The sequence below is a fragment of the Emys orbicularis genome, chromosome 20, assembly GCF_028017835.1.
Source record: "Emys orbicularis isolate rEmyOrb1 chromosome 20, rEmyOrb1.hap1, whole genome shotgun sequence".
NCBI lineage: Eukaryota > Metazoa > Chordata > Testudines > Emydidae > Emys > Emys orbicularis.
This window is the reverse complement of record NC_088702.1, coordinates 509922-646418: the sequence shown is the minus strand read 5'-3', so window position 1 is coordinate 646418 and position 136497 is coordinate 509922. Positions and strand designations below refer to the sequence as shown.

General features: G+C 61.8%; 5 protein-coding genes across 6 annotated transcripts; 1 reads left to right on the top strand and 4 right to left on the bottom strand.

The window, feature by feature from the left end:
- Window positions 1–30378: 30378 nt before the first annotated feature.
- LOC135892582 (mucin-1-like) lies at window positions 30379–39663 on the bottom strand. Its single transcript, XM_065420379.1, has 7 exons — window positions 39597–39663; window positions 36255–38224; window positions 35681–35754; window positions 35061–35194; window positions 34454–34578; window positions 33022–33168; window positions 30379–30435 (listed from the first exon to the last, which is right to left on the bottom strand). Exons 1-7 carry the CDS (start codon window positions 39661–39663, stop codon window positions 30379–30381), a joined length of 2574 nt encoding a protein of 857 aa, XP_065276451.1.
- Window positions 39664–52088: 12425 nt separating this feature from the next.
- LOC135892581 (mucin-2-like) lies at window positions 52089–78740 on the bottom strand. The gene is made up of 17 exons (XM_065420378.1): window positions 78558–78740; window positions 77355–77405; window positions 75184–75261; window positions 74440–74470; window positions 72811–72918; window positions 62957–63825; window positions 62384–62457; window positions 61670–61803; window positions 60587–61215; window positions 59984–60057; window positions 59085–59218; window positions 57979–58631; window positions 57396–57469; window positions 56812–56954; window positions 56202–56326; window positions 55927–56073; window positions 52089–52151 (listed from the first exon to the last, which is right to left on the bottom strand). The coding sequence occupies exons 1-17, from the start codon at window positions 78738–78740 to the stop codon at window positions 52089–52091; spliced, it is 3570 nt and encodes a 1189-aa protein (XP_065276450.1).
- Window positions 78741–86564: 7824 nt separating this feature from the next.
- Window positions 86565–104530, bottom strand: THBS3 (thrombospondin 3). The gene is made up of 23 exons (XM_065420471.1): window positions 104452–104530; window positions 101380–101586; window positions 100768–101024; window positions 100520–100622; window positions 99680–99706; window positions 99046–99128; window positions 97814–97865; window positions 97550–97698; window positions 95804–95944; window positions 94244–94321; window positions 94000–94152; window positions 93708–93818; window positions 93270–93377; window positions 92672–92831; window positions 92351–92469; window positions 90885–90937; window positions 90321–90514; window positions 89683–89861; window positions 89354–89402; window positions 88813–89009; window positions 88484–88656; window positions 87275–87414; window positions 86565–86623 (listed from the first exon to the last, which is right to left on the bottom strand). Exons 1-23 carry the CDS (start codon window positions 104528–104530, stop codon window positions 86565–86567), a joined length of 2871 nt encoding a protein of 956 aa, XP_065276543.1.
- An 8205-nt stretch (window positions 104531–112735) lies between these two features.
- MTX1 (metaxin 1) lies at window positions 112736–119679 on the top strand. Its single transcript, XM_065420173.1, has 8 exons — window positions 112736–112835; window positions 113908–113977; window positions 114797–114876; window positions 116339–116431; window positions 116721–116903; window positions 117385–117461; window positions 118467–118621; window positions 119224–119679. The coding sequence occupies exons 1-8, from the start codon at window positions 112755–112757 to the stop codon at window positions 119445–119447; spliced, it is 963 nt and encodes a 320-aa protein (XP_065276245.1). The 5' UTR covers window positions 112736–112754; the 3' UTR covers window positions 119448–119679.
- Window positions 119680–124657: 4978 nt separating this feature from the next.
- On the bottom strand, window positions 124658–136004 carry LOC135892443 (lysosomal acid glucosylceramidase-like). Of its 2 annotated transcripts, XM_065420230.1 has the most exons (12): window positions 135971–136004; window positions 130994–131132; window positions 129317–129450; window positions 128786–128977; window positions 128535–128681; window positions 128239–128372; window positions 126690–126862; window positions 126156–126393; window positions 125777–126001; window positions 125508–125671; window positions 125003–125128; window positions 124658–124760 (listed from the first exon to the last, which is right to left on the bottom strand). In XM_065420230.1, the coding sequence occupies exons 3-12, from the start codon at window positions 129381–129383 to the stop codon at window positions 124658–124660; spliced, it is 1569 nt and encodes a 522-aa protein (XP_065276302.1). In that variant the 5' UTR covers window positions 129384–129450; window positions 130994–131132; window positions 135971–136004. The 2 variants fall into 2 exon arrangements, with proteins under 2 accessions (XP_065276302.1, XP_065276303.1); XM_065420231.1 differs by lacking the exons at window positions 128535–128681; window positions 129317–129450; window positions 130994–131132; window positions 135971–136004 and having other exon boundaries at window positions 128786–128951.
- Between the last annotated feature and the right edge of the window lie 493 nt (window positions 136005–136497).

Below are 136497 nucleotides of genomic sequence, written 5' to 3'. Positions count from 1 at the left end.
TAGGGCCGAACGTTCAGCAAACGTCCCGTCTGGCCACAGAACCTGCTGGGGACGGAGAAGCCCGCAGGGCTGGGGGCTGGTCAGTGGTTACTCACCCCCAGCCACACCTAACGCTGTTCCAGGTGGATGAGCCGGTGGCTCCTTATTTCTCTCCCCAAACAGCCCTGCAGAGCTTCCCGCTGGGGCAGATCAGAGCCCCCATGGGAATGGAGAGTGCCTGGGTGGGGCTGGCTGAGCCCCGGTCCCAGGGCAGGCAGGGACGGGGTATGCTGGTGCTGCCGAGGGAAGGACAGGCCATGGCAGGGACAGGACTAGCGACCCCCAGAGACCCAGGCAGAGCCGTGGGGGTGGGGCGGGCAGAGCCACTGGCCTGCCCCATTAGCTGCTGTTTGTTTAGCTGCTGGTTTGATGTCAGCCGGGAGCTGCCCCGTTAGTGATTAACTCAGCGAAGGGGGCTGGGGTCAAGGTCAGAGGCTGCCACACGGGACCTGGGGTGCAGCCACCTGACTGGGGAGAACAACATTTCCCCTGGCTCTGGCCAGGCCAGTCCCCTGCCCCCACAGGGACATGCACCCCCCCACCCCAGGACTACCCCCCAGGACCTCGCTCTATAATCCCCCAGGCCCACCCCCCCATTGCATCACCCCCAGGAACCACACCCCATAACCAAACCAAGACCAGGCCCTATAATCCCACAGGATCACACCCCATAACCCCCCCGCACATCGCATCCCCCCAGCACATCCCCCCCAACGAGCTGACTAGTGCAGCAGGGTCCCGTGCTCACATTTCTGGCTCTGGGACCCCTTGTGCTCTTGACACCCCCCAGCTCTCCCGGGGGGGTGCATTGGGTGGGACACAGTTAGGACCGTGGGAAGCACCGTGCCACCACCACCACACACACACACACACACACACACACACGGGTTTGTGTTCTTCTCTTTTCTGGGATGAGCTGACCAACCCCCTCCTCTCCCCAACCCCCGCCCCAGTGAGCAATGGGGGGGCATCCACCCTTAGCGCCTGCCGCTGGCACCCCCAGCATGTGCCTGGCAGGGCTGCCGGGTACCAGGCACCGGCATCCAGGGATGTACCCAGGCAGTGTAGGGGGACAGACATTGGGGCACACGCTGGGCAAGGGGGCACCCAGGGCAGGCCCAGGCCCCGCTGCTTACGTCATTGTAGGGGTCCTGCTTCATGCCAGGACTGCTGAAGCGCCCGTGGGTGTGGTAGGTGGGGTACTCGCTCGTGGGCTGGTACGAGGCCTGTGAGCTGAACAGATCCAGCTCCCCACGGTTCCTCCTGCGGCACAAGCAGACGATCTAGACGGGCGAGAGGAGGCTGGTGAGTGGGGGGCGGGGCGCAGAGGGGATGGTGGGTGTGACACCTTGGCACCCCAATATTCACCACTGTCATGTAATTAGGATGTGCTTTGTACAAAGTCTGCCTTGTGAGGTGTCATTTTAAAAGTCTTGATCTGCTAGACAGTAATATCTCGCCGGATTGTGTGTGTTATCGTCGTATGTGAAGGTATGACGTGTGGCTATGTATGTGTTACTGAAACATGTTGTGAGGTTGAAAACACCCACAAGCAGCCTTTCAGGTACAACAGTAAAAAGGCCAAACAATGTTGTTGGCTTATTCATAGGCGCCGACTCCGTGGGTGCTCCAGGGCTGGAGCACCCACAAGGAAAAATTGGTGGGTGCTCAGCACCCACCGGCAGCTCCCCACCCCCCGCCCAGCTCACCTCCACCTCCGCCTCCTCCCCCGAGTGTGCTGCGTGACCGCTTTTCCCCCCTAGCTCCCCGTGCTTGTGCCGCGGAACAGCTGTTTCACGCAGCTGGGAGGGAGGGGGAAGGAGGGGGAACGCAGCACGCTCGGGGAAGAGGCGGGGCCAGGGTGGGGATTTGGGGAAGGGGTCCAATAGGGACAGGGAGGGGGCCAAGTTGGGGTGGGGACTTTGGGGAAGGGGTTGGAATGGGGGTGGGGCAGGGGCGGGGGGTGCAAGCACCCACCGGCGCGGGGGAAAGTTGGCGCCTATGGGTTTATTGAGGAAATGCACACAAACACAAGGATTACCCCAGGAACTGTGTACAATAGAAACCTCTCAGAGATAGCACTACACAATGGGAACTGTTTGACCCAGGTCACAGCAAAAGAGCTTTCCAGCAAGTAGGGAGAAGACTTTGACTCCCTCAGGGAACAGATGGGCAGGATCCCCTGGGAGAACAACATGAAGGGCAAAGGGGTCCACGAGAGCTGGCTGTATTTTAAAGAATCCTTATTGCGGTTGCAGGAACAAACCATCCCAATGTGTAGAAAGAATAGTAAATATGGCAGGCGACCAGCTTGGCTAAACAGTGAAATCCTTGCTGATCTTAAACGCAAAAAAGAAGCTTACAAGAAGTGGAAGATTGGACAAATGACCAGGGAGGAGTATAAAACTATTGCTCAGGCATGCAGGAATGAAATCAGGAAGGCCAAATCACACTTGGAGTTGCAGCTAGCAAGAGATGTTAAGAGTAACAAGAAAGGTTTCTTCAGGTATGTTAGCAAGAAGAAGAAAGTCAAGGAAAGTGTGGGCCCCTTACTGAATGAGGGAGGCAACCTAGTGACCGAGGATGTGGAAAAAGCTAATGTACTCAATGCTTTTTTTGCCTCTGTCTTCACGAACAAGGTCAGCTCCCAGACTGCTGCACTGGGCAGCACAATATGGGGAGAAGGTGACCAGCCCTATGTGGAGAAAGAAGTGGTTCGGGACTATTTAGAAAAACTGGACGTGCACAAGTCCATGGGGCCGGATGCGCTGCATCCGAGGGTGCTAAAGGAGTTGGCGGATGAGATTGCAGAGCCATTAGCCATTATTTTTGAAAACTCATGGCGATCGGGGGAGGTCCCAGATGACTGGAAAAAGGCTAATGTAGTGCCCATCTTTAAAAAAGGGAAGAAGGAGGATCCGGGGAACTACAGGCCAGTCAGCCTCACCTCAGTCCCTGGAAAAATCATGGAACAGGTCCTCAAGGAATCAATTATGAAACACTTAGAGGAGAGGAAAGTGATCAGGAACAGTCAGCATGGATTCACCAAGGGGAAGTCGTGCCTGACTAACCTAATTGCCTTCTATGATGAGATAACTGGCTCTGTGGATGAGGGGAAAGCAGTGGATGTGTTATTCCTTGACTTTAGCAAAGCTTTTGATACAGTCTCCCACAGTATTCTTGCCGCCAAGTTAAAGAAGTATGGGCTGGATGAATGGACTGTAAGGTGGATAGAAAGCTGGCTAGATCGTCGGGCTCAACGGGTAGTGATCAATGGCTCCATGTCTAGTTGGCAGCCGGTTTCAAGCGGAGTGCCCCAAGGGTCGGTCCTGGGGCCGGTTTTGTTTAATATCTTTATTAATGATCTGGAGGATGGTGTGGACTGCACTCTCAGCAAGTTTGCAGATGACACTAAACTAGGAGGCGTGGTAGATACACTAGAGGGTAGGGATCGGATACAGAGGGACCTAGACAAATTAGAGGATTGGGCCAAAAAAAACCTGATGAGGTTCAACAAGGATAAGTGCAGAGTCCTGCACTTAGGACGGAAGAATCCCATGCACTGCTACAGACTAGGGACCGAATGGCTAGGTAGCAGTTCTGCAGAAAAGGACCTAGGGGTCACAGTGGACGAGAAGCTGGATATGAGTCAACAGTGTGCTCTTGTTGCCAAGAAGGCTAACGGCATTTTGGGCTGTATAAGTAGGGGCATTGCCAGCAGATCGAGGAACGTGATCGTTCCCCTTTATTCGACATTGGTGAGGCCTCATCTGGAATACTGTGTCCAATTTTGGGCCCCACACTACAAGAAGGATGTGGAAAAATTGGAAAGAGTCCAGCGGAGGGCAACAAAAATGATTAGGGGTCTGGAGCACATGACTTATGAGGAGAGGCTGAGGGAACTGGGATTGTTTAGTCTCCAGAAGAGAAGAATGAGGGGGGATTTGATAGCAGCCTTCAACTACCTGAAGGGGGGTTCCAAAGAGGATGGAGCTCAGCTGTTCTCAGTGGTGGCAGATGACAGAACAAGGAGCAATGGTCTCAAGTTGCAGTGGGGGAGGTCCAGGTTGGATATTAGGAAACACTATTTCACTAGGAGGGTGGTGAAGCACTGGAACGCGTTACCTAGGGAGGTGGTGGAGTCTCCTTCCTTGGAGGTTTTTAAGGCCCGGCTTGACAAAGCCCTGGCTGGGATGATTTAGTTGGGAATTGGTCCTGCTTTGAGCAGGGGGTTGGACTAGATGACCTCTTGAGGTCCCTTCCAACCCTGATATTCTATGATTCTATGATTCTAAGATATAGAAGGGGGAAAATGACATCATGAGGGGACCTCACTCCCCCTACAACAACACACCTGGAAACATCTGAGGGGCAAGGACTGAACTGTGGGAAGTGATGGTCCCAGGCTAAGAGATTTCTAGCCTGTGTATGAAAACCTGGGAAACCCAAGTGCAAAGCCAAGGCAGCTTGTGCCTTAAGAATCTGCCAACCTGTTTATCACTCAAGGTAAGAATTTGCTAATTCATATCCTACTTATCTAGTGTGGTAAGTTCAGTTTGCAGTATTGTTTATTTAGTAGGGAATCTGCTTTGATCTGTTTGCTTTCACTTATAATCAGATAAAATCTATCTTTTATAGTTAATAAACGTGTTTCTGTTTTGTCTAAAACCAGTGCGTGGAAATCATAACTTGGGGCAGAACCTGTGTCTATTCCTCTCCACATTGAGGGAGGGGGCAAATTTCATGAGTTTGCGCTGTACAGTTCTCTGTGCAGCGCAAGACGGCATAATTTTGGATTTACCCTTCAAAGGGGGATGTGCACTTGAGTAACTGGGCAGTTCCTTAGCTGAGCCTTCCCATGCAGAGCTGATCTCCGCATCTGTGTGTACAGCTGCAGCTGGGTGTGTCCCTACCGGGGTGTGCGCTGGTGAAAGAGCAAACTTGGAGAGATTAGCAACTTGTCACAGCAGCACAGTGTGAGAGGGAGCCCAGGCTGGTGGGTCAGGCGGGCTCAGTGGTACCCCAGGTGCAGGTGGCACCCTGAAGGGGGGGGGGAAACCAGTCACAGTGGGGTCAGGCAGGGAGAAGGAGAGAGGCTGGAGGGGGGCCTGAGGCCGGAGGGATGGGCAGCAGGGGGCACTCACCAGCAGGATGAAGATGAGGATGCTCAGCACCAGCCCAATGCAGACCAGGACCAGCAGGGCAATGCCCCAGCCAGGCACCAGAGGTGCTGGCGCCGAGGTGGGTGAAGTGGAGACGAGAGAACTGGCTGAAACACAAGTAGGAGCAGTCAGGGGCTGGGGAGGACCCGGAGGGGAGGGATCCTAGGAGAGGGGCCCAGGCCAGGGGACGCAGCTGGCCAGGCAGAAGGGCCAGGGACAGTCAGGGGCTGTCGGAAGGGGGCTGGCCCTGGGGTGCTGGGAAGAGGCTGAGTGTGATGGCCGGGGGCCCAGCCCCAGCCCAGGGTCAGCGAGGACGGCACTGCCAGGGGGTCCAGAAGCCCTCCCTCCCCGGGACAGATACAGGCTGGGCTGGGCCGGCAGGGCAGGCACCCTCCACACGCCCCAAAGCAGCCCAGCCAGGGGCCTCTGCTGGGAGCTGGTGGAGCTCCCGAGGGCAACCCCGTCTCCACAGAGCTCTGCACAAGGGCCATGGACACCAGCCCCCCTCAGCCATGGGCTGAGCCCCCAGCACAGGGACCCCCGGACACGAGGCTGCGGAGACAATGTGGGGCCCGGCTGGAGCCTGCTCACCGCGGATACTGTCCAGCTCGAGCCCGTCTGTGCTGTTCTGGCTGTCCAGCCTTTGTGCCAGCTGCTGCACAATGATGATGGCGTTGATGCTGGTGTCGCTCACTCGGTACAGCAGGACGGACTCAGTCACCACCGAGCCTGGGCTGCAGAGCGTGCCGGAGAGGGGGAATTAACTGGCTCTTCCCGCACCACATTCCTACATACCCTGACTCCCCAATTCCCACTTGCCCCTGCACTGGCCTCCCCACACCATCCATCTGCCCCCCCAGCTCCTGCCACCTGGCCCTGCACCAATTTCCCCACACTACCCACTGGGCCCTGCACCAGCTGCCCCACCCACAACCCCCTTGAACCACCCCCCCTTATGCCCCTACCAGCCCCAGCCCCCTCCAGGGCAGCACACACCTGCCCAGCACGGCCTCAGGCAGCCAAAGCTCTGGGCTGTCGGACATGGCACCCCCAGGGTCACACAGATTTAGCTTCTCTCTCCTCACCTCTCTCCCCCCCCCCCCAGCCCAGGAGGCAGCAGGCTGCCCCCTCCCCTGCCTACAGCTGGGGCAGCCCCATGGCACACACTGTACCTGAAACGCAGATCAGTGAATCCCAGGTAGTTCTGCCCATTCGGACACTCTGGGCAGCCGTAGATATTGATGTACTGTCACAGAGAGAGGGGAACAGGGTCACTGCCAGCACCCCAGCCGGCTCAGGGGGGCAGGGAGCACCCAGCTTGGCAGATCTGCCCCAGCCCCTGCCAACCTTCCTTGCTCTTCTCTGGGGTGCTGGGGCACAGGGTGTCTCCCCAGAGGTAGCTGGAGAGGGGCAGAGGGGCCCAGAGCAGAGGGCAGGGTCCCGGGGGGGGGCAGGGGGGCTCCCCAGACAGGATTGAGGGTCTCTCCCTTCACTGCTCCAGGACAGGAGACTGTGGGGCTGAGGGGCCTGGTGCCCAGGGCTGGGCCTGGGGGTGGGGTGGGGGCGTCTCCCCTCCCCGCTCTGTGGGGTCTCTGCCTGTGGAGCCCGAACTGCAGCAGCCAGCAGAGGCCTGAAGGCTCATCACACGGCAGCTCGATGGAGCTCCCCGCGGAGCCCCCCAGCCTGGGGCTGGCAGCCGCCCCCAGCTGGCGGGCAGGGGCAGGGGGCCGGGAGGGGAGGGAGGGGCTGCTGTGCTCACCAGGCTCTGGATTTTGGAATATAAATCCTTGTAGTAACTGGTGCTGGGGTCGAGAAGGGAGTCGTTGAAGTTCCAGTTCACAATGCGGAACGAGAGAGAGAAACGGATCGGGGCCGCGGTTGTAATGGCGGTGCTGGGGGGCAGGGTGGTCGTGTTCCTGGGGGGCAGGGTGGTTGTGTTGCCGGGGGGCGCTGTGGTCGTGTTGGTGGGGGGCAGGGTGGTCGTGTTGCCGGGGGGCGGGGTGGTCGCGTTGGGGCCCAGTGCTGCGCCTAGGAGAGAATTGGTCCATTCAGTTCAGGAGAAAACAGAACAAAATATGGGGCGCAGGCGAGCAGTAGAAACCCCTGGACGGGGCAACTGGGGCATCAGGTGCCCACGAGTCGGGGCAGTTATTTTACACAGCACGTGACTAGCCTGGGGAACTCACTGCCACAAGGTCCTAGCGAGGCCGAAAGCTCCCAGTGCTCAGCACTCACCCCCCGGGACAGATACAGGCTGGGCTGGGCCGGCAGGGCAGGCACCCTCCACACGCCCCAAACCAACCCAGCCAGGGGCCTCTGCTGGGAGCTGCAGGATCCCCCGAGGGCAGCCCCGTCTCCACAGAGCTCTGCACAAGGGCCATGGACACCAGCCCCCCTCAGCCATGGGCTGGGCCCCCAGCACAGGGACCCCCGGACACGAGGCTGCGGAGACACTGTGGGGCCCGGCTGGAGCCTGCTCACCGCGGATACTGTCCAGCTCGAGCCCGTCTGTGCTGTTCTGACTGTTCCTCAGCTGCTGCTCAAGGTCGGTGGCGTTGATGCTGGTGTTGCTCACTCGGTACCGCAGGACGGACTCAGTCACCACCGAGCCCGGGCTGCAGAGAGTGCCGGAGAGGGGGAGTTAACTGGGTCTGGCCCCGGCCCTTCCCGCGCCCCTGCCTTGGCTCCCCCATTCCCACCTGCCCCGGCACCAACCTCACCCCTTCCCACCTGCCCCTGCCCCAGCTCCCCCATTCCCACCTGCCCCGGCACCAACCTCCCCCATTCCCACCTGTCCCAGCACCAACCTCCCCCATTCCCACCTGCCCCGGCACCAACCTCACCCCTTCCCACCTACCCCGGCACCAACCTCCCCCATTCCCACCTGCCCCAGCTCCCCCATTCCCACCTGCCCCGGCACCAACCTCCCCCATTCCCACCTGCCCCAGCTCCCCCATTCCCACCTGCCCCGGCACCAACCTCACCCCTTCCCACCTGCCCCTGCACTGGCCTCCCCACACCATCTATCTGCCCCCCCCCCCCCCGCCAGCTCCTGCCACCTGACCCTGAACCAATTCCCCCACACTACCCACTGGGCCCTGCACCAGCTGCTCCACCCACAACCCCCTTGAACCACCCCCCTCATGCCCCTACCTTCCCCTGCCCCTGCCCCAGCTCGCCCCAGGGCAGCACACACCTGCCCAGCACAGCCTCAGGCAGCCAAAGCCCTGGGCTGTCAGACATGGCACCCCCAGGGTCACACAGATTTAGCTTCTCTCTCCTCACCTCTCTCCCCCTCCCCAGCCCAGGAGGCAGCAGGCTGCCCCCTCCCCTGCCCACAACTGGGGCAGCCCCATGGCACACACAGTACCTGAAACGCAGATCAGTGAATCCCAGGTAGTTCTGCCCATTCGGACACGTTGGGCAGCTGTAGGTCTTGTCGTACTGTCACAGACAGAGAGGAGAACAGAGTCACTGCCAGCACCCCAGCCGGCTCAGGGGGGCAGGGAGCTCCAACCTTCCTTGCTCCTCTCTGTGCTTTTCCCTGTGGTGCAGGGGCACGGGGTGTCTCCCCAGAGGTGGCTGGAGAGGGGCAGAGGGGCCCAGAGCCGGAGGCAGGGTCCCGGGGGGGGGCATGGGGACTCCCCAGACAGGATTGAGGGTCTCTCCCTTCACTGCTCCAGGACAGGAGACTGTGGGGCTGAGGGGCCTGGTGCCCAGGGCTGGGCCTGGGGGTGGGGTGGGGGCGTCTCCCCTCCCCGCTCTGTGGGGTCTCTGCCTGTGGAGCCCGAACTGCAGCAGCCAGCAGAGGCCCGAAGGCTCATCACACGGCAGCTCGATGGAGCTCCCCGCGGAGCCCCCCAGCCTGGGGCTGGCAGCCGCCCCCAGCTGGCAGGCAGGGGCAGGGGGCCGGGAGGGGAGGGAGGGGCTGCTGTGCTCACCAGGCTCTGGATTTTGGAATATAAATCCTTGTAGTAACTGGTGCTGGGGTTGAGCAGGGAGTCGTTGAAGTTCCAGTTCACAATGCGGAACGAGAGAGAGAAACTGATCTCGACTGCAGTGGAGGGTCTGGGGGCCGGGGTCGTGTGGGTGCTGCTGGGGGGAGAGGTGGTCACGTCAGTGGTGGTTGAGTCACCAGTGGTGGTCGCATCACTGGTGGTGGTGGCGTCGCTGGTAGTGGTTGTGTCACGGATAGTGGTTGTGTCACCAGTGTTGGTCACATCGGTGATGGTGCTTGTGTCACTGGTGGTGGTTGTGTCACTGGTCGTAGTCATGTTGGTGGTGGTGCTTGTGTCACTGGTGGTGGTCACAGTGGTGGTGGTTGTGTCACCAGTGGTGATTGTGTCACGGACAGTAGTTCTGTCACTGGTGATGGTCATGTCTCTGGTGGTAGTTGTGTCACTGGTGGCCATTGTGTCACCAGTCCTAGTCACATCGGTGATGGTGCTTGTGTCACTGGTGGTGGTTGTGTCACGGATAGTGGTTGTGTCATCAGTGTTGGTCACGGTGGTGGTGCTTGTGTCACCGGTGGTGATTGTATCACCAGTGGTGGTTGTGTCGCTGGTGGTGGTTGTGTCACGAATAGTGGTTGTGTCACCGGTGTTGGTCACATCACCTGTGGTGGTCATGTCACTAGTGGTGGTCATGTCACCAGTCGTGGTCATGTAGCTGGTGGTGGTTCTGTCACTGGTGCTGGTCGCATCACTGGTGGTGGCTGTCTCACTGGTGGCCGCGTTGCTGGTAGTGGTTCTGTCACCGGTGGTGGTTGTGTCACCAGAGTTGGTCACATCGGTGATGGTGCTTGTGTCACTGGTGGTGGTCACAGTGGTGGCGGTGGTTGTGTCACCAGTGGTGGTCGTGTCACCGGTTGTGGTCGTGCTGCTGGTGGTGGTTGTGTCGCTGATGGTGGTTGTGTCACCGGTGGTGGTCACATCACCTGTGGTGGTCATGTCACCAGTCATGGTCGTGTCACCAGTCGTGGTCGTGTCGCTGGTGGTGGTTCTGTCACTGGTGGTGGTCACAGTGGTGGTGGTGGTTGTGTCACCAGTGGTGGTTGTGTCACCGGTGTTGGTCACATCACCTGTGGTGGTCATGTCACCAGTGGTGGTCATGTCACCAGTCGTGGTCATGTAGCTGGTGGTGGTTCTGTCACTGGTGCTGGTCGCATCACTGGTGGTGGCTGTCTCACTGGTGGCCGCGTTGCTGGTAGTGGTTCTGTCACCGGTGGTGGTTGTGTCACGGATAGTGGTTGTGTCACCAGAGTTGGTCACATCGGTGATGGTGCTTGTGTCACTGGTGGTGGTCACAGTGGTGGCGGTGGTTGTGTCACCAGTGGTGGTCGTGTCACCGGTTGTGGTCGTGCTGCTGGTGGTGGTTGTGTCGCTGATGGTGGTTGTGTCACCGGTGGTGGTCACATCACCTGTGGTGGTCATGTCACCAGTCATGGTCGTGTCACCAGTCGTGGTTGTGTCGCTGGTGGTGGTTCTGTCACTGGTGGTGGTCACAGTGGTGGTGGTGGTTGTGTCACCAGTGGTGGTTGTGTCACCGGTGTTGGTCACATCACCTGTGGTGGTCATGTCACCAGTGGTGGTCGTGTCACCAGTCGTGGTCGTGTCGCTGGTGGTGGTTCTGTCACTGGTGGTGGTCACAGTGGTGGTGGTGGTTGTGTCACCGGTGGTGGTTGTGTCACGAATAGTGGTTGTGTCACCAGTGTTGGTCACATCGGTGATGGTGCTTGTGTCACTGGTGGTGGTCACAGTGGTGGCGGTGGTTGTGTCACCAGTGGTGGTCGTGTCACCGGTGGTGGTCATGCTGGTGGTGGTGGTTGTGTCACCAGTGGTGGTTGTGTCACTGGTGTTGGTCACATCACCTGTGGTGGTCGTGTCACCAGTCGTGGTTGTGTCACCAGTCGTGGTCGTGTCGCTGATGGTGGTTCTGTCACTGGTGGTGGTCACAGTGGTGGTGGTGGTTGTGTCACCAGTGGTTGTTGTGTCACCGGTGTTGGTCACATCACCTGTGGTGGTCATGTCACTAGTGGTGGTCATGTCACCAGTCGTGGTCATGTAGCTGGTGGTGGTTCTGTCACTGGTGCTGGTCGCATCACTGGTGGTGGCTGTCTCACTGGTGGCCGCGTTGCTGGTAGTGGTTCTGTCACCGGTGGTGGTTGTGTCACGGATAGTGGTTGTGTCACCAGAGTTGGTCACATCGGTGATGGTGCTTGTGTCACTGGTGGTGGTCACAGTGGTGGCGGTGGTTGTGTCACCAGTGGTGGTCGTGTCACCGGTTGTGGTCGTGCTGCTGGTGGTGGTTGTGTCGCTGATGGTGGTTGTGTCACCGGTGGTGGTCACATCACCTGTGGTGGTCATGTCACCAGTGGTGGTCGTGTCACCAGTCGTGGTCGTGTCGCTGGTGGTGGTTCTGTCACTGGTGGTGGTCACAGTGGTGGTGGTGGTTGTGTCACCAGTGGTGGTTGTGTCACCAGTTGTGGTCACATCGGTTGTGGTACTTGTGTCACTGGCAGTGGTTGTGTCAGTTGTGGTGGTCGTGCCACTGGTGGTGGTCGCTTCGCTGGTGGTGGTTGTGTCGCTGGTGGTGGTCACGTCTGTGATGGTGGTTCTGTCACTGGTGGTGGTCGTGTCACTGGTTGTCTCACTGGTGGTTTTCTCACTGGTAGTGATCGCAGATGTGTTTTCTGTGATGTCGACAGAGGATCGTTCAGTTCAGAGAAATCAGAACAAAACGTGGGGCGCAGTTGAGGAGCAGAAGCCCCTGGACGCGGCACCTGGTGCATCAGGCGCCCATGAGTCGGGGCAGTTATTTTACACACCATGTGACTAGCCTGGGAACTCACTGCCACAAGGTCCTAGCAAGGCCAAAACTCCCAGGGCTCAGCCAAGGCCTGGACGGTCACAGGGACAAGGGAAGGCAGCTGGTGACCCCCGAGGGGATGAAGCAGCTCCAAGGCAGGAGTCAGACAAGGAAGGGGGAACGTCACTGTCACCTGGGGGCCCGCAGGAGCCGGGGCTGGCCCGTGGGGGGCAGGTCCCGGGGCCGTGCTGACGATCTCCGTGCCGGTTGAATGGGAGTGACCAGAGTGCCTGGCGCACAGACCCCCACCCCCAGCTTGAACTCGGAGAGAGGCTGTGCTGTGGGGGCCCAAATACCCTGATGTGGGGGCTCACGTGGGCTCCAGCACAGTTCAGCCCTGCTGCGGATCAGGCACCTTCCCTGAGCCCCATGTCTGGGGTCGGACTCGGTGCGTGGAGCTGGGTGTCAGGAGCCCCTGGGGTCACATCTGGAGCTGCCTCAGGTCCCCAGCAGAGACAAGCCCTGCAGGGTCCCCAGGGAGCTCCCCCCACCCCCTGGGTTCCCTGGAGAGCTCCCCACTCCCCCACCCCCATGGTGCCCTGTGCGGAGCTAGCTGTGGGGCTGGCTGTGATGGGCAGAGCAGAGGGGACCCCAGGAGTGCCAGGCGCTGCTTGTGATACTCTGGGGGGTTACAGTGTCTGGGACAATCAGGCCCCACTCGCCCTTTGTCCCCCCCACCCCCCACCCCCGAGCGGCAGATCAGCGGCTAAAGGCAGCGGAACAGAGCTGGGCCCTGGGGCTGCCCGACCTGCTGAGCCACAGCCCCACCCCTCAGATCCTTCCAGGGAACAGACAGAAACCTGCCCCGGGTCCTCCGCCGTCCCCACTCCACTACTCCCCCAAGCCCCTGCGCAGCCCAGAGCCCCGGGGTGGGGCCGATCCGGCTCCAAGTGCCATTCACCTGTGGCCAGCAGCAGCAGCCCTAGACCCAGCCGCAGGGCAGCTGTGCCCAGACTTCGGGGCTTCATGGCAGGTGGTGGGGTGGGGGGCTCGGCCCCGGGTGTCCCAGCACCGGGCTCTGTCTCTCTCTGCCTCGCTTGATGGGGCTGCGCCTCCCGTTAGGGCTCTCCACAATCCAGGAATTGGGAACTGGCAGCGGCTCTGCGGCTGGAGCTTTATAGCAGCACCTGCGAGCAGGTGGGGAGGGAGGGAGGCCGCACCCAGCGGGCTGGGCTGTGACGCAATGGGAATTTTTCATAATATTTCAGACTATTGTCTGTGCCTCAGTTTCCCCTATGTGGTGCATGGGTAACTAGGTGGGGGAAAGGGTTGTTTGCTCTTTGCAGCAACCCAGAGACACAGGCCTGACCCACGCAGAGCTGCCTGGGGGCCCAGGGAGAGTCCCAGACCACAATGGCCACTCCAATTGCCTGGGCACTTGGCACCTAGCAACAAAGGCCCCTGGCTGTCCCCCCTCCTTAGGGGCCAGCTGGGTGTGACCGGCTGGGGGACAAAGGACTGGGGAGGGGCCAGGTGGGGTTGGTAAGTGTGGGCTACCCAGGGGAAGCTTCTCGACTCAGATTGAAGAGGGGTCAGAGGGCTCTGGGCTCTGGGCTGACCCAGCTGGACTTTGCTGTAACTTTCTGGTCTCTGTGGTAACTAAGGCCGCTCTGTGCTGTGACCAGACACCTGATAACCCTCCTGCTGTTACCCCGCTGGCTGAGAGTCGCTGCAGAGTCGGGGTGCTGTGCTGCCTTTGGGGGCGCAAGTCTCCCTCTGGGGTCCAGCTCAGGGGAACTCGGTGCAGGGAGCTCACGGCGTGACCCAGGGGTGCTGAAGGCGCTGAGGTGAGTCCCAGGAGGTGGTGAAGCCGAGGGGCTGACACACTGACGGGCTCCTCCCAGGGACTGTCCCAGAGCGGAGCAAGAGCTCTGGGCCTGGGGATCTGTGACATGGGACATGCCCAGGAGCTTGCTTAGTGTCACCCAGGTCTGCGCTGGCTCTGGGGCCCTGCCCCCCAGAACCTCCCCCTGAGCCCTGGGGCCCGGCCTCTACAGCCTTCCCCGCAGCCCTGGGGCCCTGCCCCCCAGAACCTCCCCCTGAGCCCTGGGGCCCGGCCTCTATAGCCTCCCCCCAAGCCCTGCCTATCCCGCCCTCCCTAGATTGGAGATGGGCGTGGAAAGGTCTGAGAGCAGCAACCCCGGCAGTGTCCCCAGCACAGGGGCTCGGCGAGGGACAGTAGCTCATTGTTCGAGCGATGCTGCCACCTACTGGGCATGTTTGTGTTCGCAGCAGCTCACCTGGCCGCTGAACACTGCACACTGCCGGCGGGGCTGGTCGCCCCATCTCAGAAAGACATATTAGATTTGGAAAAGGTGCAGAGAAGGGCAACAAAAACCATCACGGGGCTGGAACAGCTTCCGTATGAGCAGAGATTAAATCTGGGGCCGTTCAGCTAGAAAAAGAGCCGACGAAGGGGGATATGACAGAGGGCTGTAAATCACCACTGGTGTGGGGAAGGCGAAGAGGGAAGTGTTATTTACCCCTTCACATAACACGAGAACCAGGGGCCACCCAATGAGATTAACAGGGAGCAGGTGTAAAACAAATCTGAGGAAATTCTTCACACGGCGCATAATCCACCTGTGAAACTTGTTGCCAGGGGCTGTTGTGAAGGTCAAAATTATAACTGGCTTCAAAAACCCATGAGATCAGTTCGTGGAGGATCGGTCTGTCAGTGGCTATTAGCCAGGATGGGCAGGGACTCAAGTCCATGCCCTGGGTGTCCCTAAATCTCTGACTAGGGTGACCAGATAGCAAGAGTAAAAAATCGTGATGGGGATGGAGGGTAATAGGTACCTATATAAGAAACAGCCCCCAAAACCTCCAACTCTGCCCACTGGCCCAGCCCCCAACACTGCTCACTGGCAGCTCCCCAGCGCCCTCTGGTGGGCCCAGCCCCCAGCACTGCCCACTGGCACCTCCCCAGTGCCCTCTGGGGCCCAGCCCCCAACACTGCCCACTGGCAGCTCCCCAGTGCCCTCTGGGGACCAGCCCTCAGCACTGCTCACTGGCACCTCCCCAGTTCCCTCCAGGGGACCAGCCCCCAACACTGCTCACTGGCACCTCCCCAGCGCCCTCTGGGGGCCCAGCCCCCAACACTGCTCACTGGCAGCTCCCCAGCGCCCTCTGGCCCAGCCCCCAGCACTGCCCACTGGCACCTCCCTAGTGCCCTCTGGGGCCCAGCCCCCAACACTGCCCACTGGCAGCTCCCCAGTGCCCTCTGGGGACCAGCCCTCAGCACTGCTCACTGGCACCTCCCCAGTTCCCTCCAGGGGACCAGCCCCCAACACTGCCCACTGGCACCTCCCCAGCGCCCTCCAGGGGACCAGCCCCCAACACTGCCCACTGGCAGCTCCCCAGCGCCCTCTGGGGCCCAGCCCTCAGCACTGCTCACTGGCACCTCCCCAGCGCCCTCTGGGGACCCAGCCCCCAACACTGCCCACTGGCAGCTCCCTAGCACCCTCTGAGGGCCCAGCCCCCAACACTGCTCACTGGCACCTCCCCAGCGCCCTCTGGGGACCCAGCCCCCAACACTGCTCACTGGCACCTCCCCAGCGCCCTCTGGGGACCAGCCCTCAGCACTGCCCACTGGCAGCTCCCTATCGCCCTCTGGTGGGGCTAGTCCTCAACACAGTGCCTCTACACCCCCCACCCTGGCCATGTCTACCTACCTCATCCTCGCTAAATCCCCCGCTCCGTCCGTGTCTATCTGCCCCTTACCCTCCACAACACCCCCCCAGCCATGTCTATCTGCCCCCTGCCCTCTGCACCCCAGCCCTGCCCATATCTATCTGCCCCATGCCCTCTACATCCCCCGCCTTGGCCTTGTTCCCCCCCCCCAACAGTGTAACCGTGCGGGGGGGGGGGGGCGGAGTATCCGGTGAGCTCCTCCCCTCCTGCCCCCGCCCTTCCCACATCCCCGTGGCACCTGTTCTGCAATGACAGCAGCTCATTGTTCGAGCGACGCTGCCACCTACTGGACAAGTTTGTGTTCGCAGCAGCTCACCTGGCCGCTGGGGTCACTGAAGTGCAGGTGAGTCTGAGCCTGAGCGAGTGACCCCAGGACTGGCCAGTTCGGGGCCCAGCCCCTCGCTCAGCACCAGCCGCTTCATTGTGCCTGGTTCTCTGGAAACGTGCTCAGTGTGCAGCGGCCGGCTAAGTGGGGGAGCTGAGAGCCATTGAACCAACCTGTAACCCTGTGTATGATGGAGCCACTTCAATCCAGGGGGTGCGGCGCCCCCCAGCCCTCCTAGTTCCAGCACAGGTGTTGCCGGGGGGGGGGGGGAAATGCAAAGGGCTGCACAGATTCCCTGGGGGGGCTCATGCCCACTAGCGAGAGCTGGACGCATTTCTTGGTGTTACGGGCCCCCCCGTACCCAGCACAGCCCACAAACTCCAGCATGGCTCAGCGATGGGCCCGCTAGGAGCCAGCTGCTAGCACTGGGCGTCCAGCTCCCAGAGCAGGGCATAGTTTGGGGCCCCAGGGGCTGAGTGCGACTGGCTCAGTGCCAGGGGATTTCCAGCTGAGCCCCAGGGAGAGGAGGAGGCTCATGCCCAGGCTAGCACCCCAGGGAGCCCATCCAGCTGTGATGCCTCAGAGCCCCTTGGGAGAGAGGAGCAGGGGCCCTGTGGAGCTGGAGGAGGGGCCCTCCGAGGGGGTGGGGGCTGTGGTGCAGAGGGGCAGGACAGCCACTCTCGGGGGGGGGGGTGCAGGCTCTGGACGGGGGAGGGGTTTGGCCGCAGGGTGTGGAGGAAACGTCTCGCCCTGTGGCCAGTCCTCGGTCAGTGACTCAGAGGGAACGGGAAAGGGGCTGTGGCTGGCGGGTGATAAGCGCCTGGCGGGTGATAAGCGTCTCTGTGACGCACCTGTGTCCAGGTGTGGAGCAGGGTGGGCCGGGCGCTAGGGGGAGGGGTGGGCCGCGCTGGTCCAGCTCCTGCCCAGGGCCCTGCTCAGCCTAGCGATGGCTGGGCAGGACAGGCAGCCCGGGCACCGTGCCCAGCCCCCCAGGAATGGAAGGTGGCTCGTTTACACATGGCAGCGCCTCCGCCCAGCACGTGGGACTCAGTTTTGAGCGGGGGAGAGAGAAGCCCTGAGGGAGAGACCCAGGCTCCTGGCCCAGCTGTGCTGCCTGCGCTGACCCAGGCCAGGGGTGCCTGGGGCTCTGGCCCTGCCCACCCCCCAGCCCAACCCCCACCTGCCTCATCCCCTCACTCCTCCCAGCTCCATAATCCAGCGCTGTTTGTTCCCCATTGCCCAGAAAGCTGCATTGGGTCTGGGTTCTTGCCACTGGCAACCAAGGCCCTTGGAGTCAAACAAAGAAATAACCAAGGGCCCCGGCTGGCCAGTTTCCGCCCCCTCCCCAAATCTCCCTGACCCCCCCGCCAACCATGCATCAGGAAGCCTCCCTGGTGACAGCAGAGCTAGACCTGCACCCCCCACACCCTAGGGCCACCCCCAGGACCTTGCTCTATAATCCCTCAGGCCCACCCCCACCCCCCATTGCATCGCCCCCAGGACCACACTCCATAACCCCCCCAGGAGCTCCCCCCACATTGCATCGCCCCCAGCATAGACCCTCCCAACGAGCTGTATAGTGCAGCAGGGCCCCGTGCTCACATTTCTGGCTCTGGGATCCCCTGTGCCCTTGACCCCCCACCCCCCGGCTCTCTCCTGGGGGGTGCATTGGGTGGAACAGTTAGGACCGTGGGAAGCACCATGCCACCATCACACACATACACACACACACCGGGTTTGTGTTCTCTCTGGTGAAATTTTCTGGGATGAGCTGACCAACACTTCCCCCCGAATCCTCCCCCCCTCAGTGAGCAATGTGGGGGGCATCCACCCTCAGTGCCCGCCACTGGCACCCCCAGCGTGTGCCTGGCAGGGCTGCCGGGTACTGGGCACCGGCGTCCAGGGGTGCACCCAGGCAGTGTACGGGGACAGACATTGGGGCACACGCTGGGCAAGGGGGCACCCAGGGCAGGCCCAGGCCCCGCTGCTTACGTCACTGTAGGGATTCTGCTTCTTGCTGGGGGTGCTGAAGCGGCCATGGGTGTGGTAGGTGGGGTACTCGCTCGTGGGCTGGTATGAGGCCTGTGAGCTGAACAGATCCAGCTTCCCACGGTTCCTCCTGCGGCACGAGCAGACGATCTGGACAGGCGAGAGGAGGCTGGTGAGCGTAGGGGGGCGCAGAGGGGATGGTGGGTGTGACACCCTGGCACCCCAATATTCACCACTGTCATGTAATTAGGATGTGCTTTGTACAAACTATGCCTTGTGAGGTGTCATTCTAAAAGTCTGGATCTGCTAGACAGTAATATCACGTCACATTGTGTGTGTTATCGTCGTATGTGAAGTTATGACGTGTGGCTATGTATGTGTTACTCAAACATGTGAGGTTTGCTATCACTTATAATCAGATCAAATCTATCTTTTATAGTTAATAAACTTGTTTTTCTTTTGTCTAAAACCAGTGTGTGGAAATCATAACTTGGGGAGAACCTGTGTCTATTCTTCTCCACATTGAGGGAGGGGGCAAATTTCATGAGCTTGCGCTGTACAGTTCTCTGTGCAGTGCAAGATGGCATAATTTTGGGTTTACACTCCGGGGGGGGGGGGGTGCACTTGAGTAACTGGGGAGTGTGACGAAGTGGGGGGTTTCTTGTTTTCTGTGGAGTTTTCAATGATTTGCATGCGGAGGGGGTGGGACTCAGTTTCCCTGGGTGTTACTGGTTTAACGAGGTGAGGGGAGAGGGAGTTTGTTTTGCAAAGGACCGGAGAGAGGACTTGGGGACCCAGCCGATGGCCGGGAGGATGGACACCCCAGCGACCGGTGACCTGGTGACCCGGAGGCCCAGCTGAGGAGACGCAGCCGGTTCTGGCCAGTGGGCGGACAATGGGCTGCAGAGTGAGGACCCAGTGACCTAACCAGCCGGTTCCAGCCAGAGGACAGAAGAGGGGAGAGGAGGCCCCAGTTTACGGCCCTGTTTACCTGGAGAGAAGACAATGGACAGAGGCGGGGCTTGGGGCCGGGGAGCTCAGATGCCCAGCTGGGAGCAGGGGGGCTCCGGGCTGGAGAGGGGGAGCAGGCAGAGCCCACCTGGATGCAGAGAGACTGGGATGTGCTGGGCTGAGGGAGGCCAGGCCTGAGGCCCTGAGAGTTTCCTGTGCTGGGTTCAACGCTCAATAAACCCTCCTGTTTTATGCTGGCTGAGAGTCGCTCCGGTCTAGAGAACAGGGTGGCATCCACCCCTTCGGGGGTGGAGGCCCCAAGGGTCCAGAGCGAGTGGACTCCCTGAGGGGGCCCACGGCAGAGACAGATGTGCTAAGGCTCAGATAGGTGCGGCTCCAGGAGGTGGAGGGGCCTGACCCTGAGAGAGAGTGGACCCCCGAGAAGGGCTGTCGCACTGAAAGGGGCACCCCCCACGGACCGCACGGGGCCAAGAGTGGGCACGATCTGTGAGTCCGTGACAGGGAGTTCCTTAGCTGAGCCTTCCCATGCAGAGCTGATCTCAGCACCTGTGTGTACAGCTGCAGCTGGGTGTGTCCCTGCTGGGGTGTGCGCTGGTGAAAGAGCAAACTTGGAGAGATTAGCAACTTGTCACAGCAGCACAGTGTGAGAGGGAGCCCAGGCTGGTGGGTCAGGCGGGCTCAGTGGTACCCCAGGTCCAGGTGGCACCCTGAAGGGGGGGGGGAACCCGTCACAGTGGGGTCAGGCAAGGAGAAGGAGAGAGGCTGGAGGGGGGCCTGAGGCCGGAGGGATGGGCAGCAGGGGGCACTCACCAGCAGGATGAAGATGAGGATGCTCAGCACCAGCAGGATGCAGACCAGGACCAGCAGGGCGATGCCCCAGCCAGGCACCAGAGGTGCTGGCGCCGAGGTGGGTGAAGTGGAGACGAGAGAACTGGCTGAAACACAAGTAGGAGCAGTCAGGGGCTGGGGAGGACCCGGAGGGGAGGGATCCTAGGAGAGGGGCCCAGGCCAGGGGACGCAGCTGACCAGGCAGAAGGGCGGGACAGTCAGGGGCTGTCGGAAGGGGGCTGGCCCTGGGGTGCTGGGAAGAGGCTGAGTGTGATGGCCGGGGGCCCAGCCCCAGCCCTGGGTCAGCGCGCTGCCAGGGGGCCCAGAAGCCTCCCTCCCCGGGACAGATACAGGGAAGCCCGGTCTCCACAGAGCCCTGCACAAGGGCCATGGACACCAGCCCCCCTCAGCCATGGGCTGGGCCCCCAGCACAGGGACCCCCGGACACGAGGCTGCGGAGACACTGTGGGGCCCGGCCGGAGCCTGCTCACCGCGGATACTGTCCAGCTCGAGCCCGTCTGTGCTGTTCTGGTTCTCCAGACTATTCCTCAGCTGCTGCTCAATGTCGGTGGCGTTGATGCTGGTGTCGCTCACTCGATACCACAGGACGGACTCAGTCACCACCGAGCCCGGGCTGCAGAGTTATGTGAAGTTATGCAGAGAGTGCCGGAGAGGGAGAGTTAACTGGGTCTGGCCCCGGCCCTTCCTGCGTCCCTGCCCCGGCTCCCCCATTCCCACCTGCCCCTGCACCAACCTCCCCCATTCCCACCTGCTGCTGCACAAGCTGCCCCATCCACAATCCCCAGGAACCACCCACCACCAATCTCACGCCCCCACCTGCCCCTGCCCCAGCTCCCCCCAGGGCAGCACACACCTGCCCAGCACGGCCTCAGGCAAGCAAAGCTCTGGGCTGTCAGACATGGCACCCCCAAGGTCACACAGATTTAGCTTCTCTCTCCTCACCTTCCTCTCCTCCCCCGCCCAGCCCAGGAGGCAGCAGGCTGCCCCCTCCCCTGCCCACAGCTGGGGCAGCCCCATGGCACACACAGTACCTGAAACGCAGATCAGTGAATCCCAGGTAGTTCTGCCCATTCGGGCACGTTGGGCAGCCGTAGGTATTGACGTACTGTCACAGAGAGAGGGGAACAGGGTCACTGCCAGCACCCCAGCCGGCTCAGGGGGGCAGGGAGCACCCAGCTTGGCAGATCTGCCCCAGCCCCTGCCAACTTTCCTTGCTCTTCCCTGTGGTGCCGGGGCACGGGGTGTCTCCCCAGAGGTGGCTGGAGAGGGGCAGAGGGGCCCAGAGCAGAGGGCAGGGTCCCAGGGGGGTCGGGGGGCTCCCCGGACAGGATTGAGGGACTCTCCCTTCACTGCTCCAGGACAGGAGACTGTGGGGCTGAGGGGCCTGGTGCCCAGGGCTGGGCCTGGGGGTGGGGTGGGGGCGTCTCCCCTCCCCGCTCTGTGGGGTCTCTGCCTGTGGAGCCCGAACTGCAGCAGCCAGCAGAGGCCCGAAGGCTCATCACACGGCAGCTCGATGGAGCTCCCCGCGGAGCTCCCCAGCCTGGGGCTGGCAGCCGCCCCCAGCTGGCGGGCAGGGGCAGGGGGCCGGGAGGGGAGGGAGGGGCTGCTGTGCTCACCAGGCTCTGGATTGTGACGTGCAGCTTCCGGTAGTTAATGGAGTTGGGATTGAGAAGAGAGTTGTCAAAGATCCTGTTCACAATGCGGAACGAGAGAGAGAAACGGATCTCGACTGCAGTGTCAGGGCCGGGGTCCGGGGTCGTGTCGGTGCTGCTGGGGGGAGGCGGTCATGTCAGCGGTGGTTGAGTCACCAGTGGTGGTTGTGTCACTAGTCGTGGTCGTGTCGCTAGTGGTGGTTGTGTCACTGTCACAGAGTGTGGGGGAGACAAGGCCCTGCACCCCCCTTCCTGTGATTCACCAGGACTCTCAGCGAGCCAGCAAAACAGGTTTATTTAGACGACAGGAACACAGTCCAACACAGGTCTTGCAGGTACAGACAACAGGACCCCCCAGTCAGGTCCATCTTGGGGGGCCCCAGGGAGGCCAGAGCCCCGTCTGGGTTCCCCTCCATTTTCCCAGCCAGCTCCAAATTGAAACTCCCTCCAGCGTCTCACTCTGCCTCCCCCCGGCTCCTCCCCCAGCCTTTGTCCAGTTCCCCCTGCAGAGGTGTCACCTGGCCTCCACCCCCCTCCTGGTCCTCATGTTACATGCTCAGGTCTCCTCCCTCAAGGCCAGTGTCCCATCCCCAATGCAGACAGTCCCAGCCAAACTCCCCTGCCACCTTCCCAGGTCAACACTCCCCTCTCCCTGCTGCATCACAGGCACCCACACAGTATTCAAAGAAAACATTAAGAACATTCCCAGTTCGTCACAGTCACCAGCCATGGTCGTGTTGCTGGTGGTGGTGGTGTCACCAGTGGTGGTCACATCGGTTCTGGTGCTTGTGTCACTAGCAGTGGTCGCATCGGTGGTGGTGGTTGTGTCGCTAGAGTGGTGGTTATGTCACTGGCGGTGGTTGTGTCATGCATGGTGGTTGTGTCACCAGTGTTGGTTGTGGCAGTGGTTGTGGTTGTGTCACCAGTGGTGGTCACGGCATTGGTGGTGGCAGTCTCATAGGTGGTGGTCGTGTCGCTAGTGGTGCTTGTGTCTCCGGTAGTGGTTGTGTCACTGGTGGTGGTTGTGTCACCAGTGGTGGTTCATGTCGGTTGTGGTGGTTGTCTCACTGGTAGTGATCGCAGATGTGTTTTCTGTGGTGTCGACAGAGGATCATTCAGTTCAGAGAAATCAGAACAAAACGTGGGGCGCAGTTGAGGAGCAGAAGCCCCTGGACGCGGCACCTGGTGCATCAGGCGCCCATGAGTCGGGGCAGTTATTTTACACACCATGTGACTAGCCTGGGGAACTCACTGCCACAAGGTCCTAGCAAGGCCAAAACTCCCAGGGCTCAGCCAATGCCTGGACGGTCACAGGGACAAGGGGGGCAGCTGGTGACCCCCGAGGGGATGAAGCAGCTCCAAGGCAGGAGTCAGACAAGGAAGGGGGAACGTCACTGTCACCTGGGGGCCCGCAGGAGCCCGGGCTGGCCCGTGGGGGGCAGGTCCCGGGGCCGTGCTGACGATCTCCGTGCCGGTTGAATGGGAGTGACCAGAGTGCCTGGCGCACAGACCCCCACCCCCAGCTTGAACTCAGAGAGAGGCTGTGCTGTGGGGGCCCAAATACCCTGATGTGGGGGCTCACGTGGGCTCCAGCACAGCTCAGCCCTGCTGCGGATCAGGCACCTTCCCTGAGCCCCATGTCTGGGGTCGGACTCGGTGCGTGGAGCTGGGTGTCAGGAGCCCCTGGGGTCACATCTGGAGCTGCCTCAGGTCCCCAGCAGAGACAAGCCCTGCAGGGTCCCCAGGGATCTGCCTCCACCCCGCGGGTTCCCCGGAGTGCTCCCTACTCCCCCACCCCCGTGGTGTCCCGTGTGGAGTGTGGCATGGGGCTGGCTGTGATGGGCAGGGGGTGCTGCCCATTGTTTTCTGCGTCACTGCGGCATCTGGGACAATCAGGCCCCACTCGCCCATTTTCCCCCGTCGAGCGGCAGATCAGTGGCTAAAGGCAGCGGAACAGAGCTGGGCCCTGGGGCTGCCCGACCTGCTGAACCACGGCCCCACCCCTCAGATCCTTCCAGGGAACAGAAACCTGCCCCGGGTCCTCCGCCGTCCCCACTCCACGACTCCCCCAAGCCCCTGCGCAGCCCAGAGCCCCGGGGTGGGGCCGATCCGGCTCCAAGTGCCATTCACTTGTGGCCAGCAGCAGCAGCAGACCTAGACTCAGCTGCAGGGCAGCTGTGCCCAGACTTCGGGGCTTCATGGCAGGTGGTGGGGGGTGGGGGGCTCGGCCCCCGGGTGTCCCAGCACTGGGCTCTGTCTCTCGCTGGTTTGCAGGATGGGGCTGTGCCTCCCGTTAGCCCGCAGGGCTCTCCACAACCCAGGACCCACTGGGTGGAGAATGGGGCAGAAGCCCGAAGCTGGAGGAACGTGGGGGCCTGATTCCCCCGTCCCACCCAAGCTCAGCCCTGGCCTCACGCCACAGCTCCAGAGCCGGGCCAGAGGGGAACTAGGCCCAGACAACCGGGCCAGGGGGGAAAGAAGGATGTCTATCTGCCCCGTGCCTGCACACACACCCCGACCTGGCCATGTCTATCTGCCCCCTGCCCTCTACACCCCCCTTCCTGGTTAAATACATTAATGGAGATATCCCATCTCCTAGAACTGGAAGGGACCTTGAAAGGTCATCGAGTCCAGCCCCCCGCCTTCACTACCAGGACCAAGTACTGATTTTGCTCCAGATCCCTAAGTGGCCCCGTCAAGGATTGAACTCACAACCCTGGGTTTAGCAGGCCAATGCTCAAACCACTAGAGCTATGCCTCCCGTGTAACCCTGTAAAGTGGTAAAGTTTGTGTGTGTGTGGGGGGGTATCTGGTGAACTCCTCCCCTCCTGCCCCCGCCCTTCCCACATCCCAGTGGCACCTGTTCTGCAATGACAGCAGCTCATTGTTCGAGCGACGCTGCCACCTACTGGGCATGTTTGTGTTCGCAGCAGCTCACCTGGCCGCTGGGGTCATTGAAGTGCAGGTGAGTCTGAGCCTGAGCGAGTGACCCCAGGACAGACCAGTTCGGGGCCCGGTCCCTCGCTCAGCACCAGCCACTTCATCGTGCCTGGTTCTCTGGAAACGTGCTCAGTGTGCAGCGGCCGGCTAAGCAGAGAGCACGGTGTTAGGCCTTGCTAGGGAAGGGGATAGACAGTAAATACCATAATGGCACTATGTAAATCCTGGTACACCCCCACCCCCCCACCTGAACACTGTCGGCAGGACTGGTCGCCCCAACTCAGAAAGACGTGTTAGCATTGGAAAAGGTGCAGAGAAGGGCTACAAAAACCATCACGGGGCTGGAACAGCTTCTGTACAAGGAGAGATTAAATCTGGGACTGTTCAGGTTGGAAGAGATTTGTCCAAGTCAATCAGTGGCAGGGGGGGAACAGAACCCACGACTCCGCACCCTGCTCTCACCACTAGGCCATGGTGCCTGTAGAGGAATTGCTGGCACCTGCTGGGGGAGTGTCCAGAGCCCACGCCTGGCCTGGGTTCTGCTACACTGGCCCCTCCCCCCATTAGCAGGGGGCCCTGGCCCTGGGGGGTGAAGGTGGCTTCCCTGGGGTCACAGCTGCTGCTCCCTGGTCTGTGCAGTCAGGAGTCCACCCGAACAGGCCTGTGCGTAGCAGACACTGTGCTGCACTGCTACGGCCGGCCGGCAGAGGGCAATGTCAGCCCAGGGATGGACACCGGGAGCCAGGGGAGGGGCTGCCGTACAGACAGCTCCATGCACTGCGGTGCCAACCCTGCACTCTGGCCGTGTGTCCCCATGCCCTGGGCAGCAGGGGGCAGCCTCACGCCCGGGCACGGTGTGGGGCTGGGGCCCAGGGGCGTGCAGGGCTGTGGACACGTAGCTGGGAGTGCGCTGCCTGCTCGCCCGGCCCTCGGACAGCCCCAGAGACGGGCTCTGCAGGCAGCGGCTGGGTGGGACGTCTGGGGCACCACTTCCTCGTCCCTGCCCAGCCTTCCCGTGGCATGTGCTTGCGGTGGGGGCTGTAAAGGTTTATGAGGGGTGTAAAGGGTCATAAAAGATCATTGTTTGGGCTGGGAACACCAGAGTCACGCAGGACTGAGCAGGGGGTGCAGGGCAGGGCTGCTGGAACAATGTACAGTGGGGGAGCTGAGAGCCTTGAACCAACCTGTAACCCTGTGTATGATGGAACCACTTCAAGCCAGGGGGTGCGGCGCCCCCCAGCCCTCCTAGTTCCAGCACCTGTGGTGCCGGGGGGGATGGCAAAGGGCTGTACAGATTCCCTGGGGGGCTCATGCCCACTAGCGAGAGCTGGATGTGTGTCTTGATGTTACAGGCCCCCCCGTACCCAGCACAGCCCACAAACTCCAGCATGGCTCAGCGATGGGCCCGCTAGGAGCCAGCTGCTAGCACTGGGCGTCCAGCTCCCAGAGCAGGGCATAGTTTGGGGCCCCAGGGGCTGAGTGTGACTGGCTCAGTGCCAGGGGATTTCCAGCTGAGCCCTGGGGAGGGGAGGAGGCTCATGCCCCTGGGCTGGGGCTGGCTGGCACCCCAGGGAGTCCATCCAGCTCTGATGCCTCGGACCCCTGTGGAGCTGGAGGAGGGGCCCTCCCAGGGGGCAGGGGGCTGTGGTGCAGAGGGGTGCCCAGTGTGAAGAACTGGGACTGTTCTTACTGTGGTCTTTAAATGCTGACAGGGGAGTGTGGCTAGGATAGTCTGCATTGGGGGATGGGAGACTGACCGACGGAGAATACCTGAGCATGTAACATGAGAACCCAGGAAGGGGTTAGAGGCCAGGTGACACCTTTGCCCGGGAAACTGAACAAAGGCTGTGGGAGGGGTCGCTGAGGGGAGAGTTTCAGAAGCTGGCTGGTGAGATGGCTGGGAGGCAGACGGGGCTCTGACCTCCCAAGGGGGCTGGGGCGCCCTGGGAGCCCAAGATGGACCTAACTGAGGGGGGTCCTGTTGTCTGTGCCTGCAAGACCTGTCTTGGACTGTATTCCTGTCGTTTAAATAAACCTTCTGCTTTACTGGCTGGCTGAGAGTCATGGTGAATCGCAGGAAGTCGGAGGTGCAGGGCCTTGTGTCCCCCCACAGTCCATGACACCCGGGGCTCTGGCCCTGCTTCCCCATAGTCCCTTTGGCCCCACTGGGGTTCTTTGTCCCTGGACACAGCACTGTGCAGACGGCGCAGCCAGGTGGTGACTCAGGCGTCTCTGGGCCTGACGGGGGGGAGCGTGTCCCCCTGCGCAGAGTGGGTGCACGGTGCTCCCGGATTGTCTCCCCTGTATCCAGGGGGGCTCTGCCTGCTCCCCCTCTCCAGCCCTGAGCTCCCCTGCTTCCCAGCTGGGCATCTGATACCCCCGGCCCCAAGCCCCTACTTATACAGCCCAAAATGCCGTTAGCCTTCTTGGCAACAAGGGCACACTGTTGACTCATATCCAGCTTCTCGTCCACTGTAACCCCTAGGTCCTTTTCTGCAGAACTGCTTCCCAGCCATTCAGTCCCTAGTCTGTAACAGTGCATAGGATTCTTCCGTCCTAAGTGCAGGACTCTGCACTTGTCCTGGTTGAACCTCATCAGGTTTCTTTTGGCCCAATCCTCTAATTTGTCTAGGTCCCTCTGTATCCTATCCCTACCCTCCAGCGTATCTACCACTCCTCCCAGTTTAGTGTCAGACAGAAATACCAGACAGAGCGCTGGCGCTGACGAGAGGATTCTGGGTAACACCCAGAGGATTCTGGGTACTGCCAACGTGCTGCCCAGCAGGATTCTGGGTAACACCGGGGATTCTGGGTTCTGCCAGGGTTCTTGGTCACACCGAGACCAGTCTCAGAGCCAGACAAATCTACATGGACACACCCCCAGAACCCCGACCAGGGGTATTCTATCTGCTACCCAAGATCCATAAACCCAGAAACCCTGGACGCCCCATCATCTCAGGCATTCGCACTCTTACAGCAGGATTATCTGGCTATTTGGACTCTCTCCTCAGACCCTACGCTACCAGCACTCCCAGCTATCTTCGAGACACCACCGACTTCCTGAGGAAACTACAATGCATTGGTGTTCTTCCTGAAAACACCATCCTGGACACCATGGATGTAGAATCTCTTTACACCAATATTCCACATGAGGATGGACTATAAGCTGTCAGGAACAGTATCCCTGATGAGGCCACAGCACACCTGGTGGCTGAGCTTTGTGACTTTGTCCTCACCCACAACCACTTCAGATTTGGGGACAACTTATACCTTCAAGTCAGTGGCACTGCTATGGGGACCCGCATGGCCCCACAGTATGCTAACATTTTTATGGCTGACTTAGAACAACGCTTCCTCAGCTCTCGTCCCCTAGTGCCCCTCCTCTACTTGTGCTACATTGATGACATCTTCAACATATGGACCCACGGAAAGGAGGCCCTTGAAGAATTCCACCTGGACTTCAACAATTTCCACCCCACCATCAACCTCAGCCTGGACCAGTCCACACAAGAGATCCACTTCCAGGACACTACAGTGCAAATAAGTGATGGTCACATAAACACCACCCTATACCGGAAACCTACTGACCGCTATATGTACCTACATGCCTCCAGCTGCCATCCAAGACACATCACACGATCCATTGTCTACAGCCAAGCCCTAAGATACAACCGAATTTGCTCCAACCCCTCAGACAGAGACAAACACCTACAAGATCTTTGTCAAGGATTCGTAAAACTACAATACCCACCTGGGGAAGTGAGGAAACAGATTGACAGAGCAAGACGGGTACCCAGAAATCACCTACTACAGGACAGGCCCAACAAGGACAATAACAGAACACCACTGGCCATCACATACAGCCCCCAGCTAAAACCTCTCCAGCGCATTATCCACGATCTACAACCTATCCTGGAAAATGATCCCTCACTCTCACAGACCTTGGGAGGCAGGCCAGTCCTCGCTTACAGACAACCCCCCAACCTGAAGCAAATACTCACAGCAACTACACACCACACCACAGAAACACCAACCCAGGAACCAATCCCTGTAGCAAACCTCGTTGCCTACTCTGTCCCCATATCTACTCTGGTGACATCATCAGAGGACCCAACCACATCAGCCACACCATCAAGGGCTCATTCACCTGCACATCCACTAATGTTATATATGCCATCATGTGCCAGCAATGCCCCTCTGCCATGTACATTGGCCAAACCGGACAGTCCCTCCGCAAAAGAATAAATGGACACAAATTGGACATCAGGAATGATAACATACAAAAGCCAGTAAGTGAACACTTCAATCTCCCTGGTCATTCTATTACAGATTTAAAAGTCACTATCATTGAACAAAAAAACTTCAGAAACAGACTTCAAAGAGAAACAGCAGAACTAAAATTCATTTGCAAATTTAACACCATTAATCTGGGCTTGAATAGGGACTGGGAGTGGCTGGCTCATTACAGAAGCAGCTTTTCCTCTCCTGGAATTGACACCTCCTCATCTACTATTGGGAGTGGACTACATCCACCCTGATTGAATTGGCCCTGTCAACACTGGTTCTCCACTTGCGAAGTAACTCCCTGCTCTCCATGTGTCAGTATATAATGCCTGCATCTGTAACTTTCACTCTATGCATCCGAAGAAGTGAGGTTTTTACCCACAAAAGCTTATGCCCAAATAAATCTGTTAGTCTTTAAGGTGCCACCAGACTCCTTGTTGTTTTTGTAGATACAGACTAACACGGCTACCCCCTGATACTTGAGACTTTTCCTTGAGTCCATTTTACACCTGCCCAGCCATTTCCTTGGGGCGTTTCGCTGCCCTACTGCTCTCACCAGGGGCTGAGCTCCCTTTTGTCGGAGCAGGAGAGGGCACCTGAGGTCGGGGTACCCTGGCCCTAGATGGAGGGATGACTTGCTGGGCTGTGAGCTGGGCGGTGCTGGCTCTGAGGGATGCCGGTCCCACAGCCCCCTGCCCATGGACCATTGAGCTGATTAGCCCGCCCTGCAGGCAGCGTTGCCAAAGCAGAGGTCCAAGAGGTGCAGGAGAAAAATCAGCCTAGAGCCTGACTCAGCACAGATCCCTTTATTGTGCAACACTATAAATACAGACCTTCTCAAGGACATTGTGACCCCCTGTCACGGCGGGGCGGCCGTCACAGAGCCAAGTGGTTACACATCACATTATAAAGTAGCTCCAGGCCAGCGGTGCAGGCAAATGCGACCCCGGAACCTGAACACTGCACACTGGAGCCCTCATGGCAGGATACGGCATTTGACAAGTGATTGGGGGCAGGAGGTGCCACTGCTTAGAATTGGGGGGAGGCAGAGAGGAGGGTCCCTCCCTCGCATTGTTCATCCAGTTCCTTCATGTGTTCGAATTCGGCTGCTCCGGAACCTTCCGACGCTCGCTTCCACCTCCTGGGAACAGAGAGGGGCCCCCAGGCTGCATGGGGAGGAGGGGAGGAGGGGACACACCCTATCCACACTCGGGGCAGTATGGGGGGGGCTCCCCTGGGGAGTCCCTGTCGTATTCCCTCCACTGCCCAGACTGGTTAGCGGAGGGATATATGGGGCAGCCCCTTTGCCCTCCCTTGTGGAGCGGGGGGAGAAATTTGCCCCATTAGTGCTTGCCCCACATGGCCCAATTGGCACTGGAGCAGCTCCCCCTCCCACAGGGCCAGGGGTTGCAGGGTGGGGGAGGCAGTCACCCCCTCCCCACCCTGCCACACTGAATCCAACCCCCTCCCCTCCCAGTGCAGCAAACCCCTGCCCGGGGCTGCCTTGTCGGCCCTGCCCGACACCCTGGAGTCCAGCTGCAGGAAGCACATGGCGATGGTGGGAGCTCTGCTCCCGCCGGTCCCCGGGGTGGCGCCCCTGGAGATCCTATGACGACGTGGCAGGGTTGGCGTAGAACGCGTTGGTGCCGTTGCCGGTGGCGAACTGGGAGGAAGCAGAGGGGATGGGGTTAGAGCCAGGCTGGGCCAATCCACCGTTACCTGGCAACCAGGACCCCCAGCCAGGCAACCACCAGTACCCCTGTGGGCATGGAAACCGGGGCTCTGGGCCCGGGGAGGGGATCACTGGGCCAAGCCCTGGCGAACAGACCCCAGTCATGTTCGATACTGGCCACCCCGTCCCTGCCAGCAGGGAGAGGCCTCAGGGACTGCAACAGCTCCGCCGCCCCACGGCAGCACGGGGGGCACATGATGGGCCGGGAGAAGGTGACCCCACCCCAGAACTGGCCTGGGGCTGTGGGGCTGGCCTGGCTAAGACCATTTAACAGCAGAGTGACCCACTGCCCTGACAGGCTCCCCCGGCCCCCCAGTCCCTCAGGCGGTGCCGGGCCGGAGCCGGGGGCGAGGGGGCAGGGAGGCTGTTCAGTCACAGGGAGAGACGTGGAGCCGAGGAGGCACCAGCTACCCACCGAGGGCGGCCGGGGCCCCACGGGTCAGGGGAGGGAAAACCAGAGCCCCACGTACAGACTCCGCCTGCTCCAGCCCAGCCGCCCTCCCCAAGGGCACCTGCCACCCCGGGCTCTGCACAGGGCACAGCCCAGGCCTCGGCTGCCTCCCACCGGCCAGCGGGGACGGGCTCGGCTGAGGGAGCCCAGCGTCCCTGGGAGCGCAGGGGCCGGCTCCAGCCAGGCTCCATCACGGCAGGCTGCCCCCCGCCGGGAGCCCCCAGCCCGGCGTGAGAGTTACACTAACCACCGTCCCGGGACAGGAGTGGGGCCGCCTGGGATCCATGGGCACGGTGCCGGGGCAGAGCCCAGCCAGGCCGCCCCGGGCAAGGGGCACAACCGGCACTGCCACGGCGCCATTTGTAGAGCGACTTCTCCCCGAGCCAGGCATCAGCCCCACCTCCACCCCCTCCCTCCCTGCCCCACAACCTCGCTCTGCGATCCCATCCCAGCCCCACAACCTCGTCCTGCGACCCCACCCCCACCCTATCCCTGCCCCACAACCTCGCTCTGCGATCCCACCCCACCCCTGCCCCACAAGCTCGCTCTGCGACCCCACCCCCACTCCTGCCCCACAACCTCGTTCTGCGACCCCACCCCCACCCCATCCCTGCCCCACAACCTCGTCCTGCGACCCCACCCCCTCCCCTGCCCCACAACCTCGCTCTGCGATCCCACCCCCACCCCTGCCCCACAACCTCGTCCTGCGACCCCACCCCCTCCCCTGCCCCACAACCTCACTCTGCGACCCCATCCCCTCCCCTGCCCCACAACCTCGTCCTGCGACCCCACCCCCATCCCTGCCCCACACCCTCATCCTGCGATCCCACCCCACACACAACCTCACCTTCCAACCCCCCCCCACCCACAGTACCACCCTCTGATCCCAGCCCCACTCCAGCCCTCTGGAGCACGGACAGCAGCAGGCGTCACAGATTCCAGGTCCGAGTGTCCCAGGCCAGCAGGCCCATGGTGACCGTCTAGTCTGACCTCCCGTCTCGCCCAGGCCAGAGACCGGCCCGGAGTGAATTCCTGCTGAGCTAGGGCCGAACGTTCAGCAAACGTCCCGTCTGGCCACAGAACCTGCCGGGGACAGAGAAGCCCGCAGGGCTGGGGGCCGGTCCCAGGGCAGGAAGGGACACGGGATGCTGGTGCTGCCGAGGGCAGAACAGGCCATGGCAGGTACAGGCCTAGCGGCCCCCAGAGACCCGGGCAGAGCCGTGGGGGCAGGGCGGGCAGAGCCACTGGCCTGCCCCATTAGCTGTTTGTTTAGCTGCTGGTTTGATGTCAGCCGGGAGCTGCCCTGTTAGTGATTAACTCAGCGAGGGGGGCCAGGGTCAAGGTCAGAGGCCGCCACACGGGGCCTGGGCTGCAGCCACCTGACTGGGGAGAACATTTCCCCTGGCTCTGGCCAGGCCAGTCCCCTGCCCCCCCAGGGACATGCACCCCCCCCACCCCCGGACTACCCCCCAGAACCCCGCTCTATAATCCCTTAGGCCCACCCCCCATTGCATTGCCCCCAGGAACCACACCCCATAACCAAACCAAGACCAGGCCCTATAATCCCACAGGATCACACCCCATAATCCCTCCCTCATCTACCCTAGGAGCTCCCCCCACATTGCATCCCCCCCCAGCACATCCCCCCCGATGAGCTGCATAGTGCAGCAGGGCCCCGTGCTCACATTTCTGGCTCTGGGACCCCCGGTGCCCTTGACCCCCCACAGCTCTCTCCCGGGGGGTGCATTGGGTGGGACACAGTTAGGACCATGGGAAGCACCATGTCACCATGACACACTAACCCCCCCACCCCGGGTTTGTGTTCTTCCTTCTGGTGAAATTTTCTGAGATGAGCTGACCAATCCCCTCCAGCCCCCCCGCAGTGAGCAATGGGGGGGCATCCACCCTCAGTGCCTGCCACTGGCACCCCCAGCGTGTGCCTGGCAGGGCTGCCGTGTACCGGGCACCGGCGTCCAGGGGCGTACCCAGGCAGTGTACGGGGACAGACATTGGGGCACACGCTGGGCAAGGGGGCACCCAGGGCAGTACCAGGCCCCGCTGCTTACGTCATTGTAGGGGTCCTGCTTCTTGCTGGGGGCACTGAAGCGCCCGTGGGTGTGGTAGTTGGGGTACTCGCTCCTGGGCTGGTACGAGGTATGTGAGCTGAGCAGATCCAGCTTCCCCCGGCTCCTCCTGCAGTACGAGCAGACGATCTAGAGGGGCAAGAGGAGGCTGGTGAGTGGAGGGGATGGTGGGTGTGACACCCTGGGACCCCAATATTCACCACTATCATGTAATTAGGATGTGTTTTGTACAAAGTCTGCCTTGTGAGGTGTCATTCTAAAAGTCTTGATCTGCTAGACATTAAAATCTCATTGGATTGTGCGTGTTATCGTCGTATGTGAAGTTATGACGTGTGTCTATGTATGTGTTACTGAAACATGTTGCGAGGTTGAACACACCCACAAGCAGCCTTTCAGGTACAACAGTAAAAAGGCCAAACAATGTAATGGCTTATTGAGGAAATGCACACAAGCACGAGGATTACCCCAGGAACTGTGTACAATAGAAACCTCTCAGAGATAGCACTACACAATGGGAACTGTTTGACCCAGGTCATAGCAAAAGAGCTTTCCAGCAAGTGGGAAGAAGATATAGAAGGGGGAAAATGACATCATGAGGGGACCTCACTCCCCCTACAACAACACACCTGGAAACATCTGAGGGGCAAGGACTGAACTGTGGGAAGTGATGGTCCCAGGCTAAGAGATTTCTAGCCTGTGTTTGAAAACCTGGGAAACCCAAATGCAAAGCCAAGGCAGCTTGTGCCTTAAGAATCTGCCAGCCTGTTTATCACTCAAGGTAAGAATTTGCTAATTCATATCCTACTTATCTAGTGTGGTAAACTCAGTTTGCAGTATTGTTTATTTAGTAGGGAATCTGCTTTGATCTGTTTGCTATCACTTATAATCAGATAAAATCTATCTTTTATAGTTAATAAACTTGTTTCTGTTTTGTCTAAAACCAGTGCGTGGAAATCATAACTTGGGGCAGACACCTGTGTCTATTCCTCTCCACATGGAGGGAGGGGGCAAATTTCATGAGATTGCGCTGTACAGTTCTCTGTGCAGCGCAAGACGGCATAATTTGGGATTTACCCTTCAAAGGGGGATGTGCACTTGAGTAACTGGGCAGTTCCTTAGCTAAGCCTTCCCATGCAGAGCTGATCTCCGCATCTGTGTGTACAGCTGCAGCTGGGTGTGTCCCTGCCTGGGTGTGCGCTGGTGAAAGAGCAAACTTGGAGAGATTAGCAACTTGTCACAGCAGCACAGTGTGAGAGGGAGCCCAGGCTGGTGGGTCAGGCGGGCTAAGTGGTACCCCAGGTGCAGGTGGCACCCCGAAGGGGGGGGAACCCGTCACAGTGGGGTCAGGCAGGGAGAAGGAGAGAGACTGGAGGGGGGCCTGAGGCCGGAGGGATGGGCAGCGGGGGGCACTCACCAGCAGGATGAAGATGAGGATGCTCAGCACCAGCCCAATGCAGACCAGGACCAGCAGGGCAATGCCCCAGCCAGGCACCAGGGGTGCTGGCGCCGAGGTGGGTGAAGTGGAGACGAGAGAACTGGCTGAAACACAAGTAGGAGCAGTCAGGGGCTGGGGAGGACCCGGAGGGGAGGGATCCTAGGAGAGGGGCCCAGGCCAGGGGACGCAGCTGGCCAGGCAGAAGGGCGGGACAGTCAGGGGCTGTCGGAAGGGGGCTGGCCCTGGGGTGCTGGGAAGAGGCTGAGTGTGATGGCCGGGGGTCCAGCCCCAGCCCAGGGTCAGCGAGGACGGCACTGCCAGGGGGCCCAGAAGCCCTCCCTCCCCGGGACAGATACAGGCTGGGCTGGGCCGGCAGGGCAGGCACCCTCCACACGCCCCAAAGCAGCCCAGCCAGGGGCCTCTGCTGGGAGCTGGAGGAGCTCCCGAGGGCAACCCCGTCTCCACAGAGCTCTGCACAAGGGCCATGGACACCAGCCCCCCTCAGCCATGGGCTGGGCCCCCAGCACAGGGACCCCCGGACACGAGGCTGCGGAGACACTGTGGGGCCCGGCTGGAGCCTGCTCACCGCGGATACTGTCCAGCTCGAGCCCCTCTGTTCTGTTCTCACTGTTCCTCAGCTGCTGCTCAATGTCGGTGGCGTTGATGTTTGTGCTGCTCGCTTGGTACAGCAGGACGGACTCAGTCACCACCGAGCCCGGGCTGCAGAGAGTGCCGGAGAGGGGGAGTTAACTGGCCCTGGCCCTGGCCCTTCCCGCGCCCCTGCCCCGGCTCCCCCATTCCCACCTGCCCCGGCACCAACCTCCCCCATTCCCACCTGCCCCTGCCCTGGCTCCCCTATTCCCACCTGCCCCTGCACCAACCTCCCCCATTCCCACCTGCCCCCCACACCGGCTCCCCCAATGCCACCTGCCCCTGCACAAGCTGCTCCACCCAAAAACCCCAGGAACCACCCACCACCAATCTCACCCCCCCACCTGCCCCTGCCCTAGCGCCCCCCCCCCCCCCCCCCCGAGGGCAGCACACACCTGCCCAGCACGGCCTCAGGCAACCAAAGCTCTGGGCTATCAGACATGGCACCCCCAGGGTCACACAGATTTAGCCTTTCTCTCCCCCCCCAGCCCAGGAGGCAGCAGGCTGCCCCCTCCCCTGCCCACAGCTGGGGCAGCCCCATGGCACACACTGTACCTGAAACGCAGATCAGTGAATCCCAGGTAGTTCTGCCCATTCGGACACTCTGGGCAGCCGTAGATATTGATGTACTGTCACAGAGAGAGGGGAACAGGGTCACTGCCAGCACCCCAGCCGGCTCAGGGGGGCAGGGAGCACCCAGCTTGGCAGATCTGCCCCAGCCCCTGCCAGAGCCGAGGGCAGGGTCGGGGGGGTGTCTCCCCAGAGCTGGCTGGAGAGGGGCAGAGGGGCCCAGAGCAGAGGGCAGGGTCCCGGGGGGGAGGCAGGGGGGCTCCCCAGACAGTATTGAGGGACTCTCCCTTCACTGCTCCAGGACAGGAGACTGTGGGGCTGAGGGGCCTGGTACCCAGGGCTGGGCCTGGGGGTGGGGTGGGGGCGTCTCCCCTCCCCGCTCTGTGGGGTCTCTGCCTGTGGAGCCCGAACTGCAGCAGCCAGCAGAGGCCCGAAGGCTCATCACACGGCAGCTCGATGGAGCTCCACGCGGAGCTCCCCAGCCTGGGGCTGGCAGCCGCCCCCAGCTGGCGGGCAGGGGCAGGGGGCCGGGAGGGGAGGGAGGGGCTGCTGTGCTCACCATGCTCTGGATTGTGACGTGCAGCTTCCGGTAGTTAATGGAGTTGGGATCAAGAAGAGAGTTGTCAAAGATCCTGTTCAGAATGCGAAACGAGAGAGAGAAACGGATCTCGACTGCAGTGGCGGGGCCGGGGTCCGGGGTCGTGTCAGTTCTGCTGGGGGGAGAGGTGGTCGCATCACTGGTAGTGGTTGTGTCACCAGCCGTGGTCATGTTGCCGGTGGTGGTTGTGTCGCTGGTGGTGGTTGCATTGGGGGTGGTGGCCGCCTCTCTGGCGGTGGTGGTTTTGTCACCAGTCATGGTCATGTTGTTAGTGGTGGTTGTCTCACTGGTGGTGGTCGCGTTGCCGGTGGTGATTGTTGTGGTCACATTGGTAGTGGTGGTTGTGTCACTGGCAGTGGTCGTGTCGGTGGTGGTGGTAGCGTCGCTGATGGTGGCGATTGTGTCACTGGTGGTGGTCGCATCAGTGGTGGTGGTCGTGTCTCTGGTGGTGGTCATGTCATCAGTCGTGGTCGTGTCATCAGTCGTGGTCACATCGGTGGTGGTGGTTGTGTCACCGGTGGTGGTTGCGTCGCTGGTGGCGGTGGTTGTGTCACCAGTCGTGGTCATGTCGGTGGTGGTGGTCACTTTGTTGTTGGTGGTTGTGTCACCAGTCGTGGTCGCATCGGTGGTGGTGGTTGTGTCATCAGTCGTGGTCACGTCAGTGGTGGTTGTTGTGTCACTGGTGGCGGTTGTGTTACCAGTTATGGTCATGTCGTTGGTGGTGGTTGTGTCACTGGTGGTGGTCGTGTCATCAGTTGTGGTCATGTCGGTGGTGGTGGTTGTGTCATTGGTGGTGGTCACGTCACTGGTGGTGGTCGTGTCGGTGATGGTGGTGTTTGTATCTCCAGTCGTGGTCTCATCAGTGGTGGTGGTGATTGCGTCACTGTTGGCGGTTGTGTCACCAGTTGTGGTCAAGTTGTTGGTAGTGGTTGCGTCGTTGGTGGTGGTCGCGTCGCTGGTGGTGGTGGTTGTGTCATCAGGCATGGTCACGTCGCTGGTGGTGATCATTGTGTCACTGGTGGTGGTCTCGTCATCAGTCGTGGTCGCGTCATCAGTCGTGGTCATGTCAGTGGTGGTGGTTGTGTCACTTGTGGTGGTTGCGTCGCTGCCAGTGGTGGTGGTGATTGTGTCACTGGTGGCGGTTGTGGTCACATCGGTGGTGGTGATTGTGTCAGTGGTGGTGGTTGTGTCATCAGTCGTGGTCACGTCGGTGGTGGTGGTTGTGTCACCAGCTATGGTCACATCGCTGGTTGTGGTTGTGTCACCAGTCATGGTCACGTCGCTGGTGGTGATCATTGTGTCACTGGTGGTGGTCGCGTCATCAGTCGTGGTCGTGTCATCAGTCGTGGTCACGTCAGTGGTGGTGGTTGTATCATCATTCATGGTCACGTCAGTGGTGGTGGTTGTGTCACTGGTGGTGGTCGCGTCGCTGCTGGTGGTGGTTGTGGTCACATCGGTGGTGGTGATTGTGTCGGTGGTGGTGGTTGTATCAGTCATGGTCACGTCTCTAGTGGTGGTTGTGTTACCAGTTGTGGTCACATCGCTGCTGTTGGTCGCGTTGCTGGTGGTGGTCGCGTCATCAGTCGTGGTCACGTCGGTGATGGTGGTTGTGTCATCACTTGTGATCACGTCAGTGGTGGTGGTTGTGTCACTGGTGGTGGTCGTGTTGCTGGTGATGGTCGCGTCGCTGGTGGTGGTGATTGTGTCACCAGTCATGGTCACATCGGTGGTGGTGGTTGTGTCACTGGTGGTGGTTGTGTCATCAGTCGTGGTCACGTCGCTGGTGGTGGTTGTGTCACCAGTTATGGTCACGTCGGTTGTGGGGGTCACATCACTGGTGGTGGTCGCCTCATCAGTCGTGGTCACATCGGTGGTGGTGGTTGTGTCGGTGGTGGTGGTTGTCTCACTGGTGGTGGTTGCAGATGTGTTTTCTGTGATGTCGACGGAGGATTATTCAGTTCAGAGAAAACAGAACAAAATATGGGACGCAGTCGAGGAGCAGAAGCCCGTGGATGTGGCATCTTGGGCAACATGTGCCCACAAGTCAGGTGTTATTTTACACAGCACGTGATTAGCCTGGGGAACTCACTGCCACAAGGTCCTAGCGAGGCCGAAAGCTCCCAGGGCTCAGCCAAGGCCTGGACGGTCACAGGGACAAGGGGGGCAGCTGGTGACCCCCGAGGGGACGAAGCAGCTCCAAGGCAGGAGTCAGACAAGGAAGGGGGAACGTCACTGTCACCTGGGGGCCCGCAGGAGCCGGGGCTGGCCTGTGGGGGGAAGGTCCCGGCAGGGCCAGCTCCAGGCACCAGCTTAACAAGCAGGTGTTGGGGCGGCCAAGGGAGAGGGGCGGCACCTGCGGCAATTCGGGGGCGGCAGGTCCCTCCCTCCCTCTAGGAGCGAAGGACCTGCCGCTGAAATGCCGCCGTCGATCGCGGCTTTTTGTGGGTTTTTTTGGCCAATTGCTGCCGCCAATCGCGATCGCAGCTTTTTTTTTTTTTTTTTTGCTTGGGGCGGCAGAAATGCTGGAGCCGGCCCTGGGTCCTGGGGCCGTGCTGACGATCTCCGTGCCGGTTGGATGGGAGCGACTGGAACGACTGGGCTTGCAGCCTGATGCACCGAGTCCCCCGCCCCCTGTTCGAACTCGGAGAGGGGATGCGCTGCCGGGGCTCAAACACCCCAATGTGGGGTCTGACGAGGGCCCAGCCCAGTGCCCCGTGGGCTCCAGCACAGCTCAGCCACACTGCGGATCAGGCGCCTTCCCCGAGCCCCGCGTCTGGGGTCGGACTCGGTGTGTGGAGCTGGGTGTTGGGAGCCCCTGGTCCCGTCTGGAGCTGCCTCACGTCCCCAGCAGAGACAAGCCCTGCAGGGTCCCCGGGGATCTGCCTCCACCCCCCCGGGTTCCCCGGAACACTCCCCACGCCCCCACCCCCATGGTACCCTGTGCGGAGCTAGCTGTGGGGCTGGCTGGGATGGGCAGGGCAGAGGGGACCCCAGGAGTGCCAGGCGCTGCTTGTGATACTCTGGGGCGTTACAGTGTCTGGGACAATCAGGCCCCACTCGCCCTTTGTCCCCACCCCCACCCCCCACCCCCGAGCGGCAGATCAGCGGCTAAAGGAAGCGGAACAGAGATGGGCCCTGGGGCTGCCCGACCTGCTGAGCCACGGCCCCACCCCTCAGATCCTTCCAGGGAACGGACAGAAACCTGCCCCGGGTCCTCCGCCGTCCCCACTCCACGACTCCCCCAACCCCCTGCGCAGCCCAGAGCCCCGGGGTGGGGCCGATCCGGCTCCAAGTGCCATTCACCTGTGGCCAGCAGCAGCAGCACTAGACCCAGCCGCAGGGCAGCTGTGCCCAGACTTCGGGGCTTCATGGCAGGTGGTGGGGTGGGGGGCTCGGCCCCGGGTGTCCCAGTACCGGGCTCTGTCTCTCTCTGCCTCGCTCGATGGGGCTGCGGTTCTGGGGCTGGAGCTTTATAGCAGCACCTGCGAGCAGGTGGGGAGGGAGGGAGGCCGCACCCAGCGGGCTGGGCTGTGACGCAATGGGAATTTTTCATAATATTTCAGATGACTATTGTCTGTGCCTCAGTTTCCCCTATGTGGTGCGTGGGTAACTAGGTGGGGGAAAGGGTTGTTTGCTCTTTGCAGCGACCCAGAGACACAGGCCTGACCCACGCAGAGCTGCCTGGGGGCCCAGGGAGAGTCCCAGACCACAATGGCCACTCCAATTGCCTGGGCACTTGGCACCTAGCAACAAAGGCCCCTGGCTGTCCCCCCTCCGTAGGGGCCAGCTGGGTGTGACCGGCTGGGGGACAAAGGACTGGGGAGGGGCCAGGTGGGGTTGGTAAGTGTGGGCTGCCCAGGGGAAGCTTCTCGACTCAGATTGAAGAGGGGTCAGAGGGCTCTGGGCTCTGGGCTGACCCAGCTGGACTTTGCTGTAACTTTCTGGTCTCTGTGGTAACTAAGGCCATTCTGTGCTGTGACCAGACACCTGATAACCCTCCTGCTGTTACCCCGCTGGCTGAGAGTCGCTGCAGAGTCGGGGTGCTGTGCTGCCTTTGGGGGCGCAAGTCTCCCTCTGGGGTCCAGCTCAGGGGAACTCGGTGCAGGGAGCTCACGGCGTGACCCAGGGGTGCTGAAGGCGCTGAGGTGAGTCCCAGGAGGTGGTGAAGCCGAGGGGCTGACACACTGACGGGCTCCTCCCAGGGACTGTCCCAGAGCGGAGCAAGAGCTCTGGGCCTGGGGATCCGTGACATGGGACATGCCCAGGAGCTTGCTTAGTGTCACCCAGGTCTGCGCTGGCTCGGGGGCCCTGCCCCCCAGAACCTCCCCCTGAGCCCTGGGGCCCGGCCTCTACAGCCTTCCCCGCAGCCCTGGGGCCCTGCCCCCCAGAACCTCCCTCTGAGCCCTGGGGCCCCGGCCTCTATAGTCTTCCCCGCAGCCCTGGGGCCCTGCCCCCCAGAACCTCCCCCTGAGCCCTGGGGCCCTGGCCTCTACAGCCTTCCCCGCAGCCCTGGGGCCCTGCCCCCCAGAACCTCCCTCTGAGCCCTGGGGCCCCGGCCTCTATAGCCTTCCCCGCAGCCCTGGGGCCATGCCCCCCAGAACCTTCCAGCAGCTGCCCCCAGAGACCTTGGACATCCCAACCATCCTAGGGAAGAGCCCGTGGCCCACGGGGTGTCAAGAGATTTGTCCAAGTCAATCAGTGTCAGAGGGGGGAACAGAACCCACGACTCCGCACCCTGCTCTCACCACTAGGCCATGGTGCCTGTAGAGGAATTGCTGGCACCTGCTGGGGGAGTGTCCAGAGCCCACACCTGGCCTAGGTTCTGCTACGCTGCCCCGCCCGCCCCCCCGTTAGAAGGTGGCTTCCCTGGGGTCACAGCTGCTGCTCCCTGGTCTGTGCAGTCAGGAGTCCACCCGAACAGGCCTGTGCGTAGCAGACACTGCGCTGCACCGCTACGGCCGGCCGGCAGAGGGCAATGTCAGCCCAGGGATGGACACCGGGAGCCAGGGGAGGGGCTGCCGTACAGACAGCTCCATGCACTGCGGTGCCAACCCTGCACTGCTGCCCTGGGCAGCAGGGGGCAGCCTCACGCCCGGGCACGGTGTGGGGCTGGGGCCCAGGGGCATGCAGGGCTGTGGACACGTAGCTGGGAGTGCGCTGCCTGCTCGCCCGGCCCTCGGACAGCCCCAGAGACTGGCTCTGCAGGCAGCGGCTGGGTGGGACGTCTGGGGCACCACTTCCTCGTCCCTGCCCAGCCTTCCCGTGGCATGTGCTTGCGGTGGGGGCTGTAAAGGTTTATGAGGGGTGTAAAGGGTCATAAAAGATCATTGTTTGGGCTGGGAACACCAGAGTCACGCAGGACTGAGCAGGGGGTGCAGGGCAGGGCTGCTGGAACAATGTACAGCTGGGGAGCTGAGAGCCTTGAACCAACCTGTAACCCTGTGTATGATGGAGCCACTTCAAGCCAGGGGGTGCGGCGCCCCCCCAGCCCTCCTAGTTCCAGCACCTGTGGTGCCGGGGGGGATGGCAAAGGGCTGTACAGATTCCCTGGGGGGCTCGTGCCCACTAGCGAGAGCTGGATGTGTGTCTTGATGTTACAGGCCCCCCCGTACCCAGCACAGCCCACAAACTCCAGCATGGCTCAGCGATGGGCCCGCTAGGAGCCAGCTGCTAGCACTGGGCGTCCAGCTCCCAGAGCAGGGCATGGTTTGGGGCCCCAGGGGCTGAGTGTGACTGGCTCAGTGCCAGGGGATTTCCAGCTGAGCCCTGGGGAGGGGAGGAGGCTCATGCCCCTGAGCCGGGGCTGGCACCCCAGGGAGCCCATCCAGCTCTGATGCCTCGGAGCCCCTTGGGAGAGAGGAGCAGGGGCCCTGTGGAGCTGGAGGAGGGGCCCTCCCAGGGGGCAGGGGGCTGTGGTGCGGAGGGGCAGGACAGCCGCTCTCGGGGGTGGTGGTGGGGCTCTGGACATGGGAGGGGTTGGGCAGCAGGGTGTGGAGGAAATGTCTTGCCCTGTCCCCAGTTGTTCTCCATTCTTCAGTCAGTGACTCAGAGGGAACGGGAAAAGGGCTGTGGCGGGCGGGTGATAAGCGTCTCTGTGACACACCTGTGGCCAGGGTCACGGCAGGGTGGGCCGGGCGCTAGGGGTTCTTTGTCCCTGGACACAGCACTGTGCAGACGGCGCAGCCAGGTGGTGACTCAGGCGTCTCTGGGCCTGACATGGGGGGAGCGTGTCCCCCCGCGCAGAGCCGGTGCACGGTGCTCCCGGATTGCCCCCTGCCAGCCACAGCCATTGCAGAGAGGCCAGCGGCTGAGCCCATGGGGGCTGGAGAGCCAGCCAGAGCCGTGCAGGGGAGCCTGGCTGACCCTGGGGATAGGCTCTGTGCCCAGCACTTACCTTCGGAGTAGCTGTGCTGGGGCTGGTCAAACCTCCTGGGCCGTGCAGGGTGGAAGCCAAGTCCCTGCTCAGCGCATGGCGGTCACAGGGCTGGAGTGGCCCCATTTTGGGCGGGCGCTGGGGAGTCGGGCTGGGCTGACGCAGGGCTGAGTGCTGCAGGGGGGGCACCAGAACCCTTGGTTCAAACCCGGGTTAGAACATTGTTAACATGGGGTTCAGCCACACCCCAGGTTCTCTCTCACAGGTCAGCTGACGCGAGTCCCTCTGACCCTGGGCTCACACTGCAGTGTCGACACACCTGAGAGGCCTGTGCCCCGAATCACAGAGACTGGGGGCATGCGGGGGGGGGGGAGGAGGCTGTACGGAGCTGGCAGGCAACACCACAGTCACTCTCGTCAGGGCTGTGCCAGGGCCCCGCTGTGAGGGGGGCGCACGGCTCAGTGACGCAGGAGCTCAAGGCTGTGACCGCTGCTCCTTCACCACACAGGGCTCCTGTAATCTCCCCTTGCCTGGCCGCACCCAGCCCTCAGGACTCTTTATAGCTGCCTGTTCCCACAGAGCAGGGACTGTGTCCATTACATGCTGGCCTGGCCTCCTTGCCCAACCGCCCCCTCATACCCCACCCCTGCCTGCCTCGGCCCCCTTACTCCCAGCCCGCCTCAGCCCCCAACACCCAGCCATCCCGTCTGCCTCGTCCCCTCACACCCAGCCCCCACACCTGCCTCAACCCCTCATCCCCAGCCCCATAGCCCACCCCCACCAGCCTCAGCCCCTCACACCAAGCCCCCTCCCCCAGGCCTGTGACAGAGTGAATTTTTCATTATATTTTGGGTGGATATTGTCTGTGCCTCAGTTTCCCCTATGTGGTGCATGGGTAACGAGGTGGGGGTAAGGGTTGTTTACTCTTTGCAGAGACCCAGAGACACAGGCCTGACCCACGCAGGGCCCCATGCCCACGGAGAGTCCCAGAGGACAATGGCCACTCCAATTGCCCAGACATTTGGCACCTAGCAACAAACTACCATAGATGGCCCAGGAAGCCAGCAGGGTGTGACCGCCTGGAGGACAAAGTACGAGGGAGGGGCCAGGTGGGGCTCTTACTGTGGGCTGCTGGAGGCAGGAAAAGCTTCTGGACTCAGACTGCAGAGGTGTCAGAGGGCTCTGGGTTCTGGGCTGACCCAGCTGGACTTTGCTGTAACTTTCTGGTCTCTGTGGTAACTAAGGCCGTTCTGTGCTGTGTCCAGACACCTGATAACCCTCCTGCCGTTACCCCGCTGGCTGAGAGTCGCTGCAGTCAGGAAGTCGGGGTGCTGTGCTGCCTTTGGGGGGTGCAATTCTCCCTCTGGTGTCCAACTCTGATGGACTCCCTGCAGGGAGCTCACGGCATGACCCAGAGGTGCTGAAGGCGCTGAGGTTCAGTCCCGAGGGGCTGACACACTGACAGGCTCCTCCCAGGGACCGTTCCAGAGCCGTGCGAGAGCACCAGGCCTGGGGATCCGTGACAGGTGGCACCAGAGGATGGTTGGCGAATGCACCCAGTGGACGGTTGGCTGCTGAAGGCACTGGAAGCGCCTTGCGATAAGTGACTGGCAGCAGTAAAACAAGGGAAGTTAAAGGACACAGTGAGGAAAAGCCGTAGAACCATCTCCCTAAGACAAGAAGCGGGTTCCAGGCCCAAGTGGGGCTTTGAGAGGGTCTGGGCGCAGCAGAGGCAACAGCTGGAGTGAGCAGCAGCAGGGCATCCACCAGACCCAGCACCTCGTCCAGCAGGGGCCTTCATGACCTGGCTCCCGATGGTGGATTTGAAGCCGTGGGAGCTGGGGCTAAGGGCAAAGGGGCGGCAGCTGGAGCAGCAGAGGCTAGCGGAAAACAAGGAGAAGCAGTGAAAGCGTGAACTGGAGATGGAGAAGCCGAGGGGCAAGAGGGCCCACCAAGGGGTAAGTGGGGAAAGGCCTCGGGATGCCAATTCCGCAGGGAACCTAGATACCAAATTGTTGCCCCAGTTTAAGGGGTGGGGGAGATATAGACGCCTACCTCACTGCCTCAAAAGGCTAGGGATTTGAACCCTGCGGATCAGCTCTACTGTCTCACCCCCTTGCTCGGCCCCAAAGCCACAGAGGCATACAGCCAAGTGGACGGAATGGAGATTGGGGACTATGAACTGTTCAACAGAGCTTTGCTGCTAAAGTTTGAATTGACCACTGAGGCACATGGGAAGAGGTTTTGGTGTGGGCAAAAGACTGTGGGTGTGACCTCCATGGAAGTCACCACCCTGCTGGGAGGATATCTCCGCAAATGGGGTAGGGTGCAGGTGTCACTACTCTGGAGAATGTGTATAACCTGGTTGGGTTGGAGCGGCGCTATGAGTGAGATCTGTCCTGACGACCTGACAATGGGGTTAGTGGACAGGAAGCCTAAAGACCTGCAGCCTAGGCTGGCAGATGAGTTTGTGGACAGTAGGTCCGGGTATGAAAAGAGACCCAAAGGGGACGTGAGCAGGAGCGTAGTTAGCAGGGTGCAGGGGAAGCAGCCGCTTCCCCTCACCCCTTTTCCCAAAAGCGGCGCCGGCTGGGCCGGCGCCGGGGGCAGCACTGCCGGAGGAGCCATGGGGGTTGGGGGGGCAGCAGGCGCGGCCAGAGGAGAGAGGGGGCCAGCTCCTCGGCCATCGCGCCCCAACATCGCCACAGGCGCAGCCACCTCCTGCGGCGGCTCAGGGATCGGCGGCCAAGCGCTCCCCGTCCGGAGCCGGAGTCGGAGCCGGGATCCGCCCGCGGCGCGGGGCCGGGATCGGCCGGGGACAGGCGGCGGCGCAGGACAGAACGTGAGCGGCGGGGGTCCGGTGCCTTGCACTGGGGGGTCCCCTCCGGGCGAGGGGCTCCCCGGGGCCGGGCCCGCAGGGCAGCGGCGCAGGCCGCGCTATCTGGACGGGGGGCCCTGGTGCGGCGCAGGAGCCTGGAGCCCCAGGCGGGGGGGACGGGACCCCGCGGGTGGGGCCGGGCGGCGCAGCCTGGCGGGGGACACCTGCAGAGCGGGCTGGGCAGGAGAGACTCTCCCAGGACCGCGGGGGGACGGGGGTATCTGCACCCCCGGGAAGCCCGCAGGAGTCCTGAGCCGGGCCCCGGGGTTAATCTGGGGGGGGGGGGGAAAGGGAGGAGCCAAGGGGGGCGTGGCCAGAGGAGGAGCCAAGGGGGGGCGCCTTTTTTCTGTTTGCTCCCCCTACACTTAGACCCTGGCTACGCCACTGGACGTGAGATGTAACTACTGCGGGCAGAAGTGGGTGCAATGCCCAGAGACCAAGGAAATGGTGGCCAAGCAGAACCCTCGAAGGGTTAACTTGGCGAATGCCTAGGACACGGGCTAATTCAGCCTCTGCCGGCCCAGGGAGGCAGCCTGTAGCCCAGGCTCCGAGAGTGAACTGTGTGACGGACCTTTGGGAGGGAACCAGCCACGCAGCCAGCTCCTCGGGGGCACGGGGTGAGAGACGGGCTCCCACGCCAGGCCCCAGTACACATGTCCTGTTGTACCCTATTGGGCTCAGGGCCCTCGGACCCCCAGTGGAAACGGAAGGAGGTGGTCAATGGGGGAGACATTCCTGGGGTGGGGAGATTCTAGGACACAGAGACCCCTTGTCAGACCCTGTGTGGTGCAACCCCAGCCAATGCTGAGGGGCTATGTGACCTGGGTGAAGGTCCCCAGGATGAAGCCACTTGCCCTGCCTATGGCCCGGATCCCTATGCAGTCACAGGAGGGGTCGGGATGGCTGGTAGCTGAGGTTCTCCAGGACACCAGCTTTGACATCCTTTTGGAAAATGGCTGTCTTTCTTTAACACAGGATCCAGGCAGCCCTGCGTCTGTAACGGCCAAGGATTCGAATCCAGGGAGCCAGAAGGCGGAGAAGGCAGGTCCATGTGAAGATGTGAATAGCTCGGCTGGCAGGGAAGAGGGGATTTTCCCCCTGGCTGGTAACACAAGGAGGAGCTGCTAAGCTCTAGATACCGGCCTGTCTGTAACCAGAGCCCGGTGTCTGAGTGGTACAGAGGGATGGTCCCCACCCATCCCCCATGGGAGATGTGACTTATGCTGGCTCTGACCCTGCCTACCCCCCTGGGAAAGCAAAGGCAGAGCTGAGCATGGTGGGATCTGAGCTCCCAGCCGAGCACGGGGTGGCCCCGGGCAGGGCAGGACCATGGCCAAACATGTTTTCCCCTGTCCAGGGGTGAAAGAGACCGCAGGGAATAGGGGAGCAGCTGGAAGGATGCTGCTGGTAACACAGGGGCCTGGTCAGAGAGGGGCCATGGCGAGAGAGCCCAAATCACAGCCCCCCTGGAAGGGGGGCAGGGAGAGGACTCAGTCCTGGGAGTGAGGGCAACAGGTTAACCCCACAAGGGAAGCTGGGCTCCTGGCATACACACAGCCCTGGGGTTGGGACGCGACTCCAGAGGGGGCCTGCAGGGGCACCCTGCACCCTGGCCTCACCATTCCCCGGGGCACCAGAGCCCCAGAGAGAGGGCTGGGGTAAGCACCAATGATCATGGCATCACTCCCTGTTCCAACCAGGGGGCAGGACACCCCGGGCTGTGGCCAAGGCAGCTGATACATGGAGGCAGGTGGGGTCCTGCCCCCCTCACTCCCTGGCAGACGAGGGGGAAGGGCAATGGCAGAACCCCAGCCCAGTTTCAAACCCAAAGGTTTTGGGGTGGCAAAAGGGCGTGAGGCCACATGAGAACTCCTCCTGTACCCCCTGCGAGTGCCAGCAACCAGACTGGAGCTAAGGGAGGACGTGGCACTGCTCTGACTGGGTACTGGGAACTGTAATTAGGATGGACTAGCTAGGGTGCTAATGGACTCCCGGTCCACCCCCACCTGCCTCGTCCCCTCACACCCAGCCCCCACCTGCCTTGTCCCCTCAAGCCCCACCCCCACCTGCCTCGTCCCTGTGACGGGTTTGGTCACAGAGACCCCCTTGGGACTGTCACCTGATGTGCTGAAACTACCTCTGAGCCCATTTTCCCTGCCAGCTTGGGACTCCAGAACCCTGCCCTGTTGAGCCAGACATGCTAGTCTGCCGCAACACAGACCCAGGGTCTGAACCACACCCCCAAAGCTGCAGACTTTAACCAAAAAACACTCAGCAGATATTCCTGTCTCCAGCACCCCAACACCCAGTTCCCAATGGGATCCAAACTCCAAATAAATCCATTTTACTCTGTATAAAGCTTATACAGGGTAAATTCATAAATTGTTTGCCCTCTACAACACTGATAGAGAGATATGCACAGCTGTTTGCTCCCCCAGGTATTAATCACTTACTCTGGGTTAATTAATAAACAAAAGTGATTTTATTAAATATAAGAAGTAGGATTTAAGTGGCTTCAAGTAATAACAGACAGAACAAAGTAAGTTACCAAGCAAAGTAAAACAAAAACACGCAAGTCTAAGCCTAATACATTTAAGAAACTGAATACAGGTAAATCTTACCCTCAGATGTTCCAAGAAGCTTCTGTTACTGACTACAGAGCGGTAGCCGTGTTAGTCTGTATCAGTAAAAACAATGAGGAGTCCTTGTGGCACCTTAGAGACTAACACATTTATTTGGGCATAAGCTTTCGTGGGCTACAGCCCACTTCATCAGATGCATGGAGTGGAAAATACAGTAAGTAGGTATAAATACACAGCACATGAAAAGATGGGAGTAGCCTTACCAAGTGGGGGGTCAGTGCTAACAACGCCAATTCAATTAGGGTGGATGTGGCCCATTCCCAACAGTTGACAAGAAGGTGTGAATATTAACAGAGGGAAAATTACTTTTTGTAATGCTAATGAGGCCAATTCAATCAAGGTGGATGTGGCCCATTCCCAGCAGTTGACAAGTTGATACTCACACCTTAGTCTGGGCCCAATCCTTTCCCCGGTACAGTTCTTGTTAGTTCCAGCTCAAGTGGTAACTAGGGGATTTCTCATGACTGGCAGCCCCCTTTGTTCTTTTCCACCCCCTTTTATAGCTTTGGCACAAGGCGGGAATCCTTTGTCTCTCTGGGTCCCCACCCCTGCTTCTAAATGGAAAAGCACCAGGTTTAAGATGGATTCCAGTCCCAGGTGACATGATCACATGTCCTGTGAGACCCCAGCCTCCATTCTTTCCGGCCTGACTCACAGGAACACAGGAAGGCTTACAAGTAAACAGAGCCATTTACAACCAATTGTCCTGGTTAATGTGAACCATCAAGATTCTAAACCACCATTAATGGCCCACACTTTGCATAGTTACAGTAGGAGTTCAGAGTAATACTTCATATTTCTAGCTTCAGATACAAGAAATGACACATTCCTACAAATAGGATGATCACACTCAGTAGATCATAAGCTTTGTAATGATACCTTACAAGAGACCTTTTGCATGAAGCATATTCCAGTTACATCATATTCACACATAAACATATTTCCATAAAATATATGGAGTGCAACGTCACAGTCCCCTCAACCCCCACCCGCCTCATCCCCTCACATCCAGTCCCACGACCCATCCCCACCTGCCTCTTCCCCTCATACCCAGCGCTCACGGCCCACCCCCACCTGCCTTATCCCCTCACGCCCACCCCCCTGCCTCGTCCCCTCACGCCCAGCCCCATGGCCCACCCCCACTTTCCTCATCCCCTCACACCCAGCCCCATGGTCCACCCCCACCTGCCTTATCCCCTCATTTCCACCCCCTTACCTGCCTCATCCCCTCAAACCCCACCCCACCTGCCTCGTCCCCTCACACCCAGCCCCACAGCCCACCCCCACCTGCCTCTTCCCCTCACACACAGCCCCACAACCCACCCCCACCATTCCCTCACGCCCAGCCCCATGGCCCACCCCCACCTGCCTCATCCCCTCACATACACACCCCTGCCTCGTCTCCTCACACCCAGCCCCACAGCCCACCCCCACCTGCCTCTTCCCCTCACACCCAGCCCCATGGCCCACCCCCACCTGCCTTATCCCCTCATTTCCACCCCCCTACCTGCCTCATCCCCTCAAACCCCACCCCACCTGCCTCGTCCCCTCACACCCAGCCCCACAACCCACCCCCACCTGCCTCTTCCCCTCACACCCAGCCCCATGGCCCAACCCCACCTGCCTTATCCCCTCATGTCCACCCCCCTACCTGCCTCGTCCCCTCACACACACCCCACCCTTAGGGTCACACTTTCAGTGGGCTTAGCCCCTCGGCTTTACTGCCTCCTGGGACCGAACCTCTGGCACCTTCAGCACCCTTGGGTCACACCGTGAGTTCCCTGCGGCGACTCCACCTGAGTTGGACACCTGGGGAGACTTGCACCCTGACTTCCTGACTCTGCAGGGACTCTCAGCCAGCGGGGTAACAGCAGGAGGGTTATCAGGTGTCTGGACACAGCACAGAGCGGCCTTAGTTACCACAGAGACCAGAAAGTTACAGCAAAGTCCAGCTGGGTCAGCCCAGAGCCCAGAGCCCTCTGACCCCTCTTCAGGCCCAGTCCAGAGGCTTCTCCAGCCTCCAGCAGCCCACAGGTAAGAGCCCCACCTGGACCCTCCCCAGTCCTTTGTCCCCCAGCTGGTCACACCCACCTGGCTCCGGGTGGGGGGAGCAAGGGTCATTTTTTTGCTAGGTACCAAGAGTCCAGGCAATTCGAGTGGCCATTGTCCTCTGGGACTCTCCCTGGGCCCCCAGGCAGCTCGGGGTGAGTCATGCCTGTGTCTCTGCAAAGAGCAAATAACTATTTCCCCCACAACTAGTTACCCATGCACCACATGGGGGAAACTGAGAAACACAATATTCATCCAATATATTATGCATAATTCCCATGCCGTCACAGGCTTCTCCACTCATCCCGCCTGACTGCTTCTGGGAGAAATTAGCTTCAAAACATGCCAGGAGACAGCAGCATTTCCTGCTTCCTCCTCCCTACCTAGGGGCCAGAAGGAGTTCACGGACCCTCAGGGCGCGGTGATGGCCATGGGTCCCAGCCCCTCCTGGGTGCATTCCATATCAGCAGACTGGGGTCAGGCCCTCCTGGGGCACAGGGGTTTGGGTTTGGGGCTGTAGCTGCAGCTTTCCTGAGTCAGGATCCAAGGAGCCCAGTAACCCGCCTCTGGGGGTGGGGTGGGGGAGCTCAGGGGTCCAGGGACCTGAGGCTCTGGCTGGGGTGGTGCTGCCTAGCCCCACAGTCATTTCCTTACATAACTATTCACTTTTGTTTCCGTGTTTTCTGGCATTTCGGTGTTTGCCCAGTGCCTTGCCCATCCCATCCCATGAGTCTCAGCTTGTCCCAGGCTGGGCGCCTGGATCCACACGTCGGCACACAGCTGGAGGGAGGAGGGCAGTGGCAGGCGGTTTCTCCCCGTCACATGCTGTGAGCCAGTAAGAGATGGCACTGAAGGGCGACTCCGCCATAGGCCCCGATCCCCAGCAAGAGCCGTTCAGTCCCTGAAAACTCCAGCTGCCCTGCAGAACGAGAGCTCAGGGCTGGCACAGCCCCACTCAGCCCCATCACAGGGCCAGGGCAGCCACTGCTCCAACCCTTTTGAAGCAGAGGTCCGAGAGGTGCAGGAGAAAACCAGCCTAGAGCCTGACTCAGCACAGATCCCTTTATTGTGCAGCACTATAAACACAGACCTTCCCAAGGACATTGTGACCCCCCCCGTCACGGTGGGGCAGCCGTCACAGAGCCAAGTGGTTACAGATCACAGGTATAAAAACAGAGCCCCAGGCCAGCGGTGCAGGCAAACACGACCCCTGGAACCTGAACGCTGCATACTGGGGGCCCCATGGCAGGATACGGCATTTGGCAAGTGATTGGGGGTAGGAGGAGCTTGGAATTGGGGGGAGACAGAGGAGAGTCCCTCCCTTCCATTGTTCATCCAGTTCCTTCATGCATTCAAATTCGGCTGTTCCGGAACCGTCTGATGCTCCCCCACCTCCTGGGAACAGGCAGGAGCTGGGCCAGAGAGGGCACCCCAGGCTGCGGGGGGGGCTGTGGGGGGGAGGAGCAGGGGACACACCCCATACACAGCTTGGGGCAGTACGGGGGGGCTCCCCTGGGGAGTCCCTGTCGTATTCCCTGCACTGCCCAGGCTGGTTGGTGGGGGGATATATGGAGCAGCCCCTTTGCCCTTCCTTGTGGAGCGGGGGGAGGAATTTGCCCCATCAGTGCTTGCCTCACATGGCCCAATCGGAGCTGGAGCAGCTCCCCCTCCCGCAGGACCAGGAGTTGCAGGGGGGGGCAGTCCCCAGGGCTGATACCCCCCCCCCCCCCCGGTGCAGCAAACCCCTGCCCGGGGCTGCCTTGTCGGCCCTGCCCGGCACCCTGGAGTCCAGCTGCAGGAAGCACATGGCGATGGTGGGAGCTCTGCTCCCGCCGGTCCCTGGGGTGGTGCCCCTAGAGATTGTCTGACGTGGCAGGGTTGGTGTAGAAGGCGTTGGTGCCGTTGCCGGTGGTGATCTGGGAGGAAGCAGAGGGGATGGGGTTAGAGCCAGGTTGGGCCAATCCACCGTTACCTGGTAACCAGGACCCCCAGCCAGGCAACCACCAGTACCCCTGTCGGCATGGAAACCGGGGCTCTGGGCCTTGGGAGGGGCTCACTGGGCCTAGCCCTGGCGAACAGACCCCAGTCACGTTCGATACCGGCCACCCCGTCCCTGCCAGCAGGGAGAGACCTCAGAGACCGCTCCAGCTCCGCCGCCCCACGGCAGCACGGGGGGCACATGATGGGGCCGGGAGAAGGTGACCCCACCCCAGAGCCCTGCAGGGCTGTGGCTGCTTCAGGGGGTTAATGTTCAGAGCACCTGGCGCCGCTGGAGCAAGCGCTGGCCTCCTGCCAACAGCACCACAAACAGCCCAGTGTCTACTGTAAATACGGCACTCGTCACGCGCCCAGCTCTGCCCCTCACTGCCCCCCACGCTTCCCCCCCCCGGACGTGCACAGGCCTGCCCTGCTCCGCAGGCGAGGGGTCCAGGCTGAGGCGGCACACCCGGGCAGGAGTGTCCCCACCCTCCAGCAACACCAGCCCCTCCAGGGTTGCCTGAGCTGGCTACGCTCCCCCCCCTACCTGTCCGCCCAGGCTTCCCATGACTTGGCTCTTTTGTCTCACGCCATTAGCCAGCCTGCAGAGGTAAATATTTACTCAGCCCGGGTGTTTGAACAGCCTGAGCCACTGGTTGCACAGAGCAGAGGAGCTGGATCCAGCCCAGCTAGGAACAGGGACCCGAGTAACACAAACACTCACTGGGGCGGTTTCAGGGCCCAGCCCCACAGGAACCTCACCAGGGCCCGCCCCCCGACGGCCACGGCTGGGCAGCAGCGCTTCTCTGCCATGCCAAATGCAGAGCACAGTGACTGACGAGCCCCCAGCTGCCCACTAGTCCTAGCGCCAGGTCACGCCAGCGCCCGGCCCAGCACAGGCTGCTCGGCTGGCGGGGCCCACGGCGGACGCACCCACCCACTGCAGGGCTCGTGGTGCTGGCATCACTAGGCCCCTCATGCGGATAATATCCCCCCAAATCCTCTACCCCTGCACCTGCCTAGGCCCCTCATCCCTGAGCCCACTGGTGACTCCGCCCTGTTATCGCTGAGGAGTTTCCTGATCCCTCAGCCCCCTCCCCCGCCCCCCCACCCAAGGTTTACTTGGGAAACAATTTGTGCTTGATGCAGGGAGTTAGCAGCAGAGCCCCCTTCATCCCCCATCTTCCCCACATGTGGCACCTCTGAGCTGGCCCCACAGGCCAGCAGACCAGCCCTCTCCATGTTCACAGCTGCCCAATCGGCCTGGTACCCTGGGGCTGTGGGGCTGGCCTGGTACCCTGGGGCTGTGGGGCTGGCCTGGCTGAGGCCATTTAACAGCAGAGTGACCCACTGCCCTGACAGGCTCCCCCGGCCCCCCAGTCCCTCAGGCAGTGCCGGGCCGGAGCCGGGCCGAGGGGGCAGGGAGGCCGTTCAGTCACAGGGAGAGACATGGAGCCGAGGAGGCACCAGCCACCCACCGAGGGCGGCCGGGGCCCCACGGGGCGGGGGAGGGAAAACCAGAGCCCCACGTACAGACTCCGCCTGCTCCAGCCCAGCCGCCCTCCCCAAGGGCACCTGCCACCCCGGGCTCTGCACAGGGCACAGCCCAGGCCTCGGCTGCCTCCAACCGGCCAGCAGGGACAGGCTCGGCTGAGGGAGCCCAGCGTCCCTGGGAGCGCAGGGGCCGGCTCCAGCCAGGCTCCATCACGGCAGGCTGCCCCCCGCCGGGAGCCCCCAGCCCGGCGTGAGAGTTACACTAACCGTCCCGGGGCAGGAGCAGGGCCACCTGGGATCCATGGGCACGGTGCCGGGGCAGAGCCCAGCCAGGCCGCCCCGGGCAAGGGGCACAACCGGCACTGCCATGGCGCCATTTGTAGAGCGACTTCTCCCCGAGCCAGGCATCAGCCCCACCTCCACCCCCCTCCCTCCCTGCCCCACAACCTCGCTCTGCGACCCCACCCCCATCCCTGCCCCACAACCTCGTTCTGCGACCCCACCCCCACCCCATCCCTCCCCACAACCTCGCTCTGCGACCCCACCCCATCCCTGCCCCACAACCTCGTCCTGCGACCCCACCCCCTCACCTGCCCCACAACCTCGCTCTGCGACCCCACCCCCACCCCTGCCCCACAACCTCGTCCTGCGACCCCACCCCCTCCCCTGCCCCACAACCTCACTCTGTGACCCCACCCCCTCCCCTGCCCCACAACCTCGTCCTGCCACCCCACCCCCATCCCTGCCCCACAACCTCGCTCTGAGACCCCACCCCCATCCCTGCCCCACAACCTCGCTCTGCGACCCCACCCCAATCCTGCTACCCCACCCTGCAACCCTACCCCCACTCCATCGCCCCACCCTCACCCTGCCCCCACTCCTAATGCCATCCCGAAGCCACCCTCTGTCCTGCAACCCCACCCCCATCCCTGCCCCACACCCTCATCCTGCGATCCCACCCCACACACAACCTCACCTTCCAACCCCCCCCACTCCAGCCCCCCACCCACAGTACCACCCTCTGATCCCAGCCCCACTCCAGCCCTCTGGAGCACGGACAGCAGCAGGCATCACAGATTCCAGGTCCGAGTGTCCCAGGCCAGCAGGCCCATGGTGACCGTCTAGTCTGACCTCCGGTCTCGCCCAGGCCAGAGACCGGCCCGGAGTGAATTCCTGCTGAGCTAGGGCCGAACGTTCAGCAAACGTCCCGTCTGGCCACAGAACCTGCCGGGGACAGAGAAGCCCGCAGGGCTGGGGGCCGGTCCCAGGGCAGGAAGGGACACGGGATGCTGGTGCTGCCGAGGGCAGAACAGGCCATGGCAGGTACAGGCCTAGCGGCCCCCAGAGACCCGGGCACAGCCGTGGGGGCAGGGCGGGCAGAGCCACTGGCCTGCCCCATTAGCTGTTTGTTTAGCTGCTGGTTTGATGTCAGCCGGGAGCTGCCCTGTTAGTGATTAACTCAGCGAGGGGGGCCAGGGTCAAGGTCAGAGGCCACCACACGGGGCCTGGGCTGCAGCCACCTGACTGGGGAGAAGAACATTTCCCCTGGCTCTGGCCAGGCCAGTCCCCTGCCCCCACAGGGACATGCACGCCCCCCACCCCCGGACTACCCCCCAGAAACCCGCTCTATAATCCCCCAGGCCCACCCCCCATTGCATCGCCCCCAGGAACCACACCCCATAACCAAACCAAGACCAGGCCCTATAATCCCACAGGATCACACCCCATAATCCCTCCCTCATCTACCCTAGGAGCTCCCCCCACATTGCATCCCCCCCCAGCACATCCCCCCCGATGAGCTGAATAGTGCAGCAGGGCCCCGTGCTCACATTTCTGGCTCTGGGACCCCCTGTGCCCTTGACCCCCCACAGCTCTCTCCCGGGGGGTGCATTGGGTGGGACACAGTTAGGACCATGGGAAGCACCATGTCACCATGACACACTAACCCCTCCACCCTGGGTTTGTGTTCTTCTCTCTGGTGAAATTTTCTGAGATGAGCTGACCAATCCCCTCCTCCCCCCAGCCCCCCCCCCCCAGTGAGCAATGGGGGGGCATCCACCCTCAGTGCCTGCCACTGGCACCCCCAGCGTGTGCCTGGCAGGGCTGCCATGTACCGGGCACCGGGGTCCAGGGGTGTACCCAGGCAGTGTACGGGGACAGACATTGGGGCACACGCTGGGCGAGGGGGTACCCAGGGCAGGACCAGGCCCCGCTGCTTACATCACTGTAGGGATTCTGCTTCTTGCCGGGGCCGCTGAAGCGCCCGTGGGTGTGGTAGGTGGGGTACTCGTTCATGGGCTGGTACGAGGCCTGTGAGCTGAACAGATCCAGCTTCCCCCGGCTCCTCCTGCAGTACGAGCAGACGATCTGAACGGGCGAGAGGAGGCTGGTGAGTGGGGGCGGGGCGCAGAGGGGATGGTGGGGTCAGGCAAGGAGAAGGAGAGAGGCTGGAGGGTGGCCTGAGGCCGGAGGGATGGGCAGTGGGGGGCACTCACCAGCAGGATGAAGATGAGTATGCTCAGCAACAGCAGGATGCAGACCAGGACCAGCAGGGCAATGCCCCAGCCAGGCACCAGGGGTGCTGGAGCCGAGGTGGCCAGGGGAGAGCTGCCAGAGTTGGCTGAAACACAAGTAGGAGCAGTCAGGGGCTGGGGAGGACCCGGAGGGGAGGGATCCTAGGAGAGGGGCCGAGGCCAGGGGACGCAGCTGGCCAGGCAGAAGGGCCAGGGACAGTCAGGGGCTGTCGGAAGGGGGCTGGCCCTGGGGTGCTGGGAAGAGGCTGAGTGTGATGGCCGGGGGCCCAGCCCCAGCCCAGGGTCAGCGAGGATGGCTCTCAATGGGCGCGCTGCCAGGGGGTCCAGAAGCCCTCCCTCCCCGGGACAGATACAGGCTGGGCTGGGCCGGCAGGGCAGGCACCCTCCACACGCCCCAAAGCAGCCCAGCCAGGGGCCTCTGCTGGGAGCTGGAGGCAGCCCCGTCTCCACAGAGCTCTGCACAAGGGCCATGGACACCAGCCCCCCTCAGCCATGGGCTGGGCCCCCAGCACAGGGGCCCCCGGACACGTGGCTGCGGAGACACTGTGGGGCCCGGCCGGAGCCTGCTCACCGCGGATACTGTCCAGCTCGAGCCCATCAAAGCTGTTCTGACTGTCCAGCCTTTGTGTCAGCTGCTGCACAATGCCGGTGGCGCTGATGCTGGTGTCGCTCACTCGGTACTGCAGGACGGACTCAGTCACCACCGAGCCTGGGCTGCAGAGCGTGCCGGAGAGGAGGAGTTAACTGGCTCTTCCCGCACCACATACCTACATACCCTGACTCCCCAATTCCCACTTGCCCCTGCACTGGCCTCCCCACACCATCCATCTCCCCTCCCAGCTCCTGCCACCTGGCCCTGCACCAATTTCCCCATACTACCCACTGGGCCCTGCACCAGCTGCCCCACCCACAACCCCCTTGAACCACCCCCCCTTTTGCCCCTACCAGCCCCAGCCCCCTCCAGGGCAGCACACACCTGCCCAGCATGGCCTCAGGCAGCCAAAGCTCTGGGCTGTCGGACATGGCACCCCCAGGGTCACACAGATTTAGCTTCTCTCTCCTCACCTCTCTTCCCCCCCCCTCCCCAGCCCAGGAGGCAGCAGGCTGCCCCCTCCCCTGCCTACAGCTGGAGCAGCCCCATGGCACACACTGTACCTGAAACGCAGATCAGTGAATCCCAGGTAGTTCTGCCCATTCGGACACTCTGGGCAGCCGTAGATATTGAGGTACTGTCACAGAGAGAGGGGAACAGGGTCACTGCCAGCACCCCAGCCGGCTCAGGGGGGCAGGGAGCACCCAGCTTGGCAGATCTGCCCCAGCCCCTGCCAACCTTCCTTGCTCTTCTCTGGGGTGCTGGGGCACAGGGTGTCTCCCCAGAGGTAGCTGGAGAGGGGCAGAGAAGCCCAGAGCCGAGGGCAGGGTCCCGGGGCGGGGGGGGCAGGGGGGCTCCCCAGACAGGATTGAGGGACTCCTTCACTGCTCCAGGACAGGAGACTGTGGGGCTGAGGGGCCTGGTGCCCAGGGCTGGGCCTGGGGGTGGGGGCGTCTCCCCTCCCCGCTCCGTGGGGTCTCTGCCTGTGGAGCCCGAACTGCAGCAGCCAGCAGAGGCCTGAAGGCTCATCACACGGCAGCTCGATGGAGCTCCCCGCGGAGCCCCCCAGCCTGGGGCTGGCAGCCGCCCCCAGCTGGCGGGCAGGGGCAGGGGGCCGGGAGGGGAGGGAGGGGCTGCTGTGCTCACCAGGCTCTGGATTTTGGAATATAAATCCTTGTAGTAACTGGTGCTGGGGTTGAGCAGGGAGTCGTTGAAGTTCCAGTTCACAATGCGGAACGAGAGAAAGAAATGGATCGGGGCCGGGGTCGGAATGGAGGTGCTGAGGGGTGCGGTGGTCGTGTTCGTGTGGGCCGGGGTGGTCGTGTTGCCGGGGGACGGGGTGGACATGTTAGTTGGGCGCGGGGTGGTGTTGTTGCCGGGGGGCGAGGTGGTCGTGTTGCCGGGGGGCGGGGTGGTCACGTTGCCGGGGGTCAGGGTGGTCATGTTCATTAGTGGTGGGGTGGTCGTGTTGCCAGCAGGTGGGATGGTTGCATTGCTGGGGGGCGGGGTGGTCGTGTTGCCGGGGGGCGGCGTGGTTGTGTTGCCGGGGGGCGGGGTGGTCGGGTTGCCGGGGGGCAGGGTGGTCATGTTCGTTGGTGGCGGGGTGGTCGTGTTGCCGGCAGGTGGGGTGGTTGCATTGCCGGGGGGCGGGGTGGTCGTGTTGCCGGCAGGTGGGGTGGTTGCGTTGCCGGGGGGCGGGGTGGTCGTGTTGCCGGGGGCCAGGGTGGTCGTGTTGCCGGGGGGCGGGGTGGTCGCGTTGCCGGGGGGCGGGGTGGTCGCGTTGGGGCCCAGTGCTGCGCCTAGGAGAGAATTGGTCCATTCCGTTCAGGAGAAAACAGAACAAAATATGGGGCGCAGGCGAGCAGTAGAAACCCCTGGACGGGGCAACTGGGGCATCAGGTGTCCACGAGTCGGGGCAATTATTTTACACAGCACGTGACTACCCTGGGGAACTCACTGCCACAAGGTCCTAGCGAGGCCGAAAGCTCCCAGTGCTCATCACTCACCCCCCGGGACAGATACAGGCTGGGCTTGGCCGGCAGGGCAGGCACCCTCCACACGCCCCAAACCAACCCAGCCAGGGGCCTCTGCTGGGAGCTGCAGGATCCCCCGAGGGCAGCCCGGTCTCCACAGAGCTCTGCACAAGGGCCATGGACACCAGCCCCCCTCAGCCATGGGCTGGGCCCCCAGCACAGGGACCCCCGGACACGAGGCTGCGGAGACACTGTGGGGCCCGGCTGGAGCCTGCTCACCGCGGATACTGTCCAGCTCGAGCCCGTCTGTGCTGTTCTGACTGTTCCTCAGCTGCTGCTCAAGGTCGGTGGCGTTGATGCTGGTGTCGCTCTCTTGGTACAGCAGGACGGACTCAGTCACCACCGAGCCCGGGCTGCAGAGAGTGCCGGAGAGGGGGAGTTAACTGGGTCTGGCCCCGGCCCTTCCCGCGCCCCTGCCTTGGCTCCCCGATTCCCACCTGCCCCGGCACCAACCTCACCCCTTCCCACCTACCCCGGCACCAACCTCCCCCATTCCCACCTGCCCCAGCTCTCCCATTCCCACCTGCCCCGGCACCAACCTCCCCCATTCCCACCTGCCCCTGCCCCAGCTCCCCCATTCCCACCTGTCCCAGCACCAACCTCCCCCATTCCCACCTGCCCCGGCACCAACCTCCCCCATTCCCACCTGCCCCTGCCCCTGCTCCCCCATTCCCACCTGTCCCGGCACCAACCTCCCCCATTCCCACCTGCCCCTGCCCCAGCTCCCCCATTCCCACCTGCCCCTGCACTGGCCTCCCCACACCATCCATCTGCCCCCCCGCCCGCTCCTGCCACCTGACCCTGAACCAATTCCCCCACACTACCCACTGGGCCCTGCACCAGCTGCTCCACCCACAACCCCCTTGAACCATCCCCCTCATGCCCCTACCTTCCCCTGCCCCTGCCCCAGCTCCCCCCGCGCCCCAGGGCAGCACACACCTGCCCAGCACAGCCTCAGGCAGCCAAAGCCCTGGGCTGTCAGACATGGCACCCCCAGGGTCACACAGATTTAGCTTCTCTCTCCTCACCTCTCTTCCCCCCCCCTCCCCAGCCCAGGAGGCAGCAGGCTGCCCCCTCCCCTGCCCACAACTGGGGCAGCCCCATGGCACACACAGTACCTGAAACGCAGATCAGTGAATCCCAGGTAGTTCTGCCCATTCGGACACGTTGGGCAGCTGTAGGTCTTGTCGTACTGTCAAAGACAGAGAGGGGAACAGGGTCACTGCCAGCACCCCAGCCGGCTCAGGGGGGCAGGGAGCACCCAGCTTGGCAGATCTGCCCCAGCCCCTGCCAACCTTCCTTGCTCCTCTCTGTGCTCTTCCCTGTGGTGCCGGAGCACGGGGTGTCTCCCCAGAGGTGGCTGGAGAGGGGCAGAGGGGCCCAGAGCCGAGGGCAGGGTCCCGGGGGGGGAGGCAGGGGGGCTCCCCAGACAGTATTGAGGGTCTCTCCCTTCACTGCTCCAGGACAGGAGACTTTGGGGCTGAGGGGCCTGGTGCCCAGGGCTGGGCCTGGGGGTGGGGTGGGGGCGTCTCCCCTCCCCGCTCTGTGGGGTCTCTGCCTGTGGAGCCCGAACTGCAGCAGCCAGAAGAGGCCCGAAGGCTCATCACACGGCAGCTCGATGGAGCTCCCCGCGGAGCCCCCCAGCCTGGGGCTGGCAGCCGCCCCCAGCTGGCGGGCAGGGGCAGGGGGCCGGGAGGGGAGGGAGGGGCTGCTGTGCTCACCAGGCTCTGGATTTTGGAATATAAATCCTTGTAGTAATTGGTGCTGGGGTCGAGAAGGGAGTCGCTGAAGTTCCAGTTCACAATGCGGAACGAGAGAGAGAAACGGATCGGGGCCGCGGTTGTAATGGCGGTGCTGGGGGGCAGGGTGGTCGTGTTGGTGGGGGGCGCTGTGGTCGTGTTGGTGGGGGGCGCTGTGGTCGTGTTGGTTGGGGGCGGGGTGGACGTGTTGGTTGGGGGCGGGGTGGTGTTGTTGCCGGGAGGTGGGGTGGTCGTGTTGCCGGGGGACGGGGTGGTCGCGTTGCCGGGGGGCGGCGTGGTCATGTTGCCAGGGGGCGAGGTGGTCGCGTTGCCGGGCGGCGGGGTGGTCGTGTTCGTTGGTGGCGGGGTGGTCGTGTTGCCGGCAGGTGGGGTGGTTTCGTTGCCGGGGGGCGGGGTGGTCGTGTTGCCGGGGGGCAGGGTGGTCGTGTTGCCGGGGGGCGGGGTGGTCGCGTTGCCGGGGGGCAGGGTGGTCGCATTGCCGGGGGGCAGGATGGTCGCGTTTCCGGGGGGCGGGGTGGTCGTGTTGCCGGGGGGCAGGGTGGTCGCGTTGCCGGGGGGCGGGGTGGTCGCGTTGGGGCCCAGTGCTGCGCCTAGGAGAGAATTGGTCCATTCCGTTCAGGAGAAAACAGAACAAAATATGGGGCGCAGGCGAGCAGTAGAAACCCCTGGACGGGGCAACTGAGGCGTCAGGCGCCCATGAGTCAGGGGCAATTATTTTACACAGCACGTGACTAGCCTGGGGAACTCACTGCCACAAGGTCCTAGCGAGGCCGAAAGCTCCCAGTGCTCAGCACTCACCCCCCGGGACAGATACAGGCTGGGCTGGGCCGGCAGGGCAGGCACCCTCCACACGCCCCAAAGCAGCCCAGCCAGGGGCCTCTGCTGGGAGCTGGAGGAGCTCCCGAGGGCAACCCCGTCTCCACAGAGCTCTGCACAAGGGCCATGGACACCAGCCCCCCTCAGCCATGGGCTGAGCCCCCAGCACAGGGACCCCCGGACACGAGGCTGCGGAGACACTGTGGGGCCCGGCTGGAGCCTGCTCACCGCGGATACTGTCCAGCTCGAGCCCGTCTGTGCTGTTCTGACTGTTCCTCAGCTGCTGCTCAAGGTCGGTGGCGTTGATGCTGGTGTTGCTCACTCGGTACCGCAGGACGGACTCAGTCACCACCGAGCCCGGGCTGCAGAGAGTGCCGGAGAGGGGCAGTTAACTGGGTCTGGCCCCGCCCTTCCCGCACCCTTGCCTTGGCTCCCCCATTCCCACCTGCCCCGGCACCAACCTCCCCCATTCCCACCTGTCCCAGCACCAACCTCCCCCATTCCCACCTGCCCCGGCACCAACCTCCCCCATTCCCACCTGCCCCTGCCCCTGCTCCCCCATTCCCACCTGCCCCTGCACTGGCCTCCCCACTCCATCTATCTGCCCCCCCCCCCCGCCAGCTCCTGCCACCTGACCCTGAACAAATTCCCCCACACTACCCACTGGGCCCTGCACCAGCTGCTCCACCCACAACCCCCTTGAACCACCCCCCTCATGCCCCTACCTTCCCCTGCCCCTGCCCCAGCTCGCCCCAGGGCAGCACACACCTGCCCAGCACAGCCTCAGGCAGCCAAAGCCCTGGGCTGTCAGACATGGCACCCCCAGGGTCACACAGATTTAGCTTCTCTCTCCTCACCTCTCCCCCCCCCCCCAGCCCAGGAGGCAGCAGGCTGCCCCCTCCCCTGCCCACAGCTGGGGCAGCCCCATGGCACACACAGTACCTGAAACGCAGATCAGTGAATCCCAGGTAGTTCTGCCCATTCGGACACGTTGGGCAGCTGTAGGTCTTGTTGTACTGTCACAGACAGAGAGGGGAACAGGGTCACTGCCAGCACCCCAGCCGGCTCAGGGGGGCAGGGAGCTCCAACCTTCCTTGCTCCTCTCTGTGCTCTTCCCTGTGGTGCCGGGGCACGGGGTGTCTCCCCAGAGGTGGCTGGAGAGGGGCAGAGGGGCCCAGAGCCGAGGGCAGGGTCCCGGGGGGGGAGGCAGGGGGGCTCCCCAGACAGTATTGAGGGACTCTCCCTTCACTGCTCCAGGACAGGAGACTTTGGGGCTGAGGGGCCTGGTGCCCAGGGCTGGGCCTGGGGGTGGGGTGGGGGCGTCTCCCCTCCCCGCTCTGTGGGGTCTCTGCCTGTGGAGCCTGAACTGCAGCAGCCAGCAGAGGCCCGAAGGCTCATCACACGGCAGCTCGATGGAGCTCCCCGCGGAGCCCCACAGCCTGGGGCTGGCAGCCGCCCCCAGCTGGCGGGCAGGGGCAGGGGGCCGGGAGGGGAGGGAGGGGCTCCTGTGCTCACCAGGCTCTGGATTATGGAATATAAATCCTTGTAGTAATTGGTGCTGGGGTCGAGAAGGGAGTCGTTGAAGTTCCAGTTCACAATGCGGAACGAGAGAGAGAAACGGATCGGGGCCGGGGTTGTAATGGCGGTGCTGGGGGGCAGGGTGGTTGTGTTGCCGGGGGGCGCTGTGGTCGTGTTGGTGGGGGGCGCTGTGGTCGTGTTGGTGGGGGACGGGGTGCTTGTGTTGCTGGAGGGTGGGGTGGTCATGTTGCCGGGGGACGGGGTGGTCGTGTTGGTTGGGGGTGGGGTGGACGTGTTGGTTGGGGGCGGGGTGGTGTTGTTGCCGGGGAGCGGGGTGGTTGTGTTGCCAGGGGGCAGGGTGGTCATGTTCGTTGGTGGCGGGGTGGTCGTGTTGCCGACGGGTGGGGTGGTTGCGTTGCCGGGGGGTGAGGTGGTCGTGTTGCCGGGGGCCGGGGTGGTCGCGTTGCCGGGGGGCGGCGTGGTCATGTTGCCGGGGGGCGAGGTGGTCGTGTTACCGGGGGGCGGGGTGGTCGTGTTGCCGGGGGGCGGGGTGGTCGTGTTGGTTGTGGGGGGGGTGGACGTGTTGGTTGGGGGCGGGGTGGTGTTGTTGCCGGGGAGCGGGGTGGTCGTGTTGCCAGGGTGCAGGGTGGTCATGTTTGTTGGTGGCGGGGTGGTCGTGTTGCCGACGGGTGGGGTGGTTGCATTGCCGGGGGGTGAGGTTGTCGTGTTGCCGGGGGCCGGGGTGGTCGCGTTGCCGGGGGGCGGCGTGGTCATGTTGCCGGGGGGCGAGGTGGTCGCGTTGCCGGGGGGCGGGGTGGTCGTGTTGCCGGGGGGCGGGGTGGTCGCGTTGGGGCCCAGTGCTGCGCCTAGGAGAGAATTGGTCCATTCAGTTCAGGAGAAAACAGAACAAAATATGGGGCGCAGGCGAGCAGTAGAAACCCCTGGACGGGGCAACTGAGGCGTCAGGCGCCCATGAGTCAGGGGCAATTATTTTACACAGCACGTGACTAGCCTGGGGAACTCACTGCCACAAGGTCCTAGCGAGGCTGAAAGCTCCCAGGGCTCAGCCAAGGCTCGGATGGTCCCCAGGGACAAGGGGGGCAGCCAGTGACCCTAAGGGGACAAAGCCACTCCAAGGCAGGGGAACGTCACTGTCCTCTGGGGGTCCTGCAGGAGTCCGGGCTGGCCCCTGGGGGGGCAGGTCCCGGGGCCGTGCTGATGATCCCTGGTTGGATGGGAGCGACCAGAGCCGCCCATCCAGCCTGACGCACCAAGCCCCCCCACGCTCAAACTCAGAGAGGGCTGCGCTGGCGGGGCTGAAACACCCCGATGTGGGGTCTTACGTGGGCCCAGCCGAGTGCCCCGTGGGCTCCAGCACAGCTCAGCCACACTGCGGATCAGGCACCTTCCCCGAGCCCCGCGTCTGGGGTCGGACTCGGTGCGTGGAGCTGGGTGTCAGGAGCCCCTGGTCCCGTCTGGAGCTGCCTCACGTCCCCAGCAGAGACAAGCCCTGCAGGGTCCCCGGGGATCTGCCTCCCCCCGCTGGGTTCCCCAGAGCACTCCCCACGCCCCCACCCTCGTGTGCCCCGTGTGGAGCGAGCCGTGGGGCTGGCTGGGCTGGGCTGGGCTGGGCTCTGCGTTCTGGCCCATTGGTGAGGAGTTTTACTTGGCTCCTTCCCCAAGCACCTTTTGTTGGCGTCGGTAGCTGGGGGTCCAGAGCAGGGGCCTGGCAGCGCCAGCCTGGCCAGAGCGTCCTGCCCACCAGGGGCTCCCGCGGCCTCTGCCTCCCTCCTTGCTTTGGAAGGTGCCTGAAGGAACGGCGCTGACCCCATGGGCAGGGCCCTCCCTGCCCCTCCTGGCCTCTCCTCCGCCTGCCGACACCCCCAGGCAGTGAGAGCGGCCGGGACTCCAGCCCTGGAGCGCTGAGGCTCTGACCTCATCCCTCCTGGGCCTCGCAGCGCCCGGCTGGGGCGTCCTGCGGAGCAATTCTTGCCGCTAACCCAGCAACCCACCCCGATTCAGAGAGCCTGGCCGGCCAGTGGGCAGCGCTGCCCCGTCCACAGGATGCCCATGGGCCCCGCAGTCCTCGGCCTGAGCCCGCAGCCAGGGCCTGTCCTGCAGCCAGCACCAGCCTGGGGCTAACATCCCCCTTCTCTTGGGGCACCGTGTCCCGGTCTCCTGGCAGGTCACATGGGGCGTGGGCTCCCTGCACTCGCAGTCAGGGATCCACATGCTGCCCCCAGGGTCCTGGACAGGACGTTCCCTGCTGGGCTTCCCTGACTGGCCCCGGGCCGTTAGCGCTGGGCTCAGCCAGACCGACCCAGGCCAGACACACCAGGGTCAGCCCCTGGGGAGAGGCACCAATGGCTGTCGGCCAACGCCCTCCTGGGTCCCAACCCGCTGCTCCTGGGCATCGTCAGAAAGGGGCCCTGGGGGAGGAGAAGGGGCTCCCCAAAGCACCCACCCCAGGGGAGAGGGGACCCCAAGAACACTGGGCCCTGGGGGGGCTGGGCAGAGGGGACCCCGGGAACACTGGGCCCTGGAGGGGCTGGGAAGAGGGGACCCCGGGAACACTGGGCCCTTGAGGGGCTGGGAAGAGGGGACCCCGGGAACGCCAGGCGCTGCCCATTGTTTTCTGGGTCACTGCGGCGCCTGGGACAATCAGGCCCCACTCGCCCTTTGTCCCCACCCCCACCCCCCACCCCCGAGCAGCAGATCAGCGGCTAAAGGCAGCGGAACAGAGATGGCCCCTGGGGCTGCCCGACCTGCTGAGCCACGGCCCCACCCCTCAGATCCTTCCAGGGAACGGACAGAAACCTGCCCCGGGTCCTCCGCCGTCCCCACTCCACGACTCCCCCAACCCCCTGCGCAGCCCAGAGCCCCGGGGTGGGGCCGATCCGGCTCCAAGTGCCATTCACCTGTGGCCAGCAGCAGCAGCACTAGACCCAGCCGCAGGGCAGCTGTGCCCAGACTTCGGGGCTTCATGGCAGGTGGTGGGGTGGGGGGCTCGGCCCCGGGTGTCCCAGCACCGGGCTCTGTCTCTCTCTGCCTCGCTCAATGGGGCTGCGCCTCCCGTTAGCCCGCAGGGCTCTCCACAATCCAGGAATCAGGAACTGGCAGCGGCTCTGCGGCTGGAGCTTTATAGCAGCACCTGCAAGCAGGTGGGGCCTCACTCAGCGGGCTGGGGACACTCCCAGGAGCTCGCTCAGTGTCGCCTAGGTCTGTGCTGGTCCTAGGGCCCTGCCCGCCCCAGGGCACCCCCCAGCCCTGGGACCCTGCCCCCAAAAACCTCGCCCCCAGCCCTGCCTCACCCGCCCTCCCTAGATTGGAGATGGGCGTGGAAAGGTCAGAACAAACCCCTGGATTGTCCCCAGCACAGGGGCTCGGCGAGGGCCAGGGGGGGCCCCGAACTGGGGCTGGGGAGAGGCCCCACTGGGTGGAGAATGGGGCAGAAGCCCGAGGCTGGAGGAATGGGGGGGGTCTGATTCCCCCGTCCCACCTGGGCTCAGCCCTGGCCTTGCACCACAGCTCCAGAGGGGAATCAGGGCCAGAGATGGGGGGCGGGGAGGATGGGAGGGTCCCTGCAGCCCCTTGGCTCAGCCACCCAGATGCCTTGGGGGCCTTGGTGCTGCTCAGCCGGCCGCCTGGTCCCTTCCCCAGCTCACGCCCGGCGTGGGGTTAATCATTCCAGGCGCCAGCTATTGTCTGGCCCTGGGCTCCCCTCACCTGCCCCAGATTCACCCCTGTGGAACGCACACGGTGTAATCCCCAGGGCATGCCCAGGCCATGGTGGTGGGAGCCCACCCTGCCGGCTGCCAGCAGCCCTCGCTCTGCTGGGCACGAGCCCCCCCTCGGGCTCCCACCTGCCATGGTTCTGGGGCTGGAGTGACCGTGTCTCTCCCTCTGCTGGCACTAGGGCCTCTGCCTGCTCCCTACTTCTGCCCATGAGCTGCCCTCATGCCCCTGGCAGCTGACTCAGTGACCCAGGCCCACGCCGAGGGCACCCTGGGGAAGGGGAGCCCAGCGGCAGCAGAGAGTTCTGTGCTGAGCCCCCGATTCCCTGCCCCTCCGGCACTGAGTCCATGGGGGGCTGGACCTTGTGTGTCGCCGGAGTTCCCAGCGCCTGGGCAGGGGGGACGGGGGCCCGGTCTGCAGCACCAGGAACTGGGGAACATGGTCCTCTGCCCAGCACCCTTGCCAGACCATGGCGCCAGCCACGGCCACACAGACTCCCAGCCCCTCGGGTGTCATCAGGGGAGTCGGCGACATGGAGCTCATGTTTGCTAAGAGGGAGGGAGCGAGAGCAAGAATTGCCCAACAGAAACAAGGAAAAAGGAAAAAGCAGCTTCACCCAGGCATGTCATGAGCAGGCCAGGGCTGCTGACGCCATGCCAGGGCGGGGCTGGGGGAGATGATGGGGGAGGGGGCTGTCTCCATACAGGCGCCCCGGGCCTGGGGCCAGCCGCCGGAGCTGGGAGTGTGGCAGGCGCATCCTGTCCGCCCATGTCCCACTGCCACCCCATGGCACCCACCTGGCTGCACTGGGCGTGGGAGCCAAGAGGCGAGGCGACCTGGGAATCAGCTACGGGAATCAGGAGGGGGCAGGCCCAGGGACACCCCAGGAGCATGGGGTCTGGCCAGGCCCCCCAGCAGGCACCTGACGAGCCCAGCGCTGTGGTACGAGGTCTCTGTGCTGGACTGGGGTGGGCAGGGGCCGAGTGCTGCACTCACAATGTGGGGAGAGTCCAGCAGGAGCAGGGCAAGGCTGGGCCTGTTCCGGAGACAGGAGCGGCTCTGGGCAAAGACATGCGGGGCCGGGGGAGCCCAGCAAGCGCTACGCTGCGGAATGACGCCAGGGCAGCTGGGTTTGAACAGCTACCAGGTGGGCTGAGCTGAGACCAATGACCAGCAGATATTTGCAGGGCCAGCGCTTCCCAAAGGGATGTGGCAACCCAGGGCAACAGAACTGCTGCCAGGGAAATCAGTGCTGATGCCCCAGCATGAAAATGGGATACGGGGGAGGGGGAGAGCAGAGACCACGTGTCTGCGAGAAATGTGGAGGCCACCACCACACCATGCTGAGCCCACGGGGCAAGAGCGGCTCACGCGAGAAACACAGCAGTGCCGGAAGCATGTCACCCCTGCACCAACAGCAAAGAGCTGCAAAATCCAGGCCCGCCTGCACCTCGGGCGGCCAGAGCTCTGACGGAGACGAGGCAGAAGCAGGGTCTGCCTGGGTCTCACGCTAGATGTACAAAGGCAGGCGCTGAGCACAGCGCGACCCCCTGACATACAAGGTTAGCGAGTGCCCAGGGTTCACACTGAAATCTCGTTTCCTAGGCGGGTGCAGAATGAGCCCCTGCTGCAGATGACACCCAGTGCGCTTGACAGGGGCGGCTCTATGTATTTTGCCGCCCCAAGCACGGCAGTCAGGCAGCTTTCGGTGGCGCGCCTGCGGGAGGTCCGGCTGGTAACGCGGTGTGAGGGAACAGGGAGCGCAGGGCCGGCTCCAGGCACCAGCCTACCAAGCATGTGCTTGGGCGGCACCTGGAGGGGGGCGGCGCTCAGGCCCGAGAGCAGGGCCGCGACTGGGCTCGCCGCCCTCCCCCGGCACTCCGGCCGGCCGGGGAGAGCGGGGCCGCGGCCGGGCTCTCCGCCCTCCTCCTGGCGCTCCGGCCGGGCTCACCGCCCCTCCCCCCCCCCTCGGCGCTCCGGCCAGTCGGGGAGAGCGGGGCCCCGGCCGGGCTCACCGCCCTCCCCCCGGCGCTCCGGCCGGTCGGGGAGAGCGGGGCCCCAGCCGGGCTCGGCGCCCTCCCCGCAGCGCTCCTCGCCGGGGGGCGGCAGGAGGCTTTTTTGCCTGGGGTGGCAAAAAAGCCAGAGCCGGCCCTGAGGGAGCGGATCAGGGAGTGGGGCAGATTTGACCTGGGAAAGTTGCAGGGGGGTTGCATTGGGGATGGGGGATGGGGGACTTCCCTTGAAGGAAGCTACCTGAGCTGTAACCTGAGACAGGAGGGGGGTTGGGAGAAGTGACACCTTCTGCCCCAGAGACTGAACAAAGGAGAGGAGGAGCAGAGGGGAGGGGGGAGAAAGCTGCTGGAGGAGTTTTGGTTTGGTTTCAGTTTGGGCTGGATGGTGCAACGCAGGGAACCCCAAGCTGGGGTCTAAGCTCCCTAAACCCCCCAGAAGGACTTGATTGAGGAGTTCTGGTTGTACCTACACACTCTGCTTGGGACTGTGTTCCTGTCATCTAATAAACCTTCTGTTTTACTGGCTGGCTGAGAGTCACGGTGAATCCCAGGAAGAGGGGTGCAGGGTCCTGACTCCCCCACACTCCGTGACACGCGGATTTGGCAGCATGCCTGCGGGAGGTCCGACGGTCCCGCGGCTTCGGCGTACCCGCCACCAAATTACCGCTGAAGCCGCGGGACCGGTGGACCTCCCGCAGGCACGCCGCCGAAGGCTCCCTGACTGCCGCCCTCACAGCAACCGGCAAGCCGCCCGCTGCAGCTTGCCACCCCAGGCACGCGCTTGGTGCACTGGTGCCTGGAGCCACCCCGGCGCTTGAAATAGCAGCACTGGAAGCCTCCCATGTCCTTGGTCTGCAAACACAGATAGTCTAACAGGTGCGGAACTTACACAGCAAACTGCCCAAAGCCCCCGGAGAAAAAGGAAACTCTCACGCCAGCTGACTGGGCTGGCAGGAGGGCGCAGTAGTAAAAGCAAACAAGAGAAGAGATGATGCAGATTCAGATGACCCAAGGACGCTCCTGAATGCGAGCACTGCCCCTCGGGAGCCGCCAGCAGGCACCGGGGTGGTGAGCCTGGGCACAAGCCAAGGGTGTGGCCAGCGGATCGGGGAAAAGCAACTTCCTTTCGGTGCTGCCCTTGCCCCTGAGCTACAAGGCCCCGAGGAACCTGCCCAGATCACTGAGCACCTGGCTGGGTTGGAGCAATTACGGACGTCCAGGTCCCCAGCCGTGGGGTGAAAATGATCCGTTCCCCTGCAGTGGGTGATTGAGATATGCTGGCCGGGGGGGGGGGGGGGGGGGATTGAGGGGGGAGGGGAAGGACCAGACCTCTCCAATGGGGCAGCAGTTCCCCATGATGCAGCAGGAGGGGGTGAGCTCCTTTGTAACCAGCCCCCCTTCTCACTGCCTCATTCCTGATAAAGGGGCGAGGGGGGTCAGACGGGCGGGGGATGGACACACGGTGCAAGGGGAGGGCCGAGGCTGGTGCCTCTCCCTATCTCTCCCCTGCCCTCTGCACCCCCCGCCCTGGCCATGTCTGTCTGCTCCATGCCCTCTACATCCCCACCCTGGTCGTGTCTATCTGCCCCATGCCCACTACATGCCCCCCACCCTAGCCATGTCTATCTGCCTCGTGCCCTCTACACCCCCCACCCTGCCTATGTTTATCCACCCCGTGTCCTCTACACCTCCTCCCTGGCCATGTCTATCTGCCCCCTGCACCCCCACCCTGGCCATGTCTATCTGCCCCGTGCCCTCTGCATCCCCCGCCCTGCCCATGTCTATCTGCCCCCTGCCCTCTGTACCCCCACCCTGCCCATGTCTATCTGCCCCCTGCCCTCTGCACCCCCACCCTGCCCATGTCTATCTGCCCCATGCCCTCTACATCCCCCGCCTTGGCCTTGTTCCCCCCCCCCCAACAGTGTAACCCTGTAAAGTGGTAACGTTTGTGTGTGGGGGGGTATCCGGTGAGCTCCTCCCCTCCTGCCCCCGCCCTTCCCACATCCCAGTGGCACCTGTTCTGCCATGACAGCAGCTCATTGTTCGAGCGACGCTGCCACCTACTGGGCATGTTTGTGTTTGCAGCAGCTCACCTGGCCGCTGGGGTCACTGAAGTGCAGGTGAGTCTGAGCCTGAGCGAGTGACCCCAGGACTGGCCAGTTCGGGGCCCGGCCCCTCGCTCAGCACCAGCCGCTTCATTGTGCCTGGTTCTCTGGAAACGTGCTCAGTGTGCAGCGGCCGGCTAAGCAGAGAGCACGGTGTTAGGCCTTGCTAGGGAAGGGGATAGACAGTAAATACCATAATGGCACTATGTAAATCCTGGTACACCCCCCCCCCCCCCACCTGAACACTGTCGGCAGGACTGGTCGCCCCATCTCAGAAAGACGTGTTAGCATTGGAAAAGGTGCAGAGAAGGGCAACAAAAACCATCACTGCACCAAGCGCCATGACTAACATCGGAGAGAGACTGGGTGGGTGGGGTAATACCTGGTATTGGACCAATGTCTGAACTACACAGAGCTCTTCCTATGCTCCGTAGCTGGAAGGCTGGTACTTTCCACCACCCAGACATTGGTCCAGTGAAAGCTATTACCTCACCCACCTCGTCTGCTGGGACCAGCATTGCTACAACACTGCAACTGACTAACGTGTGTCCTGTGTGATTCGTTTTCTCTCTCCGCCTCCCCCCAGGGCAGAGGGATTGTGTTTAGGAACAGTCAGATTGGGTCAGACCTGAGGTCCGCCAGTGTCTCTCTTTGACGGGGCAACACCAGATGCTGCACAGGAAGGTGTAAATACCCTGCATTAGGCAGATGTGTGAGACTCTACCCCCACCCCCTGAAAGTCTCACCCTAATCTTACAGATACCCTGGGACCAGGCCAGGAGGCACCTGGACACGGAGACCTTGAACTTGGTGTGACACAGCACGGAGCGGGGCGGACTGACCTGGGAATGTCAGTTAGTTTTACTGGGACTGTCTGCATGGAGGATGGGAGAGCAGGGGGTGACTTTAGGTGAGGGACAGTACCTGAGCCTGTAACCTGAGCCAGGAAGGGGGTGGGGCGAGTCGACACCTTTGCCTGGGAAACTGGACAAAGGGAGAGGGGGAGAGAAGGAGGGAGAGAGCCGGCTGGAGGGGTTTTTGGTTTCAGTTTTGGGCTGGCTGGGAAGAGGCAGGGAACCCCAAGTCTGGGGTCTAAGCTCCTTGCCCCCCAGAGGGACCTGGCTGAGGGGTCCTGGTTGTACCTACAAGCCCTGCTTGGGACTGTGTTCCTGTCGTCTAATAAACCTGCTGTGTTACTGGCTGGCTGAGAGTCACGGTGAATCGCGGGAAGTGGGGGGTGTGGGGCCTGGTCTCCCCCACACTCCGTGACACTTGGCTCTGTTCTTTGGGAGGCCAGTGTAGGGAGCAGAGGGCAGGGGTGATGCACATGGTGTCCAGTGTTGCTGAGGAGACGTCCCGCAGGGAGCAAGGCAGGAACCAGGGCACAGACATCACTTAAAAATGGTGTTTTGTGTGTGTGAATTTCATTTGCCTGCCATCAGTTGTAAACCTCCAGCCCTGCCCACTGGCCCAGCCCCCAACACTGCTCACTGGCAGCTCCCCAGTGCCCTCTGGGGGCCCAGCCCCCAACACTGCTGTTAGAGCAAAGGTCAACTACTCGCCTATTATCCCAGCTGCTCCCCACATGCACGTAGCCGCTTCCCGGATATATGTATAGCAAGACAATCAATCAAGGAAGTCAGACATATGTATCCTGAAGACCCCCAGAAGAATAATCAATCAGGGAAGTCCAACAGATGTATCCTATTTACCCCTAGAAAGGAATTTAAAGATTCCATAGGTTAGCAGAATGTATGCACGCTAAGTTGTTTGTTACTGGGTATAAAAAGGCCTGCTTTGCGCTTGTAAGGTGTGTCTCTCTCTCTGGCATTAGTCGAGGAGAGCACCCGCTCAGCTGACTGATCAATAAAGAACTTGAAGCCGTCTTCTAGACTCCCGTGCCTCCTTGGGGTAATTGGGCAGCTCCAGGGGGAAACGAGCCCATTTGGCTAACAATGGCACCCCAGATGGGACTTCTCTCCCTGTAGAGGGCACTGACCGACGGCCGAGGGCGATTCCGAGGAGTGGCCACCTCGAGCTGTTGGTTTGCTCGGGCCTTGGATCGTCACAATCGGCCGGGGCGGCTGCGTCCTCTCTGAAGAGAACTCTGAAGGACACGGAAGCAAGACGGCTTCAGAAGAAGGGGAAGTCTGACTGCCGGACGCGGACACTTCGGGCGGTAAGTGCGTTTACCTCCTGGGTTTGAGGAATAACGCCCCCGAGGTGTGGGTTGGATGGTGGAAATCCCCTAGGCAGCCCGTATACGGGAAGGTATATTAACATTGTTATAGCTTTGTAAATGTCTTGTTGTGTTTCTGGTTAAAGAGTAAGCAAATAATGGCCAATGAGTAACGTAACTAACTCCACAAGTTTATGGGCCGTTTTTAACAATTATTGGGACCTGGAGAAACCTCAGGGATTACTCTTGTTTCTAGGAGGGGTAATCTTGTTCCTCCTCTTAATGGTGTGCTGGAAACCGAAATTGTAACTAATTGAGGGTTCTGTGTGAAAGATCGATGAGTGCCGCTGACCAGGTCTGGGACTTAAGCTGACTCCAGCCGCCCCAAGACTCCTGCGAGGGGAAACCCGGTGACCAGGATATCTTGATTGCAAGGGGGGTCAGCCGAACCTCGTGACCCAGCGGATATCTGAGTTAGAACTAGATCCTTATCCCCTCTCCTTCTCGATACCTCTGTCTCGAAAACTCTGGGTAAAGCATAATGGGGTCCGGACAAAGCACCTTCTTCGGGACACCCCTGGGATGTATGCTGGATAACTGGAAGGCGTTTAGACGCCAGGCTGATTATGGAATTGTATTGTGTAAAGACAATCTTGTAAAATTCTGTACTCTTGAATGGACGACATTCGGGGTGGAATGGCCCGAGGGAGGGACACTCAAACCAGAAATTGTACAAGCTGTACATAGCATTGTGACCCGGGATGGGCATTGGGACCAATATCCCTATATAGATATCTGGCAGGACCTCATGGCCAATCCTCCCCCATGGTTGCAGAAATGTAGATCACAAACTATTAAGACCTTAATGGCCCGTGCCCCTGTTAGGAGACCCTGTCCCCCTGTTAAGAAGTCCTGTCCGCCGACTGTGATTCCTTCTGCCCCCGATCCTATGCCCCCCCCCCCTTTGTATCCTGGCCTCCCGGTTCTGGTACCCTCGATTGAAAGCCCCACCCCCTCTTCGGAGGATAATGCCTCCACTGAAAGGGGTGAGCCAAGCCACCAGGGCTCTTCCAAACGGGAGTCCCCTCCAACCTCTCTGAGCTCTCCAGTGTCTGACCACACTAGGAGCAAGACCGGCCCCGTGACAGCCCAGGAGGTATGGAGCCCCGTGACAGCTCAGAAGGGGAAGGTGTGGAACTTGACACCTATCTATAAACCTGGGGACACTCGAATAACCCTTACTAGCTCCTCAGACAAGGGTAACGGTGATCCGATACACCAAATGCCCCTAAGGGAGACTGTGGCCCCCGGTGGTGAGCTCACTATGATATACGTTTCCTTTACTACTAGTGATCTATATAATTGGAAACAACAAAATCCCCCGTTCTCGGAAGATCCTGCCCCGCTAACAGCAGTATTTGAAACCTTAATTACGGCCCACAACCCTACCTGGGGCGACATGAGGGTTGCTCTTAACACTCTATTAACCGCGGAAGAAAGGCGTTTAGTCCTCTCAAGGGCCCGCGAGTGGGTAATTGAGACAGAGGGAAACTCGGTCGCGGTAGGTGCGCGGTTGCCTGAAAGCCCTCCTGACTGGTCACATGATGATACAGCAGGCCGGGCCCGTCACGGCTGATACGCCACGGCTATAGTACAGGGGATGAAACGCTGCATTAGAAAAACCCCGAATTGGGCCAAATTATATAATATAAGACAGGAAAAGAATGAGAACCCAGCTGCTTTTTATGAGCGGCTTTGTAATACCTGTAAAAGGTACACAGACCTCGATCCTGAGGACACCAACGGGAAACGGGTACTAATCCCCCTTTTCATTGGACAGTCCTATGAGGACATTAGGAAAAAGTTGCAGAAGTTGGAGGGGGCGTCGGGCAAGAATATAGAGGAACTTTTAGAAATTGCCATGAAGGTTTATGATCGGAGGGACGATGAGGAGCGAAAGAAAGGGGCACGCGTTTTAGCCATGGCCCTAAGAGAAGGATATGAAGAAAGGGGGGACAAAGTTAAGGGACGGCCAGGGCCACCGGGGAAGGGGCGGGGCCCCCACCTGGGCCAAAATCAGTGCGCTATCTGTAGGGAAGAGGGGCACTGGAAGAATGAATGCCCCCGGCGACAGGCCATGGGAAAGGAACGTAAAGATAAAACCCCGTCCCTTCCCATCCTCTACAACAGTACGGGACGTTCAGGGGAGGGATCTTCCCCATAGGGGGGCTTGGGGATCCAGCGGCCCTCCTGGCGGCGCAAGCTGCCAGCCTGGATCCCACGGTAAAAATTAAAGTGGAGGGCCGCCCAATTGAAGCCCTTATTGATACTGGGGCCACCCTTAGTTTGCTCCCCCTCAATAAGGCTCCCCGAGGTAGAGCTCGGGGACATGCCATAGTCCAAGGGATTGAGGGACAAACTACAGCTTTGGAAAAAACTCTGCCTCTCCTAGTAAAAATAGGGGACCGTCAAATTTCTCACCAGTTTGTTTGCAGCCCCTCTTGCCCCATCGCACTGCTCGGACGAGATATCCTTACTAAACTGCAGGCGGAAATCTCGTTCGACAATGGGACTATGGAAGTTAGACTTCCTAAACAGCAAACCTCCAACTACCAAATGGCCCTCAAACGCTAGAAATCTCTCCCCGGAATGCCAGGGGAGGAATGAAGGGGACCAGCTGTCAGGGATTAACCTTGAGGTTTGGGCAGAGGAGGGAGGTGTCGCTCGGGCCCGGAATGCTTCACCAGTGCATATTTCCCTTAAGGAAGGAGGCAGCCCGGTCCGAATTCGACAATACCCTCTCAAGCTGACCACACGAATCGGGTTAAAACCTCTGATTCAAAAGTTTCTGCAGTGCGGGTGGCTCAGGGAAGGCACGTCCCCATACAATACTCCGATAATGGGGGTGCCTAAACCTAATGGGCAGTATCGGTTGGTCCAGGACCTAAGACAGATTAACAAGTTAATAGAAGCCCCCTATCCAGTTGTCCCGAATCCCCATACTATTCTGGGCCAAGTTCCCAAAAATCACAGTTGGTTCTCTGTCATAGACTTAAAAGATGCCTTCTTTTCCATCCCCCTTGATCTGGAGTCTCAGAGACTGTTTGCCTTTGAGTGGGAGGACCCAGATACCCACTACAAAGCTCAATACCTTTGGACTGTTGTCCCACAAGGACTTACCTGTGCACCCGAGATTTTTGGCAGCCAGTTAAGAAGGGACCTCGCCCCATTCCTGGCTAAACACCCTTCATGTAACATAGTCCAGTATTGCGATGATTTGCTCTTAAGTACTGAAACAGAGGCAGCCTGTAAGGAGCAAACTATAGAGCTCCTTAATTACCTTGGGGCACAGGGGTATAAGGTCTCAAAGGAAAAAGCACAACTGGTTAGGCAGCAGGTCACTTTTCTTGGGTATCATTTGTGCCAGGGAAGTCGTAGTCTGGGTAAAGAAAGAATCCAGGTTATACTTAATAGCCCTCAACCCCGGAGCCCCCGAGAATTAAGGGCTTTTCTGGGATTGACTGGCTTTTGTCGGCTCTGGATCCCTGACTACGGGGGAAGAGCCAAACCACTATATGAATCCTTAACTAAAGAAGGTCTGCTCCATTGGACGTGGACCAGAGAGATGGAAAAAGCATTTCGAGAGCTAAAAGAAGCCTTGGTTCAGCCTCCCGCTCTAGCCCTCCCAGACCCTCGGAGGCCATTCACCCTATACGTTCATGAGAGGGGAGGGGTGGCTGCTGGAGTTCTGTGCCAAAGGTCGGGACCAACCTGGAGACCCATTGGATACTACTCAAAGGTGTTGGACCCTGTCGCCAAGGGGTGGCCTGCCTGTTTATGGGCCGTTGCAGCAACCACTCTCCTTGTACAGGAGGCTGAAAAGTTGACCCTGGGGGGGGGAGGACACTGAGGTTGTGGTCCCCCATGGGGTGCCTCAAATACTAGGGACAGGTGCAGGGGAAAAGCATCTAAATCCCAGCCGACATACCAGATATGAAGTAGGGCTCTTGCTAGCCCCTAACTTAACCTTTAGGACAGTTAGCTCCCTCAACCCAGCTACCCTACTGCCCGATCCTCGAGTTTCCCATGAGACTAGCCCCACTCATGACTGTATTGAAGTCTTGCAACAGGAAACCAAACCCCGCCCTGATCTCTCAGACTTGCCTTGGCCCAACCCTGAAATTGAAGGGTACGTTGACGGGTCCAGCTATGTGATAGATGGCAAGCGGTTTACCGGAGCAGCAGTAGTAATTAAGGACAAAGGAATACACAAGTTTAAACTTAGCCCTAATTTGTCCGCCCAAGCGGCGGAGCTAGTGGCTCTTATTGAGGCTCTCCGGTTGGGGACCGGGAAAACTATTAACCTGTATACTGATAGCCGCTATGCCTATATGGTGGTACATGCTCACGGGACCCTGTGGAGAGAAAGGGGATTTATCACAGCGTCAGGCCAAAGAATCGCACATGGGAGCCTCATCAAAACACTTCTTGAGGCCCTGATGCTTCCCCTCCGGGTTGCCGTGATACATGTGCGTGCCCATGGAAGGGCCCCAGAGGCCGAACAGCGTAGATATAATCAATTGGCTGATCAGGCCGCAAAGGAGGCCGCACGGGAAGGGGCCTCATGGCTCCTCTTGGTTCAAGATACAGAAGCTAAAAGCCCCCCTCCCCAATACACAGCTGAGGAAGTATGCCACGCGCAGGCTGCGGGGGCCCGGCAGGTTCCCTCTGGATGGTGGAAATTACCGGGGGGGGGGGGGGGGGAGATTTTTGTCCCCCGACCAGTGCTTCAGGAAATTCTTCGACACATGCATAAAGAAGGACATATGGGGTCGGGGGCAATGGTTGATTTGGCCACCCGATCCCTTAAAGGACTGGGAATGCACATGGAAGCCCAGAGAATTGTTAGTAATTGCCCTGTCTGCCAACGAACTAACCAAAAGGGGTGCGGCCCTCCCGCCCCAATGGGAGGCCGGCCATGGGCCACATACCCTTTCCAGAGGTGGCAAGTTGACTTTGCAGAAATGCCCCCTTGCAGGGGCTATAAATACTTACTCATATTTGTGGATCAGCTCACGGGATGGGTAGAGTGTTACCCCACCCGGCATTGTCAGGCCCCGGCTGTTACTAAGGCCCTGTTGCATGAAATACTTCCCCGATTCCACCTCTCCGAAACGATTGAGTCTGATCAGGGAAGCCACTTTACCTCACGAGTGGTCCAACAGGTGTCCCAGGCACTCGGTATACAATGGAGGTTGCATACACCCTGGAGGCCGCAGAGCTCGGGTCAGGTGGAAAGAATGAATAGAACTCTCAAGGATACCCTCACTAAACTATGCACAGAGTCTAGTTTAAAGTGGCTTGATGCGCTACCGCTCGCCCTTACCCGCATCCGAAGGGCCCCGCGTAAGGGTCTTAAGCTTTCACCATTTGAACTGGTCTTCGGCTTCCCTCCCCGAATCCTTATCCCGGGGTTCCGGGAGGATGTGAATTGGGAAATGGGGAAGGACTCCTTATGGAAACAGGTCTCTGGGCTGCAATCTGTTTTGTTACAGCTGCATCGATACGCGGTGCCTTTTCAGGCCCTTCCCTTGGATCAGCCCGTGCACCCGTTCCAGATTGGTGATCAGGTCCTCGTCAAGAAGTGGAAGCGTGACCCCCTCACACCACGGTGGGACGGCCCGCACACCGTCTCGCTCATCAGCCAAGCTGCAGTTAAAATTCTTGGGAGTGACAAATGGACGCACCATACGCGGGTAAAGCGGTTTCTGAACCCTAACCCGGAGACTGAATCAGCGGAAGAGGACACCAGCCCTCTGCCCGCCCCGGCTCCGGACGCCCGGGGTGGCACAGGTGAAGATTCCACCTGGGAGTATCAGCAGCTGGACGGACTAAAGGGACTGTTTAGGAAAAGATAATGAAATTATTGTTAATATTTCTGTTTATGTATTTCCATAACTATTATAGTTGGGAAAATAGGTTTTTGCAGCTAGGGGAGACAATAGCAAACTCCTTTAATCTCAGTAATTGTTGGGTGTGTGGAGGCCCAGGAGAATTGGATGAATGGCCTTGGGTAGCCCAGCCGGTACAGCCCAAATGGTGGCTCAGTAATTTAAGTATAGTCCACAATGGGACAGGAGTTTGGGCTGAGGATGGTAGTCCCTGGCGACTCTATTCCTCTGGAATAGGTATTCTGTGCCTTAATAGGACGAGGCGGGAGGGAGTATACATGGGGGAAAGCAAGTGCGATTGGACGCTATCCCCGGGTTTTGATTGCTATGACCCCCACTGTCGCCCATATGACTGTTCTAAATACCAAGGGCAATAGAACCATACCCATGTGAGGCTTACTGATAATAGGTGGATAAATTGCTCCTATCAGCAACATACAGGCAAAGGTTGCGAGGCAGTAAGACAAGATAGGTTCTTCTATGTCTTAATTTTAAGTTGCCAGCAAGACAATACCACTAGTAAGGACCACGTGGTACGGGGCTATCGATGGGCATGGCAACACCATAACGGGACCCGAACCTATTTCAGGCAATTCTGGTCTAGCTCCAATCAACCAGAATGGGGCTGCGATTGTTCCTGGAAGGACTATGGGGCCTGGGATGGTCCCTTTGCTAATGGAACATGGGCCTTGAAAGGCCATTATTGGATCTGTGGATCCCATGCCTACCGAAGATTACCTCCAAATTGGTCAGGAATATGTTACATCGGTTATATTAGACCCTTGTTCTTTCTGTTACCCCAGATGCAGGGAAATAAATTGGGGATTAAGGTGTATGATGATTTAATTAGAGAAAGGCGGTTCGTGGACTCCACCTTGGCCGCCGGAAGCTCCCAAACATGGGGAGCTCAGGAGTGACCCCCTGAAAGAATCATACAACATTATGGATCGGCCACCTGGAACCCAAATGAATTAATATCCGGGGCCAGGGAGCCTATTTATAACCTAAATCGAATAATTAAGTTACAGGCTGTTTTGGAAGTACTAACTAACCAGACAGCCGCGGCTCTCGACCTTTTGGCCGATCAATCAACCCAAATGAGGAATGCAATCTATCAGCACCATATAGTCCTTGATTATTTACTGGCAGAGGAAGGAGGAGTTTGTGCAAAATTAAATGAGTCTAATTGCTGTTTGCAAATCGACGATAATGGAAAAGCGGTAAAACAGCTAACGAAGGAAATGAGAAAGTTAGCCCATGTCCCGGTTCAAATCTGGGGAGGGTGGAATATGGACTGGTTTACTTCTTGGTTACCGCAACTAGGATGGCTTCGAAAGGGTCTCCTCCTCTTTGTACTCTTTACCATAACCCTATTAGTCCTAGCTTGCTTTGCTCCCTGTTTAGTTGTGCTAATCCAACGAGTAACTAATCAAATTGTATACCAACAAATGATGGCACTATACCAGCCCGTGAAGGCTGAGGATTGGGGGCCGTAAAGCTCTCAAAATGTTTTTAAGGGGGGAGAATCCTGTTAGAGCAAAGGTCAACTACTCGCCTATTATCCCAGCTGCTCCCCACATGCACGTAGCCGCTTCCCAGATATATGTATAGCAAGACAATCAATCAAGGAAGTCAGACATATGTATCCTGAAGACCCCCAGAAGAATAATCAATCAGGGAAGTCCAACAGATGTATCCTATTTACCCCTAGAAAGGAATTTAAAGATTCCATAGGTTAGCAGAATGTATGCACGCTAAGTTGTTTGTTACTGGGTATAAAAAGGCCTGCTTTGCGCTTGTAAGGTGTGTCTCTCTCTCTGGCATTAGTCGAGGAGAGCACCCGCTCAGCTGACTGATCAATAAAGAACTTGAAGCCGTCTTCTAGACTCCCGTGCCTCCTTGGGGTAATTGGGCAGCTCCAGGGGGAAACGAGCCTATTTGGCTAACACTGCCCACTGGCAGCTCCCCAGCGCCCTCTGGTGGGCCCAGCCCCCAGCACTGCTCACTGGCAGCTTCCCAGCGCCCTCTGGTGGGCCCAGCCCCCAACACTGCTCACTGGCAGCTCCCCAGTGCCCTCTGGGGGCCCAGCCCCCAACACTGCACACTGGCAGCTCCCCAGCGCCCTCTGGTGGGCCCAGCCCCCAACACTGCCCACTGGCAGCTCCCCAGTGCCCTCTGGGGGCCCAGCCCCCAACACTGCTCACTGGCAGCTCCCCAGTGCCCTCTGGGGGCCCAGCCCCCAGCACTGCTCACTGGCAGCTTCCCAGCGCCCTCTGGTGGGCCCAGCCCCCAACACTGCCCACTGGCTGCTCCCCAGTGCCCTTTGGGAGCCCAGCCCCCAGCACTGCTCACTGGCAGCTCCCCAGCGCCCTCTGGTGGGCCCAGCCCCCAACACTGCTCACTGGCAGCTCCCCAGCGCCCTCTGGTGGGCCCAGCCCCCAGCACTGCTCACTGGCAGCTCCCCAGCGCCCTCTGGTGGGCCCAGCCCCCAACACTGCCCACTGGCAGCTCCCCAGTGCCCTCTGGGGGCCCAGCCCCCAGCACTGCCCAGGGCCAGCTCCAGGCACCAGCGAACAAAGCAGGTGTTTGGGGCGGCCAATGGGAAGGGGCGGCACGTCTGGGTCTTTGGCGGCAATTCGGGGGTGGGTCCCTCAGAGCGAAGGACCCGCCGCCGAATTGCCACAGACGAATGAAGCAGCACGGTAGAGCTGCCGCCGAAGTGCCGCCGCTCGCGGCTTTTTTTCCCCCTTCGCCTCTTGGGGCGGCAAAAAAGCTTGTGCCGGCCCTCGCACTGCCCACTGGCAGCTCCCCAGCACCCTCTGGGGGCCCAGCCCTCAGCACTGCTCACTAGCAGCTCCCCAGCGCCCTCTGGTGGGGCCAGCCCATTGCTGCACACTAGCACGCACCAATGGGCCCAGTCTCAGATCTACATGTTGCAGTTTTTCTCCAGCTAGCCTGCTGTTTTCTCACACTTCCTACCAATGGACCCTGCCTTGGGCCTGGAGCAACCCCACTCTCCTGGGGGTCAAAGGAGACTTCAGTCTCCCTGTTACTAGAACAGAGAGACCTGCAGTAAGATGGGATGCACCTGGATTTCTCAAACCTTCAAGAACAGAACCCGGGGCTCCCAGCCTGCCAGCCCAAGCTGCTTGGCTGGGTTTGGGCACCCTGAAGTGCCTCCACCCTGCCAAGTGCTGAGCCCTCCAAGATCAGCAGATGCTGGGGCAGTGTGAGCACCAGTTCTGGGAACATGCTTTCACCCAGTCACATGAGCCGTTCTACACCCACTGGGGTGGGGGAGGGGTGTGACGCCTCTGCCCTTGCCCTTGGAGTGACTTCCCAAAAGCCCTTAAGCCATTGAGCCAGACTCCACCCTCACCTCGTCAGCACCAACACTTGGAAAACATGAGCATGTTTGTGCTTCTTACCAGAAGGAACTGCCTGTGAGGGAGGGGCAGCTGGGAAGCATGTAATGACATTGAAATACGCACCGTGCGATCCAGGGCTGGCTCATCTGTTGTGCAAAAACTAGTATGTGTTTTGTTTAGTTAAAGATTGTCTCATAAACATCCATGTCATAATACACACACAAACCAATGACAACTATTGCCCTCAGTAATGATTGGAATTTATAACTAGGCAGATTACAAAAAATGCTGGTTGATTTAAGGATATTTACCTTGTATATTTTGACATGTGATGTTGATCATTTGTGTTTTAATGGGTATAAAGCCAATGTCTGCTGTCATTCAACAATTACTGTCTGACTTCCCCACAACTGTCAAAATTTAAACTGGAAAAAAAAATGTAAACCCATAACTTTGTGCAAGTGTGAACATTGACATTGATTAAAAACTGGAAGGGGGGATGCCTAAGGATAAACATTGCTATTACACGTCAAAATTATTAGAAAAATAAAAATCAAATTCTACCAAGCCTAATCATAATGCATACATACAAGGGGGCCAAATTAAGTTTGCATGGGCAGAGCTCATTTGGGCATTTCCTAATGCATGCCTTTGTAGCCTTACTGGTCTTGTAACACAGATTTTTTTTTAATGCAGTTCCTAGGTTTTTCAAAAAGACAACTGAAAAAATAGAAATTCCATCCTGTGGCATCACACTGACCCACACACGAACTGCCATCAGGGCTGGAACCTTTCGACCGACAGCACAGAGCTAAGGGAGGTAACTGGTAGCAGTAGTAGGTTGTCATTCTCTATGAGGACACACCAGCAGAGGGGGATGAGACACACCGTTTGCCAGTGAGTTTCACAGGTGTTTGCTGACAGGAGAGGAACACTTAGCACTCGTCTACACTAGAAGTGCTACAGTGGTGCAGCTGCAGGGTGTCTGGAGAAGATGCTCTATGCGGACAGGAGAGAGCTCTCCCATTGGCATAATAAATCCACCTCCGGGAGGCGGGAGCTGCTCTCCCACTGACGTAGCACATCCACACTGGCACTTAGGTTGGTGCTGGGGGTGGATTATTCACAGCCCTGAGCACAGTAAGTTATACCGAAGTAAGCTCTAGTGTAGTGTAGACGAAGCCTGAGACTCACGAATCCTGGGTTCCATGCCAGGTTCTGCAGGTGAGTATTGTCTCCTGTCTCACAAAAGGGCTCTATGTCTCTCCTCTCCTCCAGGCTGCCTGAGGCTAGTGCGGGTGGGGGAAGGGCACAGAGCGCATGGGAGAGACAAAAGTACTTGTGGCACCTTAGAGACTAACAAATTTATTAGAGCATAAGCTTTCGTGGGCTACAACCCACTTCTTCGGATGCATATAGAGTGAAACATATATTGAGGAGATATATATACACACATACAGAGAGCTCTACTGACAACCTACTACTGCTACCAGTCCCCTCCCCGACTCAAAGACCAAATGACAAGTCCCTGCACCAAAGCATGGGGGCCTAGAGCTTCTCACTGAAGCAGTTGTAAGAAATTTGTAACATGGATGATGTATTTTTCCATAACCTCATTCTCAGAAATAACTGAACTGTTTTGGCTGAAAATTTCCAGAAAAATTCAGCCTAAAGCAGATGCTCAGCCTGGGAAATTTCAGCCAAAACAGCCTAAGTTTGGTAAAGTTACAAGCAATTGAAAATAGTCTTATCACGGAAAGCATGCGGCAACCTTGACTACAGGTGGCAATGAGCCGCTCCATCCCCCCCCATCAGTGTGGTTTGGCAGGAGCTCAAAATGGTGACAAGCCGCCGCTTCTCCAGTACAGGTGACACCCACCTGTACACCCTGCTGCCTAGACCGGACAGGGACATGGCAGCCCCTGGTGACTAGGAGGTGGCACTGAATGCCTCCAGCAGTCCCTCAGCCCCATCTCCTGTGCATGGGGTGTGTGGAGTGGGGGCATAACCAGCTGACTGTACCCCAGTCCCTTGCACCAGGGCATGGCGGGGAAGGGCTGGTCCCCGTCCCCCTCCCCCACCCCCGACAAGGGCTGGAAGCCCCCTGGCTTGCACTGTTGAAAGCTGGCCTGGGCAGAGCCCTGGGGAGCAGCCCGCAGGGCACAGTCCGGACTCACTGCCAGGCTGGGCGGCTGGGCTATCCCCAGTGGGTCGGTTCAGTCCCAGGCCGGTGGGAGCGCGTTGCCCTTTTAAGAGGGGACTCTCCATGCCTCAGTGAACTCAAGCGACTTGGCATTTCCATTGTTGCTGCGGCTGGGGCCGGAGCCCGGGGCTGGGCGCTCCTCGCACTCCCTGCGGCAGAGTTTGGAGGGGAAGGAGGCAGGACCCGGCCCAGGCAGGTGGCTGGAGCCAGGATGGGGCGCAGAGAGCAGCCCGGGGCCGGCACAGGAGAGCTGGGTCCCCCTGCTCCTCTGCCTGGCTGGGTGCGCGAGGCAGGTAAGGGGGGTCCTTTCCCTGGGGACCTGGGCTCGGGGCTGGGCTGCCCCGGGGGGAGGGGAGGCTGCGGGCTCAGCTGCTCATTGTGACCTGCATTCAGCCCTGTTGCTGGGGCACTTGTCTCCATGGCAACAGTAACTCTGATTATTTAACCGAATTCCCACAGAGCCAGGGTGCGTTGGAGTGCAGGGACCCAGTGGGTCCGGACGGGGCTGCGGAACCTAGCTGCACCGGGACCTACTGGCTCCAGGCAGGTCTCCCCCCTGGCTGGGGTGGTTCTGGCCTGCCTGGATCCTCCAACAGCCCTGGGCCTGTGCCGGGGGGATCAGTAATTCCTGAACTTTCCCAGAGCTCTCAGCCGGGGCCCAGCCTCGACCCCGGGGCCAGGAGAAGCCGTGGAGCCAGGCGCTGCCCCCTGGAGCAGGGGGAGCCTGAAAGGATGAGCCCAGCGGAGGTGAGACGTCGCTTGGGCGAAGGGCTGCGGCTGCCACCTCCTTCCAGGGCAGCAGGAGGGACGGGATGCTGTGCAGTGTTGTTCTATCACCAACCAATATTGCACTCGTCCCGGCCTCCTGCCTCCTTGGGCCCCTCCGCACCCAAGGCTCCAGAGCCGCCCCCTCCTGCCTGGCCTCACTCGCTGCTCCCGAACCCTGCGGGGGGAGCCGGTCCCTTTCGTTCTAAGGTTGGGAGAGCTGTAATTGGCATGACTATTTTTCAGAGGCATTGCACTCGTCCCGGCCGGAGTCAGAAGGGATTTGAGCCACTCAGCAAGGAGACGAGCGCCCCGTCCTGGAATAGGTTCCTTGGCAAGGGATTAGTTACCCCTCCTGCCAGGGCTGACTTACCATGCGTGTGAGCTTCTTCCAGCAGTGGCCTGTCACGATTCCCGGTGCTGCAAACTTCCTCCTAACAGTGTGCTGTCAGTGCCCGGCTGAGGACCCAGGCATCACACGCTTCCCAACAGCAGTGCCCTCTCAGTGCCTAGCTGAGACCTCAATGCTGCGAGCTTCTTCCCAGCAGTGCCCTGCCAGTACAGGCTAGAAACCGCAGTAAGACTGGAAGTGCATGTCAGCAAAGAGGACGTAGTCTGGGTTCCTCTCTGCAGCCAGCAGCATCCCAGAGAGACCCCAGCATTCCCACCAGCCCTGGACAAGCTTCAAATGGGAAACAGGGCCCCTGTGAACCCAGGGGATACTGGGATCTACAAGGCAAGCAGCTCCAAGTGCTGAGGTCGATCTGCCCTCTTTCTCCTCACCCTGCCCCCCCACCCCACCCAGAAACAAGGTGCACAGGGTAGAAAACAATCAGAACTTTATGGCCAGACTCAGGATGAAGGTTCCAGCAGGAGAAGGAGCGCCAGGGCTGAGGGGCGGGTGCTTTGGGCACTAGCAGTACCAACTGGAGAAGCTCGCCTGATGGCCCCAATCCACCGGCAGACACACCAGTTGCCTTGCGGTCCTTTGCTCAATGCCCAGCTACAGAGCCCCATGAGGCTGGGTCCTGGCAAGGGTGTGTGCTTTGGTTATCCTGCTGAGGGGGAGACAGGCCCAGCTGGGCTGGGCAGGCACTTTAGTACCAGTTAGCTGCAACGCAAGGTCCAATGGGTTCCAGTACCCGGGTCTGGACAGCGTGGAGGCCTGTGGGCCACAGGCAGGGAGAGGCCGAGGCCCAGCTCAGGGAGGAGGCTGTGGAGGCCACAAGAAGTCCCTTGGTGACGCACTTGGAGAGGTCCTGGGTGTGGCTGGGGAAGGAGGCTGGCTCACTCACGGCCCTCCAGCAGGAATCGGCGGAAAGGCTCAAAGTCTCCTGGGATCGTGTCTGCAGGTAGGAGAGAGAGAGGATGAAGGCAAATGCAGGGGGCACCTGGAAACAGGGATCACTGGGCACTTTGCCCCATAGCGGCTCCTACACCCTGACCCTATGGGCTCATACCTCCCTCAGAGAGGTGGGGAGTGGGACACTGGGGCTTTCCCCTCTAGGGGGCGCCAGGTCTGATGCAGGCTGGGGGGGGGGGGGGGGTCAGCTGGCTCAGGGGAATGGGACACAGACCTTCCCTTCTCGGGGGCGCTGGCTCTGATCTGACTCTAAAGGGCATTCACTCACTGCTGACCCAGTGACCCCTAAGCGGGCTGTGGCTCCCCACGCCACAGAGATCAGCACCTGCACCGGTGCCCTGGGCAGCCCCAGTGGAGGGGCGCGGAGTCCGAGCCCCCCGGCCCTGGCAGAACGTCAATAAAATCCTAACGCTCTATGCTGAGAAGAGCCTTGTCGAGTTCTTGACACCATGGCTGCATGGGCGCTGCCTGGCACAACCTCTAAGTGCAGCCCAGGTGTGGGGGGACCCCACCCCCACCCAAACCGTCCCTGCCCGGGCAGGTCACACAGCAGGGCAGACAGGCTTCGGGGCTGAATCCTGGAGCCAGCGTGCCCCCGAGGACGCAGGTTTATCCTCCGCCCCGCCACGCTCACCATTGCACCGATACTGCAGATTGGACCAGATAATGTTCTCCTGGGAAAAGCAGAAGACGCCCAGCCGCCCGCCCCGCATGGTGGTGTCGATGATCACCCCAGAGTCAGCCACCAGACGGGGTCCCTCATAGAGCCGCACCCTGGGGAGAGATGGGCCGGGCCCAGTGAGCATAGTGCCACAGGGTGGGGGCATTGGCCGTCGAGACCTGGGGGGGCCATGTATGGGGGGGGGCACTCCTTGGGGGACAGCCAGCTCCCAGGCTGCCCCCCAGGGCTCAGGAAGGGACATTCTCAGGCCCCAGCACCTGGCCTCTCCGAGCCCCATTGTTCGGCCTGTTTGCATGTGAAAGGCCTTTGCTGGGCCGGAGCATTCCGAGCAGGGATTGAGTTGCTATGGCGACAGGGACAATGGCCGCTGAGGCCCAGCTTGTGAATGGAGTCAGCGCTGGGCTGTGGGGGCCGGTTCCCAGGCGCTGAGCTGCACGAACACGTCCCCCACCCACCCCCCAGGAGCTGCCAACCAGCGCGGTGGCCTGGTTAAAAAGGAAACTGCCTTGCATGGCCGTCCTCCTGAGCCCAGCTTCCAGTGGGGCCCCCTGCCCTGAGAATGGGCTCTGGGGTCCCCCTGCCAGCCCCATTATATCCACTGAGGGCCCCACCAAATGCACAGGGCTTTGGGGTCCCCCCAACAGCCCCATATCCCCACTGGGGCCCCATGAAAACCATGGGTGCTGGGGTCCCCCTGCCAGCCCCACTATATCCACTGGGGGCCCACCAAACCAACGGGGTGCTGGGACCCCCCCCCCCCCCGCTAGCCCCACTATACCCACTAGGGCCTCACCAGACCCATGGGGTGCTGGGACTCCCCCTGCCAGTCCCCATATACCCACTGGGGCCCACCAAACCTGCAAGACTCTGGAGTCCCCCTGTTATTTCCACTATCCCCACTGGGGCCCCACCAAACCCAGAAGGCTCTGGGGTCCCCCCGCCAACCTCACTATCACCACTGGGGCTCCATGAAACCCACGGGTGCTGGGGTCCCCCTGCCAGCCCCACTATATCCACTGGGGGCCCCACCAAACCCACAGAGCTCCACCATACCCGCGGGGTGCTGCAACACCCCCGCCAGCCGCAGTATCCCCAGTGGGGTGTGTACTCTCTGTGTCCACCCCACTCATACTGCCGGGCTCTGGGCCTGCCCCTCCTCACCTGATGTAGCCCACCTGGGGCCTGTGTGTGAGCTGCCATCGATAGGAGGTCTTGTCTTTCCAGCCCACGTTGCGGGGGTCTTTCCAGAGGAGCCGGACCTGGTCTGGGGTGTGGCCTGTGTGCCACAGGGCATTGCGCAGGTGCTCCCCGGGGCCGTTCTTGGACTTCACGGCCTGTGGGAAGCGGGCAGGAGAGTTAGTGGAGAGGGATCCCAAGGGTGGAGGATGGGGACGAGGGTGCCCACAGTGGGGCAGAGACTCAGCTGGCTGCCGGATGCTGTGTCCAAGCCCGGGGGTTCCCATGCAGCTCCCCGGCTGCCCAGCACTGACCTTGAGCTGTAGACCTGGCTCGGCCACCGCCCGGAAGGGCGTCGCCTGCCAGTATGTCTGCTCTGTCTGCTTCCACATCACCACGTAGAAACTGGCGCTGTCCTGGTAGCTGAAGATGAAGCCGGCGTAGTCGTCATCCGTGATGGTGTTAACGTGAAAGGTGCCCTCGAAGTCCACCCCATTGAAGGCCGTGTAGCCTGTGCACAAGGGCAGGGGGGAGAGTTAGCAAGGGGCAACCACACCTGGGCTATCCGGGCAAGAGGGGAAGGGACCTCAGTGCTCCAGCTGGGGGACTGGCCATGGCGAGACAAGGCCTTGTCCAGCATCACCCCAGCAGCCTGCTGCCCCCCAGCCTTCATCTCCTGTCTCCGGCACCGGGACCCAGAGGTCACGCTCGTGGGGGGAGTGGGGAGCCTGGACCTTAAATCTCAGCTGATGAGGGAAAAGGGGAAGGAGGAGGGGGAGGTGGGGAGGTGTAACTTGCTGCAGAGACCAGCAGCAGCACGGGAACATTGGGCAAAGGCCAGGAAAACCCACCTACCTACTGCCAGGCCTGGGTCACTGTTCATGGTCTGTACAATCTCCATGCCCTGGAAAGAGAGAATTTGGATGTGACTTTCAGTCTCCGTAAGTACAGCTCTGAGCGCCCTGCCCCAGGGCCAGCACTTCTCCGGCCCCACACACTGCCCCAGCCATGGTCCCTTCTGTTTGCAGGGAAGAGCTCCCCATGCTGTTCCCTGCTTTCACCCTCCCCAGCGCTGTGTGCCCCGGGCACCAGCTGGGGAACAGGAGATGGGGCTGGGTCTCCCATGCAGCTCACACAGGCCACGTACCCCCTGCCCCACGAGGGGGCACCTGGCGCAGCTGTACCTGATTGAGAACCACCCAGTTGGGGTCGATCTGGGCATCCCCTTCGGGGTCGAGGATGACGGTCTGGTAGGCCCGGAAGTCGGTCAGCGTCACCTCGGCGCTCTCCGGACACACGTCCAGCTGGTCCACCACAGTGTCATTGTCGAAATCCTCCTCACAGACGTCGCCCACACCGTTCCCTGAGCACACAGCACGCGGCTGGTCACGAGAACGGCCATGGGCAGGGACCCACATGTGCAAAGCAGGGGGAAGGCGTGGGGCAGAAAGTGCACAGTGCCAGGGAAGGGAAGGGGAGGGGAGGGGAGGGCGCAGGACAGAGCAGTGGGGGCTCAGCCTCCAGCTCACTGGGCTCTAGGGCCTGGGAGCAACAGAGCTTCTGGCCAGCCTGGCACTCGGTGCTGTAGCTGCCAGTTGGGGGCTGACTCTGGGTGACATTTCCATGCCAGCAGAGCCTTCGGCAGACACGGTTCCAGTGGCCAGGAAATGCCTGTCCCAGCAGGGCCCGTTTCCCGGGCCAAAGCGGTACAGTCTGTATGGCAGCAGCCCCCATGTCCGCATTGCAGGGACGGCTGGCTCCTTCAAGTCGCCCAGGCCTGAGCCGTGCTGCTCCCCGCTCCCCGCCAGGCCGGGCCGCTCACCATCCGAGTCCTTCTGGTTGGGGTTGGGGACGAGGCGGCAGTTGTCGGGGCCGGGCGCCGTGTAATCGGGGATGCCATCGTTGTCGTCGTCGTTGTCACACTCATCCCCCAGCCCGTCGTTGTCCGAGTCCAGCTGGGAGCTGTTGGGGATCTCGGCGCAGTTGTCCTTGGTGTCCTGGTGCCCGTCCCCATCGCTGAGCGGACAGAGAGTGGGATGAGTGCGTGTGGGGCACAACACAGGGACCCATGGATCTCCAGAGACCCCCCACGACCTCCTCTAAGCTCCTCGTGCCCCCCCAGCGATGCTCACCTCCCCCCGGGACCCCAAATTTCCCCAAGGGACTCCCCCCAGGGCCCCTGCCACCCCCATCTCCACCTAGGCTCTCGCCATCCCAACTCCTGAGGGACTCCCACTGCCTCCTAGAGAGCCCTGCTGCCCCGCAGGGGCCCGCGCTTCCCTCCTGCCGGAGCACAGAGCTTCCAGGGAGGGACAGAGGCAGGAAAGCCAATAGCTGCCCCCTCCAGCCAGTCTCTGCTGGGCAGGGCAGGGACACGGGCACCCACCTGTCCTCATTGGTGTCACAGACGTCTCCCACCAGGTCGCTGTCCACATCTGTCTGAAAGAGACCAGAGCCCTAGTTCAGCAAGGAACCTCCGAGGGACAGTGAGGGGCATCCCAGCTACTGGAGGAGAGGGGGCCCCCTGCCCCAGCCACCCCAATGGGACCCCAGCTACTGGGGGAGAGGGGGCTCCCTGCCCCAGCCACCCCAATGGGATCCCAATGGCACCCCAGCTACTGGGGGAGAGGGGGCCCCCTGCCCCAGGCACCCCCAGCTACTGAGGGAGAGGGGGCCCCCTGCCCCAGGCACCCCAGTGGCACCCCAGCTACTGAGGGAGAAGGGGTTCCCTGCCCCAGCCACCCCAATGGCACCCCAGCTACTGGGGGAGAGGGGGCTCCCTGCCCCAGCCACCCCAATGGGATCCCAATGGCACCCCAGCTACTGGGGGAGAGAGGGCCCCCTGCCCCAGGCACCCCCAGCTACTGAGGGAGAGGGGGCCCCCTGCCCCAGCCACCCCAATGGCACCCCAGCTACTGGGGGAGAGGGGGCTCCCAGGTATCCCAGTAGTCGGGGTGTAGAAAATGTGTAAATTTTTGGTAACATTTTATTGAACAATATGGGCACGATCTGTGAGTCCGTGACAGCACTCAGTGGGACAAAGAAATAGAAGCCGGGGGCTGGAGGTGCATGTGCAGGCCCTAGGCAGGTGTGAATGAACTACCAAGGACTGTCCACGTATGAATGGAGAGAACAGACGCCTCAGCAACCGGCTGGGACATTAGCTGTGAACCCCTGCAGCCGGGGCAGGGGAAGAGGGGGACACAGCACCAGGGCATGAGATGTGAGGGGTCTCTGTTAAGGTTGCTACCGAGGACGGGGCAGGGGAGCCCCAGAATGGATCCCAGAAGAGCCTGGGGTATCGGGGTAGTTTCCTCGCCCAGCTCTGGCTGTGTCTGCAGCCCGGCTTCCCCATGCTGACCTGCGCTTGCCAGTGCTGGATTCCAGGTGATTAATAAACGCTGGCTTGCTCTGACGAGGCTGCAGCTACTCGCTGGGTGCGCTGCCCCCTCCAGGAGAAAAAGCGCTGAAGCAGGAGTCTGAGCTCGGCTGGACTCGCCCTTGGGAGCCCGTGGCGAGAACCAGGGGTGGGGGCTGCAGCCCGACAGCGCAGTCTCAGAGCCAGGGACTGCAAAGCTCACCCGCGGGAAAGCCCGAGCTGCGGGCTTGGCAGAGAACCATGGCTCCTCCCTCGAGGCTCTGTACGAGGGCCGGGCAGCACACCCCTGTGAATTTGTAATGGGGACTCCCGCCCCCAGCCCTGCCGGTTCTGCCCACCCACGCGCCCCAGGTGTGCGGGAGACCAGACTAGACAGTCCGTGGTGCCCTCTAGCTCGGAGCAGCAGTCGACGTAGCCTGTGGCCCGGCAGCCAGGGGCGAGCATGGCAGGGTCAGTGCCGCCCGGCCCCATACCTGAGTGGGGTTGCTCATTTCAGGGCAGCTGTCGCAGGCATCCCCGACGCTATCCTCATCCCGGTCCGTCTGCAGCGGGTTGGGCACCTTGGGGCAGTTATCGAGAACATTGGGGATCCCTGTTGAGGGACAGCAGTGTGTGTGTGTGAATGGGCACTGCCCACGAGCCCCTGCCCCACATAGCCCCCGGGCCAGCCCCCAGGCCTCCAGCGAGCCGCCCCTCCCACCCCCGCCCAGCCCCCTCCCGGCCCAGACCCCAGGCCTCCTGATGGCCCAGCCCCCAGCCCCCTCCCGGGCCAGCCCCCAGCTCCCCTCACTCACCATCCCCGTCGATGTCGTTGTCGCAGGCATCCCCCTCACCATTGCTGTCCGTGTCCCGCTGGTCGTTGTTGGGTACGTTGGGGCAGTTGTCACAGGCGTCCCCGAAGGAGTCAGTGTCTGAGTTCTGCTGGTCCTTGTTGGGGAAGAGTCGGCAGTTGTCCTGTGGGAGAGAGAGAGAGAAACCCCCATCACTGAGGGAGATGGGGAGAGACCCCCTCATCTCTGCTGTGGAGGGGCATGGAGAGACCCCCATCCCAGCCGGGGGACAGGGAGAGAGACCCCCCCTACAGCCAGGGTGGGGGTGAAAATGGGAAGAGACTCCATCACTGCAATGGGGGAATGGGGAGAGACCCCGTCACTGGGAGGGGGAATGGGGAGAGACCCCCATCCCAGACGGGGGAGGGAGGTGAAGGACAGATCCTGAACCCACCATGCCAGGGGACACCGTCATAGGTGCCATCAGTGGGGCTTTCGGCTGAGAGCCCACCACAAGCAGAAAGCCCCGCTCCCTGGGCGCCATGGCAGGGGGCCTGTGCGGCGCCTGCCCCCCCCCAGCCCAAGTGCCAGGGACAGAGCCCAGGGCGCAGCACCACGGCACCTCCACATTCTTGATGCCGTCCCCGTCCGCGTCATCGTCACACTGGTCTCCGACGCCGTCATTGTCAGCGTCCTCCTGCCCGGAGTTGGGCGTCAGCCGGCAGTTGTCCTGGAGTGGGGAACCCGCGTTAGAGCCAGGGCAGCCCCCCGCCTCCAACCAGCCTGGAACCGGGAACCCCCATTGCTCTCCCTGCTGCACCCCTCCCAGGGGCAGGGTCCCACGGCCAGCCTCCAGACCCCAGGGCTGGGTCCCCCGACCCTCCTTGCCCCAGGGCTGGGTCCCCCACACCAGCTGTTGTCGCCCAGGGCCTGGGTCCCCCTGACCCTCCAGACCCCAGGGCTGGGTCGCCCCGACCCTCCCCGCTGGGTCCCCCAAACCAGCCGCTCTTGCCCCGGGGCTGGGTCCCCCACACCAGCCCCCCTGGTCCCAGCCCCCCACCTGCTGGCAGTGCTTGTCATTGTCGATGCAGGGCAGCGGCTCGTCCGGGTAGCCGTCGATGTCCGTGTCCCGCCCACACACGTTCCCGTTCCCGGCCCAGCCCACGTTACACTGGAGGGAGAGGTGGGGAAAGCGGGAGCCGTCATGGGGGGAAGAGACCCACAGGGAGCAGCCAGCCGTGTCTGTCCCCACCACCCCCTGTGCTCACTAGGCCCTGCCCCGGCTCTGCCCCCCCCCCCCCACTGGGCCCTGCCCCGGCTCTGCCCACCCCCACCCCCACCCCCGCGCTCACCGCACAGGAGACGGCGCCGTTCCGCTCGAACATGCAGTAGCCGTTGATGTCGCAGGGGTTGTGGGTGGGGCTGCTGCAGGATTTCTGTGGGACGCAGCCCAGCGTCTGGTTCCCCAGGAACCCAGCCTTACACGGCCCGCACCTGTAGGAGCCCTGCAGGGAGATGGGGCGGAGCAGGTGAGACGCGTCCAGGCAGCCCCGGCCCAGGCCACTCGGTGCAGGCGAGGGGGCAGGTGCTACTCACCACCGTGTTGGTGCAGATGGAGTTCGGGTCACAGCCGCCATTGTTGCCATCGTTACATTCGTCAATATCTGTACAAACCTGCAGCAGCCCAGAGAGACGGTCACTCCGTGGCATGGGCCCCTGGGGACCCTGTGCCTTCCCTAACATAGGTATGCACCACGGGGACACCCCCCGCACCACGGGGAACCCGCACCCCTCCCCCAGCACCACAGGGACACCCCCAGCACCACAGGGAACTCGCCCCCCCCCCCAGCACCACGGGGACACCCCCAGCACCACGGGGACACCCCCCCAGCACCACAGGGAACCCGCACCCCCCCTCCCCCAGCACCACGGGGACACCCCCCCCCAGCACCACGGGGATACCCCCAGCACCACGGGGACACCCCCAGCACCACGGGGAACCCGCCCCCCCCCCCAGCACCACGGGGACACCCCCCCCAGCACCACGGGGACACCCCCCCCAGCACCACGGGGACACCCCCAGCACCACAGGGAACCCACACCCCCCCCCCCAGCACCACGGGGACACCCCCCCCGCACCACGGGGACACCCCCCCCAGCACCACAGGGAACCCGCACTCCCCCCCAGCACCACGGGGACACCCCCAGCACCACGGGGAACCCGCACTCCCCCCCCCAGCACCATGGGGACACCCCCAGCACCACGGGGAACCCGCACCCGCCACCCGCACCACGGGGACACCCCCCCCAGCACCACAGGGAACCCGCACCCCCCCCCAGCACCACAGGGACACCCCCCCCAGCACCACAGGGAACCCGCACCCCCCCCCCAGCACCACGGGGACACCCCCAGCACCACGGGGAACCCGCACACACACCCCAGCACCACGGGAACACCCCCCCCAGCACCACAGGGAAACCCCCCCCCAGCACCACAGGGACCCACTCCATTCCTGGCACCACAGCAACCCAACGCTATCCTTGGCACGTACAGGGACCCCCTCCACCCCGACACCACAGGGACCCCGCGCCCTGCCTGGCTTCTGCAGGCCCTCAACCCTCTCTGCTCTCAGGGGTCCCAGGGCACGTAGCTATAGGCCTCACCATGCACTCATGGGCCTCAAACTCAGGCACTCATTGGCTTCTCCCTGCCTGCGGCTCCTACGGGTGCTTTTGAGCACGCAGGGGCAAGGGGTTCCTGGGCTGGGCCCGGCTCAGGGCCCATCGACAGCATAACGCCCCCCCAGTTACACTGCAATACCCTCTGCCCAGAGGGAATCTGCCCCTCCCCAGCTGAGTGTTCCCTGCAGGCGCCCCTCTGGAATTGCTGGGGGGAGACCAGGCCCAGCAGGTGGAGACCATCACTCAGCCCGTTGCCTAGTACTGTCCTGCAGCAGCATCACGCGCCCCTGGGCCCAGCGTCTCCCCAGACACCCCCCGCAAAGGCTACGTATCCCCACAGCACCCATTGCCACAGGCTGGGCACAGAGCCTGTTCGAGGAACCCGCTCCCAGCCTCACCTGCCTCCTGCGCTCTCCAGAGGCTCCCAGCTGCACGGAGCTGCCGGCAGCAGGGCCGTGGAGGTGCTGCACTCACCTGCTTGCTGGCCTTGGCATAGTCTGCGCCCACACCAGAGATGAGATTCCCCTTGTACCCTCGAGGGCAGGGCTCGCAGCGGAAGCCAGGCGCGGTGTTAATGCACTTGGAGCCCGGGAAGCAAGGGTCTGCATAACTGCACTGTGAGACAGAGAGAGGGTCCCGAGTGATGAGCCAGGTCCCTAGAACCAGGAGCAAGGCCAAGGCTCCCTTTAGGTCCGTTCCTTGGCCCCCTGGCAGGAGGCCCATGGGGAGAGGGGATCATTTGGGTGACTTTCCCCAGTGCTTCCCGCAGACACCATGGCTAGAAATTCTGTTTTCACCGAAAGCTGAGACTCTCCCGCTATGAGAGCCGGGGATCTGCAGGATCACCAGCCCTCGCCAGATGGGAGCTGATGAGCTGTGGGGTCCCGGCACCCTCCCTAGAGGGCACAGCCTGCAGGCAGGTCCTGGGGGATGCTGGGACTAATGGGCAGCAGGGGCACAGAGGTGCTTCCCTGAGCCTGGAGCCAGAAGGTAATGGAGCCCCATTGTGTGCTGGAGACGGACGGGGGTGGTGTCTCCTGGGCCCTCATGAGCCCCAGCTGCTAGCCGTGCAGAGATGCTGGCCCCAGGGGCGCAGCGAGGGGGGGGGGGCGGGCACTCAGTGGAGACGCAGGCCCCAGGGGCGCGGTGGGGGGGGCTCCGCGGAGACACAGGCCCCAGAGGCGTGGTGGGGGGCTCCGTGGAGATGCTGGCCCCAGGGGCGCAGCGGGGGGGGCGCTCAGTGGAGACACAGGCCCCAGGGGTGCGGGGGGGGGGGCTCCGCGGAGACACAGGCCCCAGAGGCGTGGTGGGGGGCTCCGTGGAGATGCTGGCCCCAGGGGCGCAGCTGGGGGGGGCGCTCAGTGGAGACACAGGCCCCAGGGGTGCGGGGGGGGGGGGGCTCCGCGGAGACACAGGCCCCAGAGGCGTGGGGGGGGGCTCCGTGGAGATGCTGGCCCCAGGGGCGCAGCTGGCGGGGGCGCTCAGTGGAGACACAGGCCCCAGGGGTGCGGGGGGGGGGCTCCGCGGAGACACAGGCCCCAGAGGTGTGGGGGGGGGCTCCGTGGAGATGCTGGCCCCAGGAGCGCAGCGGGGGGGGGCGCTCAGTGGAGACACAGGCCCCAGAGGTGTGGTGGGGGGCTCCGTGGAGATGCTGGCCCCAGGGGCGCAGCGGGGGGGGGGCGCTCAGTGGAGACACAGGCCCCAGGGGTGCGGGGGGGGGGGCTCCACGGAGACACAGGCCCCAGAGGTGTGGCGGGGGGCTCCGTGGAGATGCTGGTCCCAGGGCCGCGGCGCGGGGGGGGGCGCTCAGTGGAGACACAGGCCCCAGGGGTGCGGGGGGGGGGGCTCCGCGGAGACACAGGCCCCAGAGGCGTGGTGGGGGGCTCCGTGGAGATGCTGGCCCCAGGAGCGCAGCAGGGGGGGGGGGCGCTCAGTGGAGACACAGGCCCCAGGGGTGCGGGGGGGGCTCCGCGGAGACACAGGCCCCAGAGGCGTGGTGGGGGGCTCCGTGGAGATGCTGGCCCCAGGGGCGCAGCGGGGGGGGGCGCTCAGTGGAGACACAGGCCCCAGGAGTGCGGGGGGGGGGGGCTCCGCGGAGACACAGTCCCCAGAGGCGTGGGGGGGGGCTCCGTGGAGATGCTGGCCCCAGGGCCGTGGCGCGGGGGGGGCGCTCAGTTGAGACGCTGGCCCCAGGGGCATAGCGAAGGGGGTCGCTCTCACCTCGTTGATGTCAGCACAGTGAGTGCCGTTGCCCTCGAAGCCGGGCGGGCAGGGCCCGCAGCGGTACCCGGGGTACTCGTACGTCTCCATACAGTCGACGCCACTGAAGCAGGGGCTGGGGCTGCAGCGAGAGCGGTGCTCGTGGAACCCTACAGACAGAGCCGGGGAGGGAAGGGGAGGGGAGGGCAGGTCAGCTGGCCGGCCCAGCACAGGGAAGGGGACCCCCGAGGCAGGCGCCAGCTCCCCCAGGGCCCAGGCACTCACCGCAGACCTGGCACTCCATGATGGTGTTCCGGATCAGAGACATCTCCTTCACCTGCAAGGCAGCCGAATGGAGGATTTCAGAGCCAGGGATTGGGCGCCAGGCAGGGCACGGTCTGCAGGCCAGACGGTCCCCGCACCGGGCAGCAAGCGGGGGAGATGCTGCGCCCCCAAATGTCACTACAGGGCCCAGTTAAGGACACAAGAACCTTCTTCATGCCACAGAGAGAGGGGAAGGGGCCAGGTGGGTCAGTGTGGGAGGGGGTGGGGCCACGGGAACCAATCTGGGAAGTGTGGGGGCAGGTGGAGCAATGGGAAGTCCCCTGGCTCCCAGCTGTGGTTACATTCGGTGACCCCACCTGTGCCCCCCCAGACTCCACCCCAGCACCCAACCACCAGCCTCCTGCCAACGCGCGGGGCCAGGGCGAGAGTCGGGCTAATGGCCACATCCAGACTTTGCTTGTGACGAAGTGGGACTGTTCTTAATGTTTCCTCTGAATACTGTAGGGGTGCCTCAGTTTCCCCTATGCATTTCTTAAGTCTCTAGGTGGTGGGATAAGGGGTGTAATTGTTGCAAAGCAAATGGCCAGTGTACATAAATGGCCGACACACTGTCTCCTGGCAACTAATGGCCGGGGCCCTTCCCCCCTGCAAGGAGATAGCTGAAGGTGCTGGAGAACAAAGGAATCAGGTGACCTCCTGGCCCGGGAAAGGGACAAAGCCCAGAGGAGGAGGGGCTGGAGGGAGTTTCAGTTTGGAGCTGGCTGGAGATGGGAAGTGAGGGCAGACGGGGTTGTCTGGCTCGCTGGGCCCCAGAATGGACCCGGCTGAGGGATCCGGTTCTCTGGACCTACAAGCTCTGTTTTAGACCATGTTCCTGTCGTCTAATAAACCTCTGTTTTACTGGCTGGCTGAGAGTCACGTCTGACTGCGAAGTGGGGGTGCAGGACCCTCTGGCTTCCCCAGGACCCCGCCTGGGTGGACTCGCTGTGGGAAGCGCACGGAGGGGCAGAGGATGCTGAATGCTCCAAGGTCAGACCCAGGAAGGTGAAGCCGTGTGAGCTCCTTGCCCTGAAGACAGTCTGCTCACAGAGAGGAGACTTCCCCAGAGTCCTGCCTGGCTTCGTAGGGAGCAGTTCCAGAGCATCGCCTGGGGACTCCGTGACAGTGCTGATCCTGCCACAGCAAGGGGGCCGCCCTGGAACCAGGAGCACCGGCCCCTGAAGCTGGCTCACCTGGTCGCGGATGTCCTCTCGCAGCTCCCCCAGGATCCGGTTGAAGAGGGTCAGCTGAGTGACCAGGGCCTTGGCCTGCTCACCTGCCCACACACAAAGGACAAGGTCAGGGTCCAGGGCAAAGACTCTGGGGGCCGCTGGCTGGGGACCACTCTGCCCACTGCCGCCCTGAGCTCACGGGGAAGGGCAGACGCCACCACCTAGTGGCCAGTAGGAGCCAAGCCCGCCAGGGACAAACCCCGAGTCAACCCTGGGCTCCTGGTTCTTCCCCTGGTCACCAGACCTGCCGAGACAGACAGGGCCAGGGCCAAGCAACGCAGATGAGGGCTGAGTCCCATCCCACACAGCCCTGCTAGTGCCCCTGCTATCCCAACCCTAGGTCTTCTGAGCACAGAATGACACTCCTGTTCAGTGGCCTTATGCTGTGGACAAGGGAGCAGGCTGAGACCCCCAAACTCATTGCATTTGTGGCTCTGGCAGTGTTTGCACCAAGGTGTGGCTGGGCAAAAGGTGAGGTCATTAGACAGCTGCATGAGTCCCCTTCTCCACCCAGCATCCCTGAGGCCTCCAGCTGCCCACAAGCAGCTCCCCAGACCCCAGAGGGTGGGAGGGTGACGAGCAGCCAGCAACTCACCCAGGATGGAGTTCAGCACCCCGGTCACTGCAAGGGAAGAGACAGGAGGAGAAGTTAGTCCGGCTAGAGCATCACCTGCCTTCCTGGGGCAGGAGGCCATGGCTCAGGGCTGCTGCAGCTGCCACTGGGCCAGCCATTCCTGGCAGGTCACCAGCAGGGGCGGCCGCTGGCCAGATGGAAGCCAGGCTGCAGCATCACCCCTCGCTCGAATGCCAAGTGACCAGAGATGATGAATGCCCCAGAGCCCCACGGGAAAGCTTCCAGGCGGCTCGAGGCCTCGCGCCCTCCAGGAGGAGGCTGCTGGGGAGAGCCTGCCCTGGTGGCGTCAGGTGCTGGAGGAGAAGGAAGTGGCACCACCCAGTTGTGCTTTGCCTGACGGACTCTCTCAGCAACCTGTGTGTGCGTGAGCTTTGTGGCCACCTGTGTTTCCTACGTGACACACACATCTGGGTCACCTGCTTTCCATGTGTAACACACATGACTCGGATTCTGTCCATGTCCCTGCATTTGCCTCCTGTTCAGTATGTAACACACACATGTAGGTGTACCTGGACCCCCCGTATGTGCCGGTATGGAGCCCTTGTTCAGTATGTAACATGTCTGTGCAGTGCCCGTGTTGGATGTATGACATATGTGTGTCTGGCCCATGTGTGTCTGTGCGGTGCTCATGTGGGGTGTATGACATATGTGTGTCCAGCCCATGTGTGTCCGTGCTGTGCCCATGTGGGGTGTATGACATACGTGTGTCCGGCCCATGTGTGCCCCTGTGGTGCCCGTGTTGGGTGTATGACATACGTGTGTGCGGGCCACGTGCGCCCCTGCGGTGCCCCCTGAAGTTACCTGCGTTCTGGATGGATTCATCCCCTTGGAAGGGACATTCGCTCAGGGCCCCAACTCGGCTCATGGACCCTCCTAAAATCAGCTTCATTGACTCCACGAACCCCTGATCCACAAAGAGAAAACGGCTCAGCCTCTGGGATCCCGCTGCCATGGTCTCGGTACCCGTGGGGCAGGGTGGGACACGGCCGCCTGCAGCACTGGGCTCCTGCAGCCCCGCAGTTCCCAGCCTGCACCCCCCTTTCGCTCACCTGCATCTTCTGATAGGCCTTCTGCCCTGTGCGCACCTCGACCGACTCCACCTCAGCCTGGGGCAGGATCATCACCTCGGGCAGCCCCACGCTGGAGTCCACCTGCTTGCAATCCACGTAGAGCTCCATGGCCAGGGTGTCCCCACGAAGGCCGCTCAGCCGCACGATCACCGTGTGGCTCCGCCCGTCCGCCACGCTGGCGTGCTGCAGGTTGACGGAGTGCACCTTGCCATCTTCCCGCATGTAGCGCACCAGCACTGCCGAGCAAAGGACCGGCCGTGAGGGTTTCTCCACAGGGTGGGGACCCCCAGGGGACGGGCATGCTGTGCCCGGCACGCCCACGCCAGCCAATGTACCCTACCCAGCAGACGGCCCGTCTCGACGGCCAGGTCCACTGATGCAACCTTCAGAGTTTCCCCTCCGCGCAGAGCCCACCCTCCCTTGCTGGGACCACTCTCCTGGCTGGGACGCCTGTATTGCCAGCTCCCTGCGTGAACTGCCCCCATACACCTCACCTGTCCACTTCTCTTCCAGGGCCTGAGGCAGGCACAAGCCCAGAGGCCTCCCATCTCCCGACGGGCACCCCCGTCCCTGGCTCAGCACCCCCCTTACCTTTGTTGATTTTCCCAATGACGGAGGCCTCCAGCCACCTGGTGTTGTCCTTTTTGGAGTACAGGCCGAAGAGCAGCCCGCCCTGCTTGGGGGGCAGGCGGAAGGTGGAGAGGAGGTAAATGTCATCGACTGCCAGTAGTTGTGTCCTGATCTTGTCTGCTACACTGGCCATGTGCCGGGCCTCGGTCACCGTCAGCAGGTCTAGGACTGCAGGGAGGAGAGAACAGGCAATCGCACCGACAGCCAGAGGTACCTGCAGAGAGCCTAACCCAGGACCTGCCCGCCACCCCCGGGCGAGGGAGCACAGCGCTTGGGGAGACTTTGCAAAGCTTCCCCTGCAAGGGGCATGGCCGGTCAAAGAGCGCAGCGAAGGACACGCTGCAAACACCAGAGATGGACAGATGCAAACAGAGCAAACCCACTCTACCTCCAGGGCAGTGACTGTCTGGCAGAGCAGAGCTCAGAGGCTGCAGTTCCTGCTCTGGGGGGCTGGCATCCTTTCCATTCTGCCTGAGCCAGGATCAGGGCCTCCTCTCCAGCTCGTTGGAGCCAGGATCCCCCCTCATCTTCCCTGCCCACGTCACTCTTCTTCCCTTGCATCAGTGCAGGAGAAATTGCTGTAGAGCCCCAGGGGCCTGGAACTGAACCCAGCAGCACCCGGCCCGAGGAGGGAGAAACCTCTCCTGGGAGCTGAGCCCACAGGCCTCTCGCGGGGGAGCACTGGCCACAGGGAGACCAAACCCCGGGCGGTGGCAGCCCCGTGGAAAGGTGCAGGCTTGGCAGAGCGGGGGAGCACTCTCCACAAGGTGGCGCTCCGGCATCGCAAGCAGACGGGCTGGTGGCTGTGGCCACCCTAACACCGTTCAGCGCTGTCCCTGCCCAGCCCAGCCACGTCTCTGCCACCTCTGGAAACAGCCGGGTCTGGTCCTGGGAGCCCCTCACAAACAGGCAGCAGGGAGGCCAAGCCACAGAGATGCTGGCATGGGGCATGGGGGGGGGGGGGTTTACCGCTGCCGGTCCTACTGCCTGGCATGTCTCCACCAGCCATGCACTCATCTGGACTAAAGGTTCAGTGGCCATAGGACCTGCCTCTGTGAAAACCGCAGCGGCTGCCCACCCCCTTCCACCCACCAGCCTCTGAACAGCCTGCTCCAGAGCGACCAGGAGCCTGGTGCTCCAGATTTCAGATCCGGTCCCTGCTACGGTCTCTCTCACTCCACCTCTCCACTGCAGCCCCCTCACCTGTGAAAGGGGTGAGAGTGATCCTTGCCCCCCACCCACCGGAGCTAGGAGGGTCACCAGTGCAGGTCTGAAAAGCACGCTGGAGATGGGAAGTCCTGGATGCTGAATACTGGGATCCCTCAGCTGATTCAGCTACCTCTGGGGTAGGACCTGGCAGCCGTCCTACACCAGCAGCACCCTGGAAAACCCCACAGAATCTTTAACAATGACATAGTGTGCGTGGGGCACACAGATACCCCAATGCGCCCTGAGATGCCGCCTGCTCCTTCTGCAAGGGAATCCGGGACAGCAGGGTGTAGCTTGTGCCCCCGATGAATTTCCCTGCGTTAGGTGAGCTCAACTAGCAGCCCCTCAAATCCAGCCCTGACAGGAAGCTCCCTGAATGTCCCAGCCGGCTCAGGCTGGCACTCCGGGTCACCAACAGAGGGGCCTCCTTTCTGACGTGAATCTGATCAAAGCCAGAATGAACCGTGACCCAGCCCTTTGAACTCTGACCTCAGGCTGTATCCTAGACATCTAGCACCTTGACCCTTTGAGCACCTCTGAACTCTGACCCCAGGCCAGCTCCAGCCAGTCAGCACCTCTGACTTTTGACCTATGGGTTCCTCCTGGCCAATGAGCACCCCTGAATAATACCGATCCTGACAGCACCTCTGAACTCTGACCATGGGGTGCTCCGGAACCAGCCCCTTTGCTAGCACTTGGTTGCACCCACCAGTGTGCTGGATGGAGCTTCAGGTCTGGAACCAGAGGCATTGGCTTAGCTCTCAGCTACCGGCTGAATATTTAGATTGATAGGTTTATACACAGCCTTTGGTCTGGTTCACCACCACTAGTCCCTGCAGAGCACTGTGGGCAACACCCCGTCCTGGATGGACCCCCCACTCCCTCCAGCAGCACCACACTGCAGGCTGCTCTGTGGTTTCCAGGCTTGGGGGGGAAGAATGTCCTTCTGTACTGCAGCACAGAGACCCAGACACTTGTAGCTGTCCACAGTCCCTAGCGCCAGACCTCCCAGGGAGGTCAGGAATCCAGCTCCCAGGTTCCAGCCAGCATGCTGGTCCCCACCAGCCTGATGCGCGGAGCTGAGCGCAGACGGGCTGCCCCGGCTGGGGAAGGAGGGTTCCAGGAGCACTTGCCAGTTCCTGCTGCTGCAGAGTTGGAAGCCACTGGCTGGGACGCTGGGGCATGTGAATCCCAGGCTCCTCCACTCCTTGGCTCACAGGAAGGGGATACAGAAGAGAGGCTGGGCAGGGGTGCGGGGCAACATGCTGCCGATATCTGCCCTTTCCCAGTCCCTCCGCTCCCCAAATCCCAGCCAGTTCCCAGGGCCCCACAGCTCCCAGACACCTCAGTGACCCCATCCCCCTATACCCAGGATTTCCAACTTCCCCAGCCTGCAGCTCCCAGAAAGTCCATGCTGCCCCCCACCTTGCGCTGGCCCCTAACCCCGGCATCCCCAGCCCTTGCAGTTCCTCACAACCCCGCACCCCATCCATTCACTGCAGCATCCTTGACACCATCCTGCAGCTCCAGGCTCCACACGGCCCCAGCCCCGGCAGGCAGGTCCCCCCAGGAGAAGGGCGGCTGAGGCTTCCCGCTGCTAGATCTTCGGGGCGGTCTCTCCCTTACCCCAGGGCGCAGCGCCCGGCTCCGCGCCCGGCAGGCTGAAGCCGAAACACACTCGGGGATCCCTCTGCCGCCCTCGGGGTCCCAGCGCGCCCTGGAGCGCAACAGGCTGCAGCCGGCCGGGGCGGGGGCAGGAGACCCAGGGCGCGGGGCAGCACCGGGCAGCCCCAGCCCCCAGGGGCACGACGGGGCCCCGCTTACCTTGCAGCTCCTGCCTGGCGGCGCTGGCCGCGCCGAGGACGAGCAGCGCCAGCAGCCCGCGGAGCGCCCCCGTCTCCATGCTGCTCCCCAGCCCCTGCGCGCGGGGGAAGCCCAGGCGAAGCGCCGGAGCCCCGAGCGCTGCTGCTCGGGGGCGGGGGATGGCGGGCGGAAACAAAGAGCCGTCAATCAGGGGCGCTCCTCGCGGGGACCCGGAGCACGCAGCCCGGCCAGCTGGCTCGCAGGCCTCGTCCCCTCCCACGCCGCGGGGAGCCCGGCCCTCGGCTGTCAGCAGCGCGCAGCGGCACGGGGCAGGTTGCGCTGGGTCTCAGCTGGGGGCCCCCGGGGCTGCTGCACCCTGGGGTGTGCTGGGTCTCTGCTGGGGGCCCCCGGGGGCTGCTGCACCCTGGGGGGTGCTGGGTCTCAGATGGGGGCCCCCGGGGGCTGCTGCACCCTGGGGTGTGCTGGGTCTCAGATGGGGGCCCCCGGGGGCTGCTGCACCCTGGGGAGTGCTGGGTCTCTGCTGGGGGCTGCTGCACCCTGGGGTGTGCTGGGTCTCAGCTGGGGGCCCCCGGGGGCTGCTGCACCCTGGGGTGTGCTGGGTCTCTGCTTGCAGCACCCGGGGGCTGCCGTGCCCTGGAGCACGCTGGGCTTTAGCATGGAGACTCGGGGTCATCTTGCCTCTGATGGAGGCCGGGGTTCAGACCGCAGAGAGGCACACCACTGAGCACTGGCAGGGCTCTCCCTGCCCGGGGGTAGCTGCTGCCAGACAGTGCCCTGGCCTGCCCGGGAAGGGGCTGGAGGCAGGCGGGCTATTAGTCACCGTTAGGCCGGCAGACAGACAGCTGGGCTCGTGGGCCAGTACTGCGCCGCCAGGTAAATCAGTGCAGGAAGGTAATGGCCCCAGACGGCAGAGGAGGCGACTCCCAGCCAGCATCCACATGGCTGTCAGTGACTCACTTTCCAATGGCCCGGCCTCACCAGAGCCCTGATTAGCCAGGCAGCCCTGCCTTCGTGAGACAGCTGGACCAGACGGCTGCCACCAGCCACCTTCCCCAGGCCCAACCTCTCACTCACCAAAATTAAACCTGATGCCCTGACTTCAGATCCTGCTGGCAGCTGCAGGGTCATGGGGATGTCAGTCAGTCTAGAGCCAGCCCTGGTGCACGTTTGTGCGCCCACGTGTGCAGGAGACATGCACGTAGCCTGCCCCAGCATCAGCCCCCAGAAGGAGGATGGGAACTTGGAACAAAGGATGGACGCGCTCTTCCCAGGGGCGGCTCCAGGCACCAGCTTGGCAAGCAGGTGCTTGGGGCGGCCAAAACCCTGGAGCCGGCCCTGGCTCTTCCAGCTCCAAGCCACTGTGGGCTGGAAAGCTGAGTGCAGCATGTTGCACAAGCACCCCTGGGAGAGGTTTCCTGACAGGAGTGTGCAGCATGCGGTCCATGATACACCGTCACCCAGACAACAATTGACACCAACCATCCTGCCGACCTGCCCCACATGAAAACGGGACAACCTGCCCTCCTCCCTGAGGAACTCTCCTTCCTGGGCCTGGGGAGGTTCTGGGCACCAGCGCTTTCAAGAGGCAGAGGGAATGTTGGTGCAGGAAAGGTCCAGGGCAGTTGGCAAGGCCATGGGAAAGAGGATGTCAAGCAGCTAGGTGGGGGAAATGGCTCCATTGGGTTCGGGGGGGGGGGAGGGGTCATGCTCCAGGGAAGGCAGCAGAAACCAGCGGCCCCATGAGCAGATGACAGAGACTGAAGGGGAGAAAAGGGGATGTGTGTGACAGGGGCAGCTCCAGAGCCTGGAAGGTCACCCCCACATCCCCCAGGGCCTTCCAGAGACAGAGAGTCACCCCCACATCCCCCAGGGCCTTCCAGAGACAGGGAGTCACACACACCCCTTCCCACAGGGTCTTCCAGAGACAGGGAGTCACTCCTCTATCCCACAGGGCCTGCCAGAGACAGGGGGTCACCCCCACATGCCCCAGGCCCTGCCAGATACACAGGGGATTTAACTCCACACACGCATTTGAGAGTCTGCCATGGTGGCGGGGGGGAGTCCCCTTCCCCCCCCATGGGAAGCCTAAGTCTCAAGACAGGTTGTTCTCAGCCCACGCTGGAGGTGAGGCAACAAAGCCAGGCCACCCAGCAGCTGCATAAATCAGCTCTCAGGACCCGACCTAAGCTCCAGAACAAAACAACGAGGTCATCTTGGAAGCTGTCCCAGAGTGTGGGGGGACACAAGGCCCTGCACCCCCGGCTTCCTGCGATTCACCATGACTCTCAGCCAGCCAGTAAAGCAGAAGGTTTATTTAGACGACAGGAATACAGTCCAAGACAGGTCTTGCAGGCACAGACAACAGGACCCCCTCAGTTAGGTCCATCTTGGGGTCCCAGGGCGCCCCAGCCCCCTTGCGAGGTCAGAGCCCCGTCTGCCTCCCAGCCATATCACCAGCCAGCTCTGACTCCCTCTCCCTCTCCAGCCTTTGTTCAGTTTCCCAGGCAAAGGTGTCACCTGGCCTCCAACCCCTTCCTGGGTTCTCATGTTACATGCTCAGGTATTCTCCGTTGGTCAGTCTCCCATCCCCCAATGTGGACTATCCTAGCCACACTCCCCTGTCAGCATTCAAAGACCACAGTAAGAACAGTCCCAGTTCGTCACAGAAGCACCTTCACCTTTGAACTCTGCTAGCAGGGAAAGGCAGAGGGGGGCAGGCGGGGACCCACAGATCAGGGAATTGGGAGGCACCATTGGTCAGGGCACCCAGCTGGATCCCACAGGACCAGGGCAGCGCCAGGGCAGCAGTGCACGTGCGAGGGTAGCAGAAAAGGCCAGGCCTTTGATCAGGAGCGCCGCCAGCTTTTCTGCCGCCCTAGGCGGTGGAAGGTCCCACCCCGAAATGCTGCCACGGTCGCCGCCCCCCAAATTGTAGTGCCCTATGCGACCGCCTAGGTCTCCTAATGGGTTGCGCTGGCCCTGCCTTTGATCCATGTGCCCTAGGGCCCAGTTTCTGGCGGTGGCCAATGAGGATATGCCATTCTCTAGCTGGGGGTGGCTGGGCGTCCTCGCTGAGCTGCCTGCAATGACACGGGTCCTTTCCGGTGAGGGTCCGGACGGTCAGTGCATTTGGGGATGGCAGAGGTTTGCAGGACACAGAATCTGGAGGCAGTGTGGGGGAGGGTCGGTTTACAGAGAGTTAAGACAAGTGACTGGTCTGATTTCCTGTTGTTGCCCCAATGGATTGGAGTCCCCAGCCTCCCGAGGGAGAGAGCAGGGTCCTCACTTCAGTGTCCCATCCACTCCCACAGCATCATGCCCTGCACCATCTCTGCACCTCGCTGTCTGCGGAACCTGTCAGATCTCCCGAATCCTGCTCTGCCATCCTGGTACCCTCCCTCTGCCCTGCTGGGGCGAAGCGGCAATGGGGCTGGACCCTGGCGGGGCGAGAGCTGTGACTCTCCAGGCCTGCCTGTCAGCGCATGGGGAGTGTTCCCCAGCTGTTTGTATGTGTCCGTATCTGACTGGGGCCCATGGGACACAAGGAGCTCCCTGGCAAATTCATGCAGCTGGCCGGGAAGGTCGTTCCTGAACCACAGCCAAGCCCTCTGCTGCACCGAGGTTCGCTGAGTGCAGCGTCAGCCGTGTTTACTCTTTGTTTCCACTGCCGCCATAACAACGCGATGAGCCATGCCCAGGTGGGCTCCCTCCAGCCCTGGCCCTTCCTGCTGCTCTCAGCCAGGCAGGCCAATGCCAGCGGCTCGGCTCGATCCACTGCGGCGAGGGACTAAACCGAGTCCTAATTAACAGGGACTCCAAAGAGGGAGGGGGAACAGAATTCCTGCTTGGATTCTCCCAAATTACAGAGAGCAGAGATTTTCCATCCTCGTGCTTTGCGTGTGCTGCTCCCCCACCCCTGTTTTCTTTCCATGGCAACATGCGCTCTGGAACGCAGGCTGCGCGCTGCTGGGTGGGTTTGGATCCAAGCATCACGACCTCCTGAAAACATGCAGTGTCTGAACAGGCCCACACCACCCTCCTCGCTAAGAACAGGATGGGGACTCAGATGTGCTGCTGGCTAGAGAGGCAGACGCAGGAGCTCTTGACACGCACATCCCAGGAGACTAGATCCAGAGAGAACATGGTCAAACTGCAGCTTATTCTAGGGTTTTCCCCCAGGTGAAAGTCTGCTCCAGGCCGCTGCACCCCCTGCAGCCCCAGAGGCCCCGCAAATGACGGGAAAGGCAGAGACAAGGACAGCACAGCTTGTGATGCAAGCGCCCCTCTCTCCATTAACAAAAGCTGGGAAGACAAGAGCAGGCAGGAGGGTTGTCTCACCACTCAGCCCACGGCCTGCCATGCGCGGGGAGGGGAGACCCGCAGGTATTAACAGGCCTGTTATCAACCCTGCAATCTCCCCTCTCTAACAAGGACATCCCCAGGGAGCCCTGGGCCCCGATTCGGGGCCTGCTTCACTCCCGTTCAGCCGCAGCTGACTTACTTTCCCCGCACACGCGCTCTGAGGGGGGCCAGGCTGCCTCTCCAGCGAAGACCACGGCTCAGGGTGGCAAATCCAGCAGTCACTCTGCCTTTTGTTGGCACAAGGGATGAGCCCCCGTTGCAGATGCATGTTAGGGTTTAGTTCCTTCTGTTTCATGTTTGCAGTTTTCAGGTGGCGCTTTTCAGTGCAACAGCTTCAAGCAGTACGGCCTCTCTTGTAAACCCTCGGTCCCTGGAACAGTGTGCACAGCAGAACAGCGGCTGAAGGACTGAGAAATTAAGAGGTATCAGCTAGGGACGAGAGAGAGGTTTTCAGATGGGATTCGAGATGTGGCAGGGAGAGAGAGAGAGAGACAGGGAGACTTTTCCCTGCAGGAAAAGCTGCAGAAGTGGCATAGCGGGTCCGCGGGGGTGGGTTGGCCATAGGGAATCGGGGGGGTGTTCCGGTGTTGGGCAGGGGGCTGTGTGGCACAGCATGGGCCCACTCCCAAGGGGAAGGAGCATGCTGGCAGCACAGGGACGGGCGGGCCATCGTGCATCTGGCAACTGTCGGTGTGTAAATAGTGCCCTCGCACTGGGCTAGGTGGACCCTGCCATGCCATATTCATAGAATCATAGAATCTCAGGGTTGGAAGGGACCTCAGGAGGTGTCTAGTCCAACCCCCTGCTCAAAGCAGGACCAATTCCCAACTAAATCATCCCAGCCAGGGCTTTGTCAAGCCTGACCTTAAAAACCTCTAAGGAAGGAGACTCCACCACCTCCCTAGGTAACCCATTCCAGTGCTTCACCACCCTCCTAGTGAAAAAGTTTTTCCTAATATCCAACCTAAACCTCCCCCGCTGCAACTTGAGACCATTACTCCTTGTTCTGTCATCTGGTACCACTGAGAACAGTCTAGATCCATCCTCTTTGGAACCCCCTTTCAGGTAGTTGAAAGCAGCTATCAAATCCCCCCGCCCCATTCTTCTCTTCTGCAGACTAAACAATCCCAGTTCCCTCAGCCTCTCCTCATAAGTCATGTGCTCCAGCCCCCTATTCATTTTCGTTGCCTTCCGCTGGACTCTTTCCAATTTTTCCACATCCTTCTTGTAGTGTGGGGCCCAAAACTGGACCCAGTACTCCAGATGAGGCCTCACCAATGTTGCGTAGAGGGGAATGATCACGTCCCTCGATCTGCTGGCAATTCTCCTACTTATACAGCCCAAAATGCCGTTAGCCTTCTTGGCAACAAGGGCACACTGTCGACTCGTATCCAGCTTCTCGTCCACTCTAACCCCTAGGTCCTTTTCTGCAGAACTGCTGCCTAGCCACTTGGTCCCTAGTCTGTAGCAGTGCATGGGATTCTTCCTCTTTATTGCCCCTGGCTGTCCCCTTGCTCTGGGGACTGACACCCTCCCCCCCGCGCCATGCTCCATTGCCTCCATGGGGGGCCCACACATAAATTTGGCGCCGGGCCCACAAAAGCTTAATCCGGCCCTGGGTGAGAGACAAACACGGTGTCCCTGGGACAGGGGGAGCCCTTCTTCAGCGCCTCCTAACTCCACAGTAGTTTTGCACACAGCATACCTCATACCACGATGATGAGTGCATTGTAAACGCAAAGCTGCTGCAGCTGGGCCAAGCCTGTAACCATCTGTCACAAAGCTGTGACCATTCCCTGGGGCCTGTCAAAGCTGCAGCAATTGATGCTAAACTGCTGTCAATTCCCTGCTCACTTGAGGATCACTAAGAGCCTTACAAACCACAGCAGCCCCTCTTGGGAGAGGATCATTATCACTGTTTTACAGAGGGGAAACTGAGGCAGAGACGAGTTCCCCCCCACCCCGAGGAGATGTATATGGCACAAGGTCACACAAGGAATCGGTCACAGAGCCAAGAGCAAAAGCAGCTCTTTAACCAACCCCCAACCATCCATCCTGCAATCCCGCCCCCCCCCCCCCCCCCCCAGCAGCTTTGACCAGCCGCCCCATACAGGGCGTGGTGGCAGGTTTATGATGTGGGGACTAAGCTAAAACATTCCAACTCTTGTATGACTCGCTGCACATTCAAACCTATTCTGCACAGATTCCCAGCTTAGCTGCTACAGAAAACCAGTGTGACAAATAATTCGTCCTTGGAATTTGCAACGCTGAGAGAAGATGCTCCGTTTCTACCCACGGCCCAGCGCAGGAAATCCCCGGGGAGAGACAGCCAGGCCCTTTGGAGATATAGGGGCTGAGAGAAAGAGTTGCAGGGTCTGCTGGGGAGAGAGAGAAGAGCAGGCCTCTGCAAGGGGGTGATGGTGGGGATTCGGTCTCCGGGCTGGCAGGGCACAGGGAAAGTGCAGGGGTATCAGGCTCAGGGGGTATAGGGGCACAGAGGTGCGGGGGGGGGGGGGTTGGCACACGGGGGGAATGGGGGTATGGGGGGTTGGGGTGTAGGGGTACAGGGGGTCAGCACACGGGGGGGTATGGAGGCACAGGGTGGGTCAGGGCACGGGGGGGTCGGGTATAGGGGCACAGAGGCATGGGGGTCAGCACACAGGGGGAATGGGGGTACGGGGGGGTTGGGGTATAGGGATGCGGGGGGTCGGCACACGGTATGGCACAGAGTGGGTCGGGGCACAGGGGGGTCAGAGTATGGGGGCACAGACGCGCGAGGGATCGGCACATGGGAGTACAGGGGGTTGGGGTATTGGGGCACAGGGTGGGTTGGGACACGGGGGGGTCGGGGTATAGGGGCACAGAGGCGCGGGGGGTCGGGATATGGGGTGCAGGGGGGATTGGGGTATAGGGGCACAGAGGCGTGGGGGGTGAGCACATAGGGGTACGGGGGGTCGGGGCGTGGGGGGCTCGGGGTATAGGGGAGCGGGGGGTCAGGCTAGGGGGCATTTCAGGGTGTGGAGGGAGGGCACAGGGAGGTGACGGGGCACGGGGGGGTCGGGGTATCGGGGCACAGGGGGGCACAGAGGCGCGGGGGGTCGGCACACAGGGGGATAGGGGGATGGGGGTCGGGGTATTGGGGCACAGGGTGGGTCGGGGCATGGGGCACAGAGGCGTGGGGGGTCAGCACACGGGGGTACGGGGGGTCGGGGTATTGGGATGCGGGGGGGTCAGGCTCGGGGGCATTTCAGGGAGGGCACAGGGTAGGTCGGGGCACGGCGGGGTTGGGGTATTGAGGCATGGGGGGGTTGGGGTATAGAGGCACAGGGGGCACAGAAGCGCGGGGGGATATGGAGGCACAGGGTGGGTTGGGGCACGGAGGGGATCGGGGTATTGGGGCACGGGGGGGCACAGAGGTGCGGGGTATTGGGGTGCAGGGGGGTCAGGCGCGGGGGCATTTCAGGGTGTGGCGGGAGGGCACGGGGGGGTTGGGGTATAGAGGCACAGGGGGCACAGAAGCGCGGGGGGATATGGAGGCACAGGGTGGGTTGGGGCACGGAGGGGATCGGGGTATTGGGACGCAGGGGATCGGGGCACGGGGGGGTCGGGGTATTGGGGCACGGGGGGGCACAGAGGTGCGGGGTATTGGGGTGCAGGGGGGTCAGGCGCGGGGGCATTTCAGGGTGTGGCGGGAGGGCACGGGGGGGTTGGGGTATAGGGGCACAGGGGGGCACCGAGGTGCGGGGGGTCGGCACACGGGGGATATGGAGGCACAGGGTAGGTTGGGGCACGGGGGGGGTCAGGGCGGGAGCGCACGGGGGTGGGGCTGCCCAGGTCCCACCCCCGCGGTTCGGGGGCGCTCGCCCCGCCCCGGTCCGCCGGGAGGAGCCGGGGCCGGGGCCGGGGCCGGCCGGGCCGTGTGGTTCCGGGTCGGGCGGAAGATGGCGGCGCCCATGGAGCTGTTCTGCTGGGCCGGGGGCTGGGGGCTGCCCTCGGTGGACCCGGACTGCCTGGCCGTGCTGGTGAGCGGGCCGGGCCGGGCCTCTCCGCGGGGCAGAGACCCGCACCCCCGGGGGCAGACTTGGGGGGGAAGGACCGGCACCCCCGGGGTCTGGGGGGGGGGGGAAGGACCTGCACCCCCGGGGTCTGCCCCTGGGGTCTGGGGGGGGAAAGGACCGGAACCCCTGGGGTCTGGGGAAGGACCGGAACCCCCGGGGGCAGACTGGGGGGGGGAAGGACTGGCACCCCTGGGGTCTTTGGGGCGGGGGAAGGACCGGCACCCCTGGGGTCGGGGGGGGGGGAAGGATCGGCATCCCCGGGGTCTGCCCCTGGGGTCTGGGGGGGGGGGGGAAAGGACCTGCACCCCCGGGGTCTGCCCCTGGGGTCTGGGGGGGGAAAGGACCGGAACCCCTGGGGTCTGGGGAAGGACCGGAACCCCCGGGGGCAGACTGGGGGGGGGAAGGACTGGCACCCCTGGGGTCTTTGGGGCAGGGGAAGGACCGGCACCCCTGGGGTCTCGGGGGGTGGAAGGACCGGCACATGGGCATGCTGGGCGGGGGGAAGGCACAGAAAGCCTCCGGGTAGATACACAAAGGGACACCGGTTTTGCACCCCAGGTTTCCTTTCTGATGCCTGGCATCCAGAGCCACATGCCAAGCCCCCTTAGCTAGCCAGTAAATGCCAAGGAGAGGGGTTTGGCCTAAGCCCGGCCCTCAAAGGGAATTTGGCACCTAAATCTGGGCCATAGAGAAGCGCTTGTCTCTGCTCGGGACTCCCCTCTCCTGGAGCTGCGCACCTACACTGCTTCTTGCAAGAAACAGGAGGAGGTGTCACCTTATAATCTTTAGCCTAGTCACCCAGGATTCAGTCCCCCTGACGCGGAGAAGGGATTTGAACTTGGGTCTCCCCATCTGGCAGGTGAGGTCCCTAACCACTGGTCTGTGGGGTGTTCGGGGCCGTTCCCCCGTGACTGGAACCGGGGTCTCACATCCAGCTGAGCGCCCTGGCCGCTGGAGTCATTCTCACTCTGAGCCATGCATAGTTACACATTTATACACAGACTCTGTCTGAGTCTTTCTTCCGCTTCTCTTCTAGACCTATGCCAGATTCACAGGCGCGCCGCTCAAAGTTCACAAGGTCACTAACCCGTGGCGAAGTCCCTCAGGTAAAGGCACCTATGAGAACGGGGGAGGGGCATGTGGGGGATAGAAATAAACACGTGGCACACAGGTGACTATTGGAGCCATCACAAGCCACCGGAAAGTAGGCAGAGATTATCTCCCTTTTACAGGTGGGGAAACTGAGGCATGGTGAGGTGCCCAAGGCAAACTGGTGGGACAGCCAATATCAGAACTGAGGAGTGCTGGTTCCCAGCTTCCCTTGAGGCTGCTGGGCTGCACTGCCTTTAAACAAAGCTTTCCATTTAATTTCCCCATTTTCTTAAGGAGGCAGGCAAACAAACAGCTCCTCTTTCCTGACTTCACGGCCCTGCCCCGGGGCGGGGGGACATTCTCCCTTTTGGAACTCAGCTGTCAGAGCCGCCCAGAACCCCTGCCAGAGCTGACAGCTCTGCGACCAGCTGGCCCAACATGGCATTTGTTACTTCTGAATCCTGTCGCCACATCTAGCCTGGAGACTCCTCAGCAGGGGCTAGCCACATGGAAAGTTTGTGTGTGAAGTCCAGCCAGTTCGGAGCTGTCCATGTGCAAAATCCATTTCACCCTGGAATAAGTCTCAACGCCAGACCAGTTCAGGCTTCCAAAAGGAAGTCACTGCGTGGGCTGAGACCAAACGTGGAAACCCTGAACGCCACTGGGGCACATGAAAACAAAGGGGTCTCTTGCAACCCATGTGTGATGCTGGCACCCGCGCCAGGATCCCCAATGAGAGCAGATGGGGCTGGGGGCGCTCGCTGCGTGCAGGAGGCCCATGAAGGGGCAACTCTGGGCAGGGTCTCCCCTGTATTCCCTTTCTCTGCTTTCAGGGTGTTTACCTGCTCTGAAGACGAAGGAGGAAGGTGTCCTCTCCCAGATGCACCAGATCATCACTCACCTCAGGAAACAGGTATGGGATGGGGACACGGACTCAGGCCCTGCTGCCCCAGAGCCAGAGGAGACAGTCACGTGCCCCCTGCGGCTCAGGCCTATGGGGGGTGGGAGTTGGGGAAAGCTGAGAGTGGAGTTGCTGATGGAAGTAACCGGGAGGGCTTGCTGCAGTGGGTGGGGAGCCGAGGCATGGGTGAGCAGGGAATCCCAGAGCCTGTAGGAAGCGACCCTTGGGGAGGGGGCTCAGCAGGGTCTGCAAAACCCAGCCAGTGGAAGCATTGTGTTACGCAGTTGCCACAGAGCCTTGCCCATGGACCGATGCAGAGACATCTGGCTGGTCCTGCAGTCAGACAGTCTGGACTAGGAGAGGGGTGAGAACTGCCAAAGGCCCAAAGCCCAGCTCAGCTCCCCAGATCCTGACCCATCTCCCCCGAGCAGCACATCTGTAGTGGCCCTGTCACAAGAGGGTCCCTGTGTGGCCATGGAGGAGAGGGCAGAAGATGCAGGGGTCCCCGTCAGAGAAGCCCCTCTGTCCCTGTGTGCTAGTTTCACCCTTCGGAATTGCTCTGTGTCTGGAACTTGTGTCTGAGGACTCAGTTCTTCCCCTCCTGTCTTCCCTGCCCCCAAGTGCTGAGGCAAGTAGGGTGGTTTGCCTGGGGCTGGCTAGCAGTGGGGAGGAGCACAAGTGGCTCCTTTGAGGCCTGAGGGAAGTGTCAGTCTGGGGACTCGGGCGGCTCTCAGACGCCAGGGTGTGTGCCAGCCACGCCGCTATTCAGGCTGCTCCCGGCTCTGGTGGAAATAGGCCTGCCTGGTGCCAACTTTCCTTGGAAAGGCTGGAGCCGCTCCCTTTCACCACTTGCACCCTCCATCCCAGACTCTCCCTCGGCCCCAGCTTTCCTCTTCTGGGTCATGCGGCAGCACAGGCGAGCACAGCCGCAGCCAGTGTGTTCTGAAAGGGAACAGGCTTCCGGCCAGGTTAAACACACCAGGCTGTGCTCGCTTCAGGGCTGGCCGGAGTCTCCCCTTGAAAGATGTAAGGGGGTGCAGGCGGCCTCTGCATTGGGCTCCTGTCCACGCACCTCCCCCCAGCCCGTCGATACTGCTTCCTGGGGCGTCTCTGAAAGTCCAGGCTAACGTGAACACGGTTCAGCTTTGGTAAAGCTGGGTCTCTAAAGGGAACACGTCTCCTTAAAGCAAACAGCCGGGCGGATGAGCTCTGACCCCATGCTCTTGGAGTCGGCCGCACATCAGCGTGTGCATTTTAGGAAAAACCCAGGCATGGCACTTAGTGCCTGGAAAAGCGTCTGTCTGTGAAGGGAACTTGCCTGGGGCTAATGTTTCCCGCCCCCGGCCTCTAGTACCCAGACAGGGGCCGCGTAGCCGTGTCTGTCTCTGCAGTTCATGGGGAGGGGACTGGAGCACAGGATGAGCCCAATTGCCACTTCCAGCCCAGGCCTCACACTGTTCCTTTTACTCTGTAGAAATACAACGCTGACTACGATCTCTCTGCGAGACAAGGGGCAGATACACTCGCCTTTGTGTCTCTGCTAGAGGAGAAGCTGCTGCCCGTGTTGGTGAGTGCTCGCGTGGGCCAGTGGGAGTGTTCCCGGAACACTGCTTTGGGAGGAGCTAGTTCAGAGTTCAGATGGATTCTGGGGACGGTCCCTCACAGTGAGTGACTGAGGCGTATTGGCAGATCCCAGAACCGCAGGGTGGAAGCTGGAGATTGGGATTATGGTGCAGTGACAGAGCTGTGCGAGGATCAGGGTTGGGGGGGTCTGGGGTAGCAGACTGTCTTGTAGGACACTGCAGAAAGCAGCCCTGCACTAGTTCTCGCGGATCACCACTGTCCTCGTGCCGTAGATTCACACGTTTTGGGTAGACGCAAAGAACTATGTGGAGCACACGCGGAAATGGTATGCGGAAGCCGTCCCCTTCCCGCTCAACTTCTTCCTGCCCAATCGCATGCACAAGCAGCGTCTGGAGCGGCTGCAGCTGATCTGGGGGGAGAGCTGCTTGGAGGACGAGGAGGAGCTGGAGAAGGAAGTGAGTGGGCTGGAGGAATAGCTAAGCTCGGCTGTCATGTTGGTTCTGGGGGGAAGGATTCTGGTGACAGGGGCACTTTCCGTTCCTCAGCTCTTGCAACCCTTGTGGCAGCTGGGAGGGCTGGCAGGGGCTCCTGGGAATCCATCACCCTGCCCCTAGATGGAAGCAACATGAGGGGTCACCCCGTCCCCAGCCGCTGGGCATGGCTCCTGGTTCCCGCTGGATTAGAACAAAGCCAGCTCCAAGGGGGCACTGAGTTTAACCCTTTCGTGCCCAGCCCCAGAATGCTCTGTGGTCGCTGGCTGTGATGCAGAAGCTGGCAAGGGCAGGTTAGCCAGTGGCTTTGCTCCCAGTAAGGATGACATTCGCTCTCTTTGCTGGCGTTCTTGGACTGGAGATAGCTCAGTCTTGGGACATGCCTCCTGCACCTCGTGTGCTGAGGTGATGTGACACCAGCGCTGCTTCTCTCCTGCTCCCGTAGATGTACCGCGAAGCCCGGGAGTGCCTGACGCTCCTGTCTCAGCGCCTCGGGGACCAGAAGTTCTTCTTTGGAGACTCGTAAGTGGCTCTTGGAGAAACGTTCTTTGTGGGGGGAAGCGAGGGCTCTTTCCTCACTTGCCTGCACGTGGCTCTCACGCCCCTGCCTGGTGCTCATGGCTGGGAGCAGAACGTCGGAGCAGAGGGATTCTTGGTGTTAAGTCTCAGGTCTCCTTGCAGTTCCCCGGCGTGCTGCGACACGGGCCTCGGCAGCCCTTTGAAAGAGCTCTGGGTATTACAGAGAAACCTCGGAGGCAATTAAAGCGAAAGGGGGGCTGTGAGCTGGGCTGAATAGTGTCTCTCTAATGGAAGGCAGGGCCCCAGGGAGAGGGCAGTTCCTTGCGGCCCATTAGGCTCCATCCGTTCCCACTGCCGTCCCGACAGTTCCCCTTCCTCTCCCGTAAAACTGAGAGCCAGGACCAGATGTTCCAGCACTTCAGCCACGGCCTGCGTAGGAAGTTTTAGTCCATTAGACGGCTGCCTTGTTTGCTTCATGTTTAATGGGCTCATAATTTATGAAGCTATAAACGGTAATGGCTGAATATGCTGCTTATTCACTTCCAAAGAGCCAGCTGCGGTGAGCAGGAATCAGAGGAGACAGACACTTATTCAAGCGCTTGCTGAGAAGCCGCCTCCTGCCTTTGGTGACCCAGCACCTCTGGCATTCAGGCATCTCCAGGATTGCCTGCAAGAGGAGTTGTGAGCTCCAGCAGCCCTACCCAGCTCCCGGCAGTACCGTCTGCTGGGACAGGCCAAGATGAGCGTAGCTGGGCTCACCACCCACAGCCAGCACTCCTGCTCTGCTCCCTGCATGGTGGGACTGGAGTAGCAGGGAGAGGAGCAGCCTCAAGGGCTCTAGGTAATTTGGTCATGCCCAGCGCACACAACAGTTGGACCCTAGTGACGGTGTGAATTTGAGCCAGCCTGTTCCTACAGCCTGGGGTCGTGTGTTCCCAGTGCTGAGGTTCCTGGGCCGCTGGCGCTAGCAGAGGCCAGGAGCCACTAGCAAAGCTCTCTGTGCCGCAGCCCTGCTTCCCTGGACGCGTTCGTCTTCAGTCATCTGGCGCCTCTCCTGAAAGCCAAGCTGCCCAATGGGAAACTGCAGCAGCACCTGAAGTCCCTGCAGAACCTGTGTGACTTTTGCTCCTCCATCCTCAGCCTCTACTTCCCCTGGGACGGAGGTGAGCAGCCAGGCCTCCAGCCTCTCCTTCGGCGCTGGGAAGCTGGGGGTCAACTGGAATCACTGAAGCAAGGTCACAAAGATGGGGGAGGATGCGAAGAGGCTTGAACCATGCCTCAGACCCCACTAGCCACAGGCTGAGGCTTGCTAGCCCACGGCAGATCAGGAGAAGTGGGGCAGTGCCTTGGGGGGGGAGCTCAGCTCACCTGGACTGCTCCACTCCTGGCTGCTGGGGGGGGGCAGGACTGGACTTCCCACCAGGTGTAACACAGGGAGCGCTCTGTGTCGGCCATGGTGGGGGCATCTCCTGACACCCTGCTGGCTGTAACTGGGGTCTAGTGAGGATGGGGAGCGCCCCCTGTCCGGCTCTTGGAAAAGGAGGGGCAGCTTCCCACAGGCTCTCTTTTTAATCCCCCTGCTGCTTTCGGACCCCTGCCCCGACCATTCCCTGTTCACCCTGTTCCCCAGCAGCAGTGCCCCTCCCTCCCCTGAACAAGGGTAACATGGCTATACTCTTCCAGGCTGCCCCCGCTGTCTGCCCTCTGGGCTGGGGTGCGCTTCGCCAGCTGGGTCTGGGTTTCTGACATGTCGTTTCCTTGCAAGGGGACTCCCCGTCCAGCGCCCCCAAGACGTCTGCCTCCGAAGGGACCGAGTCTGAGGAGGAGCCCTACAAACGGCGCAACCAGATCTTGTCGGTGCTGGTGGGACTGGCGGCGATGATTGGCTATGCCTTCCTCAGCGGGATCGTCTCCATCCAGCGGGGCCCTCCTGGGGCTGCTGGCCCCCGGCCAATAGCTATGGAGGAGGAGGAAGAGGAGGAGGAGTGAGGCGCTGGTCTCGGGGCTTTGGTTCTCACTCGTCTCAGTATCACTTGAACTGACTCTTTTTTTACAGTGCTGGGTACTGCCTAGTCTGATTCCTGCAAACTGCCTCTGTGTCCCGGCAGGACCCAGTGGCCCTGTTCAGTCTGGATCCCGGCGCTGCTACAAACACCAGCCCAGATTTCTAGACTGTGTCGCAAGCAGTCTGCCCCCCACTAATAAACCTGGAGCGCCCCCTGATGGGCATCTGTCTGTGCTCTCTGTCTCTCCCCCCGCAGCCCTGGGCACAGAGCCTGCGTAGCGCTGGGCTGCTCAGCCCTCGTGGACCAATGCGCTGGGCCCTCAATCTCTACCCAGGCAGACCTTCCCCACGGGGGCACGCAGGACAAAGCAGCATGGAAAGGGAACCTTGGCTTGAAGCTGTCCCTGCTGAGGTCTGCCCCACAATTCCCTGGCTACCCCCAAGACAGCGGGAAGAATCCTTTTGGCTTCACATCCAGCTCCGATTCCATCTCTCCGTCCCCTGAGGGCTGAGTCATGTGCAAGAGCCTGCCCCTTTCCAGGGCGGGGAAGCCGCAAGTGGAGGGGCCTGGCCTAGAGGTTCACAGTGACTCTGCCTAACTGCTGGGCTCCTGACCTGGCCCTGCCGGCAGCTCTAGCCCTAGAATATGAGTTGAAGCTTCAGCTTCTGGGCCAGCAGCCAGAACCGGCCCCTCGGGGAGCTGCCCTGAGATTGCCAGCCCAGGTCAGAGCAGTGGGGCTCAGGGAGAGCAGGGGCCGTTGGGGAACATTTCCCGCACGTCACTTAGTGGGTAGGGCACTTGGTATCTGCAGCCGGCTGCTCTTGCTGTCCAGTCAGACCTCGGATCCTCGCCTGTAGCATTGTGCACCTGGGGTTAACTGCCCACGGGACGAGCCTGGGTCTTGTATTGTAGGACGGGAACTAGGAGACTCCATTTGTCTTCTCTCACCTATTCCTTGTTTGTTCTCCCTCAGTCACGGCCTCTCCCAACCCAGGGGTCCCAGTTGTTTCAATCTCTCCAGGAGGCTGATTGCATCCGCGGCTCAGCTCTGGGCCCCGTCTGTCCCGCCGTATCTGCTGAGGAAGAGCAGCCAGGACTGAGCACGGCACCCAGGGAAGGGTGATTTTCCTGACAGCCTTTTCACGCTTGCTTCCATCTCGTTCTCTAGCCAGCCCGAGGCTTGGTTTGCTGTGTCTGTGCTGCACGCGGAGCCGCTGCTCTGAGCTGGCCATGGTAATGCTCAGGGCCTTTCCCAAACGCTTCGCCCACGGTGCCCACGGTCAGGTTTATGAGGGGTTCATGGGGTTCCCTCCAGGGTACGTTCCCTGGCACTTGCTGACAGTGCAGCTTAGCTGCTCCTTCCTCGCTGCCTTCTCCAGGCTCAGCTAGCGAATCAGTCTGTGTCCACTGCAAACGCCACCGCCCATCACAGCCTGGAGCCCTGCGGCACCCACCGTTAGCCATGGGCCACACTGAACATTCACCATTAGTCCTGTGCTTTGTCTGGAACCGTAACTAGTTTCCTACCCTCCGCAAGGGCCTTTGACAGTCCAAATGAATGTCACCTTTTGGTGCCAGACCCAAAGCCTGCCAGGGCTGCACTCGGCCCAGTCCTCTCCCGTTACTCAGTGCCTGCGTGGCGCCATGGGGCAGGCAGGGGAGACGTGCTGAAGTCCAGTTGTGCCCAGCCGTGCCCAGTGCTACAGCACGGCTCAGAATGCTGCTTCCTGGAAGGTCTCCAGCCCTTGCTGCTGGGCATGGGGCAACCAGCCCAGCTCAGTGTCTGACCAGCCTCTACGCCCACCCCACATGCTTCCAGCTAGGGCTGGTTCCACTGCAAAGCTGGCAGCTTTAGGACACTGGTGCCCCAAACACAATAGACCCAGAATGCCAGGCCAGCACCCACTCAGGGGCCCTTTACCTCTGCCCCCAGGTGCCAGGAGGAGCTGCAGGAATAGACCTGGGTAATAGACAAACACCTGTCAGGGATGGTGCAGGAAATCTTAACACTGCCTCAGCACAGGGCACTGGACTCTGCCCTTGCAAGGTCTCGCCTCACCATGCGTTGCTGTGACACCTCCAAAGGCAGCAGCATGTGCCTCAGGCCCCCGCTGCCAGAGCCCTGACAGCACCACCTCTCCCCAGAGCCGCAGCCACACCCAGGGGCCTGACTGGTGACCTCCTGGCTGGTTTGCAACATCTGCCCAGAGCTGCAGGCTGCACCTGGAGAGGAAACGCTTGGGCACATACTGGCTGGAGAAGTGTCTCTGCCAGGCTGCAACAGGGTTTAACCCCGCCACCCTGGCCCTTGTGCTTCACCTCTGCAGGGAGGAGAGTGACCTGGGCTGAGGTGGGCGGGGAGGTACTGCTCCACCAATGCTTTCCCACAGTGGCTACTGAAAGACCAGCAGCTGGGACTGACTGTTGGTGGCAGGTGGCCTGGGCTGGCTTTGCTCTCTGAGGGGGAGGGAAGAGGTGCTGGCTCCCCGGGCTGAGGGAAGCCCCCTTACCCCGACTCGCTGCCGTGGTTTGAGAGGGGCCGGCAGGGAGTTGCTGGCCTGTTCACATTAAAATTCCTCCAGTGCTGACAGCTCTGATTGCATTCCTGCGTGCACGCCGGCCAGGACAGGGGCATTCCTTGGCGCTGGCACTGCCAAGAGCGCGACGCTCCAGAGCGAGTAGTCAAGGCCCCGAAGGCGGCAGAGGGCAGCGAGAGGGGCTGGAAGCGCTCGTCTGAGGCAGGGACACCGTGAGATGGGGAGGGCAGGCAGTTAGTGCATGGTGCTGCACCTACCGTAGGGCAGCAGCTCCCTGCCCCTCGCTCGCTCCTGGGGAGCTGCACCCAGGCTCCTCCAGGCCTCGACCGCTGGTGCTGGCAGGAGGGCTAGGGTGACAAAACACAGCCTCTGAGTGTGTAGAGGTGCTAGTGGAGAGCCCTAGCGACATGTTACCTGTAACCCCAGTGCTGCACCACCTGCACCCCCCTTATCCGGGGCTCGGCTCTTGGGGCCACGTGAGGGTTTCCTCCAGCTGCTCTCGCATTCTTAGGCTCCACATGGAAAAGCAGCTCCTGGGCGACAGCTGGCAGGGGAGGCTGTTTGCACTACACAGCCCTCGCTTGTTCTGCCCTGTGGCACCTCTCCCAGGATGCCTGGACGCAGCGCTGTGGCTGCCCCAAGGAGAATGCCAGGGCCTGTTTCCCTCCGATTTAGCCAACCGGGCTGCAGCTCTGGCGCGAGCTCCTGGCGCTACTTGCAGGACAGAAGCTCTTCTGCTGTGGACTCAGACAGCCTGACGTCAGCCAGTGCCCACATGCCAGTTTCTGCAGGGCAGCCCCCTGGGTGGGGGGGGACGACGCTTGCTGGGGAACCATGCATGGCCTGGCACTAGCATGGCATGCTCTCAGGCACTGCCACAGCCCCCAGCACCCGAGGGCTGAAGTTCCAACTCCGTGCCACGCGCTACCCTGTGCTCAGCTTGCGAGGCTGATAGGTCTCAGGATGCCTGTAATGGGCACTTTCCCAGGGCATGACATTCACCCACTTCTCTTGGGGACACTTGCCTCCCAGGCGTACATGTGGTAACCCCAGAGCTCAGCACCCCACCCCTGCAGGTCCCCCGCTGCCCCGTGCTGCAGCTTACCCTGCGCTCCCTCCTTTGCAGCCGGCTTGGGAGTGACCATTCAGGGAGTGATGCAGGGCCCTGGGCCAGGCTTAAGGCAAGCGGAGCCCCCCCACTGCAAGTCTGTGCTTGGAGCAGGGCATGCCCCTCCTCGCACACAACCCCAGCTGGCAGGGGCCCTGCCCCTCACCCTGAGGGGAGAATGACTCATCCCCCCTCGTCAGGCTTCTGCCTCCACCCCACCCCACCCCACCCCCGCCGCCCTGGATAACATCACTTTGGAAGTATGTGCTGCATTCTCCCACTTCCCATTAGTGTGGAGGGGGGGGGGCATTGCTGCAGCCTCCGGCCCCCGAGCTCCCTGCTACTGGAATTACTGATCCAGCATGAAACCGCAGCGGACGGGCTCCCGCTCCCTTTGGAAAGGAACCGCACGCTTGGCTGACGTCAGCGCTCTGATTACATTCCCGTCTGCCTCACTCCGCATCACCTTCCAGCACAGACGCCAGCTGGGGGGCAGGCTGGCGCTAGGCTGTGTGCCGGGATGGCACCACGGAGCTATCAGGAGTGGGAATTCCCTGGCACCACCTGGTCCCAGCCTGCCCCGGGGCCTGCCCCGGACTCTCCCAGCTCCCCGTGGCGACACCGGCCTCCAGGTCATGGCTGGAAAGAGCCGGAGCGACAGGCTGGACCTTGCCCACGGGCACACAGCGCATCCCTGGCACTGCCGAGCTGGATCCCAGCCGTCCTGTGGCCAGGCCCCTCCGCTAACCACACTGCCGCCTGGCTGCTAGCCGCAGGCTGGCCTTTTCCTCACACGGCAGTTAACCCCCCTGTGCTGGGCCCAGCAAGAGGGGCTTGCGGCTACAGCCCAGCTCATGGGGAGGGGGCCCTAGGGCCCCAGGCAGCCCCGTTTCACATGTCTCTATGGTGGGGCAGGTAGGGGCCAGCGCTCCAGCCTCTGGGCCTGCTCAGAGGGAACATTCAGCTACTCTTGGGCAGCCAGCCCTGACGCTTCCTCCCCTCCACACATCTCACCAGGGCCCTTCCCCGCCTCACCTGGCCCCTCCCCAGCCCTCGACTCTGGCCAACATCCAACCAACCAGGGAGGGGTGGAGGAAAAAACACCAGGCGAAGGTGTAGAAAACCTGTTTCTTATATTAAAACATCTAGAAAACGGTGGGACCCGGTGCTCTGGGAAGCGGCTCGTCGGGCTGGGGAAGGCCGGGGGGGGGAGCCCTGGGCTGGGAGGCAGGTACCCAGGTGGGTTGGTGCTCAGCACTTGCTCAGCCCAGGGTCCTGGGTCTGTCATTTACGAGCAGGTTGGTGCGTCCTAGCACGATGACAACACTCAGTGTGACACCCCCTGAGCCCAGCCTCCCGCCTCCCTTGGATCCTTCAGGTCCCCTGCACTCAGCGTGCAGCTGCCTGGGTGAGGTAGGACCCATCCCCAAGTCCCTCCCTGGAGGGCTGGGGGGTTTCTGTGTTAAATGGGCAGGTATCAACGCAGGGGAGCGTGTCCTTCCTCCCCTCACAGCCCCAGCTGCGATCCCGCCTGCCCTGGCCTCCTCCTTAGCGTCTCCACAGGTAGGTCTGGATGGAGTCAGCCGGAGCCACAGCCTCAATGAAGCCAACGCCTGGGTCGGAAATCCCGAACGGCACGTCCGTGGGGTACCTGGGGAGAGCGAGGGGGGTGGTGAGGCACACGGGAGAGAGGGAGGCAGGTCTGATGGAATCAGAGGCAGCTGGAGTTGAGGGGGGTCTGGGAAGGGCTTTGGGGCTCTCTCCTCCAGGAGGTTTCTTTTCTGAAGCACCCACATCCTGGGCACTCACCCGCCGAGCTCCTGCCCCAATTGGAGAAAGGAAGGCCTGGTCTGGACCAGGATGCTACACTCATGGCCCAGGCCAGGCACTCACCTGTTCAGGACCACGAGCACGGCGGCACCGTCCGGGCGCAGGAAGGCCGCGTACTCCAGGATGCACTTGTAGCATTTCTTGGAGATGACCAGCCGCACACGCTGGGAGCCCTCGGGGACGAACTTGCTGCACAGACAAGAGGGGGAGCAGTGAGTGCACGGTACAAACAACATTTGGAAAGATCATTACGTGGTCCGCCGAGACCCTCAGCAATTTTCAAGTGGTCCGCGAAAAAAAGTTTGAGAACCACTGGTCTAGAGCTCCACTCCAGCCCCAGCTGCATTAAAGACTGAATTTAGATCCAGGAACCGCCCAGGCAGCTGTGCCTTTTCCTAGGCTGCTGGGAGCAGCAGGATCCCGTCACAGCACTGCTGCAAGTCAGCTGGGGTCAGAAACGCACAGTCAGCCCGGCGTGTGCAGGCACATGTACACACATGACGAGCTGCACCCACCCCCCGTTCACGTGCACAGGACAATGCCAGCTGCACCAGGCAGCTCAGCGCACCTGAAATGGCCCATGTGGTAGAACATGGGCTGCTTGTAGAAGAGGTCCTTGCTGCTGTCCACGATGACCGGGCTGTCCACATAGTTCTTGCTCCAGTTGGGCCCCCCCTCCAGGTCCAGGGCCAGGTTCCAGTCGGTCCAGCCGGTGACGTAGTTGTTCAGGTTCTGTGAGGGGGAGACGGAGACGCTCAGCTGGAGGCTCGTGGGGGCCGAGGCCTGGCTCCCGTCCCCCGGAGGAGGCTGAAGCAGTGTGCGCCGAGGAGGCCTTACCGTGAGGATGCTGTGGCTGTACTTGCTCCCTCGGTCCCAGCCGCCCAGAACCACCCTGGGCTCCCAGAAGTAGGACCCTGTGGAGGCCTCTGTGGAGAGCAGGTAGTAGCTGGGGAAGAGGTGGTGGGTGATGGACAGCGTGAGGTCGATGGGAGCCAGGAAGTCCAGGTACCAGTGGATGCCGATGCCATTGATGAAGCTGGCGGCCACGGGGTCATTCAGGATCTGAGAGGAGGACGGAGGAGGAGTCACCTGCTGCTAAGGCCACCACCAGGGGCGGGGGGCCAGGCTGGTGCCAACACCCCCAAGCCGCGCTGCCTGCTCGGAACAGCAGCTCCCCAGCGGGGGAGCCGGGCAGGGCCCAGGCGCCTGGACTCACCACTTCCGCCCAGTAGGGCAGCATCACTCGCTGGTCGTCCAGCATGATGAGCTGAATGCCCCTGTGCGAGCTGTTGGCCAGCGCCGGGCCCAGGTCCTGGGCGATGAAGTCCCGCTGGTGCTCGGGGGAGAAGCCCAGGCATTGGAAGGGGTAGAAGACAATCTCTCCAGCCGTGGGCTCGTTCCCAGCCGTCACCGCCCAGAACGTCAGGTTGTGCTTAGCGTATTCGTCCAGGAACCTGGGGGCCGGGGAGACAAGAAACATTAGCAGCCCCAGTCCCGCCCCCCAGCACCCCTCCTGGGGTGCAGAGTCCAGTCCCCTGCCCCCCACTCGCATGGACTGTACAGATCTCACTCACAGTCTGTCGTTCTGCCGGCTCAGGGAGCTCACACCAACTCCTCCGACGCCCCGTCCCCAACACCCATCCAGCCCTTCCCTCGCACAGCCCCAGGGCCAGCTGTACCCACCGAGACCAACTCGCCATCCTGCCGGCTCCTCTCCCCAGGGGAGCCCCCGCCCCGGGCTGCCCTCTACCTGATGAAGTAGTTGGCCCAGGTCTTGTGATACTTGTCCCCCGGCTTCCCCTTCAGCGTGCCCCTGCCTGTCATGGCTCCGTTGGTTTTCAGCCAGGTGGGGGACGTCCAGGGACTGGCGTACAGGGAGAGCGGTGTCCTGGCCACGGCCTGGGCGTGCTGGAGAATGGGGATCTGAGGAGCAGGGGGAGGCAGGGGATCATGTGTTGCAGTGGCCCCGTGAGCGAATCTCCCAGACCCCCCGTCCCACGGGAGCCTCCCTCCACCCGCAGCCTCCCCTGTGAAATGGAGCCCCCATGTCAGGCTGCCCTGGGGTGGGGGCTGAGCAGAATTCGGACACTGTACAGGCGAGAGCAGGGCCCAGGGACACGTGGGACATGGCACCTCATGGCCCTGACCCAACTGGCCAGCCTGGCCTTGACAGGCCGCAGGGGCCCCAGTGCCCCCCAGAAGGGGCTGGGAGGGGGCTGCCCAGGGGGCTGTCAGGGGCAGCCAAGCCAGCGTCGGATGGAGAGACGAGTGTGATGGGGCAAGTGCCGAGGGAGGGCTCAGCCCCAGCCCGTGATGGCCACAGGAAACACCCGGCATCAGGCAAGGCCCGGGAGCAAACTGAGACTGGTCCCTCCCTGCTCCATCCTGTGCCGGAGGCCTTGCCCTCGCCTTCCCCAGGGCAGGCTCCCCTCCCCTGCCTCCAGTGCCCCCCCAGCCAGGCCCCCTCCCCTGCCTCCAGTGCCCCTCACAGCCAGTCCCCCTTCCCTGCCTCCAGTGCCCCCCAGCCAGTCCCCCTCCCCTGCCTCCAGTGCCCCCCAGCCAGTCCCCCTTCCCTGCCTCCAGTGCTCCCCAGCCAGTTCCCCTTCCCTGCCTCCAGTGCCCCCCAGCCAGTCCCCCTTCCCTGCCTCCAGTGCCCCCCAGCCAGTTCCCCTTCCCTGTCTCCAGTGCCCCCCTTCCCTGCCTCCAGTGCCCCTCCCAGCCAGTCCCCCTTCCCTGCCTCCAGTGCCCCCGCAGCCAGTCCCCCTCCCCTGCCTCCAGTGTCCCCCTTCCCTGCCTCCAGTGCCCCTCCCAGCCAGTCCCCCTCCCCTGCCTCCAGTGCCCCTCCCAGCCAGTCCCCCTTCCCTGCCTCCAGTGCCCCCCAGCCAGTCCCCCTTCCCTGCCTCCAGTGCCCCCCAGCCAGTTCCCCTTCCCTGTCTCCAGTGCCCCCCCAGCCAGTCCCCCTTCCCTGCCTCCAGTGCCCCCCAGCCAGTCCCCCTCCCCTGCCTCCAGTGCCACCCCAGCCAGTCCCCTCTCCTGCCTCCAGTGCCCCCCAGCCAGTTCCCCTTCCCTGCCTCCAGTGCCCCCCCCAGCCAGTCCCCCTTCCCTGCCTCCAGTGCCCCCCCAGCCAGTCCCCCTCCCCTGCCTCCAGTGCTCTCCCCAGCCAGTGCCCCTCCCCTGCCTCCAGTGCCCCCGCAGCCAGTCCCCCTCCCCTGCCTCCAGTGCCCCCCCCCAGCCAGTTCCTGTTCCCCACCACATCTCCTCCCCACCCAGGGCCCTTGATCCCCAAGGGAACTGCTTACTTTCAGCTTCGTGTCCTCCTCAGTCAGGCTGAAGTTCCTCAGCTCAAAGTCCCCCTCGGAGTCGTCGTAGGTGTAGAGCCGGACTGAGAAGTCACAGCTGGCCATGGGGATGCGGACCAGGTTGTACTCGATCCCTGTGGGACAGGAAGGAGGTGACACGGGACCTAGAGCCAGAGCCCTTGTCCAGCTGAGTAGGAGGAGGGACCCTGGCCCGTGGACGTTGCTGTGTCCTGGGGGTCAGCAGCCCTGCTCGCCCCGCCATGCCTGTATCTCCAGGGCTCAGCCCCACGACTCACCTTCCTCTGAGAAGTACGACTTGAGTAGGTTGGTCTGGGCACCCGGGGACAGGGCCATGATGTTCATTGCAGCCGAGTCTGTGAGAGCCCCGCCAAAGCCCTTCACTTTCTGGTACCGCTGCGCCGTGTCCAGCTTCAGCAACAGATCTGCGGGGCAGAGAACAGCCCAGCTCAGAGCCCTGCAGCTGGCAGCAAGGGCCAGGGACAGCGGCCAGCCCTGCCCTTGGCATCCCTAGTGCCCAAGCCGATACCTGGGGCCATGGAGTCGCTCTGGAACCTCCCCTCGCTGCGCTCCAGCCGCTTGCCCGCCTTGCTGCTCTCATACTTGGCGTATGTGCCCAGGGCCGGGACAACAACGGGATCCAGCGTGTCACAATAGGAGGCGTTGCACTCACACACCAGAGAGTCGTGGCCAAAGTTCTTGGCATTGCAGGGATGGCCGCCTAGGAAGAGGGAGACAGACAGGGCTGGGGCAGGGCTCTGGGTACGGTTTGGGGCTTCCCCTTCCCTCCTGGGAGAGGATATCCCCCCCCCCCCCCGCCAATCCCGTTCCTCCGAGCTCTGGGGACGCCCCGAGCGAGATCCCTCCCACACGGTCCCGGGCACCCATCCCAGGAGCAGCAGGGTTCTCAGCACACCCGTTTGGTCCCTCAAACCCCAAGACTCCTGCACCAGCCAATACCCCACTACGCCCCCCATCCCGAGGAGAAGCGCAGAGGCTGAGCTGCCCCCAGGAGGGACCCTCCCCCCGGGTCACACACATGACACATCAAAGCACTTACCTGCCACCCCGGGCACTGTCTGGATGAAAAGGAACCAGCCCATGATGCTGGCACACCCGGCCCACATGGCGCCTTTCCTGCCCAGCGCCACCTCCACAACCAGTCCCAACGAGCGCGGCACCGGGCACCTAGGCCTGAAAGCAGGATGGAGACTGTGAGTGTCGGGGCTGCTGGGCCACTCGCTCCCCACTCACTGTGCCCTCAGCGGCTCCAGCCCCACGAGCAGCCGGGCGAGCCCAGCACCGCAGGGACTCCTGGAGCAGCACATGGGGGGAAGGGGAGGGCAAGGTGCCCGCAACAGGCTGTGTCACGGAACAGAGCCGGACGCCCCAGCAGAGTCCTCCCCACCTGCGCCCCCCTGGCGTGGCTTGGGCTGAGTCTGTCACCTGCCCTCAGCTCTGTGGCCCCAGGATAACCTCTGGCTGCCCTGCCCAGTTCCCCTTGCAGCCAGGGCCTGGCCCGGTCCTGCTGCTTTCCCTTTTGTGGCACCCAGACTTTCCTCCGGCTCAGCCCCCGCAGCAAAGGCTCCTGTCCCTGCACTGGCCTGGCACCTCCCCCGATCTCAGCTCGCTCCCCTTCTGCCCGTCTCAATGCCAGGGCCAAGAGGAGCTGCTTCCCTTAGGGCTCTGGCCAGGATTCCCCCTTGCCCAGCGAGGCCCCCTCCGCCTCCGGCACAGCCAGCTCCAGCCTCTCCCTCACCTTCAAAGCACTACCCAGCTCCACTCCTGGCTCCAGCAGCGTCTCCCCACTCCTACACCTGCTCCACCCTGGCTTCTCCGGCTCCACCCAGCCGCTTGCCAGAGCTGCTCCCTTTCCCTCTCGCCCACTTCTGAACGTGAACCTTCCCTCTCAGCCCCCAGCTCTTCCCATCGCCCCCATCCCCGGCACAGGTCCTCAGGCTGTGCCTCCATGGGACGGGCAGTAATAGTGGGCGCTCTGCATTCCCCATGGGGGGCTCAGCAGCCATGCATGGCTCAACCATTCCAGACCCCTTGTGAGACGCTATGCACCAGGGCTCCCAAGTGGTGGCTGCACCAGAGCCCTCAGCTCCGGGGAGAGGGGCTATTGGGTGCCTTTAACCTCCGTTTCTGAGCCCCGCTCTGCACAATGGCACCTGCAGCTAAAGTGTGTCTGGGCTCCAGTTGAGCTGTGCCGCTGCTGGTAGTTCGTTCTCTGGGCGTCGGCGAGTGTAGCATTTCCCCAGCTGGCAGCACACAGGGAGCCCAGCTGGGCCCTGCCCACCCTGCAGAACTTGCTTGGCATTAGGAACATACCTTACATAAGGGACCGAGCAATGAGTGGCTCAGGGACCACAACTGCCTTTCGCTGGGACTGGCTGTGCCTAGGGGCAAAGCCACCGCCACGTCCCAGAGCTCCGGCGTCGGGCAGGCGGTGCAGCACAGCGATGAACTGGCCATGCAAACGCCTCCCCTTCCCACAGCCCCAGTGTGTCTAGCCATGACTCTGCCACTCCTGGGACTCTGAGCAAGTCTCTGCCTCTCACAGAGCCCCAGTTTGCCCACGTGTGGAATGGGGCAGCTCCTCCCTGCCTCCCCATAGGCCTGTGTGGGTTAATGAACATGCTCCATACTCCAGGTGGGCAGCTTCCCACTTCCCCGAACAGCCTCAGTCAGCCCCCACGCCCAGCACAGAACAAACCGGACTAGCCCCACTCACCTGGTGAGCCAGCAAAGCACAGACCCCTGCTGCCAAGGCCACAGGTCCTGCTCTGCCTCTCTCCCCAATCCCCAAGAGACTGGGACGCAGCGGCACCTGCCTGGTGGGGCAGGAGCTCCGTGGGAGGAGATGAGCCAACCTGCTCAGCCAAAAGAGTCTGTCACGGGGAGAGGGCGGCTCCCGGGCACTGACTGAAGAGAATCTGCGGAGGATTTTGCAACTTTTGCTCCAACCTTCCCAGCAGCATTTGCAAATCTCTGGTCACACAACACGACCCAGGAGCAGGGGAGGTCCCGAGTGCTGGCCCAGGGCAGAGGGCGAGGACCCTCAGGGGAACCCCCTGCCTGCCCCTCCATCTCCCCTGAATTCCTCCTGCGGACTTTCCCTGATGCACAGGAACAGCCCCACCCCCAGTCCAGAAACCTGGGGACAGTTCAGAGTTTCTCCTCTGTAATGTGTTTGTGCCACTTCTGCTCTCCTCCCTGTTCAGGCTGTTGTCTCAGGGTCCCCTAAGCTCTCCTGGGGGTCTCTGTAAATGCTCAAGTTTCCACCAGTCCTGACAGCAAACCAAGTGCTGTCTCTGCCAACGTCTCTGGTTCTCAGCATTGTCTGAGACACCCCGACACCCACCTGGCCTCTGGCCACAAGTCTCACGGCAACAGTTCTGCAACCTAATAGTCTTTGGTTTACATTTCTCCAACCATCTCCCGCACTGGCGTCTCCTGCTAACCCCAGCAATCAGCTAGTTCTCGGCTTTCGGCAGAAACCCCACGCAACCCCCTCGGTGAATAGCGAGGAGATGGTCGGCCACAGGGTAATACACCTGCCCGGGCACGTCTGCGTCACAGTCACCCCAGCACTCGTGCCCGTGGGATACCTTTCGCGGCCTTTGTAAGTAGGAATGGGCAGTGGCAGGTGCCCTGGCCTCCCAGGGGTCCCCTGAGAGCAGCTCCCTCCTCAAGAACTGATCCACTGGCTCATCTGGAGAGCCCAGAAAAGCCCCATGCTAGGAGCAGCGATTACCCTGGGACTTCCCAGGAGGCAGAGGTCTTACAACCTTGTTAAAACAACTGTTTATAAAAGCCCCCCACACACACTTTCCAGTGCTGCTGTTCGCAGAGGGTGGGTCTGATTGCCCCCCCTGCCCCCCGATCCCCACCTCTCTCCTAAGAGTTAAACAGGCCACAACAAACAGGTCTCGTGTCTTTTGGTGACTCTAAAGAGCCAAGATCTGGTCAGCGCTGGCCCATTCCCTGCTCTGTCTCAGCTGCCCTGGCTAGCGTACCTGCCAGGCCAGCACCGAAGTGCAAACTCTGGGACGTGAACCCCTCCATTCCTGCCTGGAGCAGGCAGCGCGGTTCTTGCTTGGTAGGTGTTTCCTAGCACAGAGAAAGGGTGAGAACATCGCAGGTGTGGCAAAGGCTGCAGGGCAAACCTTAGAGCAGGCAGCCAAAGACTCAGCCACGGGCGCCTGTCGAGCTCTGCACCAGGTGGCAGGGGACAGCGCAGCCTGTTTGTGTTATTCAGCAGGTCAGGAGACCCCAAGAGCTTCCTGTGCCCTTAGCCTGGCGGTTCCCCCCTCCCAGCTGCCAGCCCCCTTTCCCCAGAGCCACCCCACAGCTTGAGAGCTCCCAGCATGGCGCTCGCAGTTGCATTGCTCCAGCAGAGCAGCTGGGCCACAGTCGTACTGAGTCATTATTGTGGAGGCTCGGTGTCGGAGCGCCCCAAAGGTGCCGGCAGCAGGCCAGGTGCACCGCAGTGTAGGTGCTTCAGCACCGAGGCCCTGGTGGCTCCCAGGAACCACGCAGCTGCATTGCTCAGGGAAAGGGGCTTTCCCTGGGGCAGGCAGCAAAGGGGAAGGCTGCAGAAACCCCAGGGCTCAGTTACGGCTCAAGGTGACCAGCAGCGGTTTGGGTTTGGGCCCCTGGGCAGTCCAGCTGAGCCAGGGCTCTGCCGGCCTGGGGCGCCCTCTCCGGCTCATTTTCTATTCAAGGAAACAGAAGCTGGCAGGCTTCCAGGCCAGACTCGCTGAGTGTCTCTCCTTGGCGCCCCCATGCACTGGCTTCCTGCCCAGCCACTGCTGCTCCCCCGTAAATCCCACGCAGCCTTGCACCCAGCTGTAACATCCGGCACTCACAGCCTGCTCCACACGCAGCTCCACAAAGGGCTTCTTGGGGTTCCTCTCTGCACCCAGCGTCTCCGCAGGGCCCGACTAGCCCGGGGGCCTCTGCACCCAGCGTCTCCTCAGGGTCATTGTGACTCTTCCCTCTGTGGCTCCTCGGCAGAGCGGGGACAGCGCATTAGCCATGTAGGTGAGCAGCTGGAGACAATCGAGGACAGGACAATGGCAAAGGCCCACACGGCACAGCAGCCCCTGGGGACGGAACACTTCCCAGAGCAGTCAGGCACTGGCAGTCTCCATCGGGAGGCTACTCCAAGTGCACAGGGTGGCATGAGGTCCTGTCTGGGTGTCGCTCAGGCGCCAGATGATGGGGGTGGTACTCTTCCAAGCTCCACCCACAGAATAAGCTCCACCCATGAGACACCCCTCTCAGACACTTGTGCAAAATATGACCATGCTGCTGGCTCCACTCTGTGGGCTTGGCTAGGCTCCTTCTTGGGTGGGTGGGGGTGGCTCTCTCGTGCCCACTCACTCTTGGTGCCTCAATAAGTTGTCATGCACTGCAGCTGTGCCGATGTTCACACCGTGCTCCGTCCGGTGAGCCGCCAAATAGGAGATCGGCTACACACTGGCACAGGGTACCGGCGTCAGCCCCATGGGGGGAACGGGCAGCGCAGTTCCCAGTTCTGCAAACCCAGACGCTGCTGCCTTACGGACACTGGGGGCACGTTTTGGAGGCTTTCTTGCAGCACGTGTGTTCAGTGCCTAGCTTAGCAGAGCCACCGTCCTGCCGGCTGGCTCCTCCTTGCTTCCAGCTGCTTCTCCGGCCCCCAGGCTCTTCATGGAGCAGCATCACAGGAGCAGCTGGAGAAAGGAGGCTCTGGCTGAACTGGCGCCATCAGACACACAGCGAGAGGAGCTGCGGCGGGTTCATCGAGCACGGGGGGGGGGCTCCCTACATCCCCCCCAAACGATCCCAGATCATAAACCCACCCACCCCCCAGTCTGTGCCCCCTTTGCCCCCAGCCGGACAGGGCAGAGTCCAGCCCCATAGTACAATGTGATCCGCATCGAGCGTGCTGGAGCACGGGCTGCTCTCTCTGGCCGGGGGCTGGGCTACCTTTGCAGCAGCTCACTGCGGCCAGGGTTCCACTGCCCCCACCCCCAGGGGCCTCACTGGGTCATTCCATCCCCCCAGCAGCTGGGCGGGGCTGGGAAAGCTGGATTGTCTAATGAACTCCAGCCCCAACGTCTCCCTGCCCAGGGTCCCCCCATGAGAGAGGGCCCAGCCCCCTGCCACACTGACACCCACATGGGGGGCTGGGGGAGAATCTGGATTTGATTTTGCAGCTTAGGACCCTTTCTTCCTCCCTGTCCTCCCACCACTGCAGCTCACGGCGGGCGTCCCACCCCGCCCCTGCCCATCGCCCCACTGCGCCCACCAGGCTCTGCAGCTGGGGACTCCGCCACTCACTCCCTGGGCCGCTGCGCCCCCTGCTGGATCCCTGTTTTATAGCACGACTAGTGCATGCCGCCTCTGCGCCAGGTGAACTCTGCCAGCAAAGTGCCCCGGCCCAGGCGCTCCCAGGCAGGGCCCCTTGGGGGTGTCTGTGCCTGTGAGAGGATGTTCGGCAGGGCCCGATGCAGGGCCAGCAGGGAGGGGATGCAGAGTCCAAAGACAGCGAGCCCCAAGTCCTGGTTTGCCCCGCTCATTATTGGCTGTTGTGCCGCGCTGGGGCCTGGGGCCCAGGGAGTTCCCTGCATTTCCATTTGAGTCACACACAACCTGACCCAAATGTGAGCCACCCCACCCGCCTGCCCCCCATTCCCCCCCTCCGGAAGTGGCCTCCTGGAACATGCGACTCCTGCCGGCTGGCTCTGGCACCAGTCAGGAGGGGCTGGCACAGAACCCACCCCTCAGCCCCGTGAGCAGCTCCGGATGCTCTGAAGAGCTTGTGCAGCCACCCAGCGACACGCTGCACTCAGCTAGTCCTTGTGGAGGGTGCAGCTGGTGCGACTCTGTGAATGCCCTGCGTTGGCATCCAAACATCTGCCTCCCTTGGCCCACGCGCTGCTGCAGACCCTGATGGGACATGGGCTGCAGGGATGGGCTGCATGTTCAGCTCCATACAAGGCAGGGGGGCACTCCACTCTCAGGTAGATGCACCCAGTGCCCCGTGCTCTGCCCAGACAGGGTTGTGGGAGACCCAGAGAGACCCGTGTCCTGCCCCCCCAGCCATCTGCCCCTGACCCGCATTTCTCCCCACGTGCCTGCCCATCTGCCACCCAGGTTCTGTCATTCACCTCATCTGCCTCCTGCCCCACTGGGGTCTGCCCCCTTCCCCGGTGCTCCTATGCCCCAGTCTCCTACCTCACTGTGTCCTACCCCCCCATACCATTGGCCTTATTCTCCAGCATTCTGCCTCCCCGTGGACTATCCCCCACCCCCCATCTGCCTCAAGATCTGCTCCTGGCCCCGTTTTCCTAGCCCCCCCACCTGCCTGCACCCCATGTGCTAGCTCCCACACCCCATTTGCCCCCCACTGCATCCTGACCCCCATCCCATCTCTCCCATGTACTGGTCTTCCCCTGGGTCCTTGCCCCCCACCATCCCTACTCTCTTTCCTGCATGTCCCTCCAGCCTCAAGTCAGGGACCACCCCCCTTGCACTCTTAGCGTCTGGGAAACTGAAAGCACGAACAGTTGCGGATGCCTGCAGTGTGGGCATCACGGGTGGGGGATAGGGACTGACGGGGCGGAGCACACAGGTCCTGGGGACGAAGCGCAGAGGCTGAGCTGCCCCCAGGAGGGACCCTCCCCCCCGGGTCACACACATGACACATCAAAGCACTTACCTGCCGCCCCGGGCGCTGTCTGGATGAAAAGGAACCAGCCCACGATGCTGGCGCACCCGGCCCACATGGCGCCTTTCCTGCCCAGCGCCACCCCCACAGCCAGTCCCAGCGAGCGCAGCGCCGGGCACATGGGCCTGAAAACAGGATGGAGACTGTGAGTGTCGGGGCCACTCGCTCCCCGCTCACTGCGCCCTCAGCGGCTCCAGCCCCCACGAGCAGCCGGGTGAGCCCAGCACCGCAGGGGCTCCTGGCGCAGAACATGGGCTGGGGGCCAGGCTGCCTGGCCCGGCCCAGCGATGTGGGGGGGTCAAGGAGTGGAACTGGACGGGCCAGACGAGTCCTTGCTGCCAGCACCCTGCACTAAGCAGGGCTTGGACTGAGGCCGTCACCTGCCCTTGGCCCTTCTGTCACTGCCGGGGGCAGCACCACGGCACCCAGGCACATGGCCCCAGTCTGGTCTCCGGCCGCCCTGCCCCGGCGGCCCTCACAGCCATGGCCTGGCCCAGTTCTCCGGCCGCCCTGTCCCC

What these genes read in the sequence shown, in the direction of transcription:
- LOC135892581 (XM_065420378.1), bottom strand. Translation starts at nt 78,740, where the DNA reads ATGGTGCGTCCATTTGTCACTCCCAAGAATTTTAACTGCAGCTTGGCT. An exon ending in ATTCCATAATCCAGAGCCTG is followed by an intron (nt 62,458 to 62,956) that starts GTGAGCACAGGA and finishes TGTCTGTGACAG; the next exon opens with TACAACAAGACCTACAGCTG. An exon ending in CGAGCTGGACAGTATCCGCG is followed by an intron (nt 61,216 to 61,669) that starts GTGAGCAGGCTC and finishes ATTCTCTCCTAG; the next exon opens with GCGCAGCACTGGGCCCCAAC.
- THBS3 (XM_065420471.1), bottom strand. Translation starts at nt 104,530, where the DNA reads ATGGAGACGGGGGCGCTCCGCGGGCTGCTGGCGCTGCTCGTCCTCGGC. An exon ending in CATTGGGAAAATCAACAAAG is followed by an intron (nt 101,025 to 101,379) that starts GTAAGGGGGGTG and finishes TTTGCTCGGCAG; the next exon opens with TGCTGGTGCGCTACATGCGG. An exon ending in CCCCAGGTGGGCTACATCAG is followed by an intron (nt 87,415 to 88,483) that starts GTGAGGAGGGGC and finishes ATCTCTCCCCAG; the next exon opens with GGTGCGGCTCTATGAGGGAC.
- LOC135892582 (XM_065420379.1), bottom strand. Translation starts at nt 39,663, where the DNA reads ATGAAGCCCCGAAGTCTGGGCACAGCTGCCCTGCGGCTGGGTCTAGTG. An exon ending in GCTGCTGCTGCTGGCCACAG is followed by an intron (nt 38,225 to 39,596) that starts GTGAATGGCACT and finishes TCGACATCACAG; the next exon opens with AAAACACATCTGCAACCACC. An exon ending in ACGTCACAATCCAGAGCATG is followed by an intron (nt 35,755 to 36,254) that starts GTGAGCACAGCA and finishes TCTCTGTGACAG; the next exon opens with TACATCAATATCTACGGCTG.
- MTX1 (XM_065420173.1), top strand. Translation starts at nt 112,755, where the DNA reads ATGGCGGCGCCCATGGAGCTGTTCTGCTGGGCCGGGGGCTGGGGGCTG. An exon ending in TCACTCACCTCAGGAAACAG is followed by an intron (nt 114,877 to 116,338) that starts GTATGGGATGGG and finishes TTTACTCTGTAG; the next exon opens with AAATACAACGCTGACTACGA. An exon ending in AGAAGCTGCTGCCCGTGTTG is followed by an intron (nt 116,432 to 116,720) that starts GTGAGTGCTCGC and finishes CTCGTGCCGTAG; the next exon opens with ATTCACACGTTTTGGGTAGA.
- LOC135892443 (XM_065420230.1), bottom strand. Translation starts at nt 129,383, where the DNA reads ATGTGGGCCGGGTGTGCCAGCATCATGGGCTGGTTCCTTTTCATCCAG. An exon ending in GACAGTGCCCGGGGTGGCAG is followed by an intron (nt 128,978 to 129,316) that starts GTAAGTGCTTTG and finishes CCCTCTTCCTAG; the next exon opens with GCGGCCATCCCTGCAATGCC. An exon ending in GTCGTACTTCTCAGAGGAAG is followed by an intron (nt 128,373 to 128,534) that starts GTGAGTCGTGGG and finishes CCTGTCCCACAG; the next exon opens with GGATCGAGTACAACCTGGTC.